This window comes from Phyllostomus discolor, chromosome 9 (assembly GCF_004126475.2).
Source record: "Phyllostomus discolor isolate MPI-MPIP mPhyDis1 chromosome 9, mPhyDis1.pri.v3, whole genome shotgun sequence".
In the NCBI taxonomy this organism is placed as follows: Eukaryota; Metazoa; Chordata; class Mammalia; order Chiroptera; family Phyllostomidae; genus Phyllostomus; species Phyllostomus discolor.
In genome coordinates this window covers 79,907,280-80,029,175 of record NC_040911.2, presented here as the reverse complement: position 1 = coordinate 80,029,175, position 121,896 = coordinate 79,907,280, and the positions used below count along the sequence as shown (strand labels likewise).

The 121,896-nt window shown below is 44.7% G+C and overlaps 3 protein-coding genes and 1 pseudogene across 3 annotated transcripts; 1 reads left to right on the top strand and 3 right to left on the bottom strand.

Moving 5' to 3' along the window:
* Positions 1–9,377: 9,377 nt before the first annotated feature.
* On the bottom strand, positions 9,378–21,697 carry TMEM230 (transmembrane protein 230). The gene is made up of 4 exons (XM_028524028.2): positions 21,571–21,697; positions 17,805–17,924; positions 16,395–16,517; positions 9,378–10,408 (listed from the first exon to the last, which is right to left on the bottom strand). The coding sequence occupies exons 2-4, from the start codon at positions 17,901–17,903 to the stop codon at positions 10,268–10,270; spliced, it is 363 nt and encodes a 120-aa protein (XP_028379829.1). The 5' UTR covers positions 17,904–17,924; positions 21,571–21,697; the 3' UTR covers positions 9,378–10,267.
* Positions 12,003–15,003, bottom strand: LOC118496795 (annotated as a pseudogene).
* A 1,154-nt stretch (positions 21,698–22,851) lies between the features above and the next one.
* On the bottom strand, positions 22,852–29,621 carry PCNA (proliferating cell nuclear antigen). The gene is made up of 6 exons (XM_028524711.2): positions 29,200–29,621; positions 27,229–27,326; positions 27,025–27,092; positions 26,333–26,527; positions 23,738–23,861; positions 22,852–23,653 (listed from the first exon to the last, which is right to left on the bottom strand). The coding sequence occupies exons 1-6, from the start codon at positions 29,418–29,420 to the stop codon at positions 23,574–23,576; spliced, it is 786 nt and encodes a 261-aa protein (XP_028380512.1). The 5' UTR covers positions 29,421–29,621; the 3' UTR covers positions 22,852–23,573.
* A 5,327-nt stretch (positions 29,622–34,948) lies between these two features.
* Positions 34,949–84,279, top strand: CDS2 (CDP-diacylglycerol synthase 2). The gene is made up of 13 exons (XM_028524695.2): positions 34,949–35,224; positions 63,392–63,528; positions 64,693–64,789; positions 65,899–65,996; positions 66,755–66,894; positions 68,382–68,440; positions 70,100–70,182; positions 73,624–73,711; positions 74,210–74,278; positions 75,233–75,385; positions 76,800–76,919; positions 77,341–77,444; positions 77,701–84,279. Exons 1-13 carry the CDS (start codon positions 35,168–35,170, stop codon positions 77,828–77,830), a joined length of 1,335 nt encoding a protein of 444 aa, XP_028380496.1. The 5' UTR covers positions 34,949–35,167; the 3' UTR covers positions 77,831–84,279.
* Positions 84,280–121,896: the final 37,617 nt, after the last annotated feature.

Sequence of the window (121,896 nt, the reverse complement as noted above, 5' to 3'; positions counted from 1 at the left end):
GAAGGAGAGGAACACTCATAAAGACAGAGTCCATTTCAATCCCCTAACAGAATGGTGATCATGACTGAAATTCAATGGAATTATTTTAAAGAGCAGAAAAAAACGGGAATGCCTTACTTTTTCCAAACTTGAATCTATTAACTGAGAGTGATGTCTGCTTTTGCTTTGTTTAACCAGAATGATGAATGTTAGCGAGCACCTTTACCTATTTTGCTGATTTTAATGGAAATGCATGTGGTATTTTACTGTATGGCATTTGCTATTTATTCTTCATGGGTTTTTCTTTTTTTAATGTTAAGATCTAGCTGTATGAAGTTGGCTAGAGAGATTTAATGTGTTTTGTTATTAAATCAGGAATAGATGTTGAATTTTATCTAATGTCTTTTTGGCATCAATCAAATGGGTCATATAATTTTTCTCCTTGAACTTATTAAGATAATAAATACACAATGGATTTTCTTAATATACCTTTGACTTTGCCTGTATTTAATCCACAGTTGTATTTGATCTTACAATTTATTTATAATTTTAAGATCAATATTCATAAGTAACTTTGGTGTGTGCTTTTTAAAATATTTGGAGCCCTGGCCAGGGTGGCTCAGTTGGTTGGAGCATCATCCCATAAACCAAAAGGTCACGAGTTCCATCCCAGTTCAGGGCACGTGCCTAGGTTTTGGGTTCTGTCCCTGGTTTGGGAGGCAACCAACCAATGTTTCTCTCATGCGTTGATGTTTCTCTTCCTCTCCCTTCCTTTCCCTCTCTCTAAAATCAATGAGCATGTCCTGGGGTGAGGATTAAAAAAAAAAAAACCCACATTCCTTTGAACAAGCTTTTATATGAGGGTTATACTAGGCTTATAAAATGAATAGTGATGCTTCTAAACTTTCTCATGATTTAGATTTTCACATAATGTTGTGCCTAATAATCAATTCTGAGTGTCTTCCCCTGAATCCTAAATTTCATCTAAAAGCAGTATTCTCAGACTCCAGGTGGCCCCCTCCAATGGCCTCTCCAATCTCATCATGAATATGAATCTTTTTTTTTGTACAAGTTTCCCCTGCTACTGGAAGCAACTCTCCTCCAATTTTCCTCCTGCTTTGTCACCTCTCACCATGCTGCCCATGCTGCCCCATCTCGCCCCATCTCTCCAAGATGCCCATGTCTTGGGAGGTGCTTCCTTCAGTTTTCACTTTTATGATAATCATTTAAAGAGCTCCATTTTTTTTATTCCTGAATCTTTTTAAGTTGTTGTTCTAGTACAGTTGTCTCCATTTTCAGCCCACTACTTCCCTCTGCTCCACCCATCCCTGCCTCCCACCCTCAAATGTACCCCCTTTGGCTTTGTCCATGCGTCCTTTATAAATGTTCCTTGATGGACCTTCTCCTATTTCTCCCCACTATCCCTTCCCCCACTTGAATCTTTTCATGAGCCAAGTGCTTTTTCTCATCTTTACCCAGAGAAGTCTGCTTGTGTCCCATTTCAGGGGTTTTATGGGCTTGATCAAAAACTGGGGTTTTCCATTCTAATCTTTGAGTTGCAGAGAAGAAATGTCATACTTCCTTTGGAGTATTAACCAGATATAGAGAATGAGTGGAGAGTAAAGAGAAGGGCTGGAGCCCCAGTAGGCTAGACTCTTGCCCGTGGCACAGAGGGCTCTCCAAGATCTTACCTGCCTGCATTCTCTCCTCAGGCCCTCCTGTTACAACCTACCAGCCATAGAGCGGTCGGCCAGTTCCCAGGCCACATCTGCTTTGTCACCCCTCACCATGCTGCCCATGCTGCCCCATCTCGCCCCATCTCTCCAAGATGCCCATGTCTTGGGAGGTGCTTCCTTCAGTTTTCACTTTTAATGTAATTATTTAAGCCATACATGTATGTTTTATGTACTTTTCTGTATAGGTATCATATTTTACAATGAAAAGGGTTTAAAATGTATCTATTTTTTATTTTTATTTTTTATTGTATATTTATTTTATTATAAAAAGCATATTTTTATTTATGCATATATTCTTTCCTGGAAGAATATAATGGCAAACTGTTATTGGGAGGGATCTTTAATCTCAACATAATTCCATATTTAAATTAATTAAACTATTAATTTTCAAGGCCTGGGAAATGACCAGGTGGCAGGAAAACCCTGGGCTGACGCCCAGTGACCAGAGATACTCTCACAGGCTTGGCTGTGTCCAGAGAGATTTCAACATGCAGCTTTCTCCTTCCTGGACCACCAACAGCCATGCCTTGACCTGTTGCCTTCTACAGTCATTGAAGACTGTCAATAACTCACAGGGTTTTGAACTCAGGACCTAATCTTGGCCAGGTCTGATGCTGCATATTCCAGGGGTTTCTAAGAACTTCAAGAGCAATTGGACTTAATATATTTATTGAGCACGTTTGGTACCTGAGTCAGTTAGTGAGGTAGTGCCTGGGTCTCCTAACTTGATTAAGCCAGCAGAAGTCTGAGCAAAGACCCCAGAACCAGGTATAATAAGTGAGAGAGGGCACTGGTCATTGAAGGTTAAGCAGCAAGTGGAACGACACTATCGATGATACAAGATCATCTAAATATGGGTGGTGGGAACTCAGCAGAATCGAGGCCCTGGAAGGGTTTGGGGGAGAAGGGAACATGGGTACCAGCAAAGAGCTTGTGGCGGGGATCTGTGTAGGAGAACAGAAAGGAGATGTATGAAAACAAGGCCAAAGACAAGGACTGGGTGAGACAAGAGAACACGATCAGGGCTTAGATACTGAAATCGTAACTCACCTTTCCATCCTGTTTGTGGCACAGATGCAAAGAGAAGAAAACATTTGTGTATTGCTTTGCTGAGGCATTGACAGCTAGGACCCCTTCACCCAGCACCGATACAGACCGTAGGACTCTCGCAGTCCTAGGAGATCAGTTCATCTGCTCAGTGACAAGTAGACTGGGTGGACCTCCCCACTCTGACCTTACTCTGAAACACTAGAGAATGATGGATCCTGGTTGCAGAGAAGCATAGGAGCAACACAGTTTTATAATACAGAATTCCACCCCCCAAAACTCAGGAAACTGGCGATGACAAGTACCTCTAAAAGTGGGGGTAGAGGTGAAACACACTGGAATGGATTGGCTAAAAGTCAATTTAAGAGTTAGATTTTTAAGCCCTGGCTGGTGTAGTTCCGTGGACTGAGCATAGGCCTTCAAAGCAAAGAGTTGCTGGTTCAGTTCCCAGTCAGGGCACATGCCAGGGTTGTGGGCCAGGTGCCCGGTGGGGGGTGCGCAAGAGGCAACCACACATTGATGTTTCTCTCCCTCTCTTTCTCATCCCCTTCTCCTCTCTTTAACAATAAATAAATAAAATCTTTTAAAAAATTAAAAATAATAATTTTTTTAAAAATTTCAGGTTATAGGAAACAGAGATATTTGAGTGAAGGAAATTACCACTGACAATAGTTTCAGAAAATCCCCTAACACCAGAAGACACGAGTTTCCAGACTGAAAGGACCCAGAGTACCCGGGAAAATGGGTAATGGTGCTAAGTAAAAACAGGGCAACAATAAGACACATCACTGTGAAATTTCAGAACGCTGAAGGAACTCCTATGAGCATCTAGACAAAACTGCTAGTACAATGAAAACCTGCAGAGTCGCGCCAGGCATCTCCACAGACAGCATACGGAAGGCTGAAGGCACTGCCATCGCATCCCTGCCTCCCAGCGACCACGAGGAGCAGACAGACAGCAGGGCAGCGGCCCTGGAGAGAGATCTGCAGGGTGAAGTGTGGGGAATGCTGGGAGACAGACAAATGGCCGCGGTTTGAACCAGTGACGGTTACACAGAAAACCACGCAAACAAACAAAACAAGGTTGTCCATTCCGTGGAAAGCTACAAGTAGTGCCAGAAGTGAGAAGTCAGTCATGGTCTGTGTCTGGCTTAGCTGCCTAAATAGGGTTTGCATAAATTCTTAGTATTGCCAACATTTACTACTGACACAATTAAAGTGACACAATTCTATGGAGAAAATGGGGGGGGGGCTGCCAGTATGTGAGTAACGGGGTGGGGGGCTGCGGGTGAGGGACCTAGGCACCTAGAACTTGTCACCTAGGAAACCTTAATCCCCAACTCTCAATGCCCAGCCTGGGGGTGCCCAGACCACAGCACCTCATTACCAGCTTGGGGCCAGTCCAAGTTCCTCCACCTCCCACCAGCCCTGTCTCAGCCAGACCCTTCCACGGCCTGCTAATCCTCCATTCCTCTCCAATCCACTCAGGAGAGCAACATTTTTCTAAGTTACTCATTTATTAATATTACTTATTATATTTGTTTAGCGAGTTCAGTATGGATCTTTCTCAAGTAAATTATGAACTTCTGGGGCAAGTGGATGATTCCTGTTTTATACCTAGCAAAGTGCTATGTCTAGAGTACGTGCCCAAAAAGTGTTTCATGGATGAACTTGAAAGTAGAATTCAAGGTGAATTACCAGACAAATTAAGATCAAGGTCTAAACATAAGACCAAGGTTAGATGAAAGCTGTGACTGATAACAGTTAGGAAATGTGGAGGACCTAATTGTATCAAGATAGAGCTGCTTTCAAAGCTCTGTGGTCTACCTTTTTGGTTAATGTTTAAGTTGGCTTGTTTTAATAAAGAGATAGTTTGCCCCCAAAGTGCTCTCTAGTATCAAGTTTCGGTGCCCTGGGCCTTTGTAAGTAAATGTGGGTCCCCACTGCCAACACCCTATGTGACTTTATAGTCTTTGTGCCTGCTTTATTTTCTTAGATTGCAAAACCCTAATCTCTGTCCTTTGATAAATGAACTCCTTTTATTGCCAATGGATGAGATAAGACCAAAGGAGAGGGAAAACTCCCTGGTCCCTCGCTGGAGGTGGGATGCAAACACCTGGGAGCGAAATACAATAGATGTCCTTCTAGCCAGTGTTCAGAAGGAGCAGGAGTCCTTGATCTTGGGCTGGCATCTGTCCACGGCTCCTCTGGTCTCACTGTGGTTTCATTCACCCTTATATGGGGAAAACACTTGGCATTTTTGGACATCCTCAAGAAGGGGAAACTTGAACTCTCAGCAAGTCCTTTGTCAGTAGGTCTTAAAATGTTCAGATCACAGCTCCAGGGACAGGATCCTGTGGCTCTGTCCAGAGAGACTGGACTTACCCCAGCTCGTCACGGCCACTCCTCTCACCTGGTGCAAGTCATTTTCTCAACTCTGCCAGGCCACACACCCTCCTAAGCTGTGTTGGTGATTCTGTTGCTGTCATCTTTTCAGTTGTAGGGGGATATTGGCCATGTGGGTGGTGGTCTCAGTGTCAGCTCTGCAGGTATTAATCCCTCTTGAAGGATTAGCACCTTGGCCAAGAAACTTGATCCTTCAGACTAGGGTATTTTCTAGCTGGCTCTTCTAAAGTTAGTGAGATGAATGAGCAAAGGGAGGCAGCAGAGAGTCAGACAGGGAGGGAAGGCAGCACCTCCAGTGTGCGAGCTAAACTCCTGAGCTACCGGGCCTGCCTCCCACAGAAACCAAGAGAAAAGATACCTGCCATTCCCTGGGTCATAAATGATACATTGTTCCCTTCCCCTGGCCTTCAGAGCACCGACGTGTGCTTCCAGCCTGGCCATGGGCCTTCCCCGCCAGTGTGGCCTCTGTTTTGACTTCTCACTGCTCACAAAGAAGATCTTCATAAAGCTCCCTGAATTGTTTCCTTGCCATTTCTGTGACACTTCTTCAAGCTCCTGAGAGTTACTGTTTTAGTTGGAGAGTACAGGAGGATGGAGGAGGGGCTACACCTTCCTGGGACCTGGGCACCTTCCACCCCTGGCCACTGGGATTGCCAGGAGGTCCAGTCTCAAAGTGAGGAAATGGACTAGGAGGTGCAGGGTGCCTCTCGGACATTGACATGCAATGGATCACTCTCCAGATGTTTTGTTCACATGCAGGTTCTGACCGAGCAGAGCTGGGGTAGGCCCAAGATTCTGCGTTTCCAAGGAGTTCCCCAGTGATGCTGATGCTGCTGGTCCACAGACCACACTTTGAAAAGCAAGGAGACAAGACTGAGGAGAGGAAGTACAGAAAAATGTAAAAAATGGGCACCATGGGGAGAACAGAGAGGGAAGAACAAGGTCCAGGGAGAGCTGGTCTCATGGAGCTCCAGCTGCATCACCTCATCTTCACGGCCTCGCCTGCAGGGTCTCCTGGGGCAGGAGCCTCTGTGGCCCACGTGTTGGCTACAGTAGAGTGCTTTCCTTCTCCTTGATCCCCTCTTGTTCCAGAGAAGGACTGGAGCGCCCAGGTACCAGGCCCAGTTGCACAGCAGAGGAGGAAGTCCAGGGGCTGGTGAGCTCCTCACACCTTCTAGCAGGTGGTTCTGTCAAGGACGGAGCCCTGCCTCGGCTGGGGCTAACTGCCATGATGATTCAGGAATAACTGATAGGCTCTCCCCTCCTCCTAAGCTTCACTCCAAGCACTACTCCTTGCGGTCAAAATGTGACCTTCACTTTCTCAAAGGGCTGCTTACCATGTCAGTAAAGCACCCTCCCGAGTTGTTTTGATCCTCACACTTACCCTGTGAAGTGTATCCCACTCTACAGGCAATTTGCTTCCTACCTTATAGCTAATACAAAGTAGTCGGCCTTTCCCCCACGGCACTAAACCCTGATTGAACCGCATACCTGTGGGGTCAGGAATCTGTGGGACTGAATCTGGGAGAGAAGCCCCGGGATAGGAATTTAGATGACAGAGCAAGGTAACTGGGGCAGCTTGATTTGGTTTGAGTCTTTGAAGGCTAGCAGAAAGTCAAGGCTATGATTGTCCCTCTACCAGCTTCCCTCGGCACACCGGTAACAGGTCCTTCTGTGCCAGCTAGCAGGGACATCGCAGGACCTCAGAGGAGGGGACTGCCAGGTGGTTGTGAACCGGGTCCACTGGACTTGACTCACTGGGTAGCACCAACTCTAAAGAGTAGCTGGACTGCCAGGCAGGTGCGAGAGAGCCATTCAGGCAAGTCTGAGTCAAACGGCACCAGCCCATCGGTTCACATCCCAAAGGAAGTGTCCTGGGGTGGAAACGCACCGCACTTTGGTTCTTCATTCAGTAGTGACCTAAGTGATCACCAGCACTGTGCTGGGCTCTGTGGGCCCACCAGACACTCTTTGTCCTTGTGTAAGAAAAAAATTAGCAGGTTGGGTATAAAAGTAAATGAGCAGTGGTGGCGACTGCAGTGAACTAGAGAATTCTGTCCAGCTAAAGCTGCTTTGCCGCCTTGCTCCAGTTGGTTGTAGCCCCTTGGTAATGAAGAAAAGCCAAAAATTGAGATCACGTGAACCTTCCTATTTTTTAAAAACAAAATGCAGGCCAACGTCTGTGGCCACTAGTTTGCAAAGTCTGCTCCTCCCTAACCAATCCCTATCTTTTCCTGTTTCCATGTGGCACCTGATGATTCCTGGTAGACAGGAAGCAGTCAATATGCTTCTGGCACATCAACCTGGTGAAGTTCATCCAGAGGCAACAGGTGTGGACTTGCCATCACACGTGGAACAGCTGATGTAATTGGGGAGGACTTTTGGACTTGAGTGGCATAATAGTTGTTGTAAATAAGAAAACCCTCACAAGGCTAGAGCATGTGATTTGACCAACACTATAAAAGCCAGGGGTACAGGGCAGGGGAGGAAGCCACTTTTAGGTAAAACATACACTCATCCCTCCAACTACAGTCCATGTCCCCGTCCCTCTTCTTTCTCTACTCAGCCCTGAAGGCATTTGGCTTTCATACCTGATAAGAGTCAATTCAGGCTTTTCCTAAATTTCAATTGCAAATATCCAACCTGTTACCTGAGAATCTTACCCAACTTGGGGTTTTCACAAGGAATAAAATGAAATAGAATGATGAAAGTGCTTGGCATAAAATTGGGCAAAGGGTTAAGGAACATCCACTATTCTTAGGAAGGTCTAGATATTTTCTATAAGGCACCAGAATATGCAATTGCTGTCAATGCCTAGTTACAGGGATTCTGATTTTGACTTAATAAACAATACTCCAGTAACAATCCCGAATGCAATGAGACTATGAGCCTGAATGTTCAAATAGAACAGCAAGGGCGGTTCCTCAGGGGACATCCAAGAGAGAATTCCTGCCCTAGGCACCTGACTTTTATGGTCTCTGCTCTTAGGACCCAGTGATCACGTGCTTGTAAACTGTACTTGTAATTTACATGTAGAACATGTGGCTGATCTCTGTGAGTATGGAAAGTTATACAAAACAGAATAGGGAGAAAAAGAAATTTTAAAACTATACAATGGGAGCCCAAGTTGTTTTTTTTTAAGGATACACACACACACACTTAGAACATTTCTGGAAGGGTGGAAGGGTATATGAGAAACTTAATTATAGAGCCTTGGAAAATGGGGTGGGGGAGCAAATGTTTACTCACACCAACCAAATGCCTACTTCTCACCGTGCACCCTTGTGTTCACTGCTCCCACCCGCTCACCACTGGCAAGATTATCTTTATAAAAAGGACCAAGTAATCTGGTTCGGCCAAAACCTTCTGGCCTGAGCTTTGCTTTGCAAACACTGCCTAGAATAAAGTTTTATATATTTCCTCACATCTTCACTGCCAAAGCCTGAGGACTTTCATTAATCTGCCGGACTCCCCAGCCTATCCTCCCATTAACAAACATTCCTAACCTTGGAGGCTGCTTCAGGTCCCCTTTTTGGTCCCTCATTTCCTGAGCCCTAGTGTCTTTTACCCGTGTGCACTCACTTTGTGGGAGATCACATCCAGCGTCATGGTTCTTAGATATCCCAACACTGACTTCCAAATTTCTACCTCCAGCTTAGACTCCCTTCCCGAACTCCAAACTTGCACATTGCAATTGCCTAGTCAACAGCTCCACCTGAATTTTGAGCAGACATTTAAAACTTAACACATCCTTGCCCTGGCTGGCATAGCTCAGTGGACTGAGCATTGGCCTGTGAACCAAAGGGTCACTGGTTTGATCCCCCTTCAGGGTACATGCCTGGGTTGTGGGCCAGGTCCCCAAAAGAGGGCGCCCAAGAGGTAACCACACATTGATGTTTCTCTCTCTCTCTCTCCTCTTCTCTAAAAATAAATACAATCTAGAAAAAAAAAAACTTAACACATCCAAAGCTGAACTCATCTTCCCCAGTAAACTTGCTCTACCCACAGCCCTCTAAACAGCAGCTAATGGCACTTCCAGGCTTCTGGTTGAGCAATCTACCACCCCAGAGTAGAAGCATGACTGAAAGCAGCCTGACCTGCAATGTCAGTTATCTAAAAATGAAAGTAGTCCTGGGTATTGGCATCTGTGATATTATATAATCATTTAAACCTTTTCTGAAATATGTTTCAAGTTAATTCATTTAAGTGTAGGATTTGGATTTTGACATTTTAATTTCTTTTGAATTAAGTCATTTTTTGCAAGCTAGGTAACAGAATCAAACTAAGGCAATATAGTCCCCTAAGGATCCAGGCCAAATCTTCCAATCTTCAGCAGAATGACATCATAATACAAGGTACTAACAATGGGGTTATAAACTCTAAATAACAACCACTTATCTACCCTTTCCCTTGGAAAACAGCCATAAGTCCAGTCCTTAAAGGCATGATATACAGAACATCTTAATCTATAAAGGATAGAATTACCCGGTTTATATGGTGCCTAATGAATTGGTGAACCGGACCAGAGCTGGCCAAGGAGTGCTGAACAGGGGACGTCTTTACATTTTGAAAACTTGCTCAGAGGTTTAAGAAAATTCCTGATTGCTCCTAATATTACAGATGCATCCACACTAAGATTTGATTTTGCCAGGGTCTTTCATTAGAACATGAAGTTAGAGCATAGGGGATGAGATACTTGGATATTTAAAATAAACTACTTAGTAGTGAGAAGTTTGACATACTGCTTTCTTCCATGTGCCACAAGAACAAACTGACAAAAAAGGCTATTTAAAAGAAATGCTGAACTCCAAGAAGGGTGGTGGCAGCAACACTCTACTACAGAATAATCTCCTGTTTTCCCATACAATTAACATTGCTATTCTCCCATGATACAGACAGGATCCTGTGGAAAAACCCGTCAGCTTTTTGTCAGGGCCAGGAGATGAAAAACAGAGCATGCCCTAATTAGCTAACTGTAAGCTCAGTTAAGTCTTTAGGATGGACCCATAAAACCTGGCTATGGTTTTGTTAAACATCTGCAAACTGCAGATTCCTTATCCTTTTAGCCATAGTTTCTGCTCAGTATCTTAAAGCCGAGTTCAGTCATCAAAATCCGGAATGTCATCGTAGGAGTAACCCCGGTAGCCTTTGGATGCATAGTAGGCGATGCGCAGGTGGTAAAACCCTGGCAGGAACACTAGGATGCCAATGATCAGGACAGGAACAGCTCGGTCTGCCCCCTGGTGGAAGAAAGAGGCAAATGCATTAGTATCACACAAATTATAAATTTTAAAATAAAATAACACATGGGTTCCATCCATAGATTAGTAAGTTAGACTTTTCAGAGTATTTTTCTTGGGGTAGCACACTACCTAGTGCAAAGGTTTACATCTTTTTCTTCTCTTGATTATCAGTTGTAGAAAAACTGCGAAGGGCTGCCCTGGCAGGGTAGCTCAGTTGGTTAGAGCGTCATCCTGATACGCAAGGGTTGCAGGTTTGATACCCAGGTCAGGGCACTTACAAGAAGCAACAATAAATGCATAAATAAGTGGAACGACAAATCAGTGCTTCTCTCCCTCTCTTTCCAATCAATCACTAATTTTTTTTTTAAAACCTGCAAAGTGTCCTAGCTGGTGTAGCTCAGTGGATTGAGCACTGGCCTGCGAGCCAAAGGGTCACTGGTTCGATTCCCAGTCAGGGCACATGCCTGGGTTGTGGGCCAAGTCCCCAGTAGGAGGCACAGAAGAGGCAACCACACATTGATGTTTCTCTCCCTTTCTTTCTCCCTCCATTCCCCTCTGTCTAAAAAATAAAATCTTAAAAAATAAAACCTGCAAAGTACCTAAAATTATAACAAAAATATATTATCCATGTTCAACCACAGAGATTTTGGGTATTTGCTTCTATTCTTTATTTAACATTTTTAGCTGTGAACACACTCTGTGCCTTATTTTTTGTCTCTTACAATAAGACATTGCCAAAATATTACTAAAAGCTTTTCACTGTGGGGTATGGAGGTAGAGGGAATGGGTGAAGTGGTCAAAAGCAACTGGTTATAAAGTAAACAAACCTTGGACATGTAGTGTAGACTATGGTGACGACAGTTATGAATGTGGTACTGTATGTTCAAAAGTTGATGGGAGAGTTGGTCTTAAAAAATCTCATCACACAAAAAAGTGTGTAATTATGTGTGGCGGTGGATGTTAATTGGACTTATGGTGGTGATATTTTGCAGTAAGTACAAATTTTGAATCATGCTGTATACCTGGAACTAATATAATGGGTTTTTACATTTTTTATTTGTTGATTTTATTTATTTGTTGATTTTAGAGAGGGAGGGAAGAGAGAAACATTGATTTGTTGCCCCACTTATTATATGCATCCTTTAGTTGATTCTTATATGTGCCCTGACTGGGGATCAAACCTATAACCTTGATGTGTTAGGACAATGCTCCGACAAAATGGGCCACCTGAGCAGGATCACAATGCTTTTTGTTGTGTTGTTTAACCATTGAGTTAAACAGAAAATATCACACTGTAAACAAGTCCACTGATCTATTAGCTTAACATGGACTGAACACAACCACATATAAAAGCTAAAGGCAGCCCTGGCTGGTTTCACTGGTTCAATTCCCAGTCTGGGCACAAGCCTGGGTTGCAGGCCAAGTCCCCCGTAGTGGAGCACATGAGAGGCAACCACACATTGCTGTCTCTTTCCCTCTTGTTCTCCTTCCCTTCCCCTCTCTCTAAAAATAAATAAAAATCTTTAAAAGAAAAAAAGAGGTAAAGACAACATGCTGGTAGCAAATTCAGTGCTTGGAGGCCTCAGCCAGACTCTGAAAAATCTTCACCAGAAACGGAGGCAGCTGCCACTTGAACCAGAAGGAGGAGCCTTAAGAAAGTAAAAGAAGGCAGAGAAATAGACTCGTTTTGTGAACAGGAATGAAGGATAAAGGGACGAGAGGGTTGTATTTCCTGATGTTCTGGAATGCTGAACCCTCTGGTGAGAGGGATAGAAGGGAGGGGTATTTTATTCAGGGAAAGGCAACTTTACAAGCATTTGCATGTTGTCTTGACACTCATCTCCTAGGGAAGCAGAACACGTCACTCACGTGTTGTGACTAAACTCCTAAGTGAGCTGCTGGCCCCAGCCCTCATCACCCTGGCTGAATACTGCACTGAAATTGTGCCAGTAACCACTGCCCCCATGGACTGTCTACTTTTAATGAGTGTGTAAAAGGGGAGCCATAGTGAGACCTTGGAACAAAAACACAGGGCTCCGGTGGGAAGAGGGTTTCCTCCTTCCTCCCGGTGTTGGAGGGTCCCTGAGGGAGAGGGGTTTGATATTGCTGGGTCCCTAGAGGTTCTGAGTTCATCAGCAAAGCCTTCTCTTTAGCCCTACCCTCCCAAATCCTCCCCCAAGGAGTCCTCAGAGTTCATGGGAAGGCCAACTGAGAAAAAAAAAGAAATGGGGCAGTTTTCTTTCCATGGCACTTGTTACTGACCAGAGAGACTGCCTCCTCACACTCGTTTTAGACATCCAGAGCTTGTTCTTTAACCTGCAGCAGTCATTCTCCAATAAGAGGCAGACCTGCAGAAAAGGGGCTCTTAAGCTTCTCTAAAGATGCTTTGTCAAGTACAACAAGCCCCTATCCCCTCCATCTGAGAATCTGCACATAATGACAGGAATTCCCGACAGGGGTGGGTTGTACATGTGAACAGCATCAGAGGCTGAACTAAGCTAAAAACCCCCAAATTACTTTTTCTGATTAAGAGTTAGTTACAAGCAAGTCATTTCTCCTGTAGCTAAACTCCACGACTAGGCTCCACGCTGCATATTCGTCCACCTGTTTGTCTGCAGTAATCCGAGTGGATCGGAGAAACACAACTCTGTCCTCCTTACGACAATTTCCAGAAGGACCAGCCTGTCCCAGTGAGGTACCTGACACAAGGATTAGCACAGGCCAGTCACTGCATGGTTTCTTAGAACTGGCTTTTCTCTGTTCCTTCCTCTTTGATACTACACACAGGGTCTAACAACTTGTTATGAACAAGCATTAAACCTCTGAAATACTTGATGGGTCTTCACTTTCAGCGGCAGGGTGGCATCCTCATCACACACAGTCATGCTGTGGGGATGCTGCTGGAAAGCAGACGTGACACGGTCCATACATGGTTCACTCTCCCTCCTCGATGACTTTGTACAAATGCCCTGTGAGCTCCTGTGACGGGGATCATCACCTCTCTAGCATCCACGACAGCGCCCACACCTGCTGTCTGGGCCACGGTGGGCACTTTGGTGAGATCTCCATTGAAGAACCCAGCCCTGGCCAGAATGGTGTTTATGTCCAGCATAGGCACATGGGTCCTGGACACCAGGCTGGAGACCAGCTCATTGAAGGCAATGTGTCCATCAGGGCTGATGCCTCCAACAAACAGTTCAATCCCATCTACAGCCTTGATCTTCTCTTCAAAGGTGTCACTCTCAGTCTGCTGGTGGGCTACATTACCATTCAGAATGTTGATGTTTTCTGGGTGAATATCAGTGTGCTTGAAGAAGTTTTTCCATGTAGAGAAGTGGTAACTCTCTGGATGGTCTCAAGGAAGATCCACATACTTGCCCATGTTGGCGATCCTCACATATTTGAAGCACAAGTCTCCATTCTTACAGTATTCAATCAGCTTCTTGTAGCAGCCGGGTGGGGTGCTCCCAGTAGGGAGCCACAGGGTGAAGTACTTGTCTAGGTTAAACTCGATGATGTGGTTCCTGATGTATTTGGCAGCCCACTCACCAGCCTGAGAATAGTGGTCCAGGATGATGAGCTTCATCTTATTGCAGACACCTCCACAGTGGCTGCAGCAATGGTGCGGGTCACGTGGCCACGGGTCAGGCTGTGCCTGGCCAAAACTAATAGATGTTAACAAATGGTGTGCAGCATTCCACTGTAAAGGACGTACCACAGTTTTACTTAACCTCACCCCCACCCCCACCCCAGACTGCTGGATATTTTAGTTGTCTCTCACTTTTTGTGGCTGCACAGAACACCACACTAACTTCACTGCTTTCCTTGGCCTTTCAGGTTATTTCCTTATCCCATGAGCATGACACATAGGCCAAAGACAGAGGAATGGTGTTTGGTCTTTTTTATCAGGAGGGATTCCACTTTTGGGAGAATTCCATTAGGACAGGGACTTTGTTCATTCCCGTATCCCCAGCTGTGCCCAACATGTAGTAGAGGCTCCGTAAATGTGCTGAATGACTTCACCTTTACAAAACTGCTATGTCTGTCTAGGGTTTTTACATACAGTTTTAAATGTTTTATAGTTTAATTTATCCTCCTTTTTCTTTGTAACTTTTCCCATTGTTTGTAAATTTAGGAAGATTTCCTTCACCCAAAGAATTAAACTCAATCTATAAATCTCCTTTAAACACAAGGAAAGAGAAATTGAAGGGGGCTCCCTCAGGCCAAAGATGAACTATTTGAAAATAAAAAAGATAAAGTCTACAACTCTCACAATTGAATATGATTGGTGTAATGTCTGTTATCTTATTTTACATTTTCTACTTTTCTCCTTCTTTTATCTTTCAAAGGATTTTGACTACATCCCTAATGACATATATCCTAAGGATTCAAAGACTCATGAAGAAAACTTACTGTGCATTCAGCTTTCCTATATTTAGCATTTAATACTGCTATTGTTGTTTTGAAGTAATTATATAGAGAATAAGGCAAGTAATTATACAAATATCACTAGGATAGACATACACATATAAAAATTCTAATCTTAAATTTGCATTAGAACCCTGGCTGGTGTGGCTCAGTGGTTGAGCGCCAGCCTGTGAATCAAGGGGTCACTGGTTTGATTCCCAGTGTAGGGCACATGCCTGGGTCTCGGGCCAGGTCCCCGATGGGGGATATGTGAGGGGCAACCACACACTGATGTTTTTCTCCCTCTCTTTCTCTCTCCCTTCCCCTCCCTAAAAAATAAAATAAAATCTTTAAAAAAATTTGCATTAGAAATATTTGTAATTTTATATCTATATGGTATTTCTCTCCTTATATCTATATATTATTTTCCCTTGTTTTCTAAAAGATACCTATTTCCTGATTCTGTCATGGAAAAGACCTAGAAACAATGAAAACAGACCCAGGAGGCTGATCCAGGGAGCCAGGGCAAACGTGGCACCAACTTCCCCACGGGGGCACCTCAGGATCTTTGAGGTCAAATTTCAGTAGCACGATGGAGATGGCTCATGCTGGATGAACTTGGATTCAGGATGACCAAAGAAAGTTGCACCTTTGCCCCCTCTGAGCCGAAAGCCAAAAGCTATATCATGAATAGACTCCTTACTATACGATTGGGACTTATGCGGCATAATGCAATCAGAGTTAACTGAAGGCACGGTCCTGAAGTCAGGTGTTCAAACTTAGACTGTACACCAAGTAAACATCTGGTGGCCATATAATTGTTTTAAACAGCTAAGGACTAAGGCAAATTAGATATATTTCTTAAAACTCATAAAGAGCCATTTATTATGACATTGCTACTATTTCAGAGTCCAAAAATCATGCCCACAGATCCCCTCACCTGGTGGGTGTTGAAGAATAAGCATGAATTATGATCAAGACTAGTTCAAAACAACCTAGACGCTGTTTAAGTGTCTATATGCAGCCCAAGAACCACCAAACACTACTTCAGGTTTCTAAAGTATCACAATGAAGCCCAACAGGAACTGTGATCAAACCCAAAATAAGAAGGCTCTGATTAATGGGACAAAAGTCCTGGCTTGGTCAGTGGTCCCAGATGTTCATAAGCCTCGCCATTTCCCCCCAAACAGACCAGTACGTCTGTAGCACTACAAAGCCACGATAGCATTCTACTCCATTCAGAGTCTCTACCATTCAGGAGTCCTCCATGCCGGGCGTAGCTTTGCTCTTCCAAACTCTGAGAGTAAGGAAAAGGCCCAACATCTCAGAGGGAAAATTTGCTGACCTCCCACCACCTACCTCAGAGGAACTGTGGGAGAAGTTTGTTGTTGTTCAAAGGAAGAAACATGTGTTTTGTTAGCACTGAATAAAGTCTTAAAAAAAAACACAAAACAAACCCAAACCCTTTTCTTCTTCCTGCTGGAATCTGCTGTACTAGACACAAATATAAAACAATAGATCCCTCGTTCACATTTTAAAGATCTCATGGCAAATTCCCACAAACCCTTCAGCTTACCCCTTTGCTGATGTAGCCTGCCAGCAGCAGGGAGCCTATGATAATGAGGAAGGTGCCAATCAAAAACAGCACTGTAGCAAGCGCAATGGCCTTATATGGGATCTTAGGAGGGCTTTTCTTAAACTGGAAGAGAAACAAAGACAAGGAAGAGCATTATGACAATACCAGCGCTCAGACACTTTAAAGCTGGGGTGAAAATAAGAACTAATCTGAATGCTTCATGCGTCTTGAAGTAACTCCTACCACCCATTGCAGCTCCGGGAGAGAGAGGAAAGGAACAGGCAGGGGATGAAGCTCTAGTTATTTCTCTACCAAGGAGTCCTTGCAGAATGTTATTCTTTCTAGTTCTAGTTTCCTTCCACAGACCATGAAAAACTATTTTCCTACAAATAAAAAGACACTGTATGGTTATTCATTGATTGGACATGTATTTGTTAAGTGCCTGGCCCATGGATGACTGTCCTAATCTACAGGGATTCAAGGCTGATCATCACACTCTGGAGAAGTAAAGAAAATAAATGATTTCTGACTTTCACAGTTAAGTCAGCATACAGTCAAAAGTTATAGAAACAGCTTTTTTTTAAAGCATTAGTTGCCTGCCCCATGGAGCAAGTAGCCTGCCTTATTAACAAGTTCAATTCAAGGTTAAGATTCAAAAACAAAATTTCTAAGGCTTGGGTCATGGTTGTATCTGACCTAACTGGCTAGAAGTTTTCCAGGTGTGTTTAAAAAAAAAATCTCTGTCCTTCAAGTATGGGTCCAAAGAGCACAAAGAATAATCGATTTGTTTATATTTAAAAGGATGGCTCCTGCAATTTCCTCCTTGGCCCTGGTTCCACCTAAAGTACTCTGCTCTAAGGAGAAATGGGCAAAAGGAGATGCTACGTCATTAAGTATTTTATAAAAAATGATTAGGGTAGAACACAAATTTAATAAATACTCTACTTTATTTACTGTTTGTCACAAAGAATGCCTTTAATAAATCGGGTCTCATGACATCAGGAAAGAAGGAAGATTTCCCCAATGTGCTGGTTTTAGCAGTTAGTTTCTCCCTTAAGAGATGAACTGGCTTTGACTAAATTCTAAACAAACCAATGACACAATCCTTAAAAAAGCTCTACCTAACACAACACAGTCTGATTATTTTTCAGGTAAACTAAATAAAATTTGCGATTGCTGGGCTCTGATGTGACAACTAAAAATTCTTAGAAAGGAGCAGTATTTACATTGTTTGAAACAGCTCCACCAAAGTCCCTCCTCCTGCAGCTATGGCTGAAAGGATCTGGGTTTCTTTCCTGCTGCTCCCTCTAATCCCTAGGGACAGTTAGCAAAACCTCCACCTAGAAGGCCTTCCTGCTAATTCATCAGAAACAGAGCCAGCCACTCTCATCAGCATCTTTCTGCCCTTACCTGAAGGTCAATGTAGCCATCATCTGTGCTAGAGAGCCTTGAGTATTTCACTTTACTACTGGGTATTCCAGTAGCCAGGTTAGTACGAGATGGCATCATACACGCAGACACAGCTACAGGCTGAAAACAAAGAAAACTGTTACTGTCTGCAAGCAACAATGATGTTTTCTAGCCAATGAATTCAAGCCCCTCAGATGCAGTGTATTGGAGCTCTGGGATGTGAGGACACACTAGCAATCAGCAGTTTAGGCTCCACTGCTCTTAGAACCTAAATTCTTTTAACAAAGTGAACGTGTTCTCGTTATATATCCACTCTAGTTTGTCCTGGCAGAATGAGAGTCAAGACATTGGCCAAGAACCAGAAATCATGTTTATCTTGCCTCCAATGTTACCCTGCCTTCTAATTTTTCCAAAGTCACAGAGGGTGGAAAGTGTTGATTTAAATCCAGGTTCATCTGACACCAAAGTCCATAGTATTGTTTGTCTCTTTTCCTTGTTTCAGAAAAAAAGGAAAAGGAGCATATACTCAAGTGATTCTCTTATTTGCCAGGGAGGAAGGATAGAGAGGGTGGGGAATAACATTTGTGTCAACATTTTGCCTGTTTCCCCAATGGATTCACAGGACTTGGTTCACAGCTTGCCCCATGTCGGCACCTCCAAGCCCAGCACAAGTAGCAGCCATCTGCAGATCTCTTTGTAGCTCATGCTGAGTGGCCCCAGGCAGAACACAGGTGGTAGCTGACTTTGGCTTGCACCTCCCAGGAGGCCCCAGAGCCAGTGCACTCAGTGGACAGCTTCTGACCATGTTGAAGCACCACCACCCAACCATCTCCACAAGTGACACACTCAAGGGGTAGACTCAGTGAGTACCAGAGACCTGCTAAAGTAAGTCCTGCTCTGTGGAGGGGGCCCCTGCACAGCTGCTTTCGGTGTATGGGTAGTCACAGCCAGTCATTGCAACTGATCAGCCTGAAGGTAAATCCCTCCCACTGACATGTCAGCAGCAATCAAGGCTCAACTACAAGAGGAGGGTGTACATAGCCCACATGAGGGTCACACTTGGAGTGCCCAGTTTGGGTGAAAGGGGAGGCTGTGCCATTGGACCCTACAGGACACCTACTACATTAGGCAACCCTACCAAGCCTGGGAGACACAGCAGCTCTACCTAATACTTAGACACAAACACAGGTAGTCTGCCCAAATTAGGAGATGAAGAAACATGGTAAATGAAAGAACAGAACAAAACGCCAGAAAAAAAACAAAACAAAAAACAAAAACAAACTAGCTCCGACTGGTGTGGCTCAGTGGATTGAGTGCCAGCCTGTAAACCAAAGGGTTACTGGTTCTATTCCCAGCCAGGGTACATGACTGGGTTGCAGGCCAGGTCTCCAGTAGGATGCATACAAGAGGCAATCACACATTGATGTTTCTCTCCCTTTCTCCCTCCCTTCCCCTCTGTCTAAAAATAAATAAATAAAATATTTTTTTTAAAAGAGAGCTTCCCAGACAAGAGAAAGCTAAAGGAGTTCACCACCAAACCAGTATTATATGAAATGTAAAAGGGTCTTCTTTAAGAAGAAAAAAAGATAAAAAATATGAAAAATATGGGAAATAAAATGGCAATAAATACATATTAACAATTGAATCTTAAAAACAAAATAAACAAGCAGAACAGAAAGAGTCATAGTCATAGGGACAGAGAACATTTTGACAGTTGCCAGATGGGAGCAGGGCTGGCGGATGAGTGAAAAAGGTGAAGGGATTAAGTAGTATTAATACCACTTGTTACAGAACAACATGGGATGTAAAGTACAGCATAGGGAACACAGTCAATAATATTTCAATAACTATGTATAATGTCAGATGGGTGCAACATTTATTGGGATGATTACTTAGTAAATTGTGTAATGTCTAATTACTGGGGTATACAACTGGAACTATATAATAATGTATGTCAAATGTAATTGAAACATTAAAAATGATTTAAAATTAAAAATATTTTGTGTGCTTTTCCTCCATAAAACCAGTTGTATAAATGAAAAGTAGTAAATTTATTTTGATCATGAAGCTGTTTGATTTCTAAAAGTGAAACATATCTTTTAAAAGAGAAAATTAAACCCTGGCTGATGTGGCTCAGTGGATTGAGCACCAGCCTGCGAACCAAGGAGTTGCTGGTTCGATTCCTGGTCAGGGCACATGCCTGAGTTATGGACCAGATCCCCAGTGCGGGGGCGGGTAGGGGGGAGCATGCAAGAGGCAACCATGCATTGGTCTTTCTCTCTCCCTTTCCTTCTCTCTAAAAATAAATAAAATGTTTTTTGTGTGTTTAAAAAAGTAAATAAAAAAATAAAGAAAATTAAGTATTTCAATAAGGGGAACAAAAATTAAAAAAAGGCTTTCCTCTGGTATAACATTTTACAAATAATCATCAATATAACAACTGCAGTTAGTGCTGGTTAGGTGGACTTAATCCCATATATTAATGAGTTGTTTTGAATGGCCTGCATTCAACCTAAAATAACTAGCATTATATAGGAATTGGTGATAAATGCTCATGTCCCTTTTTAGTAATTAGTGGTTTAGATATCAAGTATTGAAAAAAGAGAATGCTAATTTATATGCCATCCTAAAAGGTGTTAAAGAACAAAACTCAACTAAGTAAATTTGAAAATCTAATTGGCTTTATTATTCTATTGATGAATCAGGCAGCATCCCATCTAGTAACCGAAAGGGAGCTGAGGCGTTGTAGAAATTGGAAGGTTTTTATAGGCAGAAACAGGGGATGAAACTGCAATTAGGTTAGTTATTAAGTTTTGGGTTCGTGACATGGCTTAGCAAAAGTGACTCCACTTGGCCTATTTTTTTTTTAAAACAAAGGGTTAGATTAAACTGAGTCAAATACTAGGGTTTATTTTATTTTATTTTAATTTAAGTATTTTTAGAGAGGGGAAGCAGGGAGGGGGCGGGGAGAAACATCGGTTGCCATTCTCACGCCCCCAACCGAGGACCTGGCTCATAGCCCAGGGAAGTGCTCTCTCTGATCAGGAATCAAACCCAAGGACCTTTCGGTTTGCCGGAAGATCGCCAACCTACTGAGCCACACCAGTCAGTGCAAATACTAGGTTTTCAAATGTTGTGATCTGATTAATTGGCAATAAATTTAATTCTATAAAACTTAAAGTCCAAACTACCCATATGAGAGGATTTACAATGGCACTTAATCACCTCTGATTTGTATTAGTCTTTTTAAGAACAAGTTTTGGACTTTGCCGTTAACTATTCACATACCCGCATCAAAACAAAAAAGCGCAGGGCATGAGGGAGAGTGGAGGGGAAGAAGGCTTATTGGTGGCAAGGCATGAGAATTCTAAAAGAGGAGAAAGCAAGTATGGGAATCGATATTTTTGCAGTTCCAACAGGCTTTTTTCCCAGCTCCACTGCAACTCCAAAGTCCCCCTGCACCTAAATGTTGCAAGAATTTCAAAAGAATCAGCATCACTTAGCACAGTGCCTGGCACTACACATCTGCACACACACTACTTTCCTGCCTGACTCCAGACCTCGCCAGGAAGAGAAGGAAGAACCGACGCAAATTGAGACAGAAAACAAACAAAACTGGTTTCTGGAAAGAGGCTAGCCTTGGCGAGGCGGGCAAACACTCCACATGGAGGGCTCGGGGCTTGACTTGGGTTGGGAGCGTAGTCCCCGCCAGGCCGTGAGTCTGAAGGGCCACTTCTGCGCCCGCACCAGCATTGGCACCACTTACCCGAGCGCTGCACCAAGTCGTCCGCGCGCCGCCGACAGCTCGTTCGCCGTTGGAAGCTGAGACGCTCTAGACATGCCTCACCTAACTGTCACCCTCCCCACCCCGCCCAGACCAGCTCAGAGCCGGAAATTGCGTAAGGGAAGGGGACATAAGGAAAGCAGCGTCACGAGAGCGACGCCTTTCATCCCGCTTATAGGAAACGTCCTTTTTCAGCCCTGCTCCAGTGCTAGCAACTCCGGGGAGACAGCGTTCCGGGTGGCGTGCCGCGGCCTGGGCTGGCTGGGGGCCCTGGCCATCTCCACAGAAGAGGTCGGGTCTCTAGGGTGCCCACCCCCCTGGGTCACACTAAGGCCCTGGGTAAGCCGTTTCTTTTCCTGACCCCTTAGGCAATGCAGGGAGCGTAGTAGTGCCCCTCAGAAAGTGGAAGCCGAACCCCTTGGACGCTCCGTAGTCTTGGAGGTGCCAGGTCTATTGCTCGGAGCAGCTAGCCTTTCACCGGGGCATGCCGCCGTCTTCCCCAGCCATTACCCCTGCAATTACGCCTTTGAGTGGCCACACACTCTTGTGCTTTCCCTCTTTTCAGTCCTTTCCCAGTTTAGAGGCTCGCCCACTTGGGATGTTACACGTGAGGCTTTTAAAAATCACTTTGAAAGGGCAACTACGACCCACCGCCCCACCCACCTATGCAGTCATCGGTTCCCTCCCGAATGGTACCCCTCTGAACCCACACCTTGGCATGCGTCTGTACACGGTCCACCCGAGCTCCCTGACCAGGGCACGTGAAGCTTTTTCAAATGTAAGATTTATTAAGGTATAACTTACATACAATAAAGTACAATTGGACAAGGTTTAACAAATGCAGTCTTGAAACCATCACCAGTCTAGATAAAATATTTTCATTACCCCCAAAATTCCATCAGGCCCCTTTGCTGCAAACCTCCTTCCTCCCAGGCACACAGGTTAAATTACCCACTGGATACAGTGACTTCTAATACAGTAACTAGAACTCAGTCCAGGTACAACAAAGAAATTAGTTGTTTAATCCACCAAACAGAATAGGAAAACGAACTGTAATAAAGCAGTTCTCAGTGTGTAAAATGCCAATTTGGGACCTTGTAGCACAACTGCTGGGAATGTTTAAACAGCCTTTATTTCACAACTGCTGGGCCTTTTCACTTTCCTGGTTGATTCCACCATTCATGAGATTTAAATCTTCACCTTTGAAAGGATTAAGTCCCAAATAAGGCTATTTATACCACATAAATTTATTTTTTGCACAAACATATTCCTTGAACTCTATCACAGATCTAGTAAAACTTCAAAGATTCTTGTAAAAGGATCCCTAGGGCAAAGAAACTCTGCCCTGTAACAATGCTAGTCTCATAAAATCTTTGAGGTGGTTTTTCGTAACAGCAAGATAAAAAAATGAAATATATAGAATTTGCTGTATTCCCATTCATTTCTTAACCTAAAGAATACAAAAATAAGTTTGGCAAATGAACCCTCCAAAATATCTTATCACCCACTGCATTTGAAGTACTTTCTATGGCTCTAATGTATTAATACCTGGCTGCTCTAGACTGAAAAACAAAACAAAACCCAAACATTTATACAAGATAGCATTAGCTGTGAATTTGCTAGAATACTTGTGACTTGGTTCAAATGAAGGCACTATCCTCTGATGTTTGAAATTCAAATAACTTTTATTTAAATTGAAAATACAATTCTTAAAATTGTGCTAATAGTTAAAACCCTTTCTTATAAAAATCCTAAAGAGTTTTTCTAGATACAGCAGTAGTTCTAGGTTGTTAAGATCAGGTCTGACTTGAGACTATCCTTTAAATTGTAGAGAATGAAGAAAACAATAGGTTATTTACAGAGAACATTATCTACATATGTACTCAGGTACAAATTTGGTGATAGAAGAAACTTGAAGGGCATGTTGGAATCTCAGAAGCAGTTCTTGAAGGGCTTAGTTTTCTTTTCTTAGACTTTGGAAACACCTAAGATCCTTCTTCGTCCTCAATCTTGGGAGCCAGGTAGTACTTTAAATGTCCCATATCAGCAATTTTATACTCTACAACTGGAAGACAAGAACATAGTTAATTATTGAGACATACTACACACATTTACCTACAAAAAATAACTCACAAATGTATTATCTTACCAAGGGGCACATCTGCAGACATACTGAGTGTTACTGTAGGAGACAGTGGAGTGGCTTTTGTAAAGAAGTTCAGGTACCTCAGTGCAAAAGTTAGCTGAACTGGCTCATTCATCTCTATGCTAACCTAAGGGAGAAAACAGAAGACTCATCATATTGAAAAAACATCAAGTTACAACCTGTCAGTTTACAACATACATTAAAAAAAACCCCTTTATTGATTACTTTGGAGGGTGCTATGAGACTAATTTTGAAAACAGGTTAATAGAGCAAAAGAACCAAGTATTCAGCCTGCCTTTCTGTATATGAATGAAATCTCAGGTAACGAAATTATGTGATAAGAGCTTCTCTTTATGAAAATGTTTCTAATATGTAAACCAACTAATAAATGATGAAATATATATATATAAATATTTTACAACTATGCAAAACCCAATGACTTAATGAATCTAGACATGACTATTATGGGTGCTTAAATGACAATAAGGTATTCAGATACCTCATAACTCCTACTAGGAGTACACACTACCATGTATTATGTATTCTTGCTCTCCCACCACCAACACAAAGGACCTGATTATCACCAAGACTCAGAGCTATAGCTATTAGTATATAGGAAATACAAGGCACAGGAACAAACTGATATAAGCAATACCACTGGCAAAGCCCAGACTGTGGGAAACTCAATGATAAATGACCTAGTTTCTTCAAAAAGTGAAATTGTAATGGAGAGGCAAAAACAAACTGAAGAGAACCAATTAATTGACAGAAATTTAAGGGTTATATCAACCAACTGCAAAGCATGTATGAACATTCTTAAAATTCTGATTCAAGCAGTTCTGACATGACCAAGGAAATAGAACACTAAAAAATTCCTTAACATTGAATAGTTTTCTTAGATGTGGTAAATTTTAATGCTTATACTTTGACTTATTAAAATATTTATGGATGACCCTGGTCAGGAAGTTCACTTAAAACAGGGGTTTCAAACCCACTTTCACCGGGGGCTACATCAGCTTCATGGTTGCCTTCAAAGGGCCGATGTAATTTCAACTCCTTAACAGTTAAGGAGTAGTTGCATTTATACAGTCCTAAAATTATTTTAGCCCTTTGAAGGCAACCTCAAGGCTTATGTGGCCCCCAGTGAAAATGAGTTTGACATCCCTGACTTAAGAGTGTTGTATTGAGAGTGATCAGGGCACACTCAATAGTCAACCAATGAATAAGTGAAACAACAAATCAGTTTCCCTCTGTCCCCCACCTCCCCCTGCCAAAGTCAATTTTACACACACAAATATGTATATATTGAACTAATATGAAGAGGTTTTTAAAAAATTGAAGTTGCATGGGGAATGAAATGTAATTTAGGAGGCAGATAAAAGTTGTAATTAGCCCCTCGGCTTTTGTTATTAGTATCATTTTTAAAAAGTCTTTATTTGAAACATCCACAGAATCTTTCTGCTAATATCGAAGAATCCATAACATATTAAATTCACACTGCAGAGAGAATATATGAATGTACATTATCATGCTGTGCATTAGAATTACGGTTATGAGCCTATCTAGGTCGTGTATAGAACATGTTCATTTAGTGTGGCAGTATTTTACAGAGAATAAATGAAATAAATTAGTAGTAAAAATTAAACCTTTTCTTACGTATTGTCAGCTGTACTGTTGGGCACTGAATATAAAAAAAAAATTGAGTTTACCTCCATTTAAACTGTGGGTTGATTACTCAAGCAAGGGACAAGAAAATAATATCTAATTACTATAAACTTAAATATGTCAGATACTGTATTAAGCACTTTGAATGTTATCATATTTAATCCTAATAATCCTATAAGGTTATTAGGTGCTTTAGTTGTTCTAGTTTTTATAGTCAACTGACTGTTCATAGGCTAGGAAGTAAAGTTTTCTTTTAGTACAATTACCAAATAGTAGTTTAAAAATATTCTAAGAATCTAAACAAAACAACAACAAAAAACAACCTGCCTGATTACCAGAAAACCTTAATTTAATGATATTTAGGAATTAAGGGTATTATTTTTTGGTTAAATGTAGATTATACCAGAGCTCATGACAGATTTTTACCCCTAACTAGATCCTTCTGTTGAGGTGTCCTATGCTCAACAGTTATTTGTTACAAGCAGAGTAAACACCTCCAGAAAGCTAAAGGTAGACACCTAGCTTCCCAATCCAATCCTTAGAGTATGTGTGGGTTTGATACAAACACACTATTCTGTAATTTATAAAGGAAGCACTGAACTTGAACCCTCTGCTCACAAATTTTAACAATGCAATTTTGTCTATTTTTTCCTTAGTTTCCTGTAATTTTTAGCGATTATCTTGCTACAGACTGAATGTTTTGTGTTTTCCTTCCCATTCATATTAAAATGGAATCCCCAATATGATGGTATTCAGAGGTGGGGCCTTCATGAACAGTATTATGCCCTTATGAAGCAAAGAAATTTCCATTGCTTATAAGCCACCAGTTTATGGTATTTTGTTATAACAGCCCAAACAGACTAACACACAACCCATTATTAAGCAGGATTACAATTCTCTTCAAAGTAGTTCGTTTACTTTAAAATTACTTACAGCTTCCTCTTCTTTATCAACATTACTTGTTTGTGACAACTTGATATTGCCATTTCCAAGTTCCCCACTTGCAGAAAATTTCACTCCGTCTTTCGCACAGGAAATTACAACAGCATCTCCAATATGACTGAGATCTCGGCATATGCGCGCAAATTCGCCAGAAGGCATCTTTACCACACAGCTATACTCTTGTTCCTAGGAAACAAAAAACTTAAAAAGATCAGTTGCTGAAAATGAAAGATTTGGTAGGTACCCTCACCTTTTTGTAAGATGAATAATCACACCAAGGAAACAAACCTTGAACAGTAATATTTAGGGAACTAGAGCCTCTCCAAATCAACCTCCAGGGTTAAATACAGAGGACATTAGAGTATGGAATAGGAACTCTAATGGGCACAAAGGCCTACCTGCTTTCCAAAATAAAATATATTAGGCATTTTAAACATCACAACAATACCTCTCCTTTAATGCTGATAAACTTAATCTAATAAATTTCTGCCACCATAGCTCTGCAATCTACTCAATAAAAATAAACAGGAATTCTAGAAATAATAAAAAGATGCCCAAATGTAAACATGCACTTCACAACAATAAAGTCAACCAATGAATGATCCAATTTTTAGAGTACTGAAGTCTAACATATTTTAGATAACCATCATGTACAGTACACTCAGTCAGGAGCTGATACTCACTGGTATTCCAAGTTGTTCAACATCTAAATCCATTAACTTCATTTCATAGTCTGAAACCTTTTCTTGATCTACCAAAAGAAAGCAAATGTTGTTGAATTAAAGCATGTAAACTTATAACTATGAAGTAAATTTTATAAGCATCACAAACATTACTGATGCTGAATTTTAATTTTCTGCAGCATAACTCAGTAGATTATAACCTACTTGGGGCTTCGAATACTAGTGCCAATGTGTCCGCGTTATCTTCAGCCCTTAGGGTAATGATGTCTTCATTGCCAGCACATTTTAGTATTTTGGACATGCTAGAAAATAAGACACAGAGTTTAAAAATCGACACTATCTTCTGAAGACGGTTAGATTTCTAAGCAATTAAAACAAGGAGTTACCACTTTTAAGCCATTAGGCTGCCTGATGAATTGGCAAGTAGGTAAACCTGCTACAGGGGGATGTGTAAACCGGTCTAGCCATTTTGGAAAGCGATCTGGCATTTAGTACTTAAACCAAAAATCTCATACCCTACCACCACCAATTCCACTCCTGAAGATAAATAAAAGAGCAGCATTTCCTTTTAAATGTTTAAAATTGATTTGTGAGAGAGATCAATTTGTCGTTCCACTCATTTATGCATTCATTGGTTGTTCCTCGTATGTGCCCTGACTGGAGATAGAACCTGCAACCTTGGCTATCAGGACAACAAAGAGCAGTATTTTCTGAACTGCAAATCCCTTTAGTGATTAAGGAAATTATGAGGCCGCGACGACCATTAAAAATTATTACAAGCTGTTAAAAGACAATGCATGTAATATGGGTAAATATTTCCCGTAAGTTTTTAAAAATTTAAACACGTATATGTACTAGACAGTGGTCAAAAAGTTGAAAGCCACTGCCCCGGAGAAATATTCCCTCAAGTCCAAAAAAGTGCTCACTGCAACTTTGCAATAAAAGGCCGGAAGCCGACTGGCATTTCAGCAGACAAAGCCACCGCGTGGCCGTCCACCCACAACCGCCACGGCCACGGCAAAGCTGGGCGGGCGAGGCGGCCCCAGGGCTCCGCCGGGTGCTAACCTCTGGGTGCTGGCCGGGCGTGCGCCCAGGGCCCCGGAGCCTTCTGTCCCTGTCCCTTCCCGGGACGGTCGGAGGCAGCCACCCCAGGTGTGAGAAGCGCGCAGGCGACCACTGAGCTGTCATCTCCCCGCGTAGCTGGTCCCCTCTCTGCACTGTGCAACTACGCATCGTCGTCAAGACGGTCTGTGCTAGGTAGACGCCTTCGGCTTTTCCCGGAGGACGGGGGTGCAAGTGAAGGGGCTTTTTACCAGACCTTTTTACTCTCGGTTGATGGGGGCGGGGTTGGTTCTAGGGTCATACAAGCCCTATCCCAAAGCAAAATCCAAATGTTAATAAATAACGTTAGTCTGATGCAAATACCAAAGATGATTTCTGTCCTGCAGAACCTTAGACTCGCGTGTTAAGTACGATTACCCAGCACTCGCATTAGTCTAGCTTCGGTGATTTCAAAGCTTAGATGTATATTTTGGTATGTTTCTGGGATATTAAAAAAAATGTTTAACTTGTCATTTGCTTAGTGTTAAGTCATAGCATGAAGGTAACGGAACTGTCCTATTTTTAGTAGTTTGAAATAATAGTATTTTTGTATGTTCGGGGTGTGTCTATGTATGTATTAACATAACAGTTTTCACTGCCTGGGTGTTCACAGTAACAAAAACAATTAAAGCCTCTGAGTGTACTTACTGTCCAGTAATAAACTTCCACTGTTTAAAAAAAAAAAAAAAGGCCGGAAGCAACCTATTGCTCCTAAGATAGTAAGGAACACCGTAAAGTGGTTAAAGTCATCCATGACCAAGGTTTCTCATCCAAGGCTGACGGCATCTAACGACCAAAAGAGTTCTGTGTTTTCCTAGTAGCCAGGCGAAGCCAGTCATTTTCCCGCCCCCCACTTTGTGACTTTGGCGCGGAAAACGTAGTTTCGCGCCACAGCTAGCGCGGGCTTTCGGAAGCGCGCGCTCCGCTAAGTCCCGCCCCCCGGCACAGCAGGCCAACGAAAAGGCGCGGTGACCCACACCAGCCAATGAGGTCCCGCCTCAGAAGAGCACCCGCCACGAGCCGGGAAAGAGTGAGCGGACCAGGGCCTGGTTTCCCACCGCCCCCCGGGCTAACCTGGTGAGATTCACACCCATGGCCAGGTTGCGGTCGCAGCGGTACGTGTCGAATCCCTCGGAGCGCAGGGTGAGCTGCACCAAAGACACGTGGGACGAGTCCATGCTCTGCAGATTGACGCCGCTCGAGCTGATATCCCAGCAGGCCTCATTGATGAGATCTTTAAGCGCCTCCAGCACCTTTTTCAGGATGGAGCCCTGGACCAGGCGCGCTTCGAACATGGTGGCGGAGTGGCAACGACGCAGCTACAGATGAAGGGAAGGAGGTGTAGCGGGCTTGCGCTTCACAGAGTGAGAGCGAGCAGGCAGCGCCTGAGCTAAAGAGAGATCACCACAGCGTCCAGCTGGCAACCGCGTAATACCGCCGAGTCTGCGAGCCCAAGCTCTCCGTCCCTACGCCCCGTGACCACACGTCACCACGCTGCCCCGCCTACACCTGGGTAGAGAGCCAGGACCCAATCCTATGCTTTATACGTGCTAGGCCCGCCCCCCGCTAACACCCATTGGATTATGAGGGACCCGAGCGAGGCAGGAAACGCTGAGCTTTCCGGGGGCGGGAGGAACGGCCTCTGACGGAACTCCTACCCTTTTCGTCACTTACCGGAGTCTGGACGCCGAACGTGTTGGAGCGTTAGTGAGCCCTAGGCCTGGCGTCTCTGAGCTCCAGGTTCGTGGTACCTCCTCAGCCTCCCGTTTCAAGGAAAGAAAGTTGCCAGCCCCGAGAGTAAAAGTGAAACACAAATCAAGACTATCGGGAGGGAAAGCCACCTTGTAGCCTGAAGAGAACTGCTTTAAGTGCACACTTTATTTTTGTTGTGGAAGTGACACGTTCCTAAAAGTCAAAAGATAAAGAGGTGTACAGTTATACAACAAAATTAGCTCCCACCATTGTCTCTTAACACGCGCCCCCCACATGCCAAGCTCCTATCAATCGTTTCTGTGTACGGCATTATAAGCTTTTTTCCTATGCAAATACATTTTTTGAAGAGAAATATGGGTTCATATCGCAAACACTTCTGCAGTGTACTTAATAAAAATATTTTTATGCCATGTACGCATTTCCTATGTGAGTACTTTTTTTTTTAATGAGGAAACTCTTTTTTTTTAAAGATTTTATTTATTTATTTTTAGAGAGGGAAGGGAGGAAGATAGAGAGAGAGAGAGAAACATCAATGTGCGGTTGCTGGGGCTTATGGCTTGCAACCCAGGAATGTACCCTGGCTGGGAATCGAACCTGGGACACTTTGGTTCCCAGCCCGCGCTCAATCCACTGAACTATGCCAGCCAGGGCTTATGTAAGTACTTTTTTAAAAACTTTTAATAAGAAGGCATAACAGGCATACTTCGAAGATAGTGCGGTTCTTTCCAGACCACCGCAATAAAGGTAGAGAGGTGGTAAAGAGAGTCGTGGTCTTTTTGCTGGCGGACAGAGGGTCTTGCCTTCAATTTGTAAAAATCACCACACCTTTGGAGCCCAGTAAATCGAAGGGCAATAAATGAGGTACCCCCCCGTATCTTTCATTTGTAACACAATTTACCAATTTCATGTAATTGCAAACACCTTTGGGTACTTAAGTGATTTTTGTGAGATCAACTCCTTGAACTAGCTTTGCTGGGTGGAAGAGCATACACATTAAATATTTGATTAACGTTACTCAATTGAGCCCTAAAAGATTACAATTTACATTCCAGCTAAGACTATGAGCATGATCATTTCCTCTGATTTTTCTAACTATTGATATTAGCAATCTCAGTTTTAAATCAGTGCTTTTAAATTTGTGTGAAAATCAATTTGCATATTGAAAGTGTTACAGGTTGTACATTTTTCACATTTCTTGACCATTGCATGTTTGTATTTTTCCATTAAACTTCTTTTTCTTATTGTTTAAAAGGAGCACTTTACATAGTAATCATTTTCATAGTATATATTCTTCCCCTGGCTTTGTTATTTCTCTTTTGTATTCATCACAGCATTTCCATTTAGTTGCATTTGATATCCTATCTTGGACTGTAGAATTCTTTAGTTTTTCTATGTATCCAGGTATGGATTTAGCTTTATTTATCATGTTCAGGGAATTTTGTGTTCCTGAATCAGAAGATTCATGCATTTCATCAAGTCTAGAATATTCTCAACCCTTACGGTTTCAAATATTGCCTTTTCCCTACTCTATTCTTTCCCTCTCACATTTCTATTAGATACATATATTTCACTGAACTAAAGAGTGATACTTTCGGTTGTAAAATGTGCTATTATTTTATATAGCACATTAAAGAAAAAAATGTCAAATTAAAAAAAATATACAGCCCTGGCTGGTGTGGCTCAGTGGGTTGAGTGCCGGCCTGTGAAGCAAAGGGTCACAGGTTCCATTCCCAGTCAAGGGCACATGCCTGGATTGTGGGCCAGGTCCCCAGTAGGGGACTGCGTGAAAGACAACCATACAGTGATGTTATATCATATAACATCTCACTCTCTTCTCCTTTCTCTATAAATAAATAAATAAATAAAATCTTAAAAAATATATCATATACTACTCCTGTACATACATTGAAATGCATAAACAGTGGTGTGGCATAGTTAATTGAACTGTTATGCCATAAACTGAAAGGCTGCCATTTTGATTCCCTGCTTGGTGCATGTGCCTGGATTGTGGGTTTGGTCCCTGGTCAGGGCACATATGAGAGGCAACCATGTTTCTCTCTCATGTCAATGTTTCCCTCTCTTTCTCCCTTCCTTCTTCTCTCTCTAAAATCAATAAGTATGTCCTCGGGTGAGGATAAAAAGATTAAAAATGTAAGAATAAAGACAATCTATATTTAAAACTATATACATATAAACAAAATTAACTAGCAAAGGCATTCCTAATATTTCTCTATATTTAATTTTCCACTCAGTTGATGATACTGTTGTTTTTCTGTATCATTTCATTCTCTCTTGTCAAGGATACTGATAATGCAACATTCTACTCATGCAACAGTGCTACTCTATTGTCTCAGATTTCTTCCAAGTCTCTGTCACCCATTTGTAATTGTTTTTTATTTAAAAAATTTAATTCAATTTATTTAAATAAAAAACAATGAAATAGTACACACCAATTTCCATCCCCCACCTCTCTTCCCCACTGCCTCTGGCAACCATCAATCTGTTCTCTTGTATCTATGACCTTGTTTTTTTTGTGTGTTTGATTCCACATATAAGAGATATCATGCAGTGTTTGTCCTTCTGTGTTTGAGGTCCATCCATGTTGTCACAAATTTTTTTGAAGATTTGATTTATTTATTTTTAGAGAGAAGGGAAGGGAGGGAGAAAGAGAGGAAGAGGAACATTGATGTGCAAGGAAAACATCAGTCAGTCGTCTCTCACATGCCCCCAGCCGAGATCTGCCCCGCAACCCGGGCATGTGCCCTGATTGGAATCAAACTGATGACCTTTCAGTTCACAGGCCCAGCACTCAAACCACTGAGCCACACCAGCAAGGGTTGTCACAAATTTTTAGGGCTGAATAATATTCCATTGTACTTGTGTACTACATCTTTATCCAATCATCTGTTAATGGACACAGGTTGTTCCTATATCTTGGCTGTTGTAAATAATGCTGCAGTGAAAAGAGGGGTTCATATACCATTTTGAGTTAATGTTTTTGTTTTCTTTGGGTAAATACCCAGAAGTAGAATTGCTGAATCATTTGATAGTTCTATTTTTAACTTTTTTCAGGAACTTTCATACTGTTTCTCATAGTGGCCACACTAATTTACATTCTCACCAACAGTGCACAAGGGTTCCCTTATCTCCACATCCTCCCTGACACTTATTTCTTGTCTTTTTGATAACAGCTATTCTAACAGGTGTGAAGTAATATCACATTTTGGCTTTGATTTGTATTTCTCTGCTGAATAATGACATTGAGCATCTTTTCATGTGCCTGTTGGCCAATTGTATTTCTTTGGAAAAATGTCTATTTTGATCTTATGCCCATTTTTTTATTGGATTTTTTTTTGGCTATTGAGTTGTATGAGTTCTTCATACCAGGGTTTGGTATAAAGTTGGTTAGAGTGTCGTCCCATATGTCAAGGTTGTAAGTTCGATCCCTGGTCAGGGCACATACAAGAATCAATGAATCAATGCATAAACAGCATCATACTGTGTATCCTGAAACTCTGATCTGCATGAACTGGTTCTCCAACTTCCTTTGTATTAGGCTGGGTTTGAAAGGACTGATGTGATACTCAGGTATGACCTTGCACCATTATGTACTCTAACAGTGAGGATGATCTTCTGTTGCTCTCTGTGTTCATGTCCTTCTAGGTTTTTAATCCTCTCCCTGGGATTTAAAAAAAATTATTGGTTTAAGAGAGAGAGGAAGGGAAGGAGGGAGGAAAGAAGGGGGTAGAGAGAGAGAGAGAGAAACATTGATTGGTGGCCTCCAGTATGCACCCTGACTGGGAATCAAACCTGCAACCTGGTATGTGCCCTGACCAGGAATTGAACCTGCAAACTTTTGGTGTTTGGGACAGTGCTCCAACCAATTGAACCACTTCACTAGGGCCTTTTAAAAAAGTTATTATTGGTAGAATTTCATTTATTGATTTTAGAGAGAGAGAAGAGAGGAAAGAGAGAGAAACATCAATTTATTGTTTCACTTTTTATGCATTCATTGGTTGATTCTTGTATGAGCCCTGACTGGGGATTGAATCTGCAACCTTGCTCTAACCAATTGACTTACTTGGAGCTACCTAGTCAGAGCTAGGTTCTGTAGACAGTAAACCTTGTTTAATTTACCCGAATGTCTGGTGTTTATACCAAGAAGTGACCATGGAACAGTTGAAATGGTAATCACCTAGTCATCAACAGATTAAAAGTTTCAAAATTAACATCGGCATGGTATTTACGTTTACAAATAACATTAAAGCAAAAAGTAAAGTAAACCACACAAATCAAAGCTTTCTGTAAATAAATTTTGGCCTGCAGGGAGTGATCTGTTTCTCCAAAAACTGCAAACAAGTATTTGTGCAATTTTGTTAACACAATACAAAGCATACTCTAAGTTCAGTGTTCCTCTACACCTATTTTATTCTTACTGTGGAAAAACACTGTTACAGGAACTTGGAAATATACTCTTATAGAAATGAAGAAAATAAAATGCCCTTCTCAGAATTCTCACTATTTCCTCCCCAAACCCACAGTTCAGGTAAAATTGCCTATATGAAACTGCAGCTTGTATGTGTGCAAGTTTCTTCCCTTGTTAAGTTTCAGTGCGCTTAAGGGAAGGAATCTCATTTTATACTTGCTTTACATTACTTACAAGACAGCGAATAAGAACAGCTGACAGTGATGCTTGAGAAACATAAGTTAGTGTGGGCTTCGGTAAGAAACAGATGTGTTCCAATTCTTAGTGGGCACTTTCTGGTTACGAGAACTTGGTGAAATCATTTCCCTTAGGAGAAAATTTAAATCCATTCAACAACTACTTATGCTGTGTCAGGTACAAAGGTCCCAGGGTGTCGGTCCTTGTAGGCCACCGGCGCTATAGTCAGAGCTCTCATTGGCTAGTTTGTCTCAGAAACGCACGCCTTTTCCCGCCCCCTTACGTTGCTGTCCCTTGCTTGCCTGTTTACTCCGCCCCTCCCTCCCTGCCCCGCCTTCCTTGCGCATTCGTGCCATTGGTGGGTCTCCTGGGGGCGGTGCGCGTGCGCGCTCGCTCCCAGGACCTGCCGAGAGAGGGAGCGAGCGGGCCGGGCCGTAGGAAGCCCACCGAACTCCGCCCCGGTGAAAGGGCGGTGGTGGCGCTGGGCGGGGCCAAGGTCCGGGGCTGGCGGCGGGGTCGCTGTGGGGCCTGCGAGCAGCCGCGGAGCTGTGCTCTGCTCTGGCTGGGCGGGGCTGGCCGAGCGGAGTCCGCGCGCACCCGCGCTGAGCTGCCTGCTCCGGCGGCTCCGCTGTTCGCCCGTGGCAACGTTGCCCGGGAGTCTCCAGCATGAACGAACTGAGGCTTAGGGCGGTCCGCGAGCCGGACGCACCACCGGAGGACAAGGTAGAGGCGGTGTGCGGGTGGGCGCAGAGAGGGCAGCGGCGCCTCCCAGAGGTCTGCGTGGGGCACGCGCGAAGGGGTCGTCTAGCTCTTTGACCCTTTGTAGCAGCCGACGGCGGCACCGGGCCTGGACAGCGCGAGGGTCCTTGCCTGCGGGACCTCCGCGGAGTGCTTGTCAGGGGTCAGCAAGTTGGGGTTCCCTGGGACGCGGCTCTGAGGTCCGATTGGGGAGTGGTATCTCGGCGGCTCAGGAAGGAGCGCGCGGGGATGCCCACCGCTGCCTGTCTCACAGGGCTGGTTAAGGGTCACCCTCCAGTCCCCTACCTCCCCAGGCTTTTCTAGGTGTGAATACGTCGCGACCCCGCAGAGTCTTCTCAGGCAGGGGATTCGACTCTTCTGTGCCCGACTTAGGGCCTTCGCACCCCTCTAAATTTTTTGGCGGGGTGTATCAAGACAGGGCCTTGGGGTTTGTCTCGTAGATGTTAATCCCTTCATGAAAATGAAATCCGTTGGCTCTAAGCAGAAAGGTCTCTTGACTCACGTAGTCAGCGGGTATTGGAAAGTATACTCTAAAGTAGATGGGCTTGTTTTCTGCTTTAAGTGTGGGCATTGAAGGGGTAGAAGAGGAGGATAAAAAAGAGGCCATCTTGGAGGGGATGCTGGTTAGGGGGGTCAATGATAACGGGAGTAGACTTCGTTGAAGTGTAAGGTTTGTGTAGGGGAGTTGAGAAGGGTAGAGGGAGAGTGGTTATGATACTGTGGTTGTTGAATGACAGCATGAGGGTGGGAACTTCATGGTAGTATTTCGAGCCTCGAGTTAGCAGTGTTTAGGGGGGCTGTAAGTTGGTAAATTGATTTGGAGTGTTGTGTAGAATGGACTGAGGGAGCCTGCGTCAGAATGAAAGACACTGGTTAACTTGGGGGTTGCTAATGGGTGACCTGCTGATGTTTTCTTTGGTCCCTGTGTTTTAAAAACAAGATTTCTCCTAACAGTCTGAATTTCTTGCTTATATTGTATAATTGGAAGATCTGCCATTATGTTCCCACCTGATTAACATTTGGCCGGAGCTGAGGAACAGCTGTTCCCATCAATCTCTGTTGCTCATACATAGGCCAAGAGCACCCACCTATGTAGCTTGTATGATTTGATAGCTGGAGGAAAGCGATACTAGAGAAACATCAGGAAGGAAGGAAGTCCGATTTGGTGAAGGGCTGTAAACACAGCAGGAGGGATGTTTTAGGTGAAAGAATGTTTTGGGTTTTAAACAACTCTATTGCTGTTGCTTTTGACAGTGGATCATCCAAGGAGAACTCTTTATATTGATTTTTATAATATATTTTGGAGAAAATTTAGGCCTTCTGTGCAAGCTTAAGAGTTGCTTGCAAAGACAAGTTACTTAGCAGTCTCTAATCTTCCTATTAAATACGCTGGTTGGGCCTAGAAGAACTCTGTCCTCACCCTGTTGATGAGTATTCAGATGTCTGAAGGCTACAAAGCCCTGTTTGAGGGTGTCAGGTCAGACTTATCATTAATGGGACTTTGTATGAGAAGAGGGAGAAAAAAGAAGGGATGAGAGCTAGTGTGCTGTGTTTTTAAAAAGCTAACTACTTGTAATAATTAGATATACTTACTGGTAAAAATAGAACAAAACCATGCGCACAGAAAATCCCCACTAGATTACAAAGTGAGACAAAGCTTTTATCCTCTCCATCCAAAACTTCTTGGACCCATCTCAGAGAAACAGTTCCGGCCAGGGTCACCCCAGTAAATTCAATAAAGTAAAAAACAAAACAGACCCTTCCCCAAATCCTACAAAGATCTCTTAAGGAAAAAAAAAAGAAAAATGAAAAAGTGCCTGTTGATTCTTAAATACTATCTCATCCCATGTTTTAGGTAGGGAGGACATGAGGAGCTGTCCAGCTAAGGTGCCTTAATTTTTTACAGCTTCACTTAAACCACTTATACAATGACAGAATGCCTGGGGGTTGTGAGGTCTGCTAAGTGCTTGTTGCTTCCTGAAACACAGCAGCTACTGTATTCTGTTAAAAGCCTGATGTAGTAGTCTATTAGCCCTGAACAAGCCCCTCACCTCATCACTGTATTTCTGAATTATGCATGGGATTTTAAAATAAAGATACATTTTAAGAACTGTGAAATACTTTACTTACCTTTGGTGAATGTATATTGTAGAGTTTTAAAAAATATTGATTTGTTTTATAGGTTGAAAACCCTACTTTCATGATTTTGGCTTTGTCAATATTCTTGTTAGAACCTAAGAAAATTAGGAATAACTAAAAAAGTGTCTCTTTAGGGAAATAAATTGTGAAATGGAAACGTGCTTATCTCGTGGAAGAATTCAGAAAACAATATCAGGTCAATTTATTAAAAGAACTGGAACAAATTTGAAAGATTCTTTAAAATATTACAGTTGCTTAACTGCTGTGGCACAATTGTCTTGTAAATAAGCAGACAATTAGTTTCAAAGTAATCTGGAGAATGTGTTTATTATGAAAGTCAGAAGTATTTTGTTATATTTAGAATCATAGAATGGAATTTTCATAGCCAGTTAGTTGCTAATAAAGGAAATGTTTTCCTCTGGGAACCATGCTAATAATTTTAAGTCCTGAAGCACAGTATTGTTGCCAAACTAAGAAACTGGAAATTTAAACTTGGAGAATGATCCTCTTCCTTCCCAACCATGTTTTACAATGTAACTTAGGAATGGAGATGAAGCAGGGGCTAAAAGAGTGACATCTCAAAATTTATGATTGGGTTGGCATTTCAGGAGACTTTTGTTTTAGAGGTTAGAGTGAAGGTTTGGAGTTTTCTGCTGTGCTTAGATGCTGGAAAGTTATTTAAATTAGAGCTTTACTCCTTTCAAGGCCTCCCTTCTAGATTGATGAAAGCAGTATTAGGAGGGAATAGTGACATCACTTAGAAAGGGGAGTTTAAACTTTAACTGAAGATAGTGGGTTAAAGCAGGGGCTTAAGAGTCAGTTAGGTGGTCCCTCTTGAGCCCAGGTTCTGCATTCTAAGAGCTGTATAACTTTGAGCAAATCACTACACTTGTATAAAAGCCTGTTTTTCCATTTCTAAAATGGGGTAATAAAACAGCATGTGCATCAGAGGATATTTGTGTGGATTAAATGAGAATGCATGTTACATAGGTAGGACATGAATAGTTACATTGTAATTACGTTCGTTGCTTCTGGTTGAAACATAGTTTTATAGAAAAAAAACTTTAATATTCACCTTTTACTTTTGGAAGATGATTAAATCTTTAAGTTATCAATGTTTGGAGTAGTCTTTTCCTATTTATTACCTTTTAAGGAAAGTGTTATGGACAGAGCTTGGCCTTCTGTGACCTATCTTTTCAGTTCATTTTCTTGCTGAGTTTTTTAGTGCTCAGAATGCCAGTCAAGCTTAAGCTATAGAAGAAACATTGCTGTATTCAATCATCTTCCCTTTGTAGCGTTAGCTATAATATATTGTTAGGACAGTGATGAATAATTAGAAATGGTTTTCTGATACACTTTTAAGAGTGAACTACTAAAATAATTAAATCTTATTTTAAGAGCTATAACTGCTTCAGATGTAAGAGAAATGATTTGTTTCAAACATATTTTTCTTCATTGACAAATACTGTGGTATTGAAAAATCAGTGAATCTTAACTATGGTTCTCAGACTTAAACATAGAAAGAAACAGTGAAAAATTGATTTATCATATAACCCACCATTTTAAGTTTCATTGGGAGGGGGGAGAAAGATCTGCTTGTTGTTGTACTTATTTACGCATTCATTGGCTGATTCTTAGGTGCCCTGACCAGGGATTGAACCTGCAACCTTGGCATGTCAAGTCAATAACCTAACCAACTGAACTACTTGGCTGGGGCTTAAGTTTCTTAATTTATATTGATCAAACAGTGTTAATTTTATTCAAAAAACTCAATTATTCCCCAATTTATGAGTAGTTAAAATTAGTCTTTTTAGAAAGCTAATTTTGTTTAAAATGTTTTGTGTTTGCACAAATTTGTGATTTTTTTCTTAGAACAGTTTGTCTTTTAAAAATGTTAAGTTACTCTCATCAGATGTTAAAATTAGAAGGGATCCTAGAGGTCATTATTATTGAAGTAGCCCATAGCCCAGAGAGTTTACTTACTCAGTGTCACACAGTTGGTTAGATGCAGAATGATTAATAGTATGAAGCTTTTCTAATTCTTGTATTTTTTTTTCTCGTTATGTTGCATAATGCTGCTTTCAAGAGTACAGAATTAGTTTGCAGACTTTTAAAGCTTCTGTATGGATTCATAGGGAAAAAAAAAGCCCAAATAGCATTTGTTTTCCTTATGTGGCTATGAAGATTAAAAAACAGCTAAATAGATCTTTCTAATGTCAAATATATAAAAATAAATTCTTATATACTAAATGTGGAGATTCTTAGATACTTTTTTTCCTTTTGTAGAAACAGTTGATTAGGCCCAGTTTTCCGGGTAATTGGATGCCTGGTGACTATATATTTTGAAGCCCATTCCTGAGAGCAGCCACTTGAGTATTATGAGGAAAATGTCCATAATTTTATGCCAATTTTGACTTCAAATAATCATTCTTTCTCTATTGATTTGAAGAAATCCTTCAACTTGAATGTATCTGGGAAATCTTCGAAATGAAACTTGTCACTAATTTCATAGTGCAAGTAATCATCCTTTAAACCATTTTAAAAAGTGTGAGTATCAATATTTCTGATTTGCTCATTCTTCCATCTCTCCTAGGATTCACATAGGTGGAGTGTATTGAACTTGCTAGTGTCCCAGTGGGCATGCAGAGTGGCTCTCCTGCATGTAGCTTCTTAACCTGTTCATGGGCTGTGACAGCCCTGGCCTTTCTGACTGGCGCTGGAGGCTGCTGGGGGTGAGAAAGCACAGCCTTTCCTGTATCGTACTGCCTCTAGTTTGGAAAGGAGACAGAGAGACCCTGACACTTCATTATTAATTTTGCCAGGGTCTGTTGGAGGAATACTAATTTGTTCCTGGTATTGGGCAGAGTTCTTGCCTTCCAAGCCTTGCCACATGAGGGTTGCCAGGTTGGGGTGGTGGTACAATGCCAGTGAGGGCAGATCTGGTCCCGGTTAGGCAGCTCACCCTGCCAATCCCTGATCTTTGTTCTTCTGCTATTTGCTGCAACACTGGGGATGGCATAGCGCCCACTAACTTGAGTGACCTTTTAAGGAAAGTTAAACTTTATTATGTTGTTTTGGCTAGGCAATATGTGGTTCAGAATTTGATAGACACAAAGGGTGCACTGTGAACGACTCCTTCCCTCCTACTTAGTTCTCCCCAGAGGCAGCCAGCCCCTTGTTGTTGCAGGATGTGGTGCTTATGAGCAGCTGCTGTCCCTGCAGAAGAACCTGACCTGTCCTTCCAAAATCAGATGTTCTTTTGATTTGTTGACCTTTTTGCCAGATTTCTCCATGAAGACTGCTGTTTTTGAAAGAGTCCTTGAGACCTGGGATTTGCTGGTAACACTCTCTGTTCCTGGGTTTCTGATGTGAGGATATCTGTCATTGACCCTGATCCCTCAGTGGGTGACTCTCAGAGCCTCATCTCCACATCTGTGCCTTTTAAATTAAAAAAAAATATATTTATAGACTAGAGAGAGCAAGGGCAAGAGAGATCTGTTGTTCCACCTATCTATGCATTCAGTGGTTGATTCTTATATGTGCCCTGACTGGCGATTGAACCCACAATCTTCATGCATCCTGATGATGCTCCAGCCAGTTGAGCTCTCCATCCAGGGCCCTACATCTGTGTCTGGCTAGTCCTGTGGTTTTGGTGGTTTGCAGGACATTCTTAGGTGCATGCCCTCAGTCAGTGTAAAACTTACTCTGTCTCAAGTCTGATTTCTCTCATTCCAGACATTGACCCTCCTCCTGTCTCCTTTGCAAGTAGAATCAGGTATCAGAGTTGCTGTGTCTTGAAATCCATTAGTCCCTGTGTCTCTGCTTCCTCTCCCAGTCCAGGTCACAGGTTTTAATGAGGTGTTATCTGAAAGCCTTATCTGTTGCTCTTGCATATTTCCCATAGCTCAGGAGTTGATGCCTCCAATGTTGTAAACCTTTCTAATTGAACTCCCTCCCTTTATGATTTGTTTTAGCCCCTTCTAGTCCATCTGTGCTTTATATTTTCTAGCAGCTCTGAAACACCCTATGAATTACAGAAGAAAGAAAAAGAATTGTGGCCCCTTTTTCAGATCTCTTCAACTTGGTCCTTTATAACCTCCTCTCCTAACCAGCCCCTTCCTCTTGCTTTGGTGCCCCTGTGACAAGGATCTTGGCCGCTGCTGTTTCCAATGTCCCAAATGTGCTCTTTCTTTGTCACCCCTCTCCCTACCTCTACCTATTTAAATCTTACTTTCTCAAAATTCATTTTAGATCTTCCCTGCCTCAATACTTTATCAGGCTAGTATTTATTGTAGAAATCACAGAAATGTGTATATATGAGTGTGAAATCCAGTCCCATCATTCAGAGAAACAACTGTTATTTCGGATATCTCTCCCGTGCACATTGCTGCATGTGGCAGCAATAGTGGCTACCATGCATGATCTGATAAGTTTGTCTTTTCATGCTGTCAGAAGAATTTTCCCAGACTGTTAATGTTCATTAAGTTCTTTGTAAACACTTTTAGATTTTTTTTTAAATTAGAAAAGATAGTCATTGTAGAAGCACCGAAAAGAAATCACCTTAATCCTGCCACTCAGAGATCACTACTGTTAATGTTTTGGCATGTATGCTTTCTTTTTAAATACACTGCACATTCCTGTACTGTATGTACTACTGTTTCATGACCCATTTTTTTTTTAAGAATATGCCCTAAACATTGTGTTAAGGTCTTTCAAAATTCTAATCCAGCATCATTTTTAATGGCTATATGTCATTTCACTGCTTGGCTGTACCTTACCTTATTGAACCAGTCAGGTATTTAAGTTATTTTTGCCATTGTAAGTAGGCTGCAGAAAATATCCTTGTTAAGAAAAAACAAACAGACAAAAAACAACTGAAAAACTTCCTGCACATGCATGATATCCTTCGATTAAGTTCTGTGTTTAGAATTGTGGACTCAAAAAAAGATATACATTGTTTCAGCTTTTGATACAGATTATGCATTTCCTTTCCTCAGTAAATTTGTAGCCACCATAGCCACCAGAGGGTCTGTTTTTGCATGTGTGTGGTTTATCCTTCCTCACAAAGGAATACTGAGTATTGACTTGTGGCCTAGTGGTTACCAGCACAGACTTGGAGTTGGACTGCTTGGTTTATAACCTGGCTCCACCACTACATTGCCTCAGTTTTCTCATTTGAACAATTGGACTTAGAATGGGGTTGTTCTGAGGCAGTATCATGCCTTTTTTATAGAAATTTTACTTAGAACAGCAGTTTGTAACTGGTGTGCCACAGGAATTTTTAAAACATGCAGTACCTGACTATTTAGTCAGAGGTACTAACCTCTTTTCTCTTAGATTATCAGATTAAAAAAATGACAACAGCCAACACAATAATAGCTGTCTAGTGTGAATGAATCAAAATTATAACTTTTTTTGTCAGATCAGCAAAAAAGTACATCTTTTTTGGTGTTCCATAGAATTTTAGTAATTAGTTTATATGTGTCATGAGATGAAGTTTGAAAATTGCTGCCTTAAATAACCAAATAGTTTATTAGGAAAAGTTTCTCTCTTTAACAATTTTAAGATCACACTTTATTTAAATAGCTTACAGAAGAGTGTAGGACTAATGTTTCCAGCAGTATAGTGGAATGACTACCCTAATTAACTCTCCCACTAAAAATAACTAAACAGTGTTTGCTGAATAAAACTCTACTACCTTTTTCAATATGTTGATAAGCTGGCAAAAAAAAAAGAACTTATAAAAGTCAAAAGCTATATGAGCCCTGGCTGGTGTGGCTCAGTGGATTGAGCACAGGCCTGCAAACCAAAGGGTCACTGGTTCGATTCCCAGTCAGGGCACATGGCTGGGTTTCGGGCCAGGTCCCCAGTGGGGGGTGCGAGAGGCAACCACACATCGATGTTTTATTCTCTCTCTTTCTCCCTCCCTTCCTCTCTTTCTAAAAATAAATAAATAAAATCTTTAAAAGTATATGAAAACACCCTGGCTGGCGCAGCTCAGTGGATTGAGCATGGGCTGTGAACCAGAGCATCACAGGTTCGATTCCCAGTTAGGGCACATGCCTGGGTTGCAGTCCATGGCTCCCAGCAACTGCACATTGATGTTTCTCTCCCTCTCTTTCTTCTTCTCTTCCCCTCTCTGAAAATAAACAAATAAAATCTTTAAAAATTATGTAAGATGTAAAAAAAATTAAAAATACATAAGACATAAGATATAAATGGTTTCTGACCTCATTTGGATCCATTCAGTCAGATTGCTATAAAGAGGAAAATTTTAAATATTGGACAAATTTAGGTACTTCATATAAAGGATTTGATGTTTTTTAGGTATAATAATGGTATAGTGATGTTTAAAAGCCCCTATTTAAAAAACACTAACTATAAAGGAAGTAATTGATAAATTGAGCTACATTAAAATTAAGAGCTTTTGCTTCTTTAGCTATTAAGAGAGTGAAAAGGAAGGCCACAGTGAGAAAATATTTATAAAAAATATGTCTGACAACAGGACTCATGTCCAGCATCTATAAAGAATTCCTACAAAATAAATATATAAAAAGATAGCTCAGTAGAATAATGGGTACTTCACAATGGTCAGTAAATGTATGAAAATGTTCCCAACACGATTAGTCATCAGGGAAATGTGAGTTAAAACCCACAATAAGATACCACTACCCACCCACCTGAATAGCTAAAATTAAGAAGACTGAAAATACTAAGGATTGGCCAGTATGTGGAGCAAATGGAACTTTCATATGCTGTTTGTATGAGTATAAATTGATACAAACATTTTAGAAAACTGGCAATATTTACTAAAGCTAAATGTATACAAACTTTATGATCTAAAAGTTCCATTCCTAGGTGATTACCCAGGATAAATCTGTACATATGTTCAGGCAGCTACTAGGATATTGAAAGCGGTGTTCTTTGTAGTAGCTCCAAACTGCAAACAACCCAAATTGTGAATGATTCTGCTATGGACATGGGTGTACAAATATCTGTTGGAGTATCTGCTTTCAGTTGTTTTGGATTTATATCTGTGAGTGGAATTGCTGGATCATGTGGTAATTCTATGTTGAATTTTTTGAGGAACCGCCACACTTACATAATCTTGTATTTTAGAAATTTCCCAAGTTTTAGTTTCTAGTAATGGCAAATATTAATAGATAGAACTTACATAAATAACTATTGAGGTACTCAGTAATAAGAGGTCCTGAGATAAAAGAATTCAAGAACTGTTGATTTAAGGAACTGCATTACTCACCAAGGGAGAGAAGGGTTGAAGAAATGAATGGTAATGGGTGTGGACTAGGTGGGTGAAGAGTAGGGTGACACTCTTTTACTCTTTAGTGGCCCAGTTTGGAGGATACATTGTGTGGTCACCCTAACGATGGGGTCTGCATTAGGAATACAGGTGTCTAGTTTCATCAAAATCTAACATCCAGTGGTGGATTGTCAGACTCACTCAGTCACCTTCAATTTGGTGGTGGTAGAGAGCTTCCTGAACTGGTAAGCTTTCATGGCTTACCAGTAGTCTCTTCATTGGGTCTGGTGATAATGCACTAAAAGTGTTATATAACCGTCATTCATCTCCCCGCCAAGTACAGTTGTGGAAGAGGGACAGCGTGAGAGGCTGGGGCAGGATGCCTCAAATACACCTTCCAGTGTAGACAAGGAAGAATTGGGGAGACACTCAGTGTTGTCTTGGCTCACCTCGCTCCTGACTGCTGTCGACTGTAAACAGAAAGTTGACTAGGTATTCATCAGCAAAAAGGATTTAGTCAGGCGAATTAAAGGATTGCAGTCTGGTACCTGCAGCCATGCTGAGCCATTTGCCAAGTGGTCCAGACAGACCAAGAAGGAAGTTCTTTTAAGGAGGGGGAAGGGTTGTTATAACCATAGGACTTTTCATATAGGGCTTTCTTCACCGACACATGGTATGGGAGCTCCTCTTACAGGTCCTCCTGATTCCTGTCTTGGTTAAGGTCTTTGTCACAAATTTTGACACTGGGAATTTGACAGGCCTCTGTGTGCTTACATGGGAACTGTTGTCTGACAGATTTCATTTTAGGTTGAGTTGGTGGGGGGCAGAACCTCCTAAACCTCATCCCCCATCCTGTGTGTCGGATCTCAGCAGAGAGCTTCTTCCTCCAGGGTGCCAGAGAGTGGAGGGCTCCCGCTTCCCCTGGAGCCTTCCTCAAGCATATGCCCTTGGCTGCATTTTCTGTTTTATTTCATTCATCTTACCTCTTCAGTCCACTTTGTCACCCAGAAATTTGCCGAAATCTCATGTCCACGGATGCTCCCTGTCCCCTACTGTTTCTGTGTAAGGCCATGATTTTAATCCTTACTGTCCTCACTGACATTCGTTTCAGTAAGATATTAAGATCAAAAGGCACGGGCTCTGCCTGCCCTCTTCAACAGGAAGTTTTGAGTTTTGAGAGACTGCACTGATCTTACAACATTAGAAGCAGGGGGTTGCTACACTTTGGTTGTTTTGTGTGTGTAGGGGAATGGATAAAAATGGTTCCTCTTGGCTGATGACACATGTGAATTCTGGACTTCTGCTGTTGACATTAAGAAGAGCGAAAGTTGAGACTGACCCTGGGAAGTTACTGTGTTTGATTTGAGTGCTCGGTGGCGGAGAGGAGACTGGGAAGGAGAGCAGTGAAAGTCAGGAGAGGGTGGTGTGCTGCCATACCAAAGCCTGAATGCATTAAGTTTCTGAGAAAAAAAGAAAAGGTCAGTGTCAAGTACCAGAGAGATGTCACGTAGAATGAGTAGATATGGTTTTATCCTCCCCACATTATTTCCACAGTGGCCCAAAAATCATTCCATGGAAGGTGATGAGACCTTTTATTTTTTTGAACAGTAAACCTTTATATATACATTTGCCATTCTATGGATTTAGCTAAGTTCTTACTTATATTTTTTAGCCTCTATTACCTTACAAAATAACTAGTACTGTGTATTTTATAACCTGTTTCTTGAAACATTATAGCAAAATCTCAAATACCAAAACGTAGCTACACCCCTGTTTAACTGGAAGTGACTGAAAACCAAAAAAAAAAAATGATAGTGATTTAAACAGAGAGGAGTATCTCCCCTATGTAACAACAGTCTGGAGGTCGGCAGTCCAACAGCTTCGCAGTGTCAAGGACTTAGGTCTCTTCCACCTCGCTGTTCTGCCATCCTGAGTGTGTGACTTCCATCTCTAGGACAGGATGGCTGCTGGAATTCTACCCATCGCATTTGTATTTCAGGAAGCAGGGAGAAGGAGAAGAGAAAAAAAAAAAACCAGGCCTGCTCCTTTCCTGTAAGGACAATTTCTAGAAGATGCAGTCACTATTTCTGCTTACATCCCATTGGCCAGAACGCTGTCAAATGTCCTCTCCTGGCTGCAGGGGAAGCTAGGAAATGTGCCTTCTAGGTGGCCATGTGCTTGGCAAAGCGCTGGGGCTCCTGTTACAGTGGAGGAAAAGGAGAATGGGTGTTGGGACAACCAGCTACCTCTAAGCACTCCCATTGTCCTGAAGGTGCCTGTTAACAATTGGCAGAGATCTATAAAGCAATGAAAAAGAAAAGCTGGAGGAAGGTGAGGGTGGCGAGTAGAGAAGGCCAGTCATGGTGGGTGAGGGTCTCCTCCGGTGCTGGCAGGTAGCTGACTCACTGACAGTGAGGCAGAAGGTAAAAGGGGATGGTTTTGCATGTGTGAGTGGGGGGAAGGAAGGGGTTTGGGGTTCAGCACCGGCAGCTGCCTGTTCCGTAGTCAGAGAACCCTAAAGATACAGGCTTGAGAATCTTTAGGTGTGAAGATCTTTTGACAAACAACTAGTGTGTACGGAATTCCCTGCATCCCATCCCATAGCTCGCAAGTACATGCAGCACCACTTTTATAAAAGAGGAAAAACCAGGCCCTCAGGAGAGGGGCTGGCCAGCCAGAGTTCTGATTGCCTTCGGCCGTTTTTTTTCATAGGCTAGACTCTGATGGCGTAAATCATAAATCTCCTGTATTCCCCTTCATTGTAGGTTTATAGTGTGCCATCTTGTTTTGAGCGTGAGGGGTGCTAATGGATGTCCAGGGACCCCCTTCATTGCTGATCTTTGGCTACTTTTAATAGAATCTGCCACTAAAATCCAGTCTGTGCTGTGTTTGGGCCCTCCTCTAATTTGGGGGCAGCAAGGTCCACATGAGCTTTGTTTTTTCACAAGGGTGTCAGCCAAACATCCAATTTTCTCTTGAACAGCTGGCATTTCGGTCCCCTATCTGTTCCACAGAGTTCTCTGTACAGAGATTTTTCAATTTGCACATAGTGAGCCGTTGAAAAGGTGCCACTGGGGAGTAGCTATTTTGAGAACTTTTGACAAAGAGCTATTTCTTCCAGAGATGTCATTCTCCTAGGGATTTTTCTCTAGACAAGTCCCATCTCATTGTTCCAGAGGGCTCCACTGGAGTTCTGGTAGCTGTGGTGAATTATCATATTTCCTAGATCTTAGGAAGAATTATCTCAATTATTGGGTTTGGTGTTTTAACACATGACTCTTAACATTTTCCATTGGTCATAAAATATCTGAAACACCAAAATGAGCCCCCATTTGAAGTTGAGGAAACAAACACTTTTAGTGTCAAGGTTGGTCAAAAAGGGGCTGGAAAACTAGGATGGCGTGAGATTTTTCAGGACCCTTTCTTTCCTTTCAGGAAATGTGGCACAGAATTTCCAGCCTCCATTGACCACTGATCCCTTAGCTTTGTTGAGTTCAGTATAGATGTACTTCGGAGTTACTATAGATTGTTCCAGAACACCGCAATAAAGCAAGTACTGCAGTAAAGCGAGTCTGATCTTTTTGCTGGTAGAAAGTCTTGCCTTCAATTTGTAAAAAATGCCATGTCTGTGAAGCGCAATTAAGTGAAATGCGGTCAAACGAGGTATGCCGGTATAAGGAATGTTGTGGTGGACCCTGACCTTGGGATGGTTCTTCTGGTTGGTTTGAAGAATGTCATGTTGCCCTTTGTATTCATCTGTGTGACTTGACCTGGGCCTCACTTGTTACTTAAACTGCCTGGGCAGGGGCGGATGGAGGGGCTTGCTGCGGTTGGACACTTGAACTGGAGGAGCAGAAATGTGCCTGGTAGGATAGAGGGAGAATGAGCCAGGGATCTCCAGGTGTGTGGGAAGGCTTTAAGGGCTATGTCAGAAAATTTAGGGCACAGGTGGCAAACACAAGGCCCTCGGGCCAAAATTGGCCCTCTACCTTATTTTACCCATCGGGCACCTTGTTTCTACCCTGAGGCAATGCCGAGCTCTCGCTTAACAGTTAAGGAGTAGTTGCTTTTGTACAGTCTTAAAATTACATTCGGTCCTTTGAAGGCAACTGCGAGGCTGATGTGGCCCCCAGTGAAAATAAGTTTGACACCTCTGATTTAGGGGGAAGCCAGTAAAGGTGCCTGTTTTGTTTTATTTTTATATATTTTGGGAGGCAGCCGAAGATATGCTCGGAGACTGAGCTGTCTTTGCCAGCAATTTATTTAGCACAGGTTTGCTGTGGGAATTGTAATTTCACAAGCCAGTAGTATATAGGGTAATATGTCTTAATAAGTGAAATAAAGAAATAATATACTCTGAACAAATGAAAGATTAATCACACTATTGTTCCAGGTAAGGCGAGGTGAGAGAATTAAATTCCAAATTTAATATGAAGTGTATCTTTTTATACGAGTTAAAATACACAGGAGCGGTGGGGTCCAGCCTAGAGCTGATTCGGAGCACGCTACCAGGGAGCGGAAATAGATTCTAACGTTGCTGGACGTGCTGATCTCTTCCACAGGACCAGCTGTGGGGTGTATCACCATGTTCTTCCTGCAGTGCCTCCCCGAGAAAGCAGGGAGCGTGCCCCAAGGCTCTTCAGAGAATTGTTAGGTTAGGAAGAGTCACCTTGCCCAAACCCAAACTCTCAAATGATGCTCACAAACTCAGTATTTTTTAAATATCCCCCTGCCATAGTTGCTTCTCTGTATGTTCTTATAGATAAGCCCTCAGAGGGGCTGCTGACTGCTTATCAGTGACAGCAGATATAGAATGATGACATCTGCATTCTTCTTTTTTTAAAGATTTTATTTATTTTTAGAGAGGGAAGGTGGGGGGGGGAGAGAGAGAGAGAGAGAGAGAGAGAGAGAGAGAGAGAGAGAGAGAGAGAGAGAGAGAGAAAGAAAGAGAGAAAGAGAGAGAAACATTCAATGTGCTGTTGCTGGGGGCTGTGGCCTGCAACCCAGGCATGTGCCCTGACTGGGAGTTGAACCTGCGATGCTTTGGTTCGCAGCCCGCACTCAATCCACTGAGCTATGCCAGCCGGGGCGACATCTGTGCATTCTTATATCGAAACAGTTTTACTTCTAAAACCAACTATTCTTTTTGCCTTTGTCATTGTGATAAACAGGTGGATTAAAACAACTTCACTTAAATCATAACCAAATGGATCTGAAATCTCATCTAACCTATATACAACAGTGTCGGCACAGAGGAGGGCAGGGCTTAGATATACTCATTTTGTACTTTTTTATTTTTTAAGATTTTATTTTTAGAGAGAGGAAAAGAGAAGGAGAAAGACAGGGAGAGAGACATCAACGTGTGGTTGCCTCCTGCATGTCCCCCACTGGGGACCTGGCCCTCAACCCAGGCATGTGCCCTGACTGGGAATTGAACCAGAGACACTTTGGCTCACAGCCTGCACTCAATCCACTGAGCTACACCAGCCAGGGCTCCTTTTGTATTTTTTTAAATTAGGGAAGCAATATCTTTTTAATGAAAAATGTAGAGGAGACATGATGGTATCCCTGAGTTTACTGTGAGAATATAATTGCTTAGAACATTTTCATCATGTCCCACTATTGTTAATTCTTAAAGGTTTAAAATGGACGCTTGGTATTCCTTTCTGTCTGTGTTAATAGATCAGGGCAGAATCTTCTATTGTTGGACATACAGGCTGTTTCTTTTTATAAATAATGCTGTAATGAACACCCTCATATAAATTATTTGTTTTTCAAGATATTCACTTAGGGTATTTTCTAGACATGGAATGACTAGACCAAAGGAGATGTGAATTATTTAAAGGTTCTTCCAAATGACCTTTCAGAAAGGTGGTATTTATCTTCTGTGTGTACCAAATGAATGTACTAGTTTTTTCTAACCTTGGTCCACAGTGAATATTCTTTTCATCTACTCATTCAATTTGATGTGAGAAAAATAGTTTCTCATAGCCATTGTATTTTTTATGTCATTGAATGCTACAAAATATAGGTTACTTGTATCTGGCAAATTCTCTTTCTTTTTTGCTAATATTTCTGTTGACATGTTCACATCTTCCTTACTGATTATTAATGGTTAATGAAGTTGAGAGATCTAAACTTTGGTATTCTTAAAGGATTTAAAAAAATTATTCACCCCAGCTGGTGTGGCTCAGTGGATTGAGTGTGACCTGTGAACCAAAGGGTCACCAGTTCAACTCCCAGTTGGGGCACAGGCCTGCTTTGCAGGTCAGGTCCCTGGTGGGGGTTGCACAAGAAGCAACCACACATACATTGATGTTTCTCTCCCTCTCCCTCTCTCTAAAAATAAATAAAATCTTTAAAAAATAATTATCCATTTTTCACAGATATGCTGCTGTGATAGCCTCTATAGAGGATAGCCTTGGGGCAGGGCTGTGATGTAATTATCATGCCCATCCCTGCAGTGACCAGCTGGCTACTTGTATACATTTCTAGATGAGGGTTTGCTCGATGGTTAGAAATATTGGCTCCTATTTATAGGTATGTGCAACAAGGCCTAAAATTCAAGTTAGAATTGGAACCTAGGTGAGCTGAATCTGACATCCATGTTTTTTGCCTGAGCTATTCCAGCTCCCTGTCTTCCTGGTCTCTCAGTCATATTTCTTGTATGGTTTGGCCAAAGAGCCCCTAACACAGGAGGCCCTGTGAGCCTCTCAGGATTAGCCAGCAGGGACATGCCCCCCCCCCCCCCCCCCCCCCCCCCCCCCGGCAGCCCTTATCTCATTCAGCATCAGTTTTGGAGAGAGGAGGTGTTGACAGTGGCCACTGAGTTCCTTCAGGCCTGCAAGCTGGAGGCAGGAGCATCAAGGGGCAGGCCCTGCAGGCTGTAGCAAGCAGTGTGAGACCTGCATTGCACGGAGCCCTTATACCCTGAGGTCCAGCTTAGCCCCCAGCACCTGTGTGGGACCCTCTCTATTCCTGCCCCCCATTTCTTCATCTCCTTCCCTTCTCCAGGCTTCTGTGGAAATTGGCAGTCCAAATCCTTGATAAGTGCTGTCTCTTGCTCTCTCCCCAGCATGTGCATTCTCTGGAGTTGGGCTCCTTGTCCTGGATTTCAGTAGCTTCCACGCAATTTAGTAAAGGCACATTGATCTGTCATGGGGGTTCCTGGCAGGGTGGCAAACCTGACTGTCCCAGGGGAACAAAGGAGGCAGAGCTGGAAGACACAGCTCTCCTGCTGATGTGGTCATTAATTCCTGGTCACTGTCGGTCTTGGCTGGGAACTTGGCTGTTCCCAGCTTGTGAGGTTGTCAGAAGGTTGAGTGGTGTTAAGGCAGCTGTGAAGATTAGCAACCGGCTGGGCAGTGAGAAACAGGCCTCTGGTTGCAGGAGGAATTTGTTGAGCTTACCAACTAGAGTTGAGGAGCAAAAAGAAAATTATCGGCATGTCAGTATTTTCAGTATTGAAATACCATGTTCCATTAACATGATGTGCTTAGTATCAATCCCAGTATTTTGTTAGAAAGTGTTTATGTTAAAAAGACTTTATGAAATTAAAAAGATAGTAATTAAAACTAAGTGGTTCAGATGCAAAAAATTTGGACATACTACAGAATGTCATATAAAAACTTAATTCATATGCCCTGGCCGGGTGCCTCAGTTGGTTGGAGCATCGCCCTGTGTACCTAAAACGTGGTTCAATCCCTGGTGGGGGTGTGTATGGGAGGCACTGTTTCTCCCCCCCACTCCCTCCGTCCCTCCCTCCTCCCTGTCTCTCCCCCTTCCTTTCTCTCTAAAATCAATAAACATATCCTTGGGTGAGGGTTAAGAAAAAACTTAAATTCATAAAAATTTAAATACTAAACATAATAATGACTATTCCTATGTAGGTTAGTAGCTAAAATAACTAAATGAAAAGTTTTACTCAAAATTAAAACACAAAAATTATTAAATGAACTATACTTACTAAATTCAAAATTGAACTTACTAAAACTTAAAATGCAATGAACGTTATTTTAAAATACATATCAATAGTGACTTGATTTCAGCGTATTTCTGTTTAACTTCCTTTTTTCTGCCCTGAAACCTAACTCTGAGACCGTTGACTGCAACTCTTTCCTCTTAATCTTTCATCTCCAAGTCCCACCTATTGTTTGATAATGAGGAACTTTTTTTTTTTAACAGATTGTAGCCATTTAATTGCTAATGTGCTGTGGTTTTTGCCTCAGATAGCATTTCCTGTTTGCCTTTAGTTTCATCACTAGTCTGGAAATTAGTCTCATTACTAGTTTCTTCAGGAGGATGCTTTGTTTACTCCTTGGTTTACTTTCTCTTCCTGAGGGTTGTGAAGAGAGAACGACCCTTCTAAAGGAGGAAACCTAGGTATGGGTAAGTCTCAGATGAAAATAGCGTAATGGAGAAGCATGACATTTTGAATGCTTTTGTATCACACAGGGGCTATGTTTTCAGGTTTTAGTTTTTCATCTGTGAAAGGTTAACATTGCCACATCTTCTCCTTATTCCTGCCTCCACCCCCACAACGACCAACATTTGTTTGGTGGCTGAGTTTACAACGTATTTCTCTGCACTGTTTCATGCCTTTCAGGCTCTTTTGGACCTTGATCCACAGGAATAAATACATTTTACATTGTGTCTCAATACAAGGTTGTGTATATAAACCACTTTGAAGCAAAAGTTTCATGAAGCAGCAATTTTACTATCTATGATACATTCATTTCTGTTCTGTTTGATTCTTACTCTACTTATGTAAACTTTTACTGAAGTGTAATATACATACGGAAATGTGTCCATATCGTAACTATAAAGCGGGATGACTGTTCATAACATAAGCGCATCTCTGCAGCCTGCCCCGCCCCATCAGACAAAACATTACCAGTCCTGGAAGGCTCCCTAGTGATTTCTTCTAATTAGTTCCTTTCTCAGGGGTAGCCACCACTAGCCTGACTTCTGGCATCATATTTTATTCTCTTTCTTACCAGTTGTGATTTACTGAGTTGATTTCAAGAACCAGTAGGTCTCAACCCACATCTTGAAAAACACAGACTTATTTTATCTCTCCAATACCCTTGAGATGGGATGTGTTTCTGTTTACAGATGAAAACCCAAGGCCCAGATGTGACATGATTTCTTCCAAGATCACACAGCTAGTACACTTCCCCCTTTCCTCACGCCTGAGATGCTCTTCTCCCTGCGATAGAGTGTCTTGCTTCTTTGGAAAGTCAGCTGTAGCCTTTTGTGTGTGTGTGTGTGTGTGTGTGTGTGTGTGTAGTTTTCACTCCATCTTGTGTTTATAGGATTGATATTCATTATTAATGTAGCTTTAGTGAATGTAGTGAATTCTAATATTACAGTTAAGTACTGAGAGTGTTTTTGTGACTATGAGCTGTGTACATTTGTTCGTTACTCTGAGGGTTGCGTGTTTTGGAGGCTTTTAATGGCATTCATCCTCCCCCCGACCCCCTCCCATGAAACCCTACAGGGGCATGGATGGCCTGCAAGTGTGACAAATGGCTTGGACTGCATGTTCCCAGCTCTCCCACTTCCCCCCACTGTGCAGTATAGCACTTTGCTGACTTCCTTGCCTCTAGAAACCTGTGGATAGGTTTCTTCCCATAGTATGTCTCCTTCTCAAGCTCCAGAACACCTGCCCGCAGGGCAGATGTGCTGAGCTGTCCTGCCATTCTCCAGCCTTTCTGGTTGTGAGGCCATTGCTTCTAGCCAGGACCTCTCCGAGCAAATGCCCTGGAACAGTTGAGGCCATCGTGCCAGTCTACCCCAAGACGTCCTTGATTGGGCACTGGGCCTGAGGAACCTCTCAGCTGTGAACTTGTGAACTGTTCTGGCTCTGTCCATTTTTAGCATAGGCCTAATTCTGAGAGCCGTGACCATCTCAGTTCTCCTCCCTTGCTAGTCCTCTGAGTGAGACACAGCTTGGGAAGGCAGGTATGCTGATGGCCAGTCGCCTGATAGTAAGGGAGGATAAACTCGAGAATTCAAACCTGAACACCAAAGCACGGGGCCTGTGTTATTGGGACAGACGGCTTCATTCATTAGCTCCACAGGCCTGCGCGGGTGGAAGAGCAACAGAGATTCAAGATGGTAAAAGCAAGACAACCGGTCCCAAATGCATCACTTAGGTCAAGCCCCACGTCACCAAACTGAGACTTGACTTAACAGTGTTTGCTCTCCGGGAAGCAGAATCTTAAACTAGCCAGCCAGGAGTCGCTTCCTCGGCACTAGTTAGGTAATTTGCCTGATAGGCCCTGCCATCCCCTCAAGGAAAGTGCCCTTGAAATAATCCGCCTGCTTTTTTTTTTTTTTCCCCCCAGCCTGACTTCCGTGCTCCCTTCCCTTCTACCGTAGAAGTGTCATTTTGTACAGCTCCTCAGAGCTCCTTTCCACCTGCTGAATTAGATATTGCCTACTTCATGAGTCATCGAATAAAGCCATTAAGTTCTTTCAGGTTTACTTGCTTGAATTTTGTGTTTTAACAAAGGAAATACAGGACAGTGTCCTGCTGAATTGTCCTTATTGTAGAGGTGTACAATAACCTTTGGGTAGAAGATTTTCTGCCCTAAACATTTAAAAGAAAGCCATTTAAAAAATTTGATGAAGCAGCTGACTTTTGTTTTTTTCAGAACCGTCACTATGGATTAGCAGGGTTTTGGTTTTTTTTTTTTTAACATCAGATTACTGAGGTGTTCAGGTTTATTCTGTTCATTGACCTCAGCCCTCAGCTGAGACAGAGTTGGGTAGAGACAACAGCCAGCGTGTTCACAGTGTGAAGGTCGTGTGCCTGTTACTGTTGCATTTATTACTAAGATGGTGAGTTACTTCTTTTTTAGTTAATGTACCTGGCTGTCTTTGCTTGGAGCAGAAACCACCTTGGCAGGGAACTCAGCTTCTGGGAGCCCAAGCTGCAGGAGGCAGGTACAGGTGCACCTTGCTTCACTGAGACACCCACTTTATTGTGGTCACCTGGAACCAAACCCGTGAGGTTGCTGAGAAATGCCTGTGCATCCTTTTGGCAAGAGTCCTGGAGGGAAAGCAGTCAGCAGCTCTTAAGATTTTTGAAATTTTCTTCTTATTCTACTGCTCACCTTTATTATGTGTGTTTGATGGTTCATGCTTATGACTTTCCTAAGACTTCCACTTTCCTTCCACCTACGGAACCTGCAAATGTATGTAAACATGGTAAGAATGGGATATTCTGTGCAAAGTGGCTGGCTATTGCAGAGTGATATTTATGCCTGTCATTTTTTAAAAGGATATTATTTATTTTTAGAGAGGGGGGAAGAGGGAGAGGAAGGTCTGATGTGAGAGAGGAACATTGATGGGTTGCCTCTCGCACTCCACCAGCGGGGGACCTGGCCCCCAACCCAGGCACATGCCCTGGCTGGGAGTCGAACTGGAAGCTTTTTCAGATTGACTACACCCAGCCCACTGAGCCACACCAGTCAGGGCTATGACTGCCATTTTAACTTACAGACTCAGAAGAGGAGAATTCCTTCATTATTCCTTAACCCGTTGTCTTCTCTCCCTCTGTTAAGAAACATTTATTGAGACCTTCTGTATGCCAGGCAGCATTGCAGGCAGTGGGAATATAGCAGTGAAAAACAGAAGTACCTTCCACATGGAGTTTATGTTTCAATAGGGGCAGCAGACAAATGTGTCATAATTTCAGGTGATAGTGATGTTAGGAAGAATAATGGAGGTGTTTCTTAGTATGAGAGTAGCATCCTAAAATTTGGAAAATGCTTTCCAATATGCAGTTCAATTGGCTCAAAGAACAGATGTGTGACCCTGCTTGGAGCATTTCCCATTATTTAGGGGAAAAGTGAAAATATGCAGGATTGAGCCATTTAGGGTTCTAAAAGGTTTCCCTTTACCTCCTCGCTCATTATTCCTGGCAACACATTCATCGCTGTCTGGAAATACAGCTCATCGCCACCCTGGGTTTTATGGGTGTCCCTCAGGGACTCCCCGTCCCTCAATAATTTTAACCTTTGGGATGGGCTGAAATCATAGCCCTTTTAGTTATTAGTGGCATTTGTATAACTGTAGCTCTAGAGTTGTCTTTCCCACACTAATAGTGGTGGCACCCATTGTTCTAGGCCTTATAGATAAAGATTGATGCTGTGAATTAAAATTCAATCAGCTTTAAAAAACACTCTGAGCTTTTACCAGATTCAGGGCAAAGATTCAAGGTAAACAAATATGAATAGGGCAGTTCTTACATTTGATGAATTTGAAACCGAACCTAGATTATGGAAAGTGCCCTCTTACTGTCTGGAAGTGAAATGGTTCACAGCGAGAGTTAGGTCTTAGAAGGCTGGATTTCCCACTAGCTCTTTTGTCCTTTTGCATCCTTTCTCTGGGGCTCTTTGGTGGGGAGGGCAGTTACCTGTAGAGGATTTTAAGTGCGGTGGCCCATCTGGAGTAGCTGAATGCATTTTCTGTAAATCTCATTATATGAGGCTTTGGAGTACAGGATGTGGCCGTATTGGGGATGATTCTAACACTTTGCAATAGGGCTCCTCCTATTTGATCCTTTGTTCAGGCAGTTGAACTTGTCAAATGGAGTCAGCATTAGAAAAAGCTAGAAATATTTTCTTTGGTGTTCCTAACCCTGCACACACGCACCTACTTGGCTTTTTTTCAGTGAGAATGATACATAGGTCCCTGACACTCTTATTGGGGAAAAACCAGTAATTTCTCTCCTGGGGATGTGCCTGTAAGTGGAGGAATCAGTTTCCCGTCAGCTGCCACAGGGCTTGATTAAGAAGATGCAAGCGCATATTTAGCAGAAAGGTTAGGCTCAGTCTGATGATTTCCTCCAGGACAAGGGCTGTAATTTGCATCCAAAGCAGTGCAAAACACAGTTTGTGTAAGTTGTGGAGTCACTCAGTAAATGGCACTGGCGAATTTGCATGCGGTGCCAGTATGAAAGGACAGAGCTGTTAGGGGCATAACCAGCCAGGGCACTGAGGACAGCAGGTCCTCGAATAGCATTGTTCTGTGGTTTTTGTTATGACACTGACGAGGTGCTGTAGGAACTTAACTCTTGTTTATATTAATTAGCCTATGGTGAACTTGGTTTCTTGATATATCCTTTCTCCGCAGTTCCAAGAACTTACTGACAATGTAAGTGAGGACTTAACTGCCTTTTAATGAAATTGCCTTGAAGATGAAAAAGAGAAGAAAAAGCCTAGTGGATGGTACCACTCATTTTCTTTTCCTAGTTGTTAGGTCCTTTCAGGCAAACATGAGCAGAATGTTAATGCATTTTCTTTAGCAAGGTGCAAAACTGACTTGGCATCAGATAAAGACATGGGGTGTGGGGTGGGGTGAGTCCCATCTGCTTGAAGCCCAGCTGACACCATGCCCAGGGCTCCTGTCCAGCCTGGCCGCAGCCGCACTTTTTTGGCCAAGCTCTGACCATCACCGCTTGTGGGTGTCACTGGAGTTTTAAGAAATACTGAGGTCGGAGGGTGGGCCCTGATACCAAGAGGAGGCCCAACGGGAGCCTCAAAGGGAGGCTGCCCAGTAAGCTTTTGTGTGCCCAAGGCAGGCCTTCAGGACAGCCTGAGAGCTGAGAAGGAATGGGATGAGGGAGGGTTTTTCACCTTGGGAATACAGCGTGAATGAGTTCTGCAGGTGCTGTTTTAGACCAAGACAGGCCTCTTCCCAGGCTAGAAGGAGCTGGGCCTTGATCACAAGGAGCTGCCTCTCCTGCCCTGCTGCTGCTCTGGTCCCCCCTTGCTGCCTTTTCTTACTTCCGTGCTGCTGTGAGCTCCAGGGCAAAGCTGGGGGTGGCTTCTGGGCAGCTGTGGATGGGAGAGGGGCCCTGGAAGGCTGGTGGGGTGTCCTTCGGAGCAGAAGTTTCTCCAAAAATGACGACAGGCCCTACCTGAGCTCTTGGTATCCAGCAGTCTCCATGTGTCCATCACCTTCTGCCTTTCCCTCTAGGATCTAAGTGAGCCAGCAGGACGGAGGCCTCTGAGGGAGCTTTTTTCTTTTTTTAAGATTTTATTTATTTATTTAGAGAGAGGGGAAGGGAGGTAGAAAGACAGGGAGGGAAACACCAATGTGTGAGAAATACATCCATCAGTTGCCTCTTGCACACCCCCAACTGGGGGCCTGGCCCCGCAACCAGGCATGCACCCTGAAGGGGAATCGAACTTGTGACCTTTTAGTTTGTAGGTGGGCACTCAATCTACTGAGCCACACCAGACAGGGCTTTCTTTTCCTTTTAAAGCAGCACTTTTGTTTCCTGTTTACTCCAGCACCACAAACCCCTTGGGAAATGGATAAGGGAGTGGGGGAGGATGAGTGGTGATTAAGATAGAACCTGAGAGACTTGGTCTAAGCCACTCAGCCTCCTATCTGGGCTCTTGGATTAAAAAGGAGGGAGGGAGAGAGGGAGGGAGGAGAGGAAGGGAGGAAGGGAGGAAGGAGGGCATGTCTGGAGGCTGGGCGGAGACAGCTTGAAGCAGCAAGGCAGCCTCTCCCTGCTGCCCTTTGCTGGTCCCAGAACTACTGAGCTGGGACCTCAGACCCGGCACTCAGGAGGGAGGGGGCAGGAGGGGGCACTGGTCTGGTCCTGCTTCAAGGGCCACCATGAAGGCCATAGTGTGGGTCCTGGCACATGCGCTGGAAATCAGAGTGGGTTCTTTCATACTCTCAGTGCAGGCTGGACACTGGTCCATGGTGGGTCAAGTAGAATTAATTATCTTATTATGTCAGCAAGTCTTTGGGTACCTGTTATGTGCCAGACACTGCTTGGTGCAATGGGAAACGAGACACCCACGGCTGCTGACATGTATGTGGTGTTTTTACCACGTGACCCAGGTTGCACAAACTAAGTTCTGTACATGTCCTGATAGGTCCATTATAAAGCACACACTGGAAAAAATATGTGAACAAGATTAATAGAAATACGTTCTCATTTCTTTTCATACTTCAGTGGATTGCTTTGTGCACAGCCCACTTCAGAGAGCACTAGTATACATTGCTGCATTTGTGTTTCAGACCTCCATCTGCACGGTAGCTTTGGAAAGAGGATCAGTTTTGAGTTGGGGCTGCCTACTGGATGAATTAAAGGTGTGAAAGAGGAAGCGAGGCAGGCAGATGCTGAGCTCACATAATTGGTTAGCATGTGGGGCTCAGCAAGATCTGCTGGCCACCATGCTTTCCCCACTCCACCCTTCCTGAGAAGGGCACCCGGGTTGCCTGGGGTGGCTGTTTAAGGTTCTTGTGCTCCTGCCCTGTGTACTGTGGTAAGGGGACTGAGGGGTGGAGGGTACTGCCATTCAGTCCCTTTATAGTTTTTATAGACATTCAATGATGTTGCATTTGATCATCCCAACAACCATCCGAGACCAGGGATCCTTTCCGTACTGGGAAGACCAGAGAATGGAGACCTGTGCAGAAAGTAAGGAGCAAGAGAGCTGGGCCCTGCGCCTTGCTCTCCCTGGCTGGCTGGCTGCTGCCTCCTTCTGCAGAAAGTCTTCCATCCCATCGGCCTGTCTGCCTTCCCCTGGAGGAGCAAACCCCAGTGCACATGCTGGGCACCCCTGATTCTTGGTTCGGCTTCTATGATTAGGTCTTCAGAGTAGAAGCCTGTTAGGAGGGAAATGCCTGTGAAGGCCAGGCTTCTGACCGACTTTTCTTCTGGGAGAGAGCTCGGCTCCAGGCCCTTGCTTCCTTCTGGGCCCACTGTGGAAGCTGCCCCAGCACTTGGCCTCTTTTTCCCAGGCACTGTGGCAAGGCCTTCGTCTGTGGGGTGCGGAGGAGCTGGATGCTCAAGGCCTCTCCAGGTTCTTTTATTTCTGTTCCCTTGGCCAGCTGTCTTGTGACGCTTGGCTGGGTCAGGGTGGCAGCTAAGGGGAGGGGAGGGAACCTAGGGGGCTGGCTGACTCGCCCTCTCCCCATCCGTGTCTTCCGAGGCTGTGCCCTTTCCCTCTCTCCCACAGGAATTGGCCTTTCTGCTGGTGGGAGAAGAGTTGTCTGTGTAGGTGTTGGCCTCTTGCTCAGCAGGAGCCTGCAGAGAAGGGCTCTTTTTCAGAGGCCTCGGGTGAGGCCTGGGACCCTGGCGTTACTTGCATATGGGCAGGTGAAACCTAGGAAGTGAATCTCCCCTTCAGCCTTGTTTCTTTAGGGCATTTACTTAAATTCCAAGTTGTTTATCACAGGCTTCCTGCCCTCTTGGTCATAGCAGCAGCCACAGTGTCCCTTTAACAGTTCTCCGTCCACTCCTTTCTGCTTCGAGATACCCTGTTCACCTCACCCGTCCTAGCAAGGAAGGGGAGGAGTCACATTTGGTGATAGTGCAGGGAACAGTGCTGGGCTAACGTTTATAAAAGGGCCTGGAAGGCCAGGGAGGTGGGAGGGGAGTTAGTACAGCCAGAGCTCCTGCCCCTCCCCTGGCTCTGCCTGGCTTCTTCCTGCCCTTCCAGCAGCTTTTGTGAGTCTCCTTGACAACAGGATGGATGAGTTAAAAATAGCCTTGTGCTGGGACTTCAGTGTGTGTGCGTGTGTGATGTACACAGCACATGCCTGCTCGCCTGCTGTGCTCAAGCTCAGCTCTTGTGGCTCTGGGATGCATGTAGAGAGCCTCTGTTGGAAGGTCTCCGCGGGCCCGGCGCTCTCGTGTGGAAGGCCCTCGGTTTGGGGTCAGAATCCCCACCTCGTACTACTGATGCAGATGGGGTGTGGGTGGTAATGTTAAGATAAAGAATGGAAAGCTGTTGAATGCCTCATCTTCATTCATTCTAACTGGAAACGAGTAATTCTGGAGGTGCTGCTGCGTTTCAGAACTTCTTGGGGTGGTAGAATGGGACACAGCCCTGGGTGTGGGAGTTTGGTTGAATCCCTTCAGTGAACCCTCACAGGTAAAGAGGGCCCTCTGTGGGCCGCTTTATAAGGTAAGGGCACTGAAGTACAGAGGCCCTTGTGCGACTCGTCCAGAGCCACCAGGTTCAGCTGTGGCAGAGTAAGGAGCAGTGACCGCATCATTGGCAGCTATAGCTCTTTCCCCGAGACTTGATTGATGAGACTCCCTTCTTTAGGTCCTTTACCGAAGCCAGTTGTCTCTTGTATGAGCACTCTTGTACTAAAGACCTTTTGTTTAGTGGTGTTACCACAGTTGTGATGTAATTTAGAAATAGCTGTTTCTGTGAGGGCAGGGCCTGGGCACCTCTTTACCATACCTGGAATTAACTCCTTGCGTCCTCCTTCCATCCATTAGTAAGTATTTTGCTCTGTGCCAGGTGTGGGGATGTCATGAGCACAAGGTGTCTTGGTTCCTATCTTTAGGGAGCAATAGACAGTTACGAAGATCTCCTTCCAAGTCCGTATTGTGGCCAGTGCTGAGAGGGAGAAGGTCTGAGTGATAGAGGGAAGAACTGGCGTGGGGGCAGGGTTAGAGAAGGCCGGGGGAACATACGGATTAATGACACAAAGTACTTAAGTCTGGGTTGTATAAAAAGTTTCTACAGATCAATAAAAAGGAAGTGGCTCAGTTAGAGTGTCATCCTGTAACCGAAAGGTTGCGGGTTCGATTCCCAGTCAGGGCACATACCTTTGTTGTGGGTTCAATTCCTGGTCCGGATGCACACAGTCCCTGGTCTGAGCGCATACAAAAGAACCAATCAGTGTTTCTCTCTCACTTTCAATGTTTCTGTTTCTCCCTTCCTCTCTCTCTAAAAGCAATGGGAAAAAAAAAGTAAAAAAGGAAGGCAGAAAACTCAGTAGAAAACTGGCCGGTGACTTGATAGACACTTCACAAAAGAAGATACTCCAGTGACCATTTACTGGCCATTTGAAACAGTGCTCTGTTTTATATATTTATTAATTAGGGAAATTTAAATTGTTAGTTCAACTTAAATGTGTTTGCCCATGTATATAAGGAAGTCTTTGAAGATGTGGTCAAATATCCTTTTGCCATTTCTAGTTTACTTCATTTTGAGTTTCTTACTGAAAAAATAAAATGGATCCCAGGATGCCCAAATAAAATGAAATCTGGTGGGATGAGCAAATGCAAGTTAGAACCCTGGGTTAACAGGCGATTTGGGGCCGACCACGGAGCTCCTCAGAGCCTGTGTCTCCTTTGTTTTGTCCTGAGGAGCTTCCTGTGCTGCTTTCCTTCTTCCCAGAACTGCCCTGAGGCCCACAGCCGTGGGGGAGACGCTCTGAAAACTGCGAAGGGCTGTGTAAATACTAGCAGCGCTGTTGCCGTCTACTTCTCTGTGATGTGATTTCTCTTCCGCGTCTTCTCACAGCAATTATTTTAAATTCCCTTCAGGAATAAAAGCTCTGAGTGGTAGCATCAGGGATGAGGCCCAGATGAAGTCTGGTCACAGCCCTCTTTCGCATTCTTTGGATACAAAGGGGCCTCTCTCTCGCCCTTCCAGATGTTCTCTCCCGCCGCCCCCTGTCAGGCAGTGGGGATTGAGTCCATTGAGGCTGTCGCTCTCCTCCCGAGGTGCACATGCGTGTCTCCCTCGCTGTAGAGAGCGGGCCGCCTTGGCGCACGTCAGGACGGTGTCAGGATCGCTGTGAGGCCCATCTGTTAGGTCACCTGAAGACGATGCCGGGTCTTCAGGCCCAGTTTGCGTCTTCCTCCACAGACCTCCTATAACAGGCGGGTACTTCTCAGTATCTTGCTCAACATTTTTGACCTTCTCCTCTTCTGTTTTTCTGCTGTGTAGGAGTCGGAGCCAGAAGCAAAGGTTGACGGAGAGACAGCATCGGACAGCGAGAGCCGAGCGGAAGCTACTCCCCTGGTAACCTCTGTAGACGATACCCCAGAGGTCCTCAACAGGGCCCTGTCCAACTTGTCTTCAAGGTAACCTGGCTCAGGGATGCAGTGCTGGCTGGGGGCCGTGTTGGCATGTCCCAGTGCCGTGGAAGACTCAGGCCCCTCAGGGAGCCCGTGGTCTTGTGGTGGGAGTCCACTTCTGTCAAAGTGCGTGGCACAGGCCTGCCCACTGGCATTGACCACAGGCCCCTACCTCTGCCCAGGGCTTCACTGAGCATCGTCTTAACAGCAACTGCAAGCACAGCCTGGCAGCATCTTGCAGTTGAAGGGTGCTCGAGACTGGAAGGGACAGTCCAAGGACGAGGAAAGGGTGGACAGAGGGGTGGTGGCGGGCAAGGTCGTTGACACAGCGTATGGGGGAAACAGTCCCAGGGCTTTGTGACTTAGTTTTCCCCTCTCCCATGCACATCCACTGTGGACATTGAAAAGTTCTCCTGGAAGGACTAAGAAACATCTTAACTTGGGTGAATCCAGGGTTGAAATTCTGGTCCCTTGACACTCTGGTCTCTCCTACGCCAGCTATATGGTAGATTAAAAATACAAAGTGTAAGACCCCAAAACCTTGTCTGAAAGTGTTTCTTCATGTGCCTCCCTCACGTGTCCCTCTGGGAGGCTGTGTTGTGCAGTGGTTAGGGGCATGGGTTCTGGGGCCAGGCTCCCAGGACGGAAATCTCAGCTTAACCACTTCGAAACTGTGTAACCAGCACACCCAGCTCCTCACCTGTAAAAAAGGAGAGTGTTGAGGGCTGAACAAGTTAATATATGTAAAGACCTTATAAAGGTGCTAGGTATATATTTGTGATAGCTGTTACTATCATTGTTTATATTGCTATCGCCATAACAATGCAGGTGTAGAGCAATGCAGGATTCTGCTGAAGTAAATATGTTTGTGGGGTTTGTTCCCTCCCCCCGCAATGGAGACAGCTATAGAGGCCACTGAAATAGACACAGAAGTAGAGGGCGCTACATTTCCCTTGGGGATTTTGCCTGTCAGGCGTGGATGAGGCATGGGCTGCAGTGGCCCTGCTCCTGCCAGCAAGTGGCCAGTCCCTCTGTCCCAGTGAAGAAGGGGCTCCTGGAAAGGACTGCCTCGGGCCCTCTCCCCTGGGGACGAGCTGTCCCCCTTGGGTTTGTGCTTCAGTTCTCTCTGGGCTCCTCACACGTTTTCTCCTTCCCTCCTCTCTAACTTAGATGGAAGAACTGGTGGGTGAGAGGCATCCTGACTTTGGCCATGATCGCGTTTTTCTTCGTCATCATTTACCTGGGACCAATGGTTTTAATGATAATTGTAAGTGCCATTGTGTGTCATTGTAGCTCGGCCTTCAGTTTTTCGTGCAGGATTGGTCACCTGAGGTGCCAGTGCTGGGTTAGTTCTGGGAGTCACCTGGGGTCCAGGCTCCACAGAGCATTTGTTTCTCAGGATATCTGTGACTTCTCACTTTGTAGCAGCCAGGTGGAGGGACATTGGCATGGGCCAGTTGTATGTGTTTAAAGATGCCCCTTCATTTTCTTTTCTTTTTTATTTTTAAAGATTTGATTTATTTACTTTTAGAGAGAGGGGAAGGGAGGGAGAAAGGGAGAGAAACATCAACGTGTGAGAGATACAGTGATCGGTTGCCTCTCACATGGCCCCCACTGGGGCCCTGGCCTACATCCCAGGCATGTTTCCTGACGGGGAATTGAACCAATGACCCTTTGGTTCGCAGGCCGGTGCTCAGTCCACTGAGCCACACCAGCCCGGGCAAGATGTCTCTTCATTTTAAAATTTGATTTTATTATTTCAACTGTTTGATTATACTGTGACCCCTGCTGTGATGTTGATTCTTGGTTTTATTGTTTCCCTGGGGCCTTACTCAATAGACTCAGGCCTTTCATTAAGAAATCCCCATCCACAGTGCTTCCCTCTCCACCTTCCCACTGTCATGGGCAGGGTCAGATGACTGACAGCTGACCGCTGAGCACAGAGTTGGGGCTTTTCAAGTATTTGTATTCATAGTCAGGAGGGGAAGACATTGATTGAGTCCTGGGAAGTTCTAGAATAAAAAAAGTTAATTGACACTCTGAGAGCATGTATTTGTTGTTATTTTAAAAAATATCGTATTGTTTATGCTGTTACAGTTGTCCCAGTTTCCCCACTTTGTTCCCCTCCATCCAACCCTGCCCACCCCCTCCAGGAGCCTGTGTTCATTGTGAGACACTGGGCCTGTCCCGTGTGACGTGAAAGGCCACGTTGACACGTGGGTGGTGTGAGAGAGGAGAGCCGAATCACCGTCGGACTGCTGTTCTTCCTAAATGCAGTGTTTTTCTTGAAGGCCCATGACTCGTTCGGGTTTCTGTTTCCAAAGGTCATAAGAACTGGGGAGCCATCGAGTGTTCTAACTGTTGTGTGCCCTGCAGGTGATGTGTGTTCAGATAAAGTGTTTCCACGAGATCATCACTATTGGCTACAATGTCTACCACTCCTATGACCTGCCCTGGTTCCGGACCCTCAGCTGGTAAGCTCTCCAGCCCCACAAGGACCCTTCACAGATTTGGATGAAAAGTGTTTCATGGTAGATATTTACGGTGGTGATGGGAGGGAGGGGAGTGATGGCCATGAACTTGCATAGTACCTTTGAAACCCAAGTACATTGTAGGCCAGACTACATGCTTGCCTCAGAGGAGTCTTCAGTAGTTATCAAGAGTCTGGAATCTTCCTCAGAATAACACAGGCCGGCTGACGTGCTACAGAAGTAAATGCCTGGGAGGCAGGCATGTGGTTTTATGCGTGGTTACGTCAGGCAGGGTTTTATGAAGAAAATGCTGTTTGAACAGTGAGTGAAGAAAGATAAGTGAAGAGGATGCTGTGGGCAGGGAAGAGATGGGCAAAGCAGACAGGTGGCAAAGCTGGGGCGAACCGTCCTGACAGGCACGAAGGGCTGCTGCTGGGAAGAGTGGAAATGAGACTGGGAGGCAGGATGAGCCGTGTTTCAGAGCATTATCTTATGGTTCGAGTGTTCTTAGGTTAGACGTAGAAATTCTACAAAAGTGGTAAAAGCCAAATCCTGGGTTTGCAATAAATGGAGGGTGAAAGAAAGCTGAGTTTTTAGGTAAACTTCTCACCTACAGTGTCACTGGAGAGCAGGGACCACGGGGGTCTCGAGGGCGGGGGGACGGCTGCTCTGGTCCTTCCCTCGGGGTGTTCCGACAGCCTCGTGGTCAAGGACAGGCCGGTGCAGGTGCGCCCGTGGCAGTGACTTGTCTTCACTTACAGGTACTTTTTACTGTGTGTGAATTACTTCTTCTACGGCGAAACAGTGACGGATTATTTCTTCACTTTGGTCCAGAGAGAGGAGCCTTTGCGGATTCTCAGCAAATACCACCGCTTCATTTCCTTTACTCTCTACCTGATAGGTATGCGTTGAACCAGTTCTTGTGTGTGTCGTGTTTTGTCGTTTGCTGAGTAGGAGCTGGGGAGTTCTCTGGTTAATGTGAAGCTTTGATGGTGTTAACTCTGCCCGTGCAGGGCAGCTGAGCTGAGGGCTCCGCCTTACTTGAGCTGCAGCAAGTGAGGGCAGTGAGACTGCAGGGCTCAGTGGGTGTGGGGACTGTGGTCTGTGGCCCTGTCCCTGTGCTCCAGCCTGCGCTGGAGGGCGGCACAGCGTGGCCCTGTCCTGACTTGGTGTCTGCAGCGATTCTGTGCTGTGACTGAAACAAAAACCACCTGTCTTTATAACTTAGGTTTAAAAACAGGCAGCCGTCTTTAGGAGCGTCTTCTTAGAAGATCGCCTTGCAGGACAGACATCGGAAGGTGGTGGAAATTTTACTGATTTGGATTTGTAAAGGCTCTGGGACCTCACAGGGGCTGGGAGCTTAATCACCCTGCATGTCAGGGAGCTCTTTTGTAACCTAGAGCTAGAACTGTGGACTTACTGTGAGGGTTAAATCATATGCATTAGAACTTGACAGACAGAAAAGTGCGGGTCAATCCAAACTCAGTTCAGACCATGCACTAGTTCTGGTGATGCTAGTGTCTTTTATTGTCGCCTTGAAAGCTAGTTTGGGGCACGTGAGAAAGTCATTCTGACCTAAATTTGTCTGACCTATTTTTGATCAGCTCTGTGAATGACACCTGGGTATTAAAATACAAAATCTACTGCTGAGGTGTTTGCAGACATTGAGGACATCCAGAGGGCATGCCTCAGACCCTGAAAGCAGCCTCCCAGAGGGAGTCGGGTGTCTGGGACGGCGACATGCTCTCTTCTGGGCAGAAGTGCTTTTGAGGGGCCCACTACACTGAGGGGTCAAGGTCATTATCATTCCTGGAGAAGGGGCGGGGGCTGCAGATGTTTTTTTGCCATCATATGTGTCTGTGAACAGGGGTTGGCAAACTTTTTCTTAAAAGTCCAGGTAATAAATATTTTAGGCTTTGGGGGCCCAGGGCCTCTGCTGCAACTACCCAGTCTGCCCTTGGAACACAGAAGCAACCACAGATGGTATGTAACCAAATGGGCATAGTTGGCTTCCAGTAAAATTTTAGTTACAGAATCGGGCAGCGGCCTGACTGTTGTTTGTTGGCCCCTGCTCTGGGGTCAAAATGTTCTTATCTGGTGAACAGCAGCCTAAATTGAGTGCACTCTGCAAGATTTAAAGATAGTGCCTTCCTTTCATTGTCTTGGTGGAGTAATTTTTTCCCTTCTGATTACTATCTGAAGAGCTGTTCTGTGTCTTCCTCCCCGCTCCACTCCCCGGGCTTGGGATTGTGCACTGGTTCACTGCTTCCAGGAAACTGGCCAAAGGATCATAATCACGATCACGTACCCAGCCGTAGGAAGTGACTAGGACACAAGTAAATGCAGAATGTGATTTACTTTGCCCTTTTATCTCCTTCCTCGAACCAGGATTCTGCATGTTTGTATTGAGTCTGGTCAAGAAGCATTACCGCCTGCAGTTCTACATGGTAAGGGAAATAGTGTGTGTGTGTGTGTGTGTGTGTGAGCGCGCGCGCATGTGTGAAGTCTTGGCTTAAATGAAGTTCTGCAGAAACTCAACAGATCTCTCATCTTTTCTGTGAGAAATCAAAACTTGAGTGCACTCAGTTATGTATGTTTGTGGAACCCAGAGCATGAAGGAAGGGAGCCTGTTAACTTAGGCAGCTGTACATCCACTTAGATCCAATTACTGTTACTTAATTTACACCCTCAGCAATCTCTGCACTAGGTCCTGCAGAAAGTGAGCTTCAAGTAAGACTCACAGTGGCGCTGTTACCAGAAAGGGACCAGGACTGAGGCGGGTCTGCCTGGGCCTGGTCTGGAATTCATTCTTGATGTCACGTAGGAAAGAGTTCATGACCTGAGTGCAGGTGATTTTGAGAGTGTATTTATTAAAGCTCTGGACAGTGAAACAAAGGAAGGGCTTAGGATAGAAGAGGCAAGATCATAGCAACAGGAGTGCACCTAGGCTGGGCTGCCTAGGTGGAAGAAAGGAAATCACAGTAACAGAAGTGGCAGAAGTGAGCCACGCTGAGCTGTGTGGACTCAGGAGAGGAAGTCACAGTAACAGAGATGAGTCACGCTGAGCTACGCGGACTCAGGGAACAAGTTGCAGAGACAAATGGAGGGCCCTTGGAGACAGGGTTCGGGGGTTAGCCTGGGACAAGCTGCCGCCGCCTGCTGCTCTCCTGGTTGCGAGTCTCCTGGGGACCTTTAGAGCTTAGAGGAAAGCAAAAGTAAATGCCCGGTGAAAGAAGGGGTGCAGGCATGCTCAGGGGAGGGCACACAGTGCGCTCTTTGTGTTAAGAGTTTTTACCTGTTTTCTGTAGGTGGGAATTTTAGGGGAGGTCTTAGGAGGGCCTCAAAAGAATATTCAACAGCTTTTCCGGTGTGTTCTCTAATATGCTGACATGTCCAAATGGGTGTATAGGGGAGTTTGGGGTCATTTTCTGGTCAACTTCACTGTTTTACTTTTATCTTGGATTGGTCTGGCTCTGATTATTTTTGTGGGTTTTTAAAAAATTATTTGTTCTTCTGACTTCATTCGTTCTTGGGTTTGGCAGGCACTGATAGCACAGTCTGGGTCTCTGTTATCTGTCTCCTTGACTAGGAGATTGAAGAATTCACCTTGACTAGGTGATTTAAGCTACTCACTCTCTTGTTGGGGAGGAGAGGTGTAAACCATTTGCTCCTAAGTGTTCTTGGTTAGGGAAGACAAGATCTTGAGATTTGTTAGCACCTTGTTTAACTGTCTCAGTTTCCCTTATTCCGCTTGCTGAAGAATTTCCTGGTTTCTTACTCTCCTGCCTCAAGGCCTCAGGCATTGTCCTGCCCTCCCTCACGTTCCCAAACTGAACGTGTTTTCTCTCTGAGCCTCGCAAGCACTCAGTAAATACTCAGAAGCACCCAGGCTTTCAGAGCAAGCAGGACTTACTCACTAGTGAGCCGTGCAGTCCTGGCTTTTTATGGGGACTGTAGCTGGGGGGACAGAGTTTCTCCCACAGGCCTGTTCTGTACCTTTCACTTCCAGTGAGAAAGATACCTGCAGAAGCTGACTCTCAGCAATTTTCTACATGGTACCGGCTGTTGCCTTTCAAGGCACACTGATTCTTTTTCTCCTGTTGCAGTTCGGCTGGACCCACGTGACATTACTGATTGTCGTCACCCAGTCACATCTCGTTATCCACAACCTGTTTGAAGGGATGATCTGGTGAGTGATGGCAGTGGGGGAATTTTCCCTTTTACTTTGTGGGTGTTTCTCATGTGCCCTTACCTTCTGAGCCAGTGGTTCTCACCTTGTGCTACATCAGAATCCGTTGTAGGGCTGGTTACCACACAGATTGTTGGGCCTGCCCGAGTTTCTGCTTCAGTAAATCTGGGGTGGGGCATGAGAATTTGAATTACTCGTGCATTCCCGAGTGATGCTGGTGTTGCTGGTCAGTGCCTACTCTTTGAGAACCATGGTTCTAGACGAACAGGTATAGGGATATTTAAAAAAAAATCAAAGGTAGTGCTACTGTATGGCAAGAAAGTTGAAATCCTAGAGGAAATCTTTTATGATTTCCTGGCATAATGTAAACTACTAAATGTCATGAGGAAGAAAACTTAACAGATCAACAACTGTAGAACAATTGACAATTGCATGGGAATCCACACCCAGAAAAAGAAAGGACCAGAGATAATAGCTGAGTTTTATCTAACCCTTAATACAAAAGCTGATAAGCATAGGGAGAGGGAAACAGGAATGATAAAGCGGATTTCTTTTATGGTTATAGATAAACCTTTCTAGATAAACCTTTCTAGATAAACTGTTGGCAAGTGGAACCTGGCACTGTGTCAGGAGAAAGTGTGCGGTCGTGTGCCACTTCAGAACAGTTTTGATCAGTGACAGACCACGTGTATATGGCGGTTCCAATGCAGCTGACAAACTCGTGTCACCTAGTGAAGTCGTGGTGTGATGCATTCCACAAATGCTTGTACTTGTGTTGTAACTGCCTGCGGTAGTCAGTACAGTCGTGTACTGTGCAGATCCGTGGCATAGGAGCTGCAGGGGAACAGGATTTTCACACTCCAAACAAAATACCTCTTGTTGGCATAGCTGTTACTTGAGGCTGATTAATTTTAAGAAGTAACAGACCTGGGAGAAGCTCTGAAAACCAAGTAGCAGTTACCCTGTGTAAATGCATTTACATTTGTAGGGGAAATGTCCATGGAAGTGTCTCCTTGCTGTACCTGGAAGAGGGAGATGACCTTACTTGTACAAACTATTATCAGTGCAGAAGAGAGTGGACTCAAGTCTGCATAGCAACCTTACCCTTGTTTACGTCACTCTCCCTGACAACCTCCTATAATCAGCTCTCTTAGAATTTTTAAACCCTTAGAATTTTCTTTGGTCTTCAGCTGAAGATAATATTCAACTTGGTAGCTTCAGCTATTTTGGCCAGTTAGTCAGTTTTCCTGGTTACATAAAAGTTTTTAAACTCGTATTTGTTTTTCTCCTATTAATGTGTCTTTTATTACAGGGGCTTGTCAGCCCAGAGCCAGAAGGGTACAGGCAAAATTATTTCCCCCTGCTACTGAGCAGCACCCTAGGTGTATAGCAGGCTGTACTGTCTAGGTTTGTGTGAGTGCACTCTGTGTGTGAGTGTACTGTGTGTGAGTGTACTGTGTGTGGGTGTACTGTGTGAGTGTACTCTGTGTGTGAGTGCACTGTATGTGAGTGAGTACTCTGTGAGTGAGTGCACTCTGTGTGTGAGTGCACTCTGTGTGTGAGTGCACTCTGTGTTGTGAGTGCACTCTGTGAGGCTCACCTGACAACACTTGTCTCAGAACGATATCCCCACAATTAGGCTGCACATGACTGTACTGTTACTTAGTAGATTTTATTCCAGAAATGCTGTGTTTCAACAGGAAATCTATCAGCATAGATCAAAATCATGAGGCTTCTTGAAGAAGCTGATGGTCTCAGTGGAGAGGTGAAGCCTAGCCTAGTGTATGTAAGAGAGTACTGAAGTACTCTGGGTAAGACCCCAGACTGTGCTTCTGTTTCCCGATCTCGGAATGAGGGTGTAGTATTCCCCACCTCCTGAGGAATAAATTAGTAAATACATGTAAAGTGCCTAGAACAGAGACTAGCTCATATACGTGTTATAGGCATTATTATGGTTAAAACAGTTATAATGGACTGGGGGGCATATGGCGCCTTTCAGAGTTTCTGTTTGGTGTTTCTTTTTAAATTTTGGCTCTGGGCTTTTTTTTTTTAAGGTTTTTGTTTATTTTTAGAGAGAGGGGAAGTGAGGGAGAAAGAGAGGGAATGAAACGTCAATGTGTAGCTGCCTCTCACAAGGCCCCCACTGGGGACCTGGCCAGAAACCTAGCCATGTGCTCTGACTGGGAATTGAACTGGCGACCCTTTGGTTTGCAGTCCGCGCTCCATCCACTGAGCTATACCAGCCAAGGTTCTATTCAGTGTTTCTTGACAGAGGTACATGCTAAGTCTTCATCTTTAAGGGACAGATATACTACTTGCCTCTACAGTGAGTAATACTAAAAACTATAGTTACTAGTTTTCAGACTCAACCTGCAAGACTTAATTATAGTTGCAGAGCACAGAGTCTGTGCTAGACATCTCTACAGAGTAAATATTGTTGGGGGTTGGGTGAATACAGAAGCTCTAAATCCCTCTCTTAACAAACAGCAAGTCAGAAAATTTTGCCTGTAGTTGATGGGCCAGGAAATTGAGATTTATTTAAATGTAAATCTGTTGTAGAGGACATTTTTAAAATGTGACTATCAGAATGGAGAGTGAGAAGAAGAGGGGTTGGTACAGGTGTGGAAACTGCCCCCTTTTTATGGTGGGATGACCACACTGGCAGCGGGAGGGAGGCAGAGAAGAAATCTAGCTGTGTGTCCGGGTGGTGTCTTGCCCACTGCGTAGTCCTGGAGGAGGGCAGGAGGGTGGGACTTCCTAGATACAGCTCATAGTAATACACAAGTTTTAAAAAGTAGGTAAATTATGAAGTAGATTAAATATAGTAGTTATTAGAATTAGGCAGGCAACTACTTAGAAGGAGAAAAACCAGATGTGATTGAAAGCTGCTATTTTGGGGAATGGAGATAGGGGTGGGAGAAACAAGGAAAACCTTTATTTTTTTCACAGTTTAAATTGGTACTATTGTGTAGATAATTACTTTATAATGACAAAAGAGCAAGTGGCGTTTCATAGACCACCACCTCCGTTTGTTAGTAGTCATTCGGTAAACATTTGAACACCTGCCATGTGCCAGGTACTAGGAATGGCTTGTTTGGTATTTTATTTTTTTTTAAGTTCTTTTTTTTAACATTTTTAAAATTTTTATTTATTAATTAGAGTGTGTGTGAGAGAGAAGCATCAGTTTGTTATTCTACTTATATATGCATTCATTTGGTTGATTCTTGTATGTGCCCTGAACCGGGAATCAAACCTGCAGTCTTGGTGTATCAGGATGATGCTCTAACCAACTGAGCTACCTGGTCGGGGCTAAAAGTTATTTTTTAATGGGTAACAAATACTCTGAGTTATTTTGGTACTGGAATGTAAGAATGGTATTATTTTGTGGACTTTTAAGGTATTATCATCTCGGTAGAGTTGGTCCTTTGGTTTGTTTTGTAGGTTCATTGTCCCCATTTCTTGCGTGATCTGTAATGACATCATGGCCTATATGTTCGGCTTCTTCTTTGGTCGGACCCCCCTCATCAAGGTAAATGGATAATCCGCACGTGCAGTATCACCGTGAAGGAGGGGCGATGCTTTTGCTGCAGTAGATCAGCTTGGGAGACAGAGGAGATCGAGCTGGTTTGTATGTTTCATGTCATCCTGGAGAAAGGCTGGTACTAAATTAATTTTAAGAGGAAAAAGAAAAAACAACAAAGGAAACACTGACAGTTTACCCATAGGTGAAAAAGAGCTAATAAAGAAAATACTTTATAAATTGTATAAGCAGATTTTGGGGGCTTTGATCTGAATTTGAGTATTGCTATTTAATCAGTATACTGTTTTATAATATGATTACTAAATGATCACTTGAAACAGGAGAGAAACTGAGGGGGATCAGGCAGGGAAGAGGGAAGCCAAGCGTGGGGTGTTTTGGAAGGTGAGGTGGTTCATTAACAGAGTGAGGTTTTTAGCAAGCACTCACTGTTCCCAAAGCCAGAGATATCAAAACACCCTTTGCCAAGAACTTGTTCTCTGCCCACAGCTGTCACCGAAGAAGACCTGGGAAGGCTTCATTGGGGGCTTCTTTGCCACTGTGCTGTTTGGCCTTCTGGTAAGTGGTGGCTCCTGGCTGGGTGCGGGAGTGACAGTGGCCCCAAACCGGGGAAGTGACAGGCATCTTCGAAGCCTGTCAGTGCCAGAAGGCATGTCCCCCAAGGCCAAGGACTCTGTCCTCCTGGATGGGATGGGACCTTGCCCTGAAGAAGGGCGACAGCACGGCACGCTCCGTAACTGGCACAGGCAGCAGCGGCTGTTCCTCACCTGCCAGTGTTCAAGCAGAGCCTTGGCCCTCGAGGAGCAGAGGCTGTGCACACCTTGTACTTCTCTCATGCCGAGGCATGTAGCACTCTGAGGGTGGCGTTCTTGTCCAGGCATTTGATATTTCAAGGTCAAGGTGACTGGCATCAGAGAGTAAAGGGTGGGGTGAGATATGCTGCTCCAGCCCATATTTTCTCCCTTGTGTGCCCTGACCAGAAGTGGATGGTCTCCCAGCCCTTTGAAGAGCACCATTCCCTGCTCTGACCCTGGGCCAGTCTCCCCTTGGCAGTGTTGTCCATCTGTCCTTCATTGCCCTGCTTCCTTACCTTACTGCTCTTCAGCCTTCTTCCTCCTGGCTGCCTGTCTCTCCCTGTACCATTTCCCCACTTCCTGCCTCTGCTCAGCACCCAGTTAAAGAGATCCTGAGAAAGCAGTCTGTAGCTCCCCCAAGTGGGGAGAAACTTCTGTAGTTCTTTCGCCACATTTCTCAGGTCTTTCCTGGATTCATTCAGGACCTGGGCGTTTGGGCAAGTGAGTGTGCAAGCTCAGTGGGCTGTGAACTGCCCTTGGCCCCCCGCCCCAGTTCAGGCACAATACACATGAGGCGCACCCTAAACCTCTGATTCAGTGCGTGTTTGCAGTCAGAGTGTGCGGGCGCTGTAAGGACGTGGCCAAACCAGGTGCCTGCTGCCCAGCCAGGATGGCAGAACATGTCTCCTTTACCTGTCTCTCTCTCCTTCATCCTCAGCTATCCTATGTGATGTCTGGGTACAGGTGCTTTGTCTGCCCTGTGGAGTACAACAACGACACCAACAGCTTCACTGTGGACTGCGAGCCCTCCGACCTGTTCCGCCTGCATGAGTATAACATTCCTGAGGTGATCCAGTCGGCCATTGGCTGGGTATGTGCCACTGCCACGACGCAAACTGACCTCGGTGGCATAGCGACTACAAGGGAGAGCCCCCCCTCTCCACACTGCCTTCTCTCATAAAGTCACCTTCCTGTCCCCAAAGCTGTAGGCCCCAGGACGAAGGGGTTGTTCACGTCAGTGCATGGTGAGGACAGGAGGAGACTTTTCTTCCCACTTCAAATCTTTAGGACCAGTGATTCTCAAAGTGTCCCCAGAGGATCCCTGGAGGACCCTGAGATCCTTTCAGGGGGTCTGTGAGGTCACAACTATTTTCATAATAACACAGTGACATCATTTGCCTTGTTCACTTTGCTGACAGAAGCAGTGGGGGTCAACCTGCTGGAGACGCAGCGTGAGTTGAAGGTGGTGGCACCTAAGTGTCCTAAGTCACTGGAGTCTTCATGCCACGCCCTTGCAGTGAGAGGAAGCCAGTTCCTCTTAAGAGTGGCTTTGACGAAATAGTAAAATTATTAATTTTATTAAATCTTGGCCCTTGAATACGCACCTTTCTAATAATACTCTTTGTCTCCAAATGAAAAGTATGCATAAATCACTTCTGCTACATACCATAGTACTTGATTATCTAAAGGGCCAGCTTGTGGGCACTTGCTTATGAACTGACCTAGCAGCTTTTTCATAAAAATATAATTTTACTTGAAAAGAACTGGCAAACTATAGTGTTTTAGACTTGAATAATTGACAGACATTTTTCTTGGAAATGAATGAAGTGAGGCTGTCACTTCAAGGCAAACAGCTGACAGTGACTGTTAACAGTGATAAAATGGCTTTTGTGTGAAAGTAGAATTTTAGAAAGTGTGTGCCTTCTGTGAGCTTGATAGCTTCCTGGTATTTAAAGAATTTTCTAATGAGATCTGTGGTATTTTTAATGTACAGTGTTTTGCCATTATATAGCTAAATGTGTCTGCATTTGGAAGGTGACGTAACTCAGTAAACCAGTATTTTGTGAATGGCCAGTGACTGTGGTCAACACAGTCGCACATGGTGAAGCATCCGTGCAAAGTGCCAGATAGACCAGTGGGTTTTAACCAAAGGTACAGAAGGTTCATTGATAGGGTTTCAGATTTCACACTGCCCCAAATTTTTAAGGAACTACCACTTATCAAGTGCTGGTTAGTGTCAAAAAATACCCATAATTATCTGAAAAGACAGTACTATGATACTCTTCCTTTTTCAACTACATATCTGTGTAAGGCTGGGTTTTCTTCATATACTTCAACCAGAACAGAGGTTTCAAAACACCAGTCTTTTTACTAATTATGTTCTTTTTTTAGGAAGGGGTGGGGAGAATATATAGTTAGCTGAATAAAGACTTATTTTTGTTAACCTGTAATAAGGCTGTGCCCGTAGTAGGCATCTTGACTTTTACTTCACTTACTCTTCTCAGAAAATCGTCCGGATGTACCCTTTCCAGATCCACAGCATCGCCCTCTCCACCTTTGCCTCGCTCATCGGCCCCTTCGGAGGGTTCTTTGCAAGTGGATTCAAACGAGCCTTTAAAATCAAAGTAGGAAAACCCTCTTCTCTGTTCCTCTCGTTGTCTCCCAGTCAGGCCCCTCCTCGCCTGTCTTCTGCCTCCCCCGCCCCCGCACTGACCCCCACCTCCTTCAAAATACTGGGCTCTTGTTGTGTGCTCTTCACCCGTGCACGGGATTTAAGTAGGTTAAAAAAAAGGCGATGTTTCCAAGAAAATTTAGTAGTTGGATTTCCTGTTTATTTGTTAATATCTTACATCTTTCTTTAAAAAAAAATTTGTAATTGATTAAGATCGTGTCCTATTATAGCCTCAGTATTTGAACCAATGCTTACTTCTCACTTTGCTTCCCTCAGCTACTCAGGACGGTAGCGGGACATTGAGGTGGGACCGCAGGCCAGGGTTTGACCTTGGCTGAGCCCAGGCTCACCAGTCCTTCTCCTGCCTCTGACAGGACTTTGCCAATACGATTCCTGGCCACGGAGGCATCATGGACCGCTTCGACTGCCAGTACCTGATGGCCACCTTTGTCAACGTGTACATCGCCAGTTTTATCAGGTACGGTGCCTTTCCCTCTGACCCACGTTGGGAGATTTTTAAATGGGTGAAATTCTAGAATTTTAGCTATATCTCAGCTTCAGTGAAAAGCATCCTACATATAAATGCAGTTTTCCGTTGCTACTGTTTGTGGGTTTCCCGAAGCCCCCCTGCACTCGGTTGGTGGGGAATCCCAAGTGGGGAGCAGCCACGTGGGTAACCAGGCCCTAGACGCTGCTGGGCCCCAGCGGTGCCACTTTGTCCCATTGTCTTCCAGGGGCCCGAACCCGAGCAAGCTGATCCAGCAGTTCATGACCTTGCGGCCAGATCAGCAGCTTCACATCTTCAACACGCTCAGGTCTCACCTGACCGAGAAGGGGATGCTGGCAGATGCCACGGAGAACTAGCAGGGGCCGCGCAGGACCGGGAGAGTCCGAGCAGGGCTGAGCGCGGGGCCAGGGCTCCCAGGCGAGCCCCGCTGGGGTGACCTAGACAACGGCAAGGCTTCAACTCACTGTCTTTTCCTTTTTTAATTTTTTGGTAGAGTGATTTTTTATCTGTGGGTTGTAAGAAGATTCTGTACATACAGTCTATGTGCTTATGATTTGGGTTGTGAGTAAACTACAGCTTTGAGTGGGGAAGAAGTCATGAGGATAAAACCATTTGGGTTTTTTTAACTAAAGGTTTAAAAACCTGGAGGACAGCGCTGCCCGGCTCAGCAGCGGCTGCCTGCCGCTTTTCCGTCTCATCGGCCGAACTGGGCTCGCTGAGAGAGTGGCTGTTCACTGGGTCAGACGGGCTTAGGGCGCCCCATACTTGTCTTTGTACTGCCGCTTCCCCCCTACCCCCCGCCCCCCGCAGGGAAGAGGTGCGCAGCTTGGATGTCTGTGCTGTTGGAGAGCTTCCACCTGAGCTGCTCTGTAATCCCTGCCTTGGAGCTCCGGGGGGTGTGCCTTCCGTAGGCCGGAGGGACTCAGGCGTATGTATCAGATAAGCGTTCCGTCCACTTCAAATCCTGTGGAACACGAGCTCTGCTTTATGTTATGGGTTCACCTTGTTTCATCACAGACTGAGAAAGCTCAAAAAATAATTTACGATAGTCTGGTAAAAACAAAACAAAAGAAAACCAACCACACTGTAACATTTCAAGTGTATGCAGTAGAATGTAGCATAACGGAGCCCCTCCCCACGTGCTCAGGCTCTGGCGGCTCCTGGAGGGCGGCCCAGCCAGCTGCGTCTTTTCAGGGACGATGGCGTTCATGTTGTGCTGTAGACTGGTTGCTGCTGAACCCTCTCCGGGGGCTTTCCCGCTGGGCAGCGAGCAGAGGGCTTCTCGTCTGTGCTCCGTTGCCTGACCGCCCACCCACGTAGCTGCTGTGTTGTATATATTTCACTCCCAAGGCAAACGTGTATTGTGTGTGTGTTTTAAATATCACTTACTTCTTAATAAGTGATTTCAATTGTACCACGACTTCTTCACTGAAACCATAGAGTCCTGCTTAAAACTCTGGGAAGCTCAACCCAGTTAGAGGTTTGACTATTCTGAAGATTAAATGCACACTTTTTATATAATGTGACCAGTTAAATGTAGTTTGTATTTTACTGGGGGACCTTTTTTTTTTTAAAACAAAACAAAACAAAACTGTGATTTATTTTGTTTCCCTTCTTAATGACAAGAGAGAGGTTGACTTTGGGAAGAGGGTGCAGGAGAGAGAGCTCGGTGCCCAAGGTGTTGGTAATTCTGTGCCACGGTTGTTCTCATTGCCAAATGTCAGGGTAGTGGCTTCCAGAGCCCCTGGCCTGGTGGGAGTTTGTTTGGTTTCTGTTTTAATCAGCCTCTCTGCCTCCCTGAAAGCTCGCACTCAGCCCGGATCCCTGGAGCACCTGGCGCAGGGCTGACCCCCGCCGGCGTGTCAGCCCGAGGACACTGCACGGCCTTGCCTGAGCATGCAGCACTGTGTTTTCCCACGGGGTTTCAGTCCCGGCTGTGGACCCCGGGCAGGACAGGCATGCCGCTCTCTGGGTCCTTGCTTTTGAGTTGTCCCCTAATTCCAGTATTTCGTGATCTGGCTGGGCAAGTCCGTGCCACCAGAGGCAGCTGTGAGTGATGCGTCATGTCCTGGGTGCCCAAAAAGCAAGTGTCAGGCCCTTCCTGAGTGTTTATCCTGAAGATGAGCCAGTATCTCAGCGATGAATTAAACAGTGGAGCTGATTAGTCATGAATCTAGTTTTCTTATTGAAGAATGAACTTGTTTTCCTGAACCAGAGACCGAAAGTCTCATTTGTCTTGTGTTGCCTCGTCGTGGACATGTGGTGGGGTCCTTGGGAGCAGGGAGTGCCAGCCGGAGCCCGGCAGCAGAGAGCCACTCCCCAGGAGGGCTGCGTGTGCGTCAGGGTGCCTGGCACATTCCCCTGTGGATGTGGTTGTGGTAGGGGCGTCTGAGGATCCGGGCGGGGGGTCCCGGGACGCTGAAGGTGGTTGCTCACCAGAGCTACCAGCAAGAAGGGCAGAGCCAGCTTGGGTTTTGTTTTTTGGGGGGTTTCTCCACACTCTTTCTGGTGAATAAGAGGCATTTCCTAGGGGGGTGGTCTGGAGAGCAGTGCTATCTGGTGTCTTTGTGGCACAGTGCTTTTCTTCCTCCCATTTACTGATGTTATTTCACCCTCAGATCAGATTCAGGAGACTGTTTTCACGTGTATCTGTGCTGGTCTTAATGGCGTCACTCACTTCACATCCGTTTTGTGCGTGTGTGAGAAATAAACATGACTGAACTGTGTGCCCTCCCTTGTCGTGAATTCAGTGTCTCACCTCCATGCTTGACTTTCTTGTTTGGTACTCGTAACTGTTGTGCTGTCCTGATTTAGAGACTTCTGTTTGGTTTTCCAGTTTGAATCCCATACATTCTCATGACAGCCTGCCAAGGCACCGTGGGCGAGAGTCATGGAGCTCTGCCAGGGAGGGAGCTGGGGCCGGAGACGGGAGGGAGCGGCCCCAGGGTCCCGCGGTGGAGTCGAGTGTCCATCTTATCGTCCGTCCCCCAGGACAAGGACTAGACTGTGCCCAGCCCCACTTGCCTTTGTAGAAGTGGTGTAAGTGCATCTGAAGTTTTGCACCATTCCTTCCCACAAGCATAGGAGGCCTGACCTGTCCACCAGGTTGGAGCTTCAGTTGCCGTTAGCTCCTGAGCAGTGAGATACAGGAGCTCGTGGACAGGGGTGTCACAGAAGCCAGGGCTCCTCTACCGTGAGCTGAGCCCGGTGTCCTCCCGGGTGAGTTCTGCTGTCACCTCTCACAGGACACCCGTATCCTTCCCTTTCGCAGGTGCATGCCACCTCAGCATGATAAGAGTATACACGGTTTCCTCCTGAGTGTAGAATCCTCTGAGGCAGCCTGGACCTTATTTGTATTTATTGTTTTTGGTCTGTTTCTATTCTGAACATTTTAGTAGCTTTAATATAACTATATTTAAAACATATTTACTCTTAGTGTTGTACAGTTCTGTAATGTATATTTGAAACTAGTGTCTCAGAAGGGGTGAACTATAACTTTTAACCTTATACAAGTGGACTTTTGAAATCCCTTTTATAGTATTTATCTTTTTCCTCTGGGCTTCTTAGCCTGTTAGTTGACTTATATTATGCAAGGAGGTTCTAAAAGTAAGCTTTGACGGAGACTGAGCCAACCCTGGGATTGGAGTCTAAGCTAGTTGCTGAGTTGGCTGGAGGCTGCGTTGACCGGATCCTCGAGTTTGGCTCTTCAGGGTGTCAGTGAGTCCTGGGCAGGCCCAGGAGTGTCCCTGATATGGGGGGGAGGGGGCAGGGGGAGGATGTGAATGACTCAAGGCAAAGAACGTCACTGCTTGGAAAGCTACGCAGTGGCCTTGTTCCCTAAGTGTCCCATCCAGGGTCAGTTTTGTAAGGAAGTGTATTTTCGTTACTCTGCCAATGTGATCTGTCATTGCTGAAACTTGTTCCTGCATCACCATTGCCCTTTGTTTTCTGGAGTGACTCACATCTGTGCCCACCTTGTACCGATGTGCGGAGAAAAGGGCGGAGTCTGCAGAGGCGATGTCACTTGTATCCAGGGTTCCTGTTCTTCCAAAGTCAGGGTGGGAAGGAGGGCTAAGGGGAGGGTGTCCAGGCGAGTGCCATGGTCACATCACAAGAGGGTAAACCATGTGCAGGCGCTCACTGTACTGTCTGCAGCAGGGGCTCGAAGGAGCTGCCGGAACAACCTATCACTGAGGTAATGGGGCCGGCTGAGCACGGTAGTTAAGAAGCTGGACTTTGGGTTCAAACAGCCCGTAGGGATGTATTCAAACAGCCCTAGGCCTGGGCAGGTTCCTAAGTGCAACTGTGGCCCAGTTGGGTCTGACAACAGCACCTTCCTCGTGGGATTGAGAGGATTCTATGAGATTATTATGCACATTAGGCATTCAGCACAGCGCCTGACATGTAGTAAGTGATCAGTAAATGGTGGCTGTGTTTGTTGCACTGAGCTGGTCTTTGCACCGAAGCTGCTGTGATGCCAGAGACCGGGTTCCCAGCCACGACGTTGCCAAGAAAGGGGCGGGTTCTTGGGCAGGGCCTCATTGTTCTGCCCTTGTCTCAGCAAAACAAACTTCCGTTACTCTTGTCACCCTCCACACGGTTGCCCAGCATCCAGTCTTTATAGAGGTGAGCAGTTGCCACTTCCTGACTTGGTTTCCTTTGTTGGGTGGGGCCTTGCATCACGACCCGCAGAGGGTGCTGGCATTCGGATGGAGCGCTGAGGAAAGAGCCTAGTTGAAAGTCTTCTAGGCTCACCTCTGGGTCTCAGACCCTGCTCGCCCACATGCCCTACAGAAGGTGGGCCCATTCTCAGTGGGCAGCAGAGCCCCAGCTGCCCACTGCCTGCATCCCTCTAAAGTGACCCCACCTCCCCGTTGCTCCCAGCACTGCTCCAACACCCCCTCCTCCAGAAGCGACCTCGCTTACCTGGGCTCTCAGGGGTGGAGGCTACTGCTCTTGTCTGCGGCTGCCTCTCAATTAAGTTGTTTACCTGTTTGTGTGTGGGCCATGTTTTCACAGGCAGTTTGGGAGGTAACTTTGGATGCCAGAGTGCCAGGATTTTTAGAACACGTGGATGATTTCTGTGAACAGAGGGCAGAACATGTGATATCCAGGGTTCTGTGGCCAGTGGGTTTTGAGTCCACTTGGCTATTTGAAAACCCTGTCCCCTCTCCTCCCATCTCCACCAAATGCCTAGCTGCTGAGGCTCCTTTTCTTTTTCTTCTCCAGCCAGTAAGTTACCAGCAGCATGTTCATTAATAATAATTGTAACACTAGTAATAGTGCTTAATATGTGCTAGGCACATACTAAGTTGCTGTAATGCTGAGACTGGGTTCTCAGCCACTACACTGCCACTTGCCCTGCACGCAGCCTGGGGGTCCGAGGTCTGGAGAGCAACCTCATGGACCTTCTGAGAGAGGGGTCCAGTTTGCACATGCACCTGCGGCGCCTTGTGCTTTATTTGCAAGGCCAGCCTGGCAAAGAGAAGGAGACATGGGGTGTTTGAAACTCCCTACACTGGGTGGCAGTGGTTTGCCTGAGGCCTTCCTCGCTTCCTGCTGCCCCCAGGGTAGATTTTCCATGGGAAAGAGGCTCGTCCTTCTTGTCCTCTTGCTCGTGGTGCCTCCACTCCATGGGTGAGGGTCTCTGTGACTGGCTCAGAACCCCATTTCCCCCTCTGGCCAAGGGCGCACACAGCTCAGGAGCCTGCAGCAGGGCCCCGTACGAGTGGCCACCACTAGCCAGGAAGAGGGAAGGAGAGAGAGAGTACATCTGTAGCAGATTGTAACCCAGAGGGGAAGCCTAGAAGCTCTGCCCACGCCCGTGCGGCGTCAAGTCTCGGGTTTCAGCTTTCTTTGTGGCACATTGACAGGGCAGGAGCAGGGGACCCCTGAGGACAGATGGCTTTCGCTGGATTGTGGGTTAGCAAAGGGTCATGTGGGTGATTCATGAATGAGGGGAGAAAGGCACCCGATTGAGTGAAAAACGTGTAATTTAGTTTTCTGAAAGGAGCTGGGGAGCTGGGGAGGGGGTGTGTGTGTGTGAGGTGGAGGATTCTCCACGCTGAAGGAACGGTGTTGACAAAGACGACCCATGAAATCCAAGCCAGTGGAACAGTAGCTGGGAGTTACCGGCTTGACTGCGAACGGTTCCTGGGTGTGAGCAGGAATGGAGGCCAGACCCAGAGGCCCACGGTGCGGTGTGCACTGGTCTCCCCCCTTCACTTAATGAAGTCATGATTGTGGCAGGAATGAGGAGAACGTGGTTGTGGAGGTGTTCAGTAAGCAGCTGCCGCGACAGACTGGTCCTGGGCTCGTCCTCTCGTCCTTCTGACTCGAGTTTGTCAGGCCTGGCACTTGCAGGGGCCGCCCAGGCATTGGGCAGGGCCGAGCCCTCTGTGGCCTCTGGAGGGCTCCCCTGTGTGTGGTGCCCAGAGGGTTCAGCCGGGTTGAGCCATCCGGTGGTTCTGTGCCGGGTGAACGTGTGTTTGCTGATGGGCTGGCACACTATGTCTCACTTCCATGAGGTTCGTGTCCTGGGTTTGCTGGCTTTGTGCCGAGGAACACCAGCCCAGAAGGGGCGTTCAGAGTATTTTCCGGCTGTTGTGCCCTTCCCCCAACTTGCTTTGCTAGACCCGGTGTCTGCCCCGCAGCGGGCTTCTCCGTGCGCCGTCCGACCGGTGTCGGACATGCAGGTTCTTCTCTGCCGCAGTGTCAGAACGTGGTGGACTGTGCACTGGAAAGTACTTACCTTATTTATATACCTGAATGTTGCCGTTGCACAAATAAACATCTATTAAATTCTGGATCCGTGTGCTTCCTGTGGGGGGTGCTGACTCGGCATGAGGTGGGGGCTTGGTTGGGTGGAACCAGTGTCACCTCCCAGGATGCTGCCCGGCCCCCGCCACCTGCTCTCCGGGCTTTCCTCCTGCTTCCTTGGCTGCTACTCCAAAGCCACCTGTCTGGGCCTCTCTTCTCCGGCCTGGCCCTCCGATGGTGGCCTTCTGCCCGAGGCCGTCCCCGCACTGAACCCTCTCCTGGGTGCCCTCGCCCACTCTTGGGGCTCCAGTGACCACACTCACTGCCATGATTTCAGGGCCATGTCTCCAACCCATACGTACCTGCAAGGCCTCTTCATGTGGGCTTTGCGTGGGCAAACCCACACCTGGCCCTGCCCACACCTGCCCCAGTCAGTGTTCTGTGCCCCCACCGCCCGCGCCTGTTCTGCTCCCCAAGCCCGTCACTGGGAGCGAGCTCATCTGTACCCAGGGCCAGCCTCTTCCACCTTCGTTCTGGCCGCTCTGCTAAACCACTTCCTACACTATAGCTGGGGTGAGCTTTCCCACAGAGTATCTCTGCTAGATACTTCCTGTGGCCTGAGGTTGAAGTTCAGCCTTGTTACTGAGGTTCCTACACTGTCCCCTCCGACTCCCACACTAGGTGTTTGCCCTCTCACAGCCACACTGGGTGTGCGACCCTTCTTTGTTCCGGGTGCTGTGGTCTCCTGGCCTTCACACGTGCTGCTTCCTCTGCCAGATTTTGTCACCACCTCCCTTCCGGCTCCCCTCTGCTGCCCAACTCCCATCCCTGTAGGGTCCCGTGGTCAGCGGCACCTGCTCCGGGAGGCCCCTGTGCTCCCCGCCTCAGGGCTCTGCTGAGACTGGGCTCTGGTGGGCGGCTGGAGGAGCCCTGAGCCTGAAGTCCTGGGAGTGGCCAGCCAGCCCGCCCCGCCCAGGCCAGTGCTTGGGCCAGCAGGACCTCCAGGTTGTTCGCCTTGTGCACAGCGGCTTCTCCCTCTCTGGTCCCCAGGAACCCTACAATGGAGGGACTTGTGGAATGAATTGCTTCCTAACACAAAGTGCAAATACCACAGCATTTACTTCCCTTCCTAAATCCAACAAAATCTGACTCCAAGCTACAGGTTTCGTGGCTGATGAGTGACCATCAGTCGTTTTCCCTGGCTGCCTTGTTCTCTTTGGTCACACCAGGAGCCAGGGGCCCCGTCTGTGAAGGTTCTCGCCCAGGCCTGTGAGGTGCACGTGCTCCCTGCGAGGAGGCCCTGGCGATGGTGTGAGGCCCCACCTCCCTAGGCACCTGCACAGCCTTCTGCAGTGGCCACCTTCCACCTCCGACCCTTGGCCATCTCCATGCATTCAACAGATGCTGTGGAGTTCTTGCTCTGTGCGTGTCCCCATCTGGACACTGGAAATGCAGCAGCGAGGGAAGCCAACACAGCCCTTGCCCTCAGGGGGCTTTTGGGGCTTTTGTGTTTTGGGAGAAGGTGGCAAACCTGTGAGAAGCACATCAGGTGGAGACAATGTGACCAGGAGGGGGAACCGAGTGCTGCTGGGGAGAGTTGGATTTTAAAGGGGGCGATGGGGAATGGCCTTGCCACCGCGCCCTTGGGCAGAGGTTGGGCAAATGGACACACCCTGCAGGACGTGGGGTGGGAGTTCCAGGCAGGCTCACAGCAAGGGTGAAGACACCTGTATTTTCAAGGAACTGCGGTGGTGGGTGAAGCAGGTGAATGGGCAGGGGCAGTGGTGGGAAGTGAGGTACAGGAGAGAGCGGGTAATGACGCAGGGCCAAGGCCATTGGCTGTTACTCTCAGCAAGATGAGAAGCTGCTGGAGAGTTTAGAGCCCAGGAGTGACTTGATCTAATGTGTGTTTGCAGAGTCACTTCGTGGCCGTGCTAAGAACAGATTTCAGAGGGGCAAGGGTGGACGCAGGGAGACGGGTGGGGGCAGCAAGAATCCAGGCAAGGGAGGATGGGGGCTCCATGCGGGTGGTGCAGTGAGCAACGGTCAGATCGTCCGAATCTGCTGGAGGATTCTGTGCAGCGAGGGAGGGACAACAAGGAGTTGAGGACGACTGTGACGCTGCTGCCCTGGGCCATGGGAGGAATGGCAGTGCTGTTTTTCTGAGCTGAAGGAGGCTGTGGAGGACAAGTTGAGGGTGTGAGGGGGAAGAGAGAGGGAAGGTCAGGAGTTGGTTTTGGACCCAGTAGGTCTCACATACCTGTGTAATACTCGAGGATGTCCAGTGTAGGGGCGTGGTCAGGGTGTGGATACTATTCTGAGCCAGGAGACAGGATAAGATCATTGATGGAGAAGAGTTAGGTCCACATCATTATGGACTTTGAGGGCCACTTTTTTGATGCCTGCTCACCAGCCTGTAGTGATCGCAGAATGCTGTGGATGGCTTGTTGAAACACGAGAAAAACACACAGAGACAACCAGGTCCTGTGGGGAAGTAGGGATGGAACGGCCACTCTCTCTAGTGGGGAGCACCCTGATTCCATTCCCAAGCAGGTTTTTATTAAAAATACAGACTTAGTTTGTGGATTCACAGTCTGGCAGAAAAGATCAAAAGAAATAGGTGACTTTCAAAGATGCTGACAGAACCCTTGCTGTGATTCTGGGCAGAGTTTGGAGTTTTATCATTTGAAAGGACTACAGGGCTCAAGGGACTAGTTTTGGTTTCCTGTCTGTGCCTTCAAATTCTAATCTAATAACATCCTCCAGCAATCAGATCTCACAGGATCTTGCATATTCTATGCCCCAGGCCTGATTACCCCGGGGGTCCGCTGTCTCTGGTCTGGGCTGCACTGCCCCTGCTATTTCCACAGGCCTGAGTTGGGCAGAGGAGACAAGGGCAGCCAGGAGACTTGGATTTCTCACAGCCAGAACAAGGACTCAGGCTTTGACAAAGCCAAGGGGGCAGGGGTTGATGTCAATCATCCCTCCATTTCCACAGCTCCGAGTCTCTTCCATGAGGCCTTCTTGTGATCATGCCTGTCTTAGGCGATTCCCCCTCCGTGGGAAATCTTACCCATCACTGGCTAACTGATCAAGCATTGGAGGCCAGGCACACAACATGCAGCATTCATGCCAGGGGAATAAGTTTTGTCTCCTTAGTGGCTCCTGGTCCGGAGGTCTTTCACTCAGCCTAAGTCATGGGGGGTTACAGCTTCCTGAGACCAGGCAGGGTGGTCCCCAACACTTTTTTTCAGCTGGGGCCACTCCCTTCTTCCCTTCAATGAGACCATCTTTTTTTCCTCAGGACCCTTGGACAATACAACTCTTGGGCCAGGACAGCGGCTTGGATGGAGTTTGTCTCCAGGTGGCCCCTCTCCCACCTGACAGCGGCTTGCTTCCTCCTGGCGGGGAGCAGAATCCTAGGGGCCTGCGTGTTATTTCCTGCAGGAGGAAGGGCTTGGGCTTCATTACCTTTTTGGTCTCTGGGGGGAAGGTGGGGTTGGGAAACAAAGCAAGACGTGGAGAGCCCCAGAGAATGGACCAATGGCCTGGCCACAACACACTAAATAAAAACATCACCTCCCCATTATTTACCAAAGGTTACAGTGGGTTCCAAGATCAACAAAAATCCAGGGAGCTCTCAAATGGAGTGAGTAAAGCTGTGGAGCCTCTTTTGATGTCTTTTCTCAATTTTAGTAAGAAACCTTAGCACGTTTCTAGGGCCAAAACTCATTCATCAGATGGAGACTATGTTCAGGGTAAATCCACTTGACCGAGGCACCTGAAGTTCTTCTTGCAGCAGAGATGGGCCCTCTGGCGCTGTCCACGTGGTCCCAACTTCTCCAGATCAAAGATCCTTAAAGGGAGTGCATTCCATGTCGTGATTCTAAACCTTGCCTGAACATTAGAGTCACCTGAGGAACTTAAAAAAATCGCCATGCCCTGGCAGCAGCCCAGACCAACCAGATCAGCATGTGTGGGGGTGGGACTCCCTGCGGGGAGAGTCTGTCTCCTCTCAGACACCCCCACCCCCACAAGCGGGTGACACCCTCTGCAGGAGGGCCCCTAGGGAGAGCCTCAGGTGGTCCTGACTGAGCCTCCTGGTGCAACAGTGGAATGATGCTCCACAGTAGGAGCCACAGTGCGGAGCGTGTGCCTCCTAGCACCTCCACCCAGGGCCCACCTGGCTTCTTGCACCCCACAGACTGAGCCTGCTCCTCTCTGCCTGACAAACGTACTGTTTCTCACGTGCCCCCAACCAGTTGCTCCCTGGGCCATCCAGCCTTCTCCCAAACTCCCCGTCTTACTCTTCACTCTTCCTCACAAGAAAGGCCTGCCAGCCCCTTCACAATGCTGGCCAGTGTCTGGACACAGGAAGCGTATCCTCTTGGGGTCCCCTATCATTCATCGCCTGTGGTTGTGAATAGCTGTGTGCCCTGGGGTGGGGGGAGGTGCCCACAGGGCCCTTCAGGGCACTGAAAACCCCTACTAGCTACTGCTTCAAGAGGTAGCTGCTTCTTTCCACCGTCTCAAGGGTCCCTGTTCTCCCTTCCGACCATGGCTGTCATGACTTGTCATGAAGAGGAACAAATAATAAATCTGCAGCCTCCTATGAACTCCATCACTTCCCAGGGAAAATCCCAGACCATGGGCAGGGGGCTTCCTGAAGGTGCAATTACTTACCTTTTTTTAAAAAAGATTTTATTTATTTTTTAGAGAGGGAAGGGAGGGAGAAAGAGAGACATCAATGTGTGGTTGCTGGGGGTCATGGCCTGCAACCCAGGCATGTACCCTGACTGGGAATTGAACCTGCAACACTGGTTCGCAGCCTGCACTCAATCCACTGAGCTACACCAGCCAGGGCCAATTACTTACCTTTTTATTTGAAATAATTTCAGACTTACAGATATGAGATGGTATAAAAAATTCCCTACATACTACACTCAAATTCCCTAAATGTTAACATTTTCTACATTTGCTTAACTATTATCTCTCTTCACACACACACACACACACACACACACCTCTTTCTTCTGAATTGTTTAAAAGTTGTAGGCCTGAAGCCCCCTTACCGTTAAGTAACCTTATTCAAATTTCATCAGTTTTCCCAATAGTGTTCTTTACAGAAAAATAATACACCTTGTTTTTACTGGTGTGATTTGAGGGTCTCTGCAGTGTCTTTGGGACCAGTACTCCCTCCACCTGCCCCTCACCGCATAGATGCTATCACTTAGCAGGCATGAGCTGGAGGCCTAGGTAAAAAAAAGTGGTGCCCAGCACAGCGTGGCAGTGCTGCCATATGCCCAGCAGAGGGCAGCAGTGGCTCACAAGTGCGGGGCTTGGGAGTGAGACACATCTGGGTGGAATTCTGACTCACTAGCTTTCTGACCTTGAACAAAACAGCTGCTCCGCCTCCTCTTCCATAAAATGGAGATAATTGAGAAAATGTGCAAAGCACATGTCCAGCACCTAGCACCTACTAATGACTCACTAGAGATTTTCATTTGTAATATTACCACCTTGGTCAGGGAGGTGAATTCCTGGGGGATACACAGAAGGAGCTGGCACCAACACTCCAGTGAGGGCAGGGCCAGGGCTGGACACTGAATCTGGGGACAGAGAAGGAAGGGCCTTCGGGGAGGGAGTGAGGGAGGGAGAGGAACGAAGTTATAGCTTACCTGGGGCACCCCAAGGCCAGCAGGGGCTAAAAGTCACACTGAAATGCTTCTGAGCATGTCATGGCATTGTCCATTCTGGAACCCCCTCCCCGCCAAAGTCATCCTTAACCAATCCAAGGAGGAGGCATGGTTTGTCTTCTCTCCCGTTTTGATTGGCAGCGCACCTGAGCTCCACTGTGGACTCCATCGTTCAGCGGCTGTGTGATCTCGTGGCTCTGAGCAGAGCTCTGCATTTCAGTTTCCTTCTCTGTAAAGCAAGGGCAATAATAGTGATATTAAAGATCAAAGCTTAGACCAGCTTCTGGCACAAAGCACAATTTCATAAATACTTTCTGTATTATTTCAGGTGCCCCCTGCCCCCTTTTCTTCCTGATCTGCGTGCTTTGCCTTTTCATCACCCCCAGATGGTCCCATTGCGGGTGGGGAGTTACTCTCGGTTTTGGTTTTCTCTGCCCTGGATGTATCTGTTATGCATAAGCGGCCACCCACAGGGAATTCTCATAGTTACGAGTTGATCTTGTGGAATTTTCATCTGACCAAGGGATTTCTACCTGTTTGTTATCTATTGTTGCAAACATACCAAAGGGCAAGAAACTTATGAAAAACAGTAGGTTCATATCAAAACACTTCAGAGCTAAGATGAGGCTCCCCAAAATGGAACGTTTTTGAACAACAATAAAGATAATAACTGCAGTTGATTGTAACATATTAATTACATTTAAGTGCACAAATTCATAATGATAGTTTAAGACTTCAATTGATCACCATTGGTACTAGTAAACCAAATCTCTCTTTTTAAAATGTTTTTATTATTTCTTTTTAAAGATTTTATTTACTTATTTTAGACAGAGGAAAGGAAGGAAGAAAGAAGGGGAGAGAAGCATCAGTATGTGGTTGCCTCTTGCACACCTCCTACTGGGGACCTGACCTGGCCTGCAACCCAGGCATGTGCCCTGACTGGGAATTGAACCTGTGACCCTTTGGTTCGCAGGCCAGCACTCAATCCATTGAGCCACACCATCCAGGGCCCAAATCTCTTTCTAAAACTATTAAAGAGAACAAATCAAGCATTTATCATGCCTTTTTTAATTAAATTGTGCCATTGAAATTAAACACCAGTTGCCTAAAGATGAACCAAATAGCACTGTAGGAAGTAACTATAAAGCTGGTAAGTAAAGTGAAAGAATTAAGAGTGGGAGAATAGATCTGCTGAATCTGGTCACTTGATTTGTGAAGAAGTTGATGTTGCAGTGGGGAAAGGGTGTTCTTTTCAATAAATGTGCTGCATTAACTGGATATCAATGTGAAAAACCTACCTCGAATTGTACCCCCAAAATCAATTCCAGATGTATGAATGAAATGGATATATTTCTAGAAAGATGAAAACTACCCAACTGGCTCCCAGAAGCAGACATGGCCAGGTAGGAGGCTACTGCAGTAATCTAGATGAGGGTGCTGATGGCAGCTTGGACCAGGGTGGGTTGGCTGGAAAGGAAGAGGCACGAGACCCTAGGGGTATATTCTAGAGGTAGGAGCAATGGAGCTTACTGATGAACTGGATATAGGGTGGGTGCAGGAGAGAGGAACCAAGGACAAGTGTTAGATGTGAGCCTTGCCCAACAGGTGGATAGGATGCCCTGTTTCCTTTAAGAATCTCACTGGTTAGTCTAGGACAGAGGTGCTATGGAGACGTGGAGAGACTCCAGGGAGTGGGCACACAACTGGGTGCTTCGGAAAGGAAACATATGAAACATCTCTCCCCCTCTCTCCGTTTTGGAAATCAGAACCTCTCATAGTAAAGTCTTATTCATCTGGGAGCTGATAACGCTTTGTTGCATTTGTTTCTGTTATCTTTGTTTTGACAGCCTCTCCTTTTGTGGCATTTGGTGGGTGTCAGCATAATTAGGTTTGCAGAAATAACAGTTCTTAGTCTGCCCACTGAGTGGGATTGATTTGAATGTCATTTGCATGTGTTAAATGCCTCTGTGAAAATTACTTCCTATCTACACTGGAGTCTAAAGAACAAGACTTGAAGACTTAAAGAAAGAATCAACCTAAGTAATCCTTTGAGCAACTTTTTTAGATTGGGGCTCTCTAGGAGCCGACCAGGAGAAACAGAAGCTTATTCGGAATGAGTCAGGACAAACCTGCAGTGCTGTGCAGAAGTGAGACACTCTGTCTACGATGACCAGGTTGCTTCTGGGGGCCACTAGGGCTTAATCCCCCTGTAGAAATTTTGGAAACTATTTCCTCATGTCCCTCAGAGTTGTCATCTCCCAGATGTGACAAAGCTCCTCCAGCCTGCTTTGACACTGGTTGAGGAGAGCTTCTGGGGGCATCAAACCCTCCAGCACACCCTACCCACTGCACCAAGGGGGCCGAGAACATTTCTGCAGCCAGAGGCAGCTTTCAAGCAATAAGTCACAAGCTATGGGGTGACACTGCATGCCTGGAATGGTGAGGGCCAAAGGGATATGGGGGCGGGGCACTGACATAATCGGCTGCAGCAGCCTTTAGGGAAGACAGCGGCTGCTGGGTCTGAGGCGGGGACTGGGAAGATATGCAGATGGTCTTTCCAAGCTTGACCCAAAGGAGGCCACTGTCGCCTGCAGCAGTTTCATGGTTTCAGAGTCTTACAACAACTTCTGAACAACAGCAAAAGAATTTTCACAATAGTCCCATCTCCAAAATATTTCGCTAATTCCTGATATTCCATTCAAGTATTCTTGAATGTATTCTGTTCTTTTAAAAGATTTATTTATTTTTAGAGAGAGGAGAAGGGAGAGAGAAAGAGAGGGAGAGAAACATGGATAGGCTGACTCTCTCATATGCACCTGGACTGGGGACCGGACCCGCGACCTGGGCCTGTGGCCTGACCGGGAATTGAACTGGCCATGTGTTGGTATGCGGAACGACGCCCGACCGACTGAGTGATACCAGTGAGGGCATACTCTGTTCTTTTAAATAGCCAGCTTGCACCCGCCCATGCAACTCCTGCAGAAAATATGTGCTGGCAGTGGCAGATCTCTTCTAGGATTTTATGCCTATAGCAAGGAGATAATTGGCCAGCTTCTGTTTATTAATACCTGGCCACATGGCTCAGCCTGCTGGGTCCTGTGGCACAAACTGCATGTCACACAAGGATGCCGTGTAATGGGGGCCAATGTGCAAAACAGCTCTGCTCTCCTGGCCCTACACCAGCAAGGAGTGGCACCGTCTGCATGCATTCAGACACGGGGGTCTACATCCAGTCTAGAGGAGGCATCTTTTCCTAGTGTGCACAAAGCTGCCACATAAGTTAACGGGAGCACTAAGTAGGAAACGTGAGTTGAGAAAAAGGTGATTTATGTCTGCTGTGTGTTTTGTCCCATCTGCGACCCCTTCCTTCCACCCCATTGCTAGGACCCCTCTTGTCTCTCTTCCTCTTCCATAGTCTCCACTGCTTTTTTTCCAGGCTCCAGCAGGCAATTTTCAAATTATTATGCAGAGTAATTTAGTTGGTCTTTATCCTCATCTCTATCACCTAAGCCATGCCCGCTGCAACCACCACCTTCTTTACCAACCCCACCTCTCAGCACGCCTGGTCAAACAAAACAGTGGGTCTCACCCCACACCTCGTGCTTACTTCTCTGAGTGTGAGCTGCTGCTCAAAGTGCAAGCAGTTAAAAAAGGTGTTTTCCTCATCACATCTGACACTATGAGAGAAAGTGAGTTCCAGGAACATGAAAGAGGCTCAAAGCCACAGCCGAAAAGTGATGTTTGTTCACAGAGCATTCGGGGTAAGACGAACTCTGTTGGCCACACGAATGACGACGACCTGAGATACAGACAAATTGTACAAGAAAATAATGTTCCTTCTTCCTGGAATTCCTGTGAAAGAGAACGGATGAGGACTCTAGATCTTATTATTTAAAAAACTGGCATATCGATTCAAATTGCCACTCAGCCTCAAGCATACATTTAAGTTATGATTTTTCTCGACTAGCATACAAATGCGAGTCTCCATGTCCTAAATGAGATGCGTAGCATGGACAGACTGTGAAAATGCTGAATTGCCTGCCAAAGGCAAGGGAGACCTGAAAATAAATAATGCATTCCACAATGCCGCTCAGTGTCCTCCTCCAGGCGGCCTTGAGAGATGTGATGTGCAGCCCTTGCTTGGGGCTCCCTCAAGTGTTTCTAATGAACTCCAGGGCTGTGGGACCCTGTGCCTGTGGAAGGAGAAGCAGGTGAGGGCAGAGGCAGAAACCAGAGAGGTTTTGCTTTCCGTCTCACTCAGTCCTCGTCTCTATTTGGCCACTCCAGACCGACCTCTTGCCTCACAGATAAGAGGGCTCCTCGGCCCTGTAAAAAATCCTCAACTAATTGCAAGTCTGTCCATGTAAACATCCAACTGACCCCGAGATGCAGCTAGACAGTCAAGGTGTGACAATATGATGGATTACATCACAGCCCTTACAGTCCTGTTCTGGAGAACACTGACTCACAGGGAGGGGTAAACGCTGCCAATAGATCGTAGACTGCAAAGCAGAAAGGAAGTCCTCACTTTGATGAATTGCATAGGCAGATATAAATCCATTTGTAAATCACTCCCGTACACATGACACATGATTGTGTTATACATACAAACCACTCACACACATAAATCATATGTACAAAGACACGGGGAATGGAGACATGACCGTATCCATGATGGGTACAGTGGAAATAGGGGTGATTTGGGATTTTTGGAAAGATACTGCTTGTGTGTTTTCACAATGTTTTACATTGATTGTATTCTTTTTATAAATAGAAAACTATATTAAGAAAGGATATTGTCATTCCTCTTGTTTCTGTGAGTGTTGACATGGAAGCTTGAGCAAAACAACTCCTTCTCCCAGCTGCTTCTTTTAAAAATCGTTTTTGTTTTTTTAAAAAAAAATCAGTTTATTTTTCAGAGAGAAGGGGAGGGAGGCAGAAAGAGAGGGAGAGAAACATTGATCTGTTTCCTCTCACGCACCCCCAGCCAGAGACCTGGCCTGCAACCCAGGTATGTGTGCTGACCAGGAATCAAACCGGCGACCTTTTGATTCACAGGTGCTGCTCAATCCACTGAACCACACCAGCCAGGGCCACACTTCCTCTTCAACCTCAGGTGTGGCTCTACCACTCAAACTAACATACTTCGCCTGAGCTCAGTTACTGGTCAAAGGCCCGGTTAGTGTTGAAAGGTCAGGTCAGCAGACCCGAGACCTAGGCTCCTCACCCTGAGCCTTCATCCCCAAGAAGAAATAGCAGTGTGCCCTTTAAGTCCTGTGAGACCACATTGCTGGCCGTGGTCGAGGTGGACGTAGCTCTTTGTTGTCCTTTGTATCAGCTTAGATGGTGGGGGAATTGCTTTCTGTTCAGAGATGGCCTCAGCTAAGCACAGCATTGTCCTGCCGTATCACAAAGATGGGGCCATGTAGTTCTCCAAGGAGAGCTCAGCCAGATTTTACAACAACCCTGTTACACTGATAAATCTAGAAAAATCTGGATTTAAGGTCCAGGTTATAGTCTCAGCTCTATGTGCTGTGTGACGTTGAGCAAGTTACTTAACCTCTCTGAGCTTCGCTTTACCCATCTGTAAAATAGTATCCTTGACAGGGTTGTTTGAGAACTGATAAAGTCTATGGCCCAGCGCCTGACATCTAGTTGTCACTCAACAAATGATGATCATTATTAAGGACTACTGTCACTTACTAGCATTCAGCCTTGAGCTAGAAGTCTATCTTGCCTCAAGTTTTACATTTCTAAAGTAAAACAACAATAAAAAAATACCGAACTTGCCTGGTTGATCCACATGGGATTGGGGTGAGGTATAAGTAAGTGAAAGTGAGAAGTGGTTTTTGACCAAACCAGTGGAAAGAACCCAGTATTTGCTCTTGGAGAGGAACCACAAAGAAGATTAATGAGTCACTCTCTGTGGACTGATTACAAAAATAGCTCCGCTTTTTCTCCCTGTGTCCTCTTCCCTTGGCAATATGACTCTGTAAGCTCCTCCCATCGAGAGATGGAGCTTATTTCTCACCTCTTGAAACCTGGCTTGTGACTTGCCTTGCACTGCAAACTGAGCCTTGAAAAGTGCTTGCACAGTGAAGCTTGTCCTTTCGTGGTGCTCTTGGGAACCCACAGCCACCACTATGTGAATGAACTCATTGAAGGATGAGCAATGCGTGCTCCGAAAAAGGGACCTTTATTGTCCCAGGCAACAACCAGCCATCTGGCAGACACCCGAGTGCAGCCGTGGAGCGTGAGCTGCCTGCAGTGTGTGGGGGAGCCCAGCCAGGCTCGTGCTGAGCAGCCGTCCTACTAGCCCAGCCACCTACCACACGCAGCATTCTATTTGTGTGTAAAATCTGCTCTCCAAATTGTGCTTTATTAGTTACCAATCACCAGTTTAAAACTTTGATCATTCTTATTCCATGTGTGTTTGAAAGCAAATGGTACAGTTCCAAGCACAAAGTGCTTGGTGGGGATTTATAGGCTGGATGGGTAGATGGATGTTGTAGGTCACTGCAGGATAAAATGCTGGAGCAGGGGGTTTCTCATGAAGCATAGTTGGAACAGGGCTTCTCAACCTCAGCTCTATTGACATTTTGGTTCGCATAATTCTATTTTGTGTGTGCGTGTGTGTGGGGAGTCCTGTACATTATGGGGTATTTAGCAGCACCCCTGCCCTCTGTACACTGGATACTAGTAGTGAATCACAGTACACCACAGTACTGACAACCAATAATGTCTCCATACACTGGCAGATCTCACCCAGGGAGCAAAATGGTCCCCCAAGTCCCCACTGAGTTAAGGAAGAAGGTTCCAAGAAGTTGTAGAGCTTACATCTGGGTAACAGCAAACAGCTCCTCAGACAGAGAGCTTCTTATAAAGACCCATGAATCCTATCTATCCATCAGGACTGAAAGATCAGGAAAACTCTTTTTTGCTGATGCTTCTGAGGGCTGAATACCAGTCATTGAGCCACTGGCCCCACTCAAGCCATGAAGCTGAGACTTAGGGTGAGATCAGAATCGAAGGATCTAGTTTGGGGTGCGTGCCTCCCTGTTCTCTCCCGACCGCTCTGGGGCTGGCCACCTCGCCTCTTCATCAGCACTTCCACTGGTCAACAGAGGACAAAGAACTGTAGAAACTCTGGGGAGGCAATGTTGCTATTTGATTTAAGGGTCTGGGGAAGGAGGGGAAACAATTGAAATGATGCTTGTGGGAATTTCAGTCTTCTCAGTCCTTTGTTCCCATTATGGAAAGGGTAATTAAGAATTAGCTTTATTTTCGTGAACAGTGGCATGTGCCCAAACCTACAGCACTTCCTTACCAAATGGCCACTCATTGTCAATTGTTCAGAAGATGGTGAAATCAGATTGATATATGTTCTTCCTGACATGATACAGCAGACATCAATAACTATTTGAGTTATTACTTTTTCATCATAATCCAGCCATCAATGAATCTCTGAGTAAGACTGTGTTGTTATAAAGCCTTTTTTCATCGATGACATTTTAATAACCCCCAACATCATTACAGTGTGAAGATGTTCCATAAACAAAAGTTAATAAGCACGCCTCCTCTAATAGCTTTTCTCTCCCACTGTTATTCTAACCACCCTAATGCAGGAACTCTCACATTTATAATTCTCAGCAAAACAGTCTGCTTCCCAATTGTAGAAGCCACCCCCATATGGGCACGAGAAACACACTAATGAGATGCCTGAATGTAAGCATGTTCCCACAAATGTAGAGCGTTACTTGAATTTGTTTTTTTCTGGTGGCCTCTGGACACTGGGGATAATGAAATACTGAAGTCAAGTTTTGCTAGCAGGACTGGAAGATGTGATTTCCAGGTTAACCAAATATCCTGGCCTTTGGAGAGCTTAATGAACACAGGTGATTGTGTTAGTTTGCCATAAGAAAGTACAACAGACTGGGTGATGCAGACCCCGGCTCATGGGGTCCACATCATTATGGATGAAATGAAACATTCACACGGACTACCGAATCCGGTGGAGGAAAAGGGACAGCATGACTTTTCTCTCAAGGAGAGCAAAACCCTTGGTCCACGCTCCAATGAGCTTTTATTGTTTTACTGGGCACATTACAAGAAGGTCCTCATTAACTATGCACAAGCTCGCTTTAGATGGTTACCTTTTACAGAAAATAAAGAAGAGGATGCTGGTAATCACATCACAGAAGAGGGAAATTTCAAATGAAAACACAAAAGTAGTTGAACTGGTTACACTCATCCTTGGAAGGCTTAGCATGGTTTTTAGGAAGTTGCTCTGCAGTAAATGTCCTCAATTCAGGGTGAAGGAGTTTTAGCAAAAAGCAAGGCTCATAGCAGCTTAGGTACATTGCAGGCCTGATTCCCCACGAAAAAACCTATCCATGGGTGTGGGTCCTGTGCATCTCCCAGTGGGAGGTGGGCCCACGCCACGCAGAGTGGCCTCCCACAACTGGGCAGCTTAGACAACAGAAATTTATTTTCTCACAGTTCTGGAAGCTGGAAGTCCAAGATCAAAATGTCAGCAGGTTGGTTTATTTCGAGGCCTCTCTCCTTGGCTTGTAGATGGCTGTCTTCTCCCTGGCCGGGGCCTTCCCTCTGTATGGCTGTGTCCTAATCTTCTCTCATTAGGGTACCAGTTGTATTGGATTAAACATCACCCAAAGACCTCATTTAACCTTCATTACTTCTTTAAAGACTCTGTGTCAAGTTCAGTCACTTTCTGAGTTACTAAGGCTTAAGTCCTTCCACACAGGACTTTGGTAGTGGTGGGGAGACACAATTCAGCCACAACAGTGACTAGAGCTAGGCACGCATCCTTTCTCTTCCACACATACTTCCCCAGCTGTGCAGAATGCCAGATCCTCTTCACCAGCCTCTGGGCACATCTCTAAGCTGCTGTGAGTGTTGGAGGCTAATGGCTCTCAGTTGCCCCCTTCTGTGCAGAATTTTCCTTGTCCAGGAGCTTCCTTGCTAAAGAAGTTATGCCCCCTCTCTTCTGGCAGCCCCCAGCTAATGACTGACTGATATGGAGGTGTGAAGGGCCAGCCCCTGGCCTTAAGGTAGGACCAGCTATGTGGTACAGTTCATGCTTCAGGGCTCCCTGTTAACCAGGCCGATGCTCTGCCCCTCCTGGCTTCTCTCACTCTCCTTCACCTGAGAGTCACCCACAAAAGACCATCTGCACCCAAATCCTGTCTCAGCCTCTGCTTTTAAGGGATTTACCCTGAGACTGTGAATTTCAAAGAAATCATTCAAATGCACTTAACAGGAATACACTTTGAAAGATAATCAGGTTGTTCATTGATGATTCAGAATATACCCTTTGACTGCAGTGTAGCTGGGCTGTTATTATAAACATCAATTATTTCTATAGGTAGGAAGAAATACCTTCAAAGAGAGCACTCCTCTGGCTAGAGGATGCAACTCCACGTTTTGATTATTTAAAAAAAGATTTTATTTACTTACTATTTAGAAAGAAAGGAAGGGAGAAAGAGAGGGAGAGAAACATCATTGTGTGAGAGATACATGGATTGGTTGCTTCATGCCCATCCCCAACTGGGAACTCAGCCCACAACCCAGGCATGTGCCCCGACTGGGAATTGAACCAGTGACCTTTTGGTTTGCAGACCAGCGTTCAATCCGCTGAGCCAGGGCTACGTGTTTTGATTGAACAGTAGCCAGAACCCAGTCCGTTTGGGTCCAAATGAAGGTAAATCTGAAGGCAGAGCCAGGGGTCAGAATGATATCCCCAGTCGACGTCATCCACACCCTCCATCACAGGGGTAACCACGGTACTCCCGTGTGTGTAGCTTCTTGTTTGATAGCTTTTCCCACTGTTCATCTCACATACAGACGCATAGGATGCTGGCGCTGCAAGGGTCTGTGGTCATTCCTCCAGCACATGTTTGGAGCTCTGTGGTAGGGTGACCTATGTCCCCCAAAAGAGATGAGGAAGTTCTAACCCTTGGAACCTAGGAGATGACTTTGCTTGGAAATAGGGTTGCTATAGATGTGATCATGACGAGGTCATACTGAAGTAGGTGGGCCCTAATCCAAATGTCTGTACTTTTTCATGGTTTTGTTTTTGAAATCATGGGAAATGTGACCCAACACTTGACAAAATTTCATTAAATTTAATAACAAATACTTAGAAAGCCTCTTTTTGTATTTCTTACTTAAAGGTAAAAGATAAAACACTACATGCCATTGTGTAAAACATTATCTTGTCTGCTTGGCCAGGTGGCTCAGTTGGTTAGAGTGTCATTCCATACACCAAAAAGGTGTGGGTTTGATCCCCAGTCAGGGCACATACCTAAATTGCAGGTTCAATCCCAAGTAGGGGCCTGTATAGGAAGGAGGCAACCAATTGATGTTTCTTTCTCATGTTGATGTTTCTGTCTTTCTCCCTTCCTTTCTCTCTAAAATCAATTAAATATATTCTTAGATGAGGATTAAAAAATTGTCTTATCCTATTGGAACAAGTGTGATTGAAAGAATATATGGAAAAATATGGTAGCAAATTTAAAATGTGACCCTTAATCAGAAAATATTTGGGAGATACCTAGAAACTATTTCTAAAGATTTGGAAAATATTAAAGCAAATTACATAGGTGGGAAATTTGCAATAGTTTGATAAAAGTACAGATAGATGTTCTTAATGTATTCTAGCTTACAGTGCTTGTTAGACTCTGTCAGATATAAAATGCAAGAGCTGTTTTAAATGAGCTATGAAAAGAAAGATGAACTTTGCAAGACAATAATCTCAGTACTAATGACTTTTAGAATAAAGCCAGTGTTTGATGAAAAGCAAAAATAAAAAAAAACTTTTAGCCTCCAAGAATGATCTGCTTGATTTCATAGGAGAACAGAAAGGATTTGGGGGTAGGTTACTGAGCACCCCATAAGAGAATGCATCCACCATTGTTTCAGAGGCCAGGAGGAGCAACAGAGAGGTGAAAGTCAGAAATGCCTCACGCACGTAGTCACTGCGTAAGAACATTTTTAAAAAGGTGAGCAAGAAAATCATTTGACTGCATAAGAGTTCACTGGTTGTCTGGTGGCAAAGTTTGTAAAAGAGCTTCTAACTTAAAGATAAATTACATAGTTTAAAGAAAAACAAGACACATGTTTCAAATTTGGAAGCCTCTTCTGGAATGATAAGTGATAATCAATAGAATTGACAAATGACATTAGAGGGCTCAGACTGGCAGAAAGCCAAGAAACAAACATAGATGCATAAATGGACAAAGTTCACTTACCTCACGGATAGGGAGGGAAGTTGGCACAGTCAGAGTTCACTGCAAAGAGATTAGGAGCATTAACTGAGCCACAAAGAGGTGTAAACTCATGTATTAAATCTTCTCCCACAGCTGCAGTGTCAGATGACAACATCTGATTGACGGAGGATTCCTAGACCTTCTGGAAGCCTGTCTCTCTGGCTCCAGACATACAGACATAGAGCACTAGAGCTCTGCACTAGAGCCAGGAACACCTCATCAGTCTTGGAGTTTATGACACACAGTATTACTGCAGGTCCCTGTGCTCTCAGCCACAAACACAGCTTTCTGTGTCCCTTGGCTCTGCCTCCTGAGGCTAACACAGCCTTGTCCAGATACATTCCTGAATTTAGAGCTGTCCAGCTGCCTTTGGATTAAGACAGAGTTGAGAGATATAATAACCATATGCAATGAATGTGTGGTCCTTGTATGGATCTTGGCTCAGATGGACCAGCTGCAAAAGACATTTTGGTGACAGCTGGGGAGATCTGAATATGGACTGGGTACTACGTGGTATTGTAACAGGGTGCAGCCAAGAGGAGGGACCCCAAATAGGGATTTGGAATGAGGCCCAGAACTCAGGGTGTCCAGGAAATATTAGGATGTTCTCACCCCCTTCCCCACAGGTGTAAGCTGGGGGAAGGGACACTTGGAGCAGGGCCATTGAGAGCTGTTTTGCATAGCAACAGCTTTGTAGCTAACTTCTGGCATGGTCATTTAACATATCTATAACCTTTAATGGTTGCATAGATATGTTATATAGCTGTGGCCATGCTCTGAGCCAGGGGGATGGAAGTAACTTCCCCACCAAGACATAACTGGGTGCAGGTCCCCCGAATTACAGCGCCTGCATGGGAGCTTGGAGAAGATTGGCTCCATGACATGGAGCCACGCCTGCCCAGACTCATGATAACAACCCAGTAAAGCTGGAAAGATGTTAGAGTGCTGGCAAGTGTAGCCAATTGTGGGAGGAGTCAGAAATGGGGTGGCAGAGGAAGATTGGTGCAAGGATTTAAACCCAGATGCAGCAGCCATTGGAGAGAGTACCACACAGCTGCAGCAGTGGAGGGAGAACCATGCAGTTTGGGCAGAGTGGGGACTCCCATGATCCTGGGAGGGAGAACCACATGGTTTTGGCAGAGTGGGAACTCCTGCAGCTTTAGAAGGGGAACCACCACCCGGCATGGCTGATGGTGCCGGGAACCAAGGGAGGCCTACCAGCCGAGTACAGATTACTGGGCAGAACCGGGGGGCTGCCTGAGCCATGAACTTCTATTTCTTTTCCTGAGATACGGTACTCCAGACTGGGCAAAGGGGGGAAGGAAGGAATATGTGTGTTTGTGGGTGTTTTAAGGGACTTTGGGATTTTGATGAAGACATTAGGTCACTACTTTAAGTCTGTATAGCATTAAATAAACATTTCCTTTCCTTTTCACGAATCTGGCATTGAGAGACATCTTCCCTATAAGGCTGAAGACATAACAAACCTGGGTTTTTTGTTTTTTCGGTAATAGTATATTGCCTTTGGCCCCCCTTGTTGTTCTGTAACAATATGAAGGAATTATTGTTTATTTTGTTAGGCATAATAATTGTATAATGGTTACAGAGGAAAAGTCCTTATTCTTAGAGATGCATGTGAAACCATATGAGATAAAACGTCATTTCTGTAATTTATGTAATAGTTTGGCAAGAAGTTACATGAAGCAAGTCTGGCATAATGTTAAGAATGATTAAGTCTAGATAATGAGCAGATGGCAGTTCACTGCACTATCCCCCCCCCAATTTTCTGTATGTTTTAAAATTTTCGTAATAAAAATTTTTATAATAAATAAAACTAATAGTATACAAACACAATCTATACTATCAAAGTGAAAATGTTGTTTCAGCATTGAAAAACAAAATTTTTTGGAATAAAATAAACAGAACATTTTGAAAGTTTCCATTGTTATTATTTTGTTGACTAAAGAAATGTAAGTGGTCCTCTACCAACTTTCTTCTGACTGACTTAAAAATTTGGAAAAACAGCACTGGATTGAGCACCGGTCTGTAGACCAAAAGGTCCCTGGTTAGGTTCCCAGTCGGGGCTCATGCCTAAGTTGCAGGCCAGGTCCCCAGTTGACGGTGTGTGGGAGGCAATTGATCAATGTTTCTCTCACACACACTAATGTGTCTCTCCCTCTCTTCGTTCCTCCTTTCCCCTCCTCTCTAAAAATAAATAAAATCTTTAAAAAACTGGGAAAACAATATACTATAAAATACTATAAATATTTGGGAAAAAACAATGAACAGCTCAAAAAGAAAAGGAAGACAATTCCATTTATGACAGCATTAAAAAGAATAAAATACTTAGGAATAAATCTAACCAAGGAGATTAAAGACTTCTACGCTGAAAACTGCAAAACATTATTGAAAGAAATTAAAGAAGAAGAAATAAACGGAAAGAGATTTCTTGTGTTCATGGATTACAAAACTCAATATTGTTAAGATGTCAATATCATCCAAAACAATCTGCAGATTCAGTGCAATTCCTATAAAAATTCCAATGACATTTTTCATAGCAACAGAAAAATTTATTCTAAATTGATACAGACTATCAAAAGGGGATATGCACCCCTCTTCCTTTATCCCATAATCTAGGCTTATTATTTTATTAGTGCAAGTGGGGCAACTTTCGCCCTTTTCCTTCAGGGCTGTACATGGTCACTAGCTTTCAAGTCCTGTCTTCCCCTTTGTCAAGCTCCCTCCTCCAAAAACTATCTCCTCAAATACTGACACAAAATTCCTTTAGTAGCAAGCAAAGTCTTTTGTTCTCCAGTCAGAAATAAAGGCTTATGATAGAAATACTACCTAACCTAAGAAACTCACACATGTTAAGGGGAAAAAACCAATGAATTAAGCTGAGGAGGCCTTTACCTCCTTTCCTGTGAAGGAGAGGATGAGGAAGAAGGGGAACCATTGTTCCATAAAGAAAGGGGTGCAGATGGCAATACTTTTTTGAAAGTATATTGTGGGGATAAAGAGAAAGCATATTTTTCAGGCATTGTTATCGTGTTGCCTTGGGCCAAATGGGAAGAACAAACTGAAATCAGTGTTTGGGATGCCTGAAGTTCTGGACTGTGGAATTTAGAATGACTCAATAATGACTTATCTCTGTAGGGACATTGTAAATTCTGGAAGAACAGGGACCAACTACAATATATTACATTTCCCACCTGCTCCCTGGTAGCCTCCAGCATGGTGTCGAGCACATGGAGGGTAAGTGTCTGTTGGATAAGTGAAAGAATATAATTTTTGAAAACCTATTTAAATCCTGGAGCACTGCCTAAGCAGTGAAGATTTTTTTTTCCCCTTAAAGAAGTGAATGAGAAAATTAACTAATGAAAAACCTCCTGGGGATGGTATTTTCTCTCAGCCTTTGCTCCTCACTGATGAGAGCTTCGACTGAAGAGCTCTTCTTGAAGTCCTAAAGCAGCAGCCAATTACTAATGAAAATCAGTGTTAACTATATGAGCACTTTGGAAATTAGTATCAGGAGGCTTTCCAAGTAAACTCAGAATTTTTACTTGTCAAAGCAAGATATTATTGAAAACATGATAACATTTTATTGGAAGATATTAATATCTAAACAAATGCAGAGAAATGCCCTGTTTGTGACTAGGAAAATGCAATGTCATCAAGATGTCAATTTTCCCCCAGAATTGAGCTATGAATACAATGTAATTCTGAAAAAAATTCCAAAAAATTTACCCTGGGCACCAATGAGCTCATTTGAAAATTTATTTGGAAGAGCAGAGAGCCAAGAAGAGCCAGGGAGAGCCAAGACGCTCTTGAAAGGAGAACGAGGTAGTGATGAGGTGCTGCTCTGCTGGATGTCAACACTTACCTGAAGGTTGGAGTCATTAAGGCAGAGTGAGACCGCTACCAGGAGAGAAAACTGGACTGCTGGGACATGCTATTGTAGAAGGGCCAGAAACAGGAGCGAAGGGCCATGGAAACCTAAGGTGTGTTTGGGGTCGTTGAAGAAGAAGGAAGGGATGGATTGGTTGATAAATGGCTCTGTGGCCCCCAAATAGATGCCGTGCTCTATGCTTTCACTTTCACTCACCTGTCACTCTGAATGGTTATTGATCTGTTCTTTCTGTCTCTTTCACAAACTTGTTAGCACTGAAGATGTCTTATTCCCCCTCTTTGCATCACCTAACACAATATCCATCCCACAGTACAGCATCGACAAGATTCAGTTCCATTTTTAACAAAAATTTGTCATCTACTCCATGGGGCCACTGTGAGAGTTAAAAGATATAATTCAGGTAAATCTGCTAAAGCTGTGCATTGCATTGATTGAGCACCCCCAAATGGTCATCATACTAGCCAGTTTATTGAGTCTTACTATGTGCCAGGCACTGTGCTAGTGTCTTCATAAGAATTATCCCAGTTTAATCCTTGCAACAATTCCATGAGCCATGGGGAAACTGAGGCACTGAGAAGCTACGTACTTTTTCCAAGGCCGTAAGCTAGAAGGTGAGCTTGGCAGCATGTAAACCTAGGCAGCATGGCTTCCATTGGCATTCCAATGTAACCTTAACCATCATATTACACCACACTTCGGTGTACAGCCTCAGTTTTGTACAAAGGGCCACAACAAATATTTGTGGCATGGATAAGCACATGAGTGATCCTGAGGCCTCGTAAAATGTGGAGAAGCAGGGAAATGTGTAACACTTCTTTGAGATTTTCATTTCATTTAATCTTGAGGGAGCTACATTGCTGGAAGGATAACAAGTGTGATCAGCCTCATCTCCAAGTATACAGGAGAAAGAAGGTGTTAAGGAACGACAGCAGCCCCCAGCCCCCAGGAGAGGCAAGACAGGCACCTGCAGTTCCTGGCCACCATGCTGTATGGAGCAGAGTGTACCCCTGGCCTGGCTGGGGACCTGTGAGTGCTGAGCTGAGTGGGCAGCCTGGACGGGGGACAAACTGCATGAGCCCATGACAGCTTGGGATTCCTACTCTCAAATCATGCCTAAGCCACAATGTGGTATCACTATACACTTACCAGAATGCTTAAAATAAACTGTGATGACACCAAAAACTGGTGAGGATTCCGAAAAATTAGACCACCCATATAATGTTGGGAATATAAATATGACAACCACTCTCGAAAGGAGTTTGGTAGTTTCTTAAAATTTAAATAGGCGACTACATTATGACCCAGCAATGGCACTCCTGGGCATTTATCTCAGAGAAACTAAAACAGCTTTTTTTTTGGTAACAGTCCCAAACTGGAAACAACCCAGAGTGTCTTCAGTGGGTGAAGGTGAAAGAAACCGAGGTGCACCCATGCCATGGACTACTAACACCTCAAAAAGGGGTGATCACACATATAACAACCCGGACGCTTCTCCAGAAATTCATGCCGAGTGCAGAAAAACCAGTCCTAAGAACTAGCATATCTATAATTCCATTTATAAACATTAAAATAACAGTGACTATCATTTTATACCCGACATATTGGGGGAAAAAATCACTGGCAGAGATGGGAGGATATCTCTCACATTACATTCACTCATTGTGGTGGAAATGTGAATTATAAGCAGCAATCTGTCAACATCTATCACCATTTGAAAATACATAAATGTGGGACTTCCGGCAAGATGGAGGAATAGGTGGACGCATTGTACGTCCTCGCACAACCAAGAACAGAACAACAATAATTTACAACAATGATTTGCAGTCATAATATCAGAACTGTCAGAGGAATTATCTAAATGGAAGTCGGACAGCCTAGAAGTTGAAGTAGACCCGTACATCCAGACTGGTAGGGGACAAGCGAGCGGGCGCGGGGCTGGCGCGGGTCGCAGGCGCGCGGAGGTCGGGGGAAATTTGGCGCAAAATCGGCGCGACAGCAATACGGGGCGCGGGAGCACAGCAGTGCAGCGGTGATCCCTGAGTACGCAAGCAGCGGCTGGGGGAATCAGTGGGGCAGCGATTGTGGACCAGGGCAGAGCTCACGGCCCAGAAGCCCAGGGAAGTGTCTGGCTCCAGGAGTACCGAACGGTCGCCATTGATCCCTCCTGTCCCCGCTCCCGCCCCTGCCCCCACATATAACGTCACAATCTAGCGACTGGGGCACCCAGCCCGGTGAACACCTAAGGCTCCGCCCCCTACCATAACAAGAGCGACCAGACCGGAGAAAAAATAAATAAATAAATAAAATAATAGGAGAGATAGGGAAAGACAGAAGACATGTTTCCAGCAGAACAGATCAGTCTCCCAGGATTCATCCTTTTGAGTGACCAAGAAATAGCCAATCTATCAGATGCACAGTTCAAAACACTGGTGATCAGGAAGCTCACGGAACTGGTTGATTTTGGATCCAAATTACATGAAAAAATGCAGATTACCATAAAAGGGATGCAGGAAGATACACGGAGGAGAGCCAATAGTGAAAGGAAGGAATCTGAGTCTCAAAACAACACAGTGGACCAGAAGGAAGATAGAATCAACCAAGCAGGAAAGCATGATGAAATAAGAATTCAAAAAATCGAAGAAAAGCTTAAGACCATCGAGGACACCTTTAAACGTTCCAACATCCGAATTATAGGGGTACCAGAAGGGGAGGACCAACAAGTGGAAAAGTTATTTGAACAAATAATAAAGGAGAACTTCCCTAAACTGGCAAAGGGAACAGTATTCCAAGAAATCCAAGGAGCGCAGAGAGCCCCAAAGAAGTTGGACCCAAAAAGAAACACACCAAGGCACATCATCATTACATTAGCCAAGGTAAAAACGAAGGAGAGAATCCTAGAAGCAGCAAGAGGTAAGGGGACAGTCACCTACAAAGGAGTTCCCATCAGACTGTCAGCTGATTTTTCAAAAGAGACCTTACAGGCAAGAAGGGGCTGGAAAGAAGGATTCCAAGTCATGAAAGGCAAGGACCTACATCCAAGATTGCTCTATCCAGCAAAGCTCTCATTTAGAATGGAAGAGAAGATAAAGTGCTTTTCAGATAAGGTCAAATTAAAGGAGTTCATCATCACCAAGCCCTTACTTTATGAAATGCTAAAGGGACTTATCTAAGAAAAGAAGATAAAGAAAAGACATGTATAGTAAAAGGACAACAAACACAATTATTAACAACCACACCTAAAGCAAAACCAAAAGAAACTAAGCAAACAACTAGAATAGGAACAGAACCACAGAAATGGAGGGCACATGGGGGGCCAGCAGTAGGGGTGGGAGGAGGAGAGAGGGGGAAAAGGTATAGAGAATAAGTAGCATAGAATGTAGGTTGAAAATAGATAGGGGGAGGGCAAGAATAGTATGGGAAAAGTAGAAGCTAAAGAACGCATAAGTATGACACATGGACATGGCCTAAAGGGGGGGAATGTGGGTGGGAGAGGGGGTACAGGGGGGAGGGAAGTGAAGGGGGAAATGGGACAACTGTAATAGCATAATCAATAAAATATATTAAAAAATAAATAAAAGGGGGAAAAAAAAAGTACAAAGTCCACAATGAAAAATATATTAGATGGTATTAATGGCAACTTTAACATTGAAGAAGAAAGCGAATTTAAAGTCATTGAAATAGAAACTTGGCAAAATGAAGTAGGGGGTGGGGAAGAGAGTGAGAGCCATGACTTAAAAAAGTCAAGTGGGATAAATGAGCACTGCTTGAAAATTAGTTAGATAAATAGAAATACTTCTTATTACTTAAATCTTTCAAAAGTATACTGGGCTGTTTAAAACAATAATAATAATTCAGTATAGGACTAAAATATGTAAAAGTTATATGTATGACAAAGCTAATTTAAAGTCCACAAGGCATGATATGAAATTATACAGTTGAAATGGTCTTCAGATAAAAACATTCTGGATCATATGACAATTTATTCTTAAGTTTCTTTGCAGAAACTCCACATTGTTTTCCATAAGCTGTACCAATTTTCCCTTTTCTCTCCACCCTATTCAACACTTGTTATGTCTTTCTTTTTGATAATAGCCATTCTAGCAGGTATGAGGTGATATCTAATATCTAATTGTACATTTCTGTAATAATTAGTGATGTTGAACATATCTTCATGTGCCTGTTAGCCATTTGTGTGTCTCCCTTGGAAAAATGCCTATTCAGAGCCCCTACTCATTTTTAAATTCAGATTGTTTCTTTTTTATTGTTGAGTTGTATGAGTTTTTAAAAATATATCTTGCATATTAACCTTTAAAAAAAAAAAGAAAATACATAAATGTACCCTTAAAAATTTATTGAGTCATACACTTAAGCATTGTGTACTTTACTATTATTCCTCAGTAAAAAGAAACAATAATTTAAAAATACATTTATTTTTGTCACACCTTCTAGAAATCTATCCCATGAACCAAAACCACCAGTTCATACAAATGAATATTAGTACAGTGATGTTTATCACAACATTGTTTGTTGTGTCAAAAGAAAACTAGGAATAAAAGTGCCATGGACAGAGGCATGCTTAACACGGCGGAGTCACGCTATGGAGTACGGAGCAGTATTTAAAGGGTGTTTGTCAGAGTTGCACAGATGACTGGGAGATATTTTCCCATGTACTGTTGAGTGAGAAAAGCTAGATGTTAGTGAAGCTTGTGTAACATGATCCTATTTTTATAAAGTAACTACCACAGAACCCTGTATGTGTGTCTGTTTGTATATACACATCCTTGTATATGTCCTTGAGTTTCTTTACACTCATTTTTAAAGTTGAAAAGGTTAACAAGTTGAAGATTTCTCTGAGCTTGCCCCCCATTCCCACCCAACTCCATCTGGGGAGCTGGTGAATTAGCCCCACTGACCTGTCACTGAACTATCCAGGCTTTCCTGATTCCCAAGCTAGGGAAGCTTCCTTGGCAGCATGTGAACGTCTATATGAACTCTGCTTACTTCCTAGCAGATCAAATTCAGCAGTTCCAGTGACTTAATGTTGCCCACAAATAGTAGAGGCTCCTGGAATGGAATCATGTTGCTAAATTGTCTACCTGGCACAGTCTTCCTGTGGCATCTGTCTTCCCTGTCTCCTTATGGGGCCAGCCCCTTTCCCAACTCCACTTAACGTACATTCAGTTTCTATTTAAAGGTGCTTTCAAACATTTTGGGACATTCTGGGGTATAACACAGTCATGATATCAAATGTCTGTTGAGTCTGGCACATGGTAAGCATGCTAGAGCGGTTAACCTCTGAGTGGCGGCGGAAGGAGGGAAGGATAGGGGAGAGGAAGACGGGAATGAGGCCGAAGGTGGAGCCCACTGCAGGGGAAGGAGGGGGCCTTTCCTGCACCTTCCCACAGACCACTTCTTACATTTCATTCCTATGTGCAGGCTGACTTTGTCTTTCCCTTAGGGAGGACATGTAATGTCAAGAAACCATTTTTTTGAAAATTGTAATTGCATTAAAATTTAATTTTTAAGTCATTATAAAATTAATTAAAATGCTACTACACATCTATTAGAATGGCCAAGGTCTAGAACACTGACACTAAATGCTGGTGAGGATGTGGAGCAATAGGAACTTTTATTCGTTGTTGACGAGAATGCGAAATGGTGCATTGGAAGATGGTTTGGCAGTTTCTTACAAAACTAAACATAGTCTTAGCACATAATCCAGCAGTTTTGCTCCTTGGTATTTACTGAAAGGAGCTGGAAACTTATGTCTCAGAAAAATCTGCATATGGATGTTTACAACAGCTTTAGTCACAACTGCCAAAATTTGGAAGCAACCAGGATGTCCTTGAGTAGGTGAGTGGATAAACAAACTGTGGTATATCCAAACAATGGAATATTATTCAGCCCTAAAAGGAAATGAACTATCAAGTCACAAAAAGATGTGGAGGAAACTTTGATGCATATTACTAAGTAAAGAAGGAAATCTGAAAAGCTACATACTATTTAATTCCAACTATATGACATTCTGGAAAAGGCAAAACTATAGAGAGAGTAAAAAGATCGGCAGTTGCCTGGGGGAGGGAGAGGTGAATAGGCAGAGCACAGAGGATTTTTAGGGCAGTGAAACTAGTCTGTATGATACTCTGGTGGATAAATGTCATACATTTGTTCAAATCCAGGGAATATACAACACCGAGAGTGAACCCTAATGAGACCTATGGACTTTAGGTGATAATGCTGTGTCAACATCGGTTCACCAGTGGTAACAAATGCACTTCTCTGGTGAGGGGTGTTGATAATGGTGGAGGCAGTGCATGAGTGGAGGCAAGGGTGTGTGGAAATTCTCTGTATTTTCTACTCAAGTTCGCTGTAACCCTAAAGCCATATTTCAAGGCCACAGAATGCAGGCATGCAAAATTAGAGTTTCCTTTGTTTTCTAAAAACAAACATCCATCTTGAGACTCTGTAGTGGACACTGTTGATGGCCCACATATCCCCTAGGCATTCCTTGTTCCAGCGCAGCTAACCCTACAGCCTCCAACTCACCTCTTTCCCTGGGGGCTTTCTCTGGCTACTCCTGTTGGGTGGGGCAGGCTGGAAGGACCTGAAAACTGATTTAACCAATGAATAACTGACTGACCCAGCTTCTTAATTCCCACTGGTGGTGGGTGGGAACTCCAAGGTTTGCTCTACACAGGCTTCCAGGCGTATCTCAGGTTGAGCCCCAGTTGTCTACATCAGTGATCTGCTCTGATGAGCACACTCTTTAGGGGATGCTGTCCCTTCCCTGTCTCACTTCCCTGCTTCCTTTCCAGTCTTTTCTGAAACTCCCTCCCAAATAAGGCACTTGCACTTATATCTTTGCCTCATAGTCTACTTTTGGGGTAGCTCAAACCAAGACAACTCCCTTTCCTCCTGAATACCTACAACTTAATCTAGTCATTCAAAGGCAAATTTAGTTACTTGAAGGTGCTTTAGTTATTTCAAATTTAAACTCAGTCAATTTAGAATTCCCTGCACCACTCCCAACCCCACCCACCCCAAGTTTCTCCTAATGTGTGCATCTGTATTCCTGGGTTGGCCCGGGAGGACACAAGGGAGTGCTTGGTGGTCTCACAGCATTCCCTAGGGCAGTAAGGGTAGAAGGCCTACCAGCTGGGCACAGAACACAGGTACAGTGAGGGAAGGGGGACAGGGGAGGTTTTATTTACATCTTGGAATTACTGCTCTACCAAATGCTTACACAAGGAGTGGCTGCCTTTTAGGTGACTAAAAGCCATGCACAGAGTGTTGCCCTGAAAGCATCATGAAAGACCCAGTACAAATGAACATCCTAAGAGTGGAATTAGTTTGGTCTTAGAAGCAGATGTCCTCTCCCAGTGAGATCTATCTAGGTGTCTCAAATCAGGTCTCCCATTGTTACACTCAATAATGGACTCTTTAACAATGCATTAAATAAATAAATAAATAAATAAATAAATAAGGAAGTGAATGAATGGACTTTAACAAGAGCTTGATGGGGCTTTTCTTGAAGTCACAGAATTTTGGTGAAGCCCCAGGGATGAGAATAGTAGGTGGAAGTTTCCAAAGAGAGGTGTTAGAATGGACCATGCAAGATGTGTTTATCCCCATTCTAAAGAGAAATGCTACACATACCTATGTCAAAATTACTAGAAAATATTAGAACAACTTCAATGGCCATCAATCCCTTCTACACCCAGTCTTTATGGGAAGACTATTTGAAATGATTATTGGAGAGTCATTGGGAAAAGAGAGCTCAGTCTAGTGGGACCTGCTGTGGTGTTTCCTCTCCTCTGTCCCTGGTTCTCCCACATTTCCCCCACCTGGCCTCTTACTTCCTGGATGGTGGCTTACTGAGATGCAGAACCCTGTAGTCCCATCTTGGTGTAGTCATGGGGAAGGAGGGAGGTGAGAATTCTTGGGAGAGCCTGCATGGGGGAGACATAGGTGAAATAAGAACCGAAGCCCACATCTTACTAGGTCATGCTAAAGGTGGAAGGTTGGTTGGGAGTGACTATCATGGCAGGTGAAGAGCATGGGCATCAACAGGCAGATGGCACTCCCAGTATTTGAGGAAGCAAGGCTCGGAGAGTGGATACAAAGTTAGAGCAATTTTGATGGGAGCTTGCTCAAGAGGTGAGGACTCATGTAGGGAGAGGGTTTGAGATAAACTGATGGGACAAGAATCAGAAAGGAAGAAGCATGTGGGTTGTGCAGAGTAACTGAATTCAGGGAACTAAAGAGTATGGAGGATGTGTAGAGAGGCACCTCCAAACACCTGCCATTGCACTCCATGTGGAGCAAGGTTGAGAGCCTGCCATTTATAAAGAGACATGTAGAGACACCTAACGGGGAACCACAAACAGCACTAGCTAAGTACATTGTTGCTTTCCTAGTTTTTCTAATCCTTCCTTCTGCTTTGTCCCATAGGAAAAAGACACGAAGGAAGGGCAGAGCAGCTCACAGCCCCTTTCCTCATTGCAAGGCCTCAAGTTACAGATTATGAAGGAGCTGAAAAAAAAATGGATGCTTAGAATTGTGTGAGATTGGAGTTTCGACTTGGACTAAACTGGACTTGGCTTTTCAATGGCTAAATAATGAGTCAGTTTCAAAGTGAGATTGCGTTATTTATTTATTTATTTATTTATAATCCCTACCCAAGGATATGTTTATTGATTTTAGGAAGAGAGGAAGGGAGAGAGAGAAACATCAATGGGAGTAACGTTGATCAGTTGCCTCCTGTAAGTGCCCCAACCAGAAATCGAACCCCAAACCCTTTTGGTGCATGGGATGATGCTTCAACCAGCCGAGCCACCTGACCTGGGCTGTTCTTACTATTTAAAGTGGTTAATTGGCCTAAGATGTTTTCTAAGGGTTGGGACCAAGCAATTTTGAAAAAAAATTAGTAAAGGAAGCTTTTTCCTATTTGGATTTCAACCATCTCAGCACATTTAATATTGAATGAATGAATGGATTTGGGATTGGTGATCATGTTTCCTACCATTGTGCACTTTAAATCCCAGAGAACTGATAGTTTCCTGGACTCCTGAGAGACACCATTCATTCATTCATTTTCATTCACTTGGCTTTTAATTGGTTTCTCACTTTGTGTCTAGCATTGAGGTAGGCCCTGGGGTTCCTAAATGAATGAAGGAGATTTACTCTTGGAGGAGGAAGGGATTCCACTGAGCCCTGAAAGATGGCTCAGGGAGCAGGGAGCAGAGGGGGTATTAATTCAAGATGGGGACACTGTCTCTTAAAGGCCAAGTTTCCTGACACTGTGCTCTGGCCCTGGCTTACTCATTCATTCATTCATTCATTCAGAAAATATGTGTGGAGCATTTACCTACTTATAGGGTAATCTTGGCATCTTAGCGGTATCCCTCATGGGTAGATCTTTCATCATGACAAGTCTATTTCTCACTCTCTGAGGAATTCAGGTACAAAGAGGTGGAGTGTGGGCGCAAGGATTTGGAATCTGTCTTTTCTGACTGATATCTCTCTGGCTTTCCCAGTTGCTCTCTAATGCCTTGTTGACTTCAGACCAAAACTGAATCTAGATCCAATTTGCTGGAGTCAGAGCACTGAGGGCCTGGATGCCCCCAGGGAAGAGAGGAAGAGTCCTTGCCAGTATGGTGCTCCTTCTCCCCATCCACACCTTGGGAATAGAGTTGCCAGATAGAGTTGAAATGTTATTCCAAAACATTTTTCATTGTTTATCTGAAATTTCACTGGGCATCCTGTATTTTAATGTGTAAATCTGGCAGCATTACCTGGGAAGGGCTCTGGCCCGAGAAAGACCAGGAGACTCATCTGTCAGGTTTTCAAAGCTTCTTCCCTTATGAATCTCCTCACCCTGCTAGACACTGCTGTTGACTCTACACAACTAGCCCTCACAGAGGAATGGAGTGTTGGTGGCCCACTGTGAGGACCTTAGACTGAGGTCCAGGAGATCTGGGTTCTAGACCACGGTCTGCCAGCAACAGGTTCAGTGACTTTGCACAGGACAGTTTGCTTCCCTAGGACTGATTTCTTCATTTAGAAAATGAGAGGGCTGGGGGTTCCATGGGTCATTCAAATATCACACATGGATTTAGCTTCAGAGTGCAACTGGGACAGGGGTATTTGGTCATTTGTCCACACTGTACCTAGTCAGGGCTCTGTGTGTGTGTGTACTGAGGGATGGATGAGAGCTCCCAAACTGCTCTAGATATTGCAGGAAATGGCTTGGTAAGTGTTAACTGCTACAATTGTTTGATTTTGTAGAGCGGAAACAACACCTGTACTGACAATGATGGGGTGGATGAGGAGCAGTTGGAGGCCCTGCCCCATTTCTGTCTCAGTTTACTTCTCTTGGAATGTCCCTGTCCCCATGTCTCCTCACTCCCTGGCAGAAACAAAGATTTTTTTCTCTATTCCTAGATTACAGGAGGCTAGCAAAAGGGAACAAAAGATGCAATGGCAGACTGTTGAGTCAAGCTTTGAAAGACCAGCTACAGGGGAGTCCAGTTCCTGCCTGAACTGCCTGGGGCTCAGGTGGCCCACTCTGGGAGGCCGCTCCCAACAGCTCTGGCTATTCATTCAGTCTTGTTCTGAAACATAAGGCAAAGAGGAGGGGCAGGTCTATACAGAATCTGTGGGGAAGCCAGAAAAATGACTGCAATAGGAGAGAAAATTGCATCCCTTGAATGCTGCTTTTGTCTCTAAAACTAGGATCATGAACAGGACAAAGAGACAACTAACCGAGAGGGGGTGGACAAAGCTTGTGCTATGGCTTGAAAGCAAAAAAAGTCAGTCCTCCGAGCTGCCTGGAAGACAGCAACAGCATCACAAAGGTCAGGATATCTGTCACCCTGAAGCAGAACACTACTGGTTCTTGGTTTTAGGAGAGGAGCTGGGGTGTGTTGTGGAGACTGTGTGCTGCCCCGATCCCCAGAGGTCCCTCTGCCCAGCTCTCCCTGTGCATCCCAGATGCAGCAAATGCTGGCACCTGTACCTTCAGGAAGATTGTCTTGGGCAGTGGAGCCATCTTGCCCCTCAAAAAGAGCTAGAGGGGTCTGGGAATTCCATGCCTTTTTCCCAAGCTCCTCCTTTCCTAGCCAAGGGCAGGCATGGGAATAGAGGTTTGACGCCCCAGGATGGACAAAGTCTGAGGTATAATATATGCCCCAGAGCTCCCCATGGGACCAGGCTATACCTGCGGCCTCACCTGCAATGCCCCCTACGTGGCTCCTTCCCGTCATATCCTGCTTCCCCCACTTTCTTACTGGTTTTCCTCTAATTAATTATCTAATTCATTAAGGAACTTACTATTTCTTAATCAACCACTTGCACTTGAACTCCAGTCTCAGGGTCAAATTCTGGTCTGGTTGAGAAGGGGGACAATCCAGTGTTTGAACCCAGGGAGGACATTCTAGTTAACACTCTATGTTCTCAGGAAGGAAGATAATCAGGGAGCATCAGCTTCACCCGGCAGTGGCCCAGAAGAAAAATTATCATTTAGGAAAGACCCCAGGCCTCTTGTGAAGAAAGAAGGGTGGATGGCAAGAGCATTCTGGAGGTTGGTGTCACAATCTCGCATGGTTGTGTGTTCACTTGGGGATCTTTGAAGCGACTACATGGCAGAGTCTTGATTTACTAGTTAAGAACACATGTTTTAGACCCAGACAGTCCTGCGTTCCTGTCTCACTTATGACCCTCAACAGCAGCATGAACTAGGGCAATTACTCATGCTCTCTGAGCCTTAGTTTCCTCATCTATAAAATGGGACTAGTTGTGGTTCATACCTCAGAGGGTAGCCAAAAGGTTAAGTGAGTTAATGCACATGCCTGCCTGCTGGCGGTGAATGTACTGGTTCTGGTCCCTAAATCTCAGTGTTACCATAAAATAGAAACCCACACCCTCTGTTTTACTAGGATATCATTCCAAGGTGGGACATGCCAACTGCTAAATAATGCAACCAGCCTGTGATTTTTACAAGAGTTGTTATGGCAACCATATTTTTAAAAGGCACTAAAAGTTGACAAAGAACATGACACTGGGACTAAGTGACAACAAAAAGTGAAGGGATGATATAAATAAACCTAGAAATAAAGAAGAAAAAGAAACTAAGAATAGAAGAAACAGGTAGGAAAACACACACTGAGTCAGGACAGGAGAATTCTATGTGTCCATGCAAAGGCTGGAATCTGTACCAGGCCTGAACAGAGTGAAGGCTGTGAACTTGGAATGGTCATTGTTATATGGTCTTGGCTGTAGCCATTCTGCCTGAGCCATTCTGTTCTTTGTTGGCCTCCCATGCAAGGACAGGAGGAACCATTTTCCTCCTTGGGGTCCTGGCTTGGGCTTTTTAGTTGTGCTGTCTTTCTCCCTTTTGCCTCCGTCCCATCTGCCTGCATCTCCACTGCAGATTCCTAGTGGGACAAGTGTCCTCCCTGTCCTTTCTCTGTAAGTTCCCTGTAATCCCTGACATCAGAGAAGTACCACAGCTTTGCCACCCCCAGCAGTGGGAGAAATTCAGAGTTGTGGTCTCACAGGTACCTGGGTGTTTGGAATAGCCTTGTGGCAGCCTTGATGCTGTGGCCACTGCCAGGTGGATGCCTTTTGAAGGGCTTAAGAGAAAACAACCATCTTGTTAGGAGGCCAGGAGAGTCCAGCTCTAAATGTGATAGGGCTGAAGCTATCATGGGTGCAGGAGACTTGAAGGTGTGACATGACAGGTGTAGGCTGTTTGTCTTTTCTGTCCACCCCATGACCCTGATGTTACTGCCCCTCTTTGGGTATTAGCACAAGGCACATCACATTTCCCTTTTCTGTCCTGACTCCTTATTCCTTTCAACACCTCCACATTAGAATGTAAGAGGAGGTAGGAGGTGCAAATTTTTAGTAAAAAGAAATTTTTTTAAAAAAAGGAAAGTCAAGTGAGTAAAGTTTCATTTTATTTCTCTACAACTAAGATTTAAATAGCTCTCAAGCCTTGATTTCCACATTTTGTAGGAAACTTGATTTTGCCAATTTCTATATATACATGCATCTGTATCTAGAGCTTTACATTCTGTTACATTGGCCTATTTATTTATTCCATCCCCGATTATCCCCCTCTTTTAATTACTATAGCTTTATAATAATTATTGTTCTCTGGTAGAATTAAGTCATTTCTTCAAAAAGATGCCTTGGCTTGAATTTTGAGATAAACTTGTCAAGCTTGCTATTGATGTTTGTTTCTGAATCTTGTAGCCAACTACCTTGCCACACTCTCTTATTAGTTCTATTACTTTTTACAATATTCCTTTGGATTTTCTGTGTAGACAGTCATATCCTTTGTAGATAATGTCAATGACATTCTTCTTTTCTAATTCTTATACTTTCCCCCTTGTCTTTTATGTTGAATTCTAGTATAAGTTCAATGGAAGGAATAACAGCAGACATCAGCATCTTGTTCTTGCTTCCGAATGAAGCAACAACTGCTCTTTAATTCTCATAGTGGGATTCCTACTCACTTCTTTAGACACTCCATTGTTTTCCCAAGGAATCTGCCCCACCCAGGATTTGCCCCTCTCCCCTGGCAGTACTTTCCCTGGTGCTGAGGTACCCCATCCATGAGAGTGACCTGCAGTGAGGGGTGGCTTCTGACATTCCAGTTCCCACAGGGAAAGCCCGGGGTGAGTTCTTCCTTCCTGATGTTCTCCCCTTTGGCATATTTTGCAGGCATACCTCTTCATCCTCATGTATTGCAGTGAGTGGCTGTTGAATCAGGTGGAAAGGCATGTGACCATGTATTCTCCCTCTCTGTTTCACTCTTTTCCCCTCCTTCACTCCCTCTTTCACTTCCTCCCTCTCTCCTCTTTTATCTCTCTCCAAGGACAAATGATAATTGTCAGAGACCGTTAAAACCCCAAAGTGGGCAGAATAACATTTCCCTTCACATCACATCATGTTTAAGAGATTTTATTTATTTGTTTTTAGAGAGAGGGGAAGGGAGGGAGAAAGAGAGGGAGAGAAGCATCAATGTGAGAGAAAAATATCAGTTGGTTTCTTCTCACATGCCCCCACCTGGGGACCTGGCCCTCCTGACTGGAAATCTAACCTGGGACCTTTCAATTCGCATGCCAGTGCTCAACCCATTGAGCCACACCAGCCAGGGCCATACCACATAATTTAAAAAACCATGTCTCTTTAGTGGAGTTGAACTTCACATATTAATGCGGAAGATCAGACTCCTTCCTTTTTTTTCAACTTCCACTTTCAGAGTATGCAAGAGGGTCTACTGGCAGTAAGAAATAGCACTACCTCTTTTTTTCCTTTTTTATTGAATTTATTGGGATAACATTGGTTAATAAAATTATATAGGTTTCAGGTGTACTATTCTATAATACATCATCTGTACATTGTATACTGTGTTCACAACCCCAATTTGAGTCTCCTTCTATCAGTATTTATTTCCCTTTACTGGCTTCTGCCTCCCCTAGCTCCATTTCCCCCCTGGTCATCACCATACCATTGTCTAAGCCTACAAGTTGTGAACTATTGTTTCTCTTAATCCCTTTACCCAGCCCCATAAAGCCCTTCTCTCACAGCTATTGGATGAACCTGGAGAGAATTATGTTAAGTGAGATAAACCAGTCAAAGAAAGACAAGTACCATACTGTTTTACTCATATGTGGAATCTAATGCTCAAAATAAACTAATAAAACCGAAGCACCACCTCTTAATAACTGTTCCCTCTGCTTTGCAAAGATAGACTGAAAAGCTCTGAAATTGCCACATCGACCCTCAATTAAAGTCTTAGCCAAGGGTTACTCTCCTTTCCTCTCTGGGGTGGGGGGGCCATGGTTTTCTTACTCCCATTCCATATTAATGCTATGGAACAGATGAACTGTAGTTTTCAAGTTTTTTTTTTTAAGTGAGGAGAAAAACAGGGCTGCTATTCTTGACATGTGGTCCCTAGAAAGTGTGGGCTGTGGTTTGGTTAAAGGTGTGTGTTCCCATTGCAGACCTGCCTTTCCAAGGGGTTTCAGTTTGTATCAAAGTGGCAGACTTGTGTAGGAGGGCAGGCAGGTAGGGGTGCTGCCAGAAGTGGCAATTTGACCAAACCCTGAACTCCATGGTTTTATTCAACTAGCACCTCACATTACGTCTTGTGACAAAGTTTCAACTCAGTAGACTATAGTCAATTCCCATTATTCACAGTAACTGGGTTCCATAGAGTCTCTGCAACGCTGAATTGTTGAATTTATTGAACCGTTGCTCCTAGAGGAATTATAGGGTTAGGTTTCTATGAGCCTCTGGTCACAACATTTTCCTCAACTAATCATTACATAACATTGTTTAATGTGTGTTTCTGTTTAAAGACACCTTATTAAAATACACTGTTGATTCATTAACACCAAACTCATGGCTAACAACACCATAATTCATGCTTTAATAAAGCTTATCTAACACATGTGTTTTCCCTCTTCTTGCATTCAGAAGCACTGGACAACATTCAGTTGTCATTGAAACAGCCAAACCACTAATAAAAAGCATGAAAATGCAAAAAACATAACACTACATAAAACAGGAGAAGAATACTTGTTTGTAGTATGAGACCTAAACAAGAAGGCAGAGAGCATTGGCTTGTTGGACTCCAGCTGGGAACATGTGCTTTGGGTCACTCAACACTTTCCCTGCTCTGTACATGTCTGCAGATGACCATGAAGGTGCTGTGAGAATTGATTTGGGGTTACAAATAAATGTTAGCCTGTGAGAGAACTAACAAGTACAGAATCCAAGAATAATGAGAATTGACTGTAAAAAGAAAAGGGGCTGTACATTAAAATAAATATTTCTTTAAAAATACCCTGTAAACTTATTCTTTGAACAACTACTGGATGAAGGTAAGTGCCTTGTGCTTCCAACAGCTACTCATGGGAGAGACCCAATAGCAACTCATGTGTCGCTTTGCCCATGATCTTAGTCCTCATCAGGACTTCCAGGTGGGGCAAGGGTAGGGGATTTAACCATGTTAAACAATGAAGTGAATGACATAGAGGTTTAAACATGGTTCCACATGTCAAACCTCACAGAACCTTGCAACCAAGAAGGTGGTGATATAGGTGGCTTCTTATTTCCTGTCTTTTCCTCTAATTTAATTCCACTTTTTCTTCCTTCTTTTAAAAAAGGTGCCAAGGTGTTAAGAGAATAGTTAGAATGGGGAGGATGTGGGTAAACCACTGTGGTTTAGGAATTCCTAAATTTCCAAGGAGGAATCATCCTGGATTTATTATATGAGAACAGATCCCGTGAAGGTGAAAGACTGGAAGCAAGACCTTGGCTTCAGACGTGTTTTCTGATATTTTCATGGCCTGAGGGGTCTGAAAAGTATGGTTAGGTGGGAGGGAACTCAGCCACTTAGTTCTGTTTTGATTTCAGTCTAGGCAGGACTTCCCATGACCTTTAATCTCTTTTTGTGGCAGACAATTCCCAAACCTTGTTGACCTGCAAATCAGGAGAACCAAAGATGGAGATGGCGCATCACTGGCCTAGGAGCTAAGCACATCAGTGCTGTTCTTTGGGACTGAGTTTGCTGTCTGATCGCTTGGACTCCGTTTGTTCCTCCTGCTTTTATTGCCTGTCCCTTTCTGGATCATCTTTTTTGTACCTTACTGGTAAGCCACACCCTATGGTTGACCTTGGTGATGTTGACAAGAGGCAATACCTAGACAATACCCAGCCAGAGGCAGGTCGTCTGGGAGGACCAAAGTGCTTCT

Coding starts and splice junctions, on each gene's coding strand:
- CDS2 (XM_028524695.2), top strand. CDS start 35,168: ATGAACGAACTGAGGCTTAGGGCGGTCCGCGAGCCGGACGCACCACCG. Junction 70,183..73,623: donor CTGTTTGAAGGGATGATCTG/GTGAGTGATGGC, acceptor TTTGTTTTGTAG/GTTCATTGTCCCCATTTCTT. Junction 73,712..74,209: donor GTCGGACCCCCCTCATCAAG/GTAAATGGATAA, acceptor CTCTGCCCACAG/CTGTCACCGAAGAAGACCTG.
- PCNA (XM_028524711.2), bottom strand. CDS start 29,420: ATGTTCGAAGCGCGCCTGGTCCAGGGCTCCATCCTGAAAAAGGTGCTG. Junction 23,862..26,332: donor TTGATAAAGAAGAGGAAGCT/GTAAGTAATTTT, acceptor TTTCTCCCTTAG/GTTAGCATAGAGATGAATGA. Junction 23,654..23,737: donor GTCTGCAGATGTGCCCCTTG/GTAAGATAATAC, acceptor CTTGTCTTCCAG/TTGTAGAGTATAAAATTGCT.
- TMEM230 (XM_028524028.2), bottom strand. CDS start 17,903: ATGATGCCATCTCGTACTAACCTGGCTACTGGAATACCCAGTAGTAAA. Junction 16,518..17,804: donor ATGGCTACATTGACCTTCAG/GTAAGGGCAGAA, acceptor TTTCTCTTCCAG/TTTAAGAAAAGCCCTCCTAA. Junction 10,409..16,394: donor CAGGCTACATCAGCAAAGGG/GTAAGCTGAAGG, acceptor TTCTTCCACCAG/GGGGCAGACCGAGCTGTTCC.